The sequence below is a fragment of the Gadus morhua genome, chromosome 23 (genome assembly GCF_902167405.1).
Source record: "Gadus morhua chromosome 23, gadMor3.0, whole genome shotgun sequence".
NCBI lineage: Eukaryota > Metazoa > Chordata > Actinopteri > Gadiformes > Gadidae > Gadus > Gadus morhua.
In genome coordinates, this window is record NC_044070.1 from 10637795 (window position 1) to 10764905 (window position 127111).

Consider the following 127111-nt stretch of genomic DNA (forward strand, 5'->3'; position numbering starts at 1 on the left):
CTATCTGGTTTTAAGATTAAAAAAAAACGTTTAAACTAAAACACTGACATTGTTTGAAACTAAACATGATATGTATTTTATTAACGTCTTTTTTTAGTTCAAACTAAGTTCGTCATCGTAGCCAGCCGTCGCTCCCCTGGACTCACCCAGGGAGGCCAGCATGTCGTGGAGGTCCTCCTTGTCCACAAAGCCATCTCGGTTCTGGTCGATCATGTTGAAGGCCTCCTTGAACTCCTGGATCTGGGACTGGTCAAACATGGCGAAGACATTGGAAGTGGCGCGCTGGGGGCGCTTCTTGGTGGTCTTCCCCTTTGCTCGTTTGCTGGACATGATGACTGTTGGTGGGGCTGGAGGAGAAGATACAGCTGAGTACAGGATATCGGCGGACCAACTGTTTTAATGGTAAACTAAGAGAGTTTCTTACAGGCGGGCAGGGAGACACCGTACTACAGTCAATTCTGATACATTTCCCTGAGGATAAAGAGGATTTATGGGCTCTGGGGCTGACCATGGAAGCCAAAAACTTTTAACTGGGAGTCAAACACTAACCACCACAACTAAAACTTGTACAATAAAGTAGAATGAACACGACATCTTGAGTTCAATAGGAAAACTATAAACACTGTTTGTCAGACCACAGATTTGTTAAGAAATTACACAACCATATAAAGCCATCATAATATGACATCTGGTATGCTGTGCACATCTCGTTCTGATCAGAACATTAACAACTCCAGCGCTGCCAGTCCCTTGGTGGGCAGACGCATCAAGCTATATATGGAGATATTTAACGACTCTGTGGCTCGTAGAATCTCATTGTATCTTTAAGGACTGGAAACCCAGCGATGCGAGCACGTATGCCCTTAAGAGGAGCTACGTTCTCCTGTCAGCTCGTTATTCATCTCCTGACGGAGGAGCAGTTCGCTGGAAAGCAGCTCGTTTATTTTGTACAACAGCACCGATGTTTGAAAACACTTGGTTTCAGTTAGTGCTCCCCCTGCATAGAGGATATGATTTAGGATACGATTATGATTTGAAAACTAAATTACTAGACTCTCCTGGCCAAGAGATGACGGCCTACCTTGAAGTGCGTATCTCACCTGGAAGGTGATTTCCCCCAATTAAATCATAAAACATCCCATACCGTCTAAAACATTTCCTACATACTGAGAGATATTTGAAATGACAAGCCGATTACATATCTACAACTGCCATTTTCCGCTCCACTAGTTCTACTTTTACTAAACTAGAACCACAACTTTGAGTCAGTCAGACGGATAGTAAAGACGACGTCAACATTAGCATCCGTGCTAACACACAGCTAGCGAAGTTCTGCGCTGACCTAAAAACAGGCCATTCAAAACGGTGACAATTTGAGTCGACATTAATCAGATCCACCGCTTAACAATGGATTAGCAGTGCGACTAATTGTCCCTCGGTAGATGTATGAAGACACAAAACGACTTACCTGACAAGTATGGAAGAAAGATGCGAGAGGGAGCTGTTCTTCTTCTTCTGACCACCGCCCGAACTTCCTGATATCGACGTTGGTTCCGTAAAGGAAGTCTGGGGCAAACCAAGTCTCGCACACATGGGGGGGGTGTGAAGTAATCAAACAACGATCATGAAGTGTATTATTTGCCTTTTATGGTCAGCTAACTCATCGCATGTATTTAAATCGCATACATATTGAGATACGTGTGGAATACTGTCATGTTCATTGTGATTTTATAGATATTTCTAGTCACACATTAATTATCAAGTATTTGAATAACCCTAAAGTGTATTTGCACATATTTGGAGAAACACTCCCTTCCCTACATTGACGTGCATGGATTTGCCCTTTTATGGACAAGGGGAATGCAGGAATCCTCTCTCCCTAAAAGCCCTCATAGGGTTTGTCAACCAAGGACTGATAACAACTTACAAAGATGGCTAGAAGCAATAGCCATCCTTAACTCTTCTTCAACCTTATCTGAACTATAACTATACAATTGATGTCTAATACAATATAAATACCGACATACATACTCACCTACATTCACATCCATGCTCCTTAATTGAACTTTTGGGATAAAGAACTTTTACGCACACGCACTCACACACACACACACACGCACACGCACACGCACACACACACACACACACACACACACACACACACACACACACACACACACACAGGTAGTTATTAAAGATATATACAATGATGACGGTCCGTTGGTTTTGTAAATAATTGAATACGATGGATTCATAAGATATAATAAGACTCATCATAGGCTCGATATGTTTACTGATCACATTACATCCCGGCTGTCGAACAATTCCTGACGTTTTGTCACAACCAATCGACTGCTAAACGGCGCCCTCTAGTGGCCCTCAGATATAGTAGCATAAACGACAAAAAAATATATTATTATTAGCATTTATATTATATATGCTAAGAAAATATGAGTAGTAGAAATGTAAATACACATTAGGAGTAGACATGTATGCTAAATTAATGAAACGATTTCCTTAGCAGAAACACTTATATCTAAAGTGTTTGCATGTGAGGTGCATGTTATTGTTGTTGTAGTTAATAATGTAGGTAGGCCTATAGATATTTGGCTAGTATGTGTAGCATTTCTGTCGAGATGAGATTTGACCAAACAGATGTTAATGGGTGGAGGGTTTCAGCCTGTCCTGACAGAGGACAGCAACAGTGGATATATGGAAACAAACGGAAATGGGACATCGCTCCTGGGACTCCAACGGGACTATATATATGTAGGCTCTACGTACAACCCCAGGGAGTCTTGATAAACGGTTTGTTCCATAGTGCGACGCAGGGAACAGATGCGACGTTTATCCAAAAATACATGATCGATTTCCTATGTTCTGTCTGTAAACAAAGAACATATTTCGTATCATAATTACTACTTAATTACTATGGTTATAATTATCTCTACATATTTTTCATTAATATAGCATCATTTGGAGGTCGATAAGCCCAATGTTTGGAAAACCGCAAGAGGGCACTCATGGTGTTTGTTTGAGAGAGAGAGAGAGAGAGAGAGAGAGAGAGAGAGAGAGAGAGAGAGAGAGAGAGAGAGAGAGAGAGAGAGAGAGAGAGAGAGAGAGAGAGAGAGAGAGAGAGAGAGAGAGAGAGAGAGAGAGAGAGAGAGAGAGAGAGAGAGAGAGAGAGAGAGAGAGAGAGAGAGAGAGAGAGAGAGAGAGAGAGAGAGAGAGAGAGAGAGAGAGAGAGAGAGAGAGAGAGAGAGAGAGAGAGAGAGAGAGAGAGAGAGAGAGAGAGAGAGAGAGAGAGAGAGAGAGAGAGAGAGAGAGAGAGAGAGAGAGAGAGCGCGCGAGAGCGAGAGAGATAACAATAGAGCTAAACTTAGCAGCTTGCAAAGCGGTGTGTTGACGAGTGAAGTCATGTTATGTAACAATAGCGCATCAGACACGTTCTCGCATATATGCCCTGTTATAGATTAAACTGAAGTCAAACATTTACTTAATGACTGGCTTAATTGTGTTCGTATATTTGAGCCATTTTATGTTACATCTACCTTTTAAATTATCGTATTATATGTATTTTAGTAATTGTCTTTAAAAAAAATACTATTTTGATCAATAGGATTTTAAGTCAATTAAAAGCATTTTGACATACTTTCTGTTTGAAGGGTGCTGTATAAACTTGTTTGCCAAACATAATAACGATATCCTGAATAATATCTAGGCCTATAGGCCTACATCCATCCATATTTCTAAGTCGAAACTGGACTGGAGATAAACCACACGGTTGAACTCCAGCCAGGCTGTAGGTCACGATGAGTGAATAAGCCAGTACGCCTTATATAGTCCAATATAGAAATATAAAAATATTCTAATAAATGAACTGAAAAAGTTGGAACGGTGTAGGCCTACCTCTGGTCATGACGTAGCCCTATGATGCGACAGACAACTGTTTCAAACTGCAATGATGGGACAACGGACGATCAACATAAAAAAACTGAAATGATTCCCATGTTTATCAATGGTATCGATTGTCAATATGGCAATAGCTTTGGCAGCGGCCCCTATACCACCTGACCAATGGGGCGCAGCGACTGGCCCTCCATCCGCGTTGCTATATTTATCCGCGCCCTCGCCATAAAAGGACGCGGCCGTCCTCTCAGCATTCCGCCGACCGCCGGTATTATTTCTGATGTGCAGGCCGCTGCCTGTTTTCCGCCACGGCACCTACCTGACGCGTCACCGGAATAACCAACGTAGTGTGAAGTAGTGAGGACGGACGTTGTCGTCATTTGCTGTAAAAATCGGAGTTTGTAACTTAACTTTTTTGCCAGGGTAAGTGTGTCGTTTATATGGCTGATTGTTATTTGTTGCATTTTGTTGTGTTGGACGTGCATTCTGACAAAGTGCTCGGTTGAGTATTATTTGTGTATCTATTGCAGTTGTTTAGGTTAATTAAACTATAGTTAGGCTACTTGAATGTTAAGACCATATCACCTATGCATACAGGTGTAATAATATTTTATTATATTATTTGATCTTTTGAATTCTTGTGTTTGTCTTTACTAAACATGCAAAAGGAAACTTTAATATCAACTTTGGTATTAAAGCAATATGTATAGTTGGCCGACATTTAGGTTTATTAATGCCCCCAAATACTGAGCTTTTCCTTCTCAAAGGGCAGAAAGTCCATCTCCAAGCTTTCACTCGCAAAGGATCAGGTTCACAAAGTAAAAGTCCTGCCATGTTTCAGCTCCTCCCACTGCCCCAGCTGACATCCCTCCTCAGCTGGACCTCTGGGTCGGAGCTCATAAACACAACGTTTGACTCCAAAACCTGGCCCAAAGTTTTACCTTTCATGAGCCAGTAGCAGCCTGACCTCTTAACACCCCCTTATGCCTGCTGTTGACCGCTGGGTAGACTGACACGGTGAGCAGGAGACAGATCCGGCTCCAGGATGCCGGGGTCCCTTCCATTCTACCAGAAGCACCAGCGCCACTACGACCACGACTACCGCAGCTCCGAGACCCAGGCGCTGGTTAGCAAGTACCGCGCTAGCAGCAGAAGCAGTAGCGGCTATCCTGCCCACACCTGCACCAGTGGTGGCTATCCTGCCCACACATGTAACAGTGGCTACGCACCCCACATCTGTACGGGCCACGGCCTGACCAGCGCCAGAACCAGCACCAGCAGGGGGTAAGGAGGAGAGCTCCATCCTTTCATCCCTCCATCCAAGATCATCTTAACCCCCTCCTCCAGGCCAGAAGCCCCTCTTAACTCCCTCTTCAAGGCTGCCGGAACCCAATCCTGAAGCCCCTCTTAACCCCCTGACCTCCACGCTGCTATACCCTGATCACCAGACTGCCGCCCCCTGGTTTCTGGATCCAGCACCCCCTCCCCCTTCATTAAGTCACTCCATCGGATCCTTGGCTGGTTCACCTCCCCCTTGGCATCCCTTATCAAGTAACACCACCCCCAACCCCCCACCCAACCCCCCACCCACACCCCCAACACTCCTGCTTCATTTCATATTCATATCCTTCTTTGAGACCGGAAACCTATCTTTCTTGACCGGCCCCTGAAACCCTGCTAAACGTCGTTGAACCATGCGTGCAAGTCTTCTGCCTGCTGTCTCTAACATCTCTGTCTCGTCGGGTTTGAGGTGCGTCGCTAACCTAGGGTTGTGTCTTGTGTTCTGAGGAGCTGAAGAGGGCCACTATGTGATGACATGCCACTCTGTACAGTGGGACTGAAACAGGAGATTGTGCCGTGCATTCCGCATGGCGTAGCCAACGTCATGATGGCCCCGCTTGGCCAGAGCTCCATGAAGCTACTGAGTTTTTTGGCTACATGGGTCAAGGGTTGTGTTAAGTCATTAGTTTGATGGGACCAGTGGGGTTAGTTTGTTAGTTTGGGGGGAGCCGATTAGGTTCGTCTGTTGGTTTAGGGGGAACCTGTATGCATACACATTTCTTTAAGCAAATAATCAGACTCCTATCTGTTACTGACAAGGAGGTGGTGGTGGTTAGCTAGCTTGCTGGTACAGTGCAGGTGTGGATGGCAGTGGAAATGGGTAACTGTGAGTCCAAGTGCAAACCTGGCCCAAGTGGATAGAACAGCACTGGATGAATGATACTGTACTTTGACTTATATTTTATAAGCGGAATATCTGAAGGCTAAGGTGCAATGTTGTTAACTTGACACTCGGCTATACATCTTGTACATCCATACGATGACCAACAGGACTTGAGCTGGATCGAGATAGAGATTCTGATCTCTTCCTCTCTTCCTCCCTATCGTCCAATCCGCTCTCACCTCTCCTGCCCCCCTATCCTTAGAACCAGGTCCTCCTGACATTAGAACCTACATTCAACCAAGCTGCACCAAGCTCTCTCAAATGACACACACGTGCAAACATGCGTGTGCAAACAGAGAACCACACCGGGATTTGGAGGGTTGGACAGAACTTCTTCAGTCAAATGTAAAAATCTGGAAAGGTTACTTGAATGAACTGAGCGGAGCAGGAGGAACGTTTGGTGTCACTCTATCTGCTGCTTTAATGCATCAGGTTATGTAGTCTGCAGTAGGAGATATGTTGCTGGCAGTGGCATCTCAATCAAAGTAGGGTAGAATCGGAAAGGCAAATCTTCCCTGTGTTGCAGACAAAATTTCCACTGTACTCGAATATATCTAACATGCGTCCACAACTAAAAAAAACAACTCCCTTCACCTGGTGACTCCATAAACCTAAACCCACACTTCATCTAATCCTGGCCTAACCTCCCTCATCTCCAAAAAGATACTTACCTTGTCTGGTTGGTCCAGTAGGCCACCTGCCTCTGATTGAACCACAGACAGACTGACAGACAGACTGACAGGTGTTCTGTGCACCTCAGCCTCACAGCGTCTTCCTACTCTGGGTTGGAGCAGAGCAGCCAGCTGACCAAGAGAGCCAAGGCCACACATCTTGCGGTGGACAGGGAACACCACATCATCGGCTACGTAGTGCCGATCTTCAGGGGCAGGTATCAAAACAACAGCCTCAAACATCTCCCACCATGTGTGTAAGATCTGGGCAGATCCGTAGAATTTGGGGGGGAATGTGCTGGTAATACCCCAGCATACATGCAACTTCTCTTAACATGGCACCTGGACAGTGATGCAAAGGGTGCCTCCAAACCTCAGCCTCTTAAACCTCATTTATAGTGGCTGCACGGTTCATATGTCATTCATATGTTCATATTTGTCACGTGTCCGCACCTCTGCAGTATTGAAGCTCCGAAAGCAGAGTGTACAAACTGAGCGTCAACAGCAATGTTATGGCGAATCGGCAGCTTGAAATGCCACCACCGTGTGTGGCCGGTCCATCACCGCGACTATTAATGGCACTTTTGCCTGTCTCCAAACCATGTCCTAATATTAAGTAGGATAATCTAGTGGTTTGACCCCCATGCCAAACAGTTATATGTCTTAACCACAATGTCCACAGACTAATTGTAGGCATTCTTGAGCAAAATGCCCTCTAACCCAACCTGGTCCTTAAGGACATATCTAAAAAGTAGAAGGTGTCTCCTGGATCTAAATAGCGGTATAACAGTTAATAGTCATACTGTATCATACCTCCTGCCCATGCTCTCCTCTCTGCTCCCCCTCCTACTGGACCTCCTAGTCGGGAGTTTGCTGGTGGTTATTCGGGTGTAGAAGATTCACGCTTGAAGGCGACGTCTGCCTCCATGTGGGGTCAGGATCATTTTACGAGTGGGCTGGAGATGGAGAGGTCAGAGGTCAGCTCCAGGAAGGTGACCATACGCGAATCAGCTGAACGCATCTCCCTCAGCAAAACGGTCAGTGGTGGTGACATCGCAACCCGGTGATGACATCACAACACTGTGATGACATCACAACACCGTGATTTCATGGTGGAGTTCCACCTAGAAGGTTTTCACGTAAATAGAGAGATAATAATGTTGTTTATTGAATACACATGTTTGTGGTTTGTTCAACATTTACAACCTATTTGTTTTAGAATCCATGAAAAATGAAAGTTGTGTGCGAGTCTGCAGTCCAACCATATACCATTAGACGAAGCCGGTTAGATTTGGATACTCTAGGGTTTGGTTCTCAGAGCCAAGAACATGAAAGTCGATATGACAAGGGGTTAGCTTAACTGCTTCTGAGGGAGTCTTTATCTTTAACAGATCCACCACCATGAGTTAGGTTCACCACCAAGGCTTATAAAAACCTAGTTATACTAAGATGCTGTCTCCACTATGCCAAGTAATCCACCATACAGGGCGCGACATACTACACCGTATCCTGTTTCTGGGAATCACAGGAAAATCTTATAAGACCCTGCCCCTAGTCCAAACTCCTGACCACAGTCCCCAGGCCACCAGTGATCCATTCCCCCTCAGTCCTCACCCCTGGCCCCAGTCCACCCCAGTACCTTGTCAGATGAGCGCCCGGGCCTCAGAACATAACCCACACACCCACGTGCCCAGTATCTGGTTATCCATCAAGTATCGTAAATCGTTCACTGTTATTTTTAAATAAACTAAACAGGGGATATTTTTTTTATGGCCTGGTCATTTGCTTGTGCATGAAGCACATGATAGCATCTGTTTATGTGAGGTTATGCTAACGCTAATTCTGAATGTAAATTCCAATGGTTTGGCTAATGCTAACGGGGGATGCTGATGCTAACCGAGATGCTAACGGGAGGTGTCTGCGATGCCGACAGATCTATGAAAACGAGGAACACAGCAAGAGAATGAACAAGGACAGCCTGATGCACGCGCCAGAGTTTGTGATCAAACCACGCTCACACACGGTGTGGGAGAACCAGAGTGTACGCCTACACTGCACCCTAAGCGGATGGCCAAACCCACATGTGGTGTGGTAGGTCTGCCCCACACACGTGCACACGTACCAACACAAACACACACACACACACTTGAATCCATCTACTTTCAGTGCTCCTTGCTTTCTGTCCTTTACCCACCTTTCATTGTCCTTCTCTAGCTTTTCTCTTATGTTTTCTTTGGCCAAGCTTTTAGTCGTTTACTTCAATTCCTCTCTTTGTCCTGTCGGCTATCTGTCTGTCTGCCTGTCTGCCTTCCTCTGCTTTCCACTACAAGGTACAAAAACAATGTGACCATCGACCCCATTGCCCACCCGGGCAAATATAAGATAGAGAGCAGCTACAGTGTCCACTCCCTGGAGATTGACAGGTAGGTCCTCCTAGTCCACCTTAGACCCAATAGATGATCAGATGATCAGAATCATCTGAGTTTGGATTATGATGTCTTTTCCTGGACTTTAGAGTAGCTCCTAATTTTCGTGTTTGTTCGGATAGTTTTGATCATGAGAACTATTTCATGATTGAAAAAAAAGTCCAAAAAACATGGCTTTTGTTTGAATTATACGTTAGCATAATGAACACACACTATGATAAACATGAACACGTGTGTGTGTTTGCATTCAACACAGTGTGTTTAGTCTACATGTGTCAACAGAGTGTGAGAGGTACTCCCTCCCAGACACGGGCTGTTGAGAACACACACCCCAGGGACGGCTCTGTTCTTGGCCCGGCTCAATCGGACACTCCAGATAACAACAGGAATAGTCTAGAATGCAGCGCAGGAGTCCGCTGGCCTCAGCCAGTCGCCCCTGCGGGTTATTTTAGATCTCCGACCCGAGCTGAGGGTCTCACTGGGCTTCTGATGCTGCTGCTAACTCAAACACACACACATAATGAGCTGGTGGTAGACGCCAGGGGGGCTTTTAATGTGAAGAGACCTTCAGCACCTGGCACTCATGACATCATGAGAGCTGTCTATTTAATCTCCTGGTATTCCTGGCCCAGGGTAATGGAACGTTCTACCGGGACGGGGGGGGTGGGGGGGGTGGGGGCGGGGGGCATAGCTGGTTTGGTTTACCGGTTCATAGGGGGGAGGGGGTAGAGGAGGGTGGGGGGTGGGAGACGCGTGTCTCAGTTGCTGATTCGGTTTGGACATGGTGGACGTTACAGTTACAGGTTTAGTTGAGATCAGCATTCCCGAATTTCCCATCTGCGATTAATAAAGTACATATTTTCTTATATAAACATAGTGGATATTTAGTGTTGAGTTACAGGCATGGGCATAGATTAATTTCTGAGTGGATAATTCAATAATTGGTCAAGATATATTTGATAGAAACGACCCCACCTTCGAATTAATTTGCACATACACGTTTTAAAGGTTTTGTTTTATGTCCCTCCTATGTATCCTGCTCAGTGGTCTGAACAGTTGGAAATATAATTGGTGCATTCGACCTCTAAGCCTAATTTACATAGAATTAATAGTGCTGTATTTGTGGATGTGTGGCACTGTTATAGAGGTAAATATGTATAGTGAAGACCTCAAAGCGCTTCATTAATATATATTTTAAGAAACCATTAATTGCTTAATGCCATGTCTGTTACAGCAGATCATATGATACACATTGGTGATATTACTGAATTGCCCTCCAGAAAATAAAAAATGCCATGTTTGTAGTCCCCACCTTATTTTTAATGAGATCTGACCCCTTAGCTACAGGTAGTGTTCAAACTAAAGTTCAGTTAAAGTTTAAACATGGCGCATGTTGTTCTTCCAGATGTGATTTCGACGACACGGCGCAGTACCACGTGTCTGCCATGAACGCAAAGGGGGAGCAGTCTGCTTACGCCTCGGTTGTGGTCAAGAGTACGTTTCATCACAAGATGTACAGCTAGATGGCTAGCTAGCACACAGACACGTTCAGTACATTGAGTCATTTAGCAGTGGCTTTTATGCTTACAATTTAGACATTTCATCCAAGCATTTAGCGCAATTTAACGATTGCATGCAATCAAAATTGGAGTAGCTTCTAAGAAAGTGTAGTAGTGCACCATCTTAATAGAAAATGCTATACAAATGGAATTAAAATGTGTATTTTATGAATAAATACAAGTTACGTTTATCTGTAATTATGTTTCAAAGGGTTGCTAAAGTGTAAAATTGTAATAGTCACATTGTACTGAAGCAGTTGCCAATATCAAGAGTGCTAAATATCGGAGAAAGTAATTGAAAACATTGTAGGTTAGTGAGTGTCATAACGACTAACTTTTTTAAAATTAATTATTAATTGATAACCAAATTATTTTCCTTTATTTCAGGATTTAAAGGAGAAATGGACACGTCAGCACCTTCACCCAGACGTAAGAGGAAATATGAAATGTGTATTAAACATAAATCTGAAAGGTCTATTTTGTAATGTGTTTTAACATGCATTGTTTATCGATTGTTTTTTTAATCTATTATTTTTTACACATACTAGCACTTTAATGCCTGGACCCTCTGTGGGCCATGGATGACTCATAAATACATCCATGTTGGACTACTCGGGATGGTGGTGAAGGTGTAGATTTTTGGGAGTGTGTGAGGGTGCTGGTAGTGTTGGTGGTGCTGGCGATGTGGTCAGGTTGGTGGGGCTATTATTGTCGTGATGGAGATGGGATGTGTGTTTGGTTTGGGTTGGTTGGGATGATGATGGAGTTTGTGGTGGAGATGGTGATAATGATGTGATTGTGGTAATGGTGAAGTTATGGTGTTGAGGGGTAGTGATGTGATTGTGGTAATGGTAATGTTATGGTGTTGAGGGGTAGTGATGTGACTGTGGTAATGTTATGGTGTTGAGGGGTAGTGATGTGATTGTGGTAATGTTATGGTGTTGAGGGGTAGTGATGTGACTGTGGTAATGTTATGGTGTTGAGGGGTAGTGATGTGATTGTGGTAATGTTATGGTGTTGAGGGGTAGTGATGTGATTGTGGTAATGGTGAAGTTATGGTGTTGAGGGGTAGTCATGTGATTGTGGTAATGTTATGGTGTTGAGGGGTAGTGATGTGATTGTGGTAATGGTGAAGTTATGGTGTTGAGGGGTAGTCATGTGATTGTGGTAATGTTATGGTGTTGAGGGGTAGTGATGTGATTGTGGTAATGGTAATGTTATGGTGTTGAGGGGTAGTCATGTGATTGTGGTAATGTTATGGTGTTGAGGGGTAGTGATGTGACTGTGGTAATGTTATGGTGTTGAGGGGTAGTGATGTGATTGTGGTAATGTTATGGTGTTGAGGGGTAGTGATGTGATTGTGGTAATGTTATGGTGTTGAGGGGTAGTGATGTGATTGTGATTGTGGTAATGTTATGGTGTTGAGGGGTAGTGATGTGACTGTGGTAATGTTATGGTGTTGAGGGGTAGTGATGTGATTGTGGTAATGTTATGGTGTTGAGGGGTAGTGATGTGACTGTGGTAATGTTATGGTGTTGAGGGGTAGTGATGTGACTGTGGTAATGTTATGGTGTTGAGGGGTAGTGATGTGACTGTGGTAATGTTATGGTGTTGAGGGGTAGTGATGTGACTGTGGTAATGGTAATGTTATGATATAATGATATGATGGTGTTTTTGGTAGAGTGGTGGGTGTGATTATGATGTGATAATGGTGGTAAGGGTAATGTTGTGATGGTGTGTGTGATAATGGTGGTGTAAGGGTAATGTTGTGATGGTGTGTTGGGGGCGTTGATGGTGGAGGTGGAGGTAGTAGTGTTGATGATGTGCGGGTCATGGTGTGATGGTGTTGATGGTGGAGTAATGTTGTGAGTGTGGTGGTGTGGTGTTGATGGTGTAGTGATGGTGTGAGTGGGGTGTTGAGGGTGATGGTGCTATAGTGCTGGTGTTGGCTGGTGGTGTCTTGGTGGTGGTGTGGTGATTATTGTGTTATAGTGGTATGGTGGTGGTGTGCTGGTGTTGGGTAGTGGTGGGATGGTGGTGGTGTATTGGTGTTGGGTGTTGGTGTGGTGATTATGGTGTTCTAGTGTGATGGTGGTGGTGTATTGGTGTTGGGTGTTGGTGTGGTGATTATGGTGTTCTAGTGTGATGGTGGTGGTGCTGGTGGTGGTGTGATGGTGTTTTGTGGTGGTTTGATGGTGGGATGGTGTTAGGTGTTTGTATGACATTGTTGGGTGAGGGTCTACTTGTGCTTCAGCTCTAACACCAGTTCTGTTCCTCTTGTTGCGGCGGGCGACCCAGGGTCCTATCCACGAGGTAACGAGACCCCGGGGTCTCCTCTCCTAGTTAGATGTTGTTGGTGCAGTCACTGCTTGTGTGGCACCGCATGCTCACGATCATCATCATCTTCATCATCATCATACCTTGAGTCTCTGTTACCGGTCTCTCCTCTACTAGAGTACTTTCTGATTCCTTCACTTCATGTCGTCTTCATTTTCATGTTTGGCTGTATGGGAGAAAGGATTTCTCCTGTTGGGGTTTGGGTGTGATGTGTGTGTGTCAGCTGTCCCTCTCCTACCCTCAGTGCAACACACATCTGTGTTGTTCTCGTTCACCACTTCCCTCCTTTGCCCATCTCTCAGTCTCTAGGGTCTGTCTCCGGCGATAATGGTTTTCATTAAAGAACTAATGAAAGTGAAAGTGTGATAAATCACTAGAACTTACCCTGTTGTCCATTAAGCTAGACAGCCCGTTCACAAGCTAAAGACGCTAAAGCGTTTGCTGTTTAAAGGGGGACCATCACACAAGTAATGTTGTCTCTGCGGTCTGCCACATCAGCTCCCTTTCCGTGAAAACGGGAACGAGAAAAGGCCGACCACTGACGTCAACGGTCCAACATCTCTGTGATTTATTTTCTCGCAAAAACAGAGTTCATGTGGCAGTCTGCGTTTCACAACACGCGGATGAAGCAGTGTTCCAGCGTGTGACTCCTCCCCTTTAACGATCCAAAAGCATGCATGCGTCCCTCCACCTCCTCCCCATGCCTCCACTGATCCAAACATCTCCGTCCCCCCAGTGGGCCAGGTGTCTGAGTACGGCATCACCTTTAAGACCCACATCGTGGACACGTTTGGCGTCTCCTTCGGCCGGGAGGGCGAGACCATGAGCCTGGGCTGCACGGTCATCATCCACCCCAACCTGGAGCGCTACCAGCCCGGCGTGGAGTGGTACCGCGACGGTGAGGAGGCTGCACGACCTTGCCCATGGGTGCTCAGGTTAGGAGTGTAACAAAGGGACCGGCTGTAGTCCTGACAAAGCACTCCCAATGTAAGAGCACTGTGACGTCCTGCGGCCCTGCGGTCATTTGGTTTGGCCTCTTATTCTTGGGGTTGCTGGTTCGAGGCCCGGCTACGTAGCGGCGTGGGCGTCAGCAAACTGTCACATTAGACCAAACCAGTCAAACAATTTCATATAAGTGATCATATTGATAGTCTCATTGCGTTTGGCATCATTATACCGATGACATCCACATATTTGTTGATTGAATTAGCTGACATCATCACATTGATGACATCGTTGTATTGACATTGAGTGTGTTTACGCCATCACGTTGTCATTGAGTCTGCTGACATCCCGTTGATCTCCGTCCCGGCGGCCAGACGTGCTGCTGGCGCCCAGCAAGTGGCATCAGATGCACTGGAGCGGCGACCGCGCCACCCTGACCCTCACGCACCTCAACAAGGAGGACGAGGGCCTGTACACCCTCCGCGTCACCACCAAGTCCGGATACGAGACCTACTCTGCCTACGTCTTTGTCAGAGGTGAGCAGTCGCGGCCGCCTCCAAAAACTAAACCCCCATCATGCCCTCCCCCACACGGAGCAGCAGACACTGGCGGGGAACAAGGCATTCAGTATTGATTTACGCTAAAGAGAAGCAACCATCTGTCGTCTCATGACCCATTTGGGATGATGGATTCCTCTCAGACCCGGTGTCACAAGATAAAGACGAGGTTGAAAGATATGACCGTTCAGTAACTTGTTAATTACTCTCCAGTATCTGAAAAATGACAGAATGAATCGTACGAAGCCACATTGTGCTGTCAAATGTCAAATTTGACCCACTCTTACAGATATGTCTCAAACATCTTTATATATTGTTCTCCGGAATTGTCCATCGTTAAATATGTGTTAAATATGTGCATCGTTAAATATGTTTAGTGTTGGCCAAAGTTTTTCATTCCCTCGATAAATACTTGGTGACTTTGATCAAGCACCCAGTGTCAACCAAACACCTCCTGTGCCACCATATAACTATAATAATAAATGCGAACATGTTTGAATGGGCGAGGGCCTTAAAATGGATGCCAACAAAGTCTTTGGAAAGCCACACTCAGCTGCCACAGGTTGACATTAATATGGTTGATGCAGCCGTCCCTCTGTCGCCTGTCTTCCGGCCTACTGCTGCTATTGTATGCTGATGACCTGATATGTTACTGCTTTGGACCAGGCACATGGACCATGTGTTGTGTGAATAGTATTGAAGGTTGGAGCGACACAAAGCCCCTGCCCCTGCTGCAGAGGTCAGGGTCAGCCAGTAGAAGTGGTGTAGAAAAAGATGGGGCTATTCCCAGAGGGCTCAGCCGGGGCCTTGCGGTAAACAAAGCAGGATTCCACTCGTATCTCTGATTAGAGTGGAGATACTGTAGCTCAATATAGTCTCCATCACCTATGGGCATAGTTTAGCCATGAGTCAGCTGGCCTTTTAAACTAGACAATGTTTTAAAGTAGTTAGCAAACGTTGTAAAGTTGTCCTTTTTTAATTGGTTGTTTAAATCAGCCAGCTATTGTTTTAAAATAGCCAGTGTTTTAACTACTTAGCTTCAAGTGTTTTAAAATAGCAGTGCAGCAGTGTAATAATGCTGTCCTGTATTGAATATACAATACAAAACCATAATACGGTAGTTTAATTTAACCCTTATGCTGCCTGATAGATTGGGATGCTGAGGGGTGCTGCATATTTTGCAGTATTGAAGTAATATTACATTTGGTTACACAGCCTTTTTTAAAACTCAATTCCGATGAGTCAATTAGGGCATTCTACAGTCTGTTATTTCTTCATAGCAGGGCGCTTCTATGAATAACTGGCCGTTGCTATGGGGGCTATTTCCAACTATATATTTTAGTAAGTAGCCATGTTATTACCGGGACTATGTACCTTCAGGGTATTTCAGGACCCCTCCGCTTCTTGTCGGGGTCCTGCTTCACCCTTTCAGGGTGTGTTTTTTAATAAAGGCCGGCTCGTTGTACATTATCCCGTACATTACTTAACAATACTTTGTATACGACCGGCCAGATGCGGATGCGGAGGTGGAAGGGGCCCCTGGGGCCCCCCTGGACGTGCGCTGTCTGGACGCCAACAAAGATTACGTCATTGTCTCCTGGAAGCAGCCGGCGGTGGACGGAGGGAACTCCATCCTGGGATACTTTGTGGACAGGTGAGTCGCTCATTAGCATACAGGGGAGTTGCTTGTAAGTGTACAAGTGAGTCGCTCGTTAGCGTACAAGTTAGTCGCTCGTTAGCGTGATACAGGTGAGTCTCTCGTTAGCGTACAAGTTAGTCGCTTGTTAGCGTGATACAGGTGAGTCTCTCGTTAGCGTACAAGTGGGTCGCTCGTTAGCGTGATACAGGTGAGTCTCTCGTTAGCGTACAAGTTAGTCGCTCGTTAGTGTGATACAGGTGAGTCTCTCGTTAGCGTACAAGTTAGTCGCTCGTTAGCGTACAAGTGAGTTGCTCGTTAGCGTGATACAGGTGAGTCTCTCGTTAGCGTACAAGTTAGTCGCTCGTTAGCGTGATACAGGTGAGTCTCTCGTTAGCGTACAAGTTAGTCGCTCGTTAGCGTGATACAGGTGAGTCGCTCGTTAGTGTACAAGTGAGCCGCTCATTTGCATGCAGACGGGTAAGTCATTATCTTGAGCTAGTAAGTTAGAGATAGCAATGTTTTATATATGAATGGACATTGCCTGCCCTCACAAGAACTGCCCAAATCAGGCAAAAAAAGTTATTTTAATCCAACCATCCTGGAACCCCGAGACATATCCTGTGTTTGTTTTAAGAAATTGTATCTTAGGGGAGGATTTACGGACTCAAAACAACAGCTGTGACCCCATGGCTACAGGTCATCACTCACTTACACCTACCATCTGGAATACACAAGGCCTTTGTCTGGACAGTTCATCACTCACTGACACCTACCAACTGGAATCCATAAGACATTTGTCTGGAACAGTTTAGGCCCCACTGGCCACTGGAAGGCACTGAGGGGCCTGAGGGTACGAACAGACAAACTGAGAATTAGATTTCATAATAAATACTATTTAACTGGCTAGTTTAATGCATACAACAAATTCAATACAATGGAGAGGTGAGACAGCCCTTTAGGGCTATCCGTGATACTTAACGTGTTACGGATGAAATCTAAACCAACCTATAGAGCACGCCCTGCGGTCCTCGACTGTATTAGGAATCCAGGGTGTTCTATCACCATAGCAACGTGACCGTTGTCCGGGTCTGACCATGTACCTGTTGGTCGCTCTCCAGGTGTGAGGTTGGAACCAACCACTGGATCCAGTGCAACGACACCCCCGTCAAGTTCGCCCGCCTCCCCGTCACCGGGCTGGTGGAGGGGCGGTCCTACGCCTTCCGCGTGCGGGCCGTCAACAAGAGCGGCATGAGCCGCCCGTCACGCACCTCTGAACCCGTGGCCGCCGTGGACGCCGCCGACCGCGCCCGCATGAGAGGTAGGAACACGTGATGAGGGGTCCGGAGGATATGAAGATATCGATGCAGGGACATTTGGATACTGTAAATAAGTTAATGTCACTATTATAGCAGGTTTGCAAGCATCATTAGCTCTCGATCGTTTGAACAAGTGATGACATCCTGTGTTTGTGTTTATCGTAGGAACCTCGGCCCCCGTGACTGGTCAGATCATCGTGACGGAGGAGGAGCCAGCAGGTAGCCTAGCGTCCTGTTAGCATCACAGCGGAATCCAGCTGGTCTGGGATATCGGAAAAAATATTATCACGATAACCATTGGGGAGTTTACACAATATTGATAAATGTCCAGAGAGCTTTCCTTCTGACTCATGACTCATATTTTATTATTTTCAGGGCACACACTGGGTATCACGATAAATCGACCTTACATTGCACTAGCATCATGCTAACATCATCCTCCTTGAGTTCAATGTTGGCCAATAATCCTCTGACCTATGACCCCCTATCAGAGGGCGTGGTTCCCGGGAAACCCCTTGAGCTGGAGGTGACCGAGGCGACCAAGAACTACGTGGTCCTGAGCTGGAAGCCCCCTGGAGAGAGAGGTCACGAGGGCATCATGTACTACGTGGAGAAGGTGAGCCACAACCTTCTTACTCAGCTCATGCTCTGGTGTCCTGGTAACCCCTCTGGGTTCTGGTTCCCATGCCCTTCTAAAGCCTGTGTGTGTGTGTGTGTGTGTGTGTGTGTGTGTGTGTGTGTGTGTGTGTGTGTGTGTGTGTGTGTGTGTGTGTGTGTGTGTGTGTGTGTGTGTGTGTGTGTGTGTGTGTGTGTGTGTGTGTGTGTGTCTCAGTGTGTGTCCGGGACGGACAGCTGGCAGAGGGTGAACACAGAGATCCCGGTGAAGTCCCCCCGCTTCGCGCTGTTCGACCTGGCCGAGGGGAAGTCCTACAGCTTCAGGGTTCGCTGCTGCAACTCAGCCGGGGTGGGGGAGCCGTCCCCCCCCACCGAGGCCACCACCGTGGGAGACAAGCTGGGTGAGGATACTCACACAATACACACACACACACCGCACACACACACACACACACACACACACACACACACACACACACACACACACACACACACACACACACACACACACACACATACATTGTATTAAGGAATGATCAGACTACGGTCATCTCTTAAAGTAAGATTACTGATTGGTGACTGATTAAGATCATTTAAATCATGTAAGTGTACCGACCGTAGTTTGAAGGCTGTTTTTAGTCTAGAGTCAGCTGAGCGTGTCCGTGGTGGTCTCCAGATGTCCCAGCCGCCCCAGAGCGTGTGGTGGCGACCAGGAACACAGCCACGTCGGTGGTGGTCTCCTGGGAGAAGTCCCGCCATGCCAAGGACCTGGTGGGCTACTACATAGAGACCAGCGTGGTGGGCAGCGACACCTGGGAACCCTGCAACAACAAGCCTGTACCAGGGTCCAGGTAAACTACATGTTTGCCTTCTCTCCAGGTTCATCATCTTGTTTTCATTGTGTCCTTCCACGGGTACCTCACTATGTTTTCCCGCTCTCTCCAGGATCCTCAACTTTGTTTCTCTCTCTCCAGGTTCCTATTAGCTCCTCCTCTTGTTTTCGCTTTCTCTCTCCAGGTTCCTGTTGGCTCCTCCCCTTGTTTTGCCTCTTTCTCTTCAGGTTCCTTTTGGCTCCTCCCCTTGATTTCCCTCTCTGTCTCCAGGTTCCTGCTGGCTCCTCCCCTTTTCCCCCTCTCCAGGTTTCTGTTGGCTCCTCACCATGATTTCATTTTTTCTCCAGGTTCGTGTGCCATGGCCTGGTGACCGGCGAGACCTACGTGTTCAAAGTGAGAGCGGTGAACGCTGCTGGTATTAGCATGAGCTCTCAGGAGTCTGAGCCAGTCCTGGTCAAGGCCGCTATTGGTGGGTGGAAGAGATAAGGCCCTCCCTTCTTTCATTTTTTTTTACTTCATAGACCAATCACTGTCCAGGATGTTTGAGGATTCATCTTGTTGTCATGCAGTGCATACATTATCAGTGAATACTAAGTAGATGAGGATTGTTAATTAGATGGATTTCATGTAGAGCTAAAAGAGAGGCTAGAATGTGTTCCTCTTCCCATCTGCGTCTACATCACCTACTCTGTTTCCCATGATTCCACTGCGTCATCCAATCACACTGCGAGGCCCGGTCACATGCTCCCTCCACCCCCCCGCTCCACCCCCAACCCCACCGCTGCTCGAGTCTTGTACACGTCCTCTAAATTGGGTCATCGAGATCCAACTCAGCAGGTGTTGCAAACCAGGCTGTCTCTCGTTCCCATGGTTAGAACCACCTCAATACCAGCCCCCTGCCACCCACCTTTGTATCCACCATCCACCTCCCTCTCCTCCACCCCACTTTCCTCCACCTCTCCTGGGCACGACATGTGTCGACCACCCCCTGACCTGGTGCTACAGGTACCCTCCACTCACCCTGCACACACACACCCCCATCACCCCCGCCGCAACCAGCATCTGCATGGTGTCTCAAACCCTGTCTCCTCTTGCTGTAGCATTTATTTGAATGCTACTTGATTCATTTCTAAATCCGACAAATTCATTGATTTATACGGAGAAGCGTATGACATTATTGAGGGAAAATGTATTGGCCTTTTTTCCCGTGATGACAAAATATGTATCTCCTAATTACGAGGCACACAAAGCCACACAAAGCCTGTGCACATATTCCACATCCCTGCCATAGCTCACTTGCACGCGTATGTTACCTAACACGCTACAGTCCTCCTCCTCCTCCTAACTCACAGATGTCACCTGTCGGCCATCTTGTCTTCATTGACCAACTGTCAGTCAGATGAAGACAACAAATACTGTATCTAAACGTAAATGTTGTTAATATTGTTGTTAGTGTTAATATAGAGACAAAGGTTTTGTAGCCAAGAGTATGTTCTGTCTGTTCTATCTACCTGTTTCTGTTTCTGTCAATATCTTCCTGTCTCTTCTGTTTCTGTGTCTGTTCAAATGTGTGGGGTCAGAACGGACCCTGTGCTCAACTAAAATCGGCTCTTCTGCTCTTCTCCGCTAACTCCTGTAGGGGGCGGCATTCCTCACGGTGTGTTGCCGGAAATGGGGCCGGGAGGGAACAGGGGCGGACTAACCCAGCACGGGCCACGCTGGACGGACACGCATGACACTGTCCAGCCCCCCGCTGACACTACCATGCTAAGGGGCAACGCTCTGACTGACACGCCCACGCCCACGGCTAAAGCCGAGGCGAGCGTCGCGGCTAATGCTAAGGCTAATGCTAACTCAGTTGAGTCCCAATATCCCGCCACTAAGAGTCCAAACAAAGGCGCAAAGCGAGGCAGCGTCTCTTGGGCCCCCGAACTGGAGTCGGGATCAGGTTCAGTATCAGACGTGGTCTCAAACACGCCCCTAGCGGCGCCCATAACGGCGCCCATAACGGCTCCAATAACGGCGGCCATAACGCCGCCAATAACGGCGCTCATAACCCCGCCCCTAGCCCCAGCCTGCAATGGTGAGGAAGAGGCCATAGGGGGCAGCAGAGAGCCGTTAGAAAAGCGTAAGTTCTCTGTAGACGCCACGGCACAAAGACCCAGGAGAGACTCGACAGGTGAGGACTGGTCAGAGATGAAGAGACATCCCACACAGCACACACACAAAAAACGTTTCTTCTTTTATCCCCCTCCCCCCCCTCGAACCAAGGTGTTTTTAGTAAAATTTTCTGTCATTTCTTTAGACAATTGCAGAAAAGGTTGCTTCTCATTGAACCAATTTTAGAAAGAATTCTCAATCACAAAATGCTGAATAATAATATGTCTAAAAGTATCTTCAGGTGAGAAGGTTCTCCCAAAGGTAAGTCACTGTGAAGCTAACTGAGGTTAAACACCACCGCATAGTAGATAGCCCTCTGTCACAGCAAATTAAACCTTTAGTCACTTTCCCACTAAGGGCTGGTTCCTGTGTAGAACATCGCCCCCTATGGGTGGTCACACAATAACATAGTGGTGATGCCATAGCAAGTAGGTCTATGTCATTACAGGAACTAGCCAATCACTGCCTTTCCCTGGAAGAATGGCTCAACCAATCACAACTAGAACTGGACACTAGTGATAAATCATTCATATAAAAAAGATATAGCTAACTAATGCATACACTATATACAATATATTAATCTACTAAAATAACACACTTTTAATATATATATATGTAGCAATATACTTTTTTGTTGGACATATAAAATAGATTTAAATTACTCAAATGTGATATCACATTTAATGACTATAAATTAAAGAGTAATTTGATTACCTTTAATGAGGTATTATGCCATTATTCTGCAGTAATATATGTGGTATGATTTTGGCTGTGGATACATGTGCTTTGAAATTGGAGCTTGAAACTGAAGCTTAAAAACGCTACTATACAAGAACAGACCAACCGGACTGATCTGGAATGATCTGGTTGGTCAGAATAGAGTGCAAGTCCTATCTAATCATGCATCTCATCATCATGTACAAATATGTGTAATGTTTGATGTGCTGTTAGTGTCTGGGAGGTCTTGCTCGTCCATCATTAGTTCCCTCAATGTCACCAAGGTTATCCAAGGTGTCTTACAGTGATATCTTAAAAGAGCATCTCAAAGATACAGATAAACTATGGACATTGGGGTTCAAACCCAGAATCCTTCAGCTGGAAGCCAGACACCCAGACCACTAAGGGACCCTGCCCCCAAACTAGAAACAACATAGGGACGACAGTTCAATTCCAAAGCTTCAGTTTCTACTGATCGGCCACACCCGTAGCACTCGGGTTTGAGATGCTGTCATGTGATGTCCCCCCCCCTCAGCCTCCCCTGCGCCCCCGTTTGGCATCAGCGTCCTGGAGTGTGTCCGGGACTCCATGGTGCTGGGGTGGAAGCAGCCCGCCTTTGTGGGCGGTTCAGATATCATCGGCTACTTTGTGGACTATCGCGAGGTCTTTGACGGCTTGGAGGGCCAGTGGCACGAGGCCAACATTCAGTCGGTCAGCGACAGAGCCTACAGGGTGAGTCCCGGTCTCAACCAATCATCCGCTCAGAAAACACCCCACTTCAAAGTAAAGGTCCCCTCCCTTGAGAAATTAGAACTTGTAGATCCTTTCTCAAGCAATAGGATTGTTTAACATTTAGTCATTTAGCTGAGGCTTTTACCCAAAGCAAGTTATAGTGCAGAGCAACCTAGTTGCTGAGAGACAACTGGACTGAGTGCAGAGTAGGTATAGGAACCAGCATACCAGACATACCAACCCATGTTTATCTATACATGGAGCTTGGGAAGAACCTTTATTGTGAAGGGTCTGCTGTCTTTCCTCTACAGGTGTGCGACCTGAAGGAAAACAAGAAGTACCAGTTCCAGGTGCGTGCGGCCAACATGGCGGGGGTCGGCATCCCATCGTTGCCTAGCAACACCTTCCTATGTGAGGAGTGGACCATTGCTGTGCCAGGTGAGGAGTTCTATGCTACCCAAACGTTCTCCCATCTCTCCGTAGATGAGGAATGGTTTTCATCAAGAAAAAAACAGCTGGCCATTTTTTCGAGTAATTCAGTGTAGGGTCTGACCTTGAGCTTCCTCCTGACTGGTTCCCAGGACCCCCTCACGATCTCCAGGTGACCGAGGTACGCAGCAGCTCCCTGGTGTTGCTATGGAAGCCGCCGGTTTATCAGGGTCGCGACGCGGTCAACGGCTTCTACGTGGACATCAAGGAGGCGGGGGCGTCTGAGGAGGCGTGGCGAGGCATCAACAAGAAGGCAACCGACAGCAAGTTCATCAAGGTGAGTCGACATCCTCGAGCAAATACCCATCAGCCACCGGGGCCTCGGAATGGAGCCTATAACATGATGCGTGTTCTGATGTGCAGATCGAGAACCTGCAGGAAGGGGAGAAATACGTGTTCCGTGTGCGAGCTCAGAACAACGCTGGTGTAGGAAACGCTTCTGAGGTTACAGAGCCCACCCTGGCCGAGACCAAAGCAGGTAGGTAGTAACCCTGGTACCAGACCAGGTGGTTACTAACCCTTGTACCCAACCAGGTAGATACTAACCCTGGTACCACACAAGGTAGGAACTTAACCTGGTATCACACCAGGTAGGAACAAACCCTGGTACCAAACCAGGTAGGAATTTTACCTGGTACCAAACCAGGTGGGAACTTAACCTGGTACCAAACCAGGTGGGAACTTAACCTGGTATCCCACCAGGTAGGAATTTAACCTGGCATCCCACCAGGTAGGAACTAACCCTGGTACCAAAACAGATAGGAACTTAACCCTGGTACCAAACCAGGTAGATACTAAGCCTGGTACCACACCAGGGAGGAACTAACCCTGTCCCAGACTTACCAGATAGAAACCAGTCTTACCCAAGTATCAGTAGTATTAGCAGTACTACTTATAGTAGTAGTATAGCAGTAGAAGTACGATACTCTTATTTTAATAGTGGTAACATCTGTTGTAATAGAGGTAGTGGGAGCAGTTATAGTAATATGTACTATTTGTAATATGGTCGTATTCACACTCGTCATGACAATAGGTAGAGCAGTCCTGAGCAGAAGGTGTAAAACATGAACTAAGGAGTTCTGAATGTTTGAGGTTACGTGTCTGTGCTTCAGGTACCAAGGAGATCATGGTGGATGTTGACGACGATGGCGTCATCTCCCTGAACTTCGAGTGCTCTGCGATGAGCGCCGAATCTAAATTCGTCTGGTCCAAGAACTACGAGGAGATCTCAGACACCGAACGCATCGCCGTAGAAACCAAGGGAAGCAAGTGAGGCTGTTTCTGAACTTCCGGTTCCGTGATGTGTGGTACTATAACATCTCAATACGTGCACGTTCTCCGCGATCCTGAGCCTGTTCCTCCTTTCTCCCTACTCCCTCCTTACCTGCAGGGCCAAAGCCTCGTTCCTCGCCCCTGGAGAGGAAGACATTGGTGTATACTCCTGTTCTGTCACACACACCGACGGAGCCTCTGCCAGCTACGACCTCACAGCAGAAGGTGAGCACAGAGGACTACAGTCAATTAATAAATTATCCAATCAATTAACAAATCAACTGACCTGATATATCAACTAATGTCCCAATCAATTATTTAACATACCTCAGTAGAGCTCAATCAATTGATTGAGGAAATTGGCAGCAGTTTAAACCTGAAACAACAATTGTAGTGCATGTTCGATTTTTTCCTGAGCTTTTACTTTGACACATCATTAATTATGTTCTTCTTCCTGCCCTACAGAGCTCAAGAAGCTTCTGGAGACCAGCCACGACCACAAGTTCCCCAGTGAGTGTCCATTGCATGGCCCCTGTCTTCAAAGATACTTCATTGGATGTTTCACAATACTATATTATTGTTTAGTCATTGATCAGATGCTTTAACACAAAGTGACCTAAGTTACAGTGAGTTCAGATAAAGGTTTTTGGGTAGCAGGTATGGGTGAGGAGGCATCATGCTCCAGGATGCCTACAGTTTATCTGCAGACATGGGAGCTAAGACTTATTGGCACTGTGTCGAAACACACTTGATTATTCTGCTTCCTTTAGTCTGAGCGAAGAGAGTTCGTCCGACCTGTCCTCAGGTATTGTTTTCTGTTTTTTTCGTTCAGTTATTCCCCTGAAGTCGGAGTTGGCGGTGGAGCTACAGGAGAAGGGACGTGTTCGTTTCTGGCTGCAGGCAGAGAAGATATCCGCCAATGGAAAAGTGGATTATGTGTTCAATGACAACAGTCTGTCTGCAGGAGAGGTCAGTGTACAACGCAGACAGTCAACAGTACTACCACCAATTGTATTCATAGTAACAGGTTTGTTCTTCGTGGCAACTTGAGTTCATTGCAACCCCATGATATTTGCCTAATCAAGTGTACATCATTGAGTGTGCATCATTGAGTATGTATCATTGGCTATGTATTGTCTATGCTTCCCCATCTTGCAGAAGTACAAGATGAACTTTGACAAGAACACGGGCGTGATCGAGATGATCATGGAGTCCCTGACGCCGAAGGATGAGGGGACATTCACCTTCCAGCTGCAGGACGGCAAGGCCACCAACCAGTCCAGTCTGGTGCTGATAGGAGATGGTATGTCTGCCCCCTGCTGGGGGGAGGACCTGAGAGTTACCTGGAAGTGTTCCTCACTATGAGACAGTATGTTGACATTATCCTCTCTTCTGGGCTGGAATCTGTTGAAGAACGCTGCCATGGTTGTCAGGGGAACTTGGCATGTTAGAAGATTAAAATAAGATAGTACTTTATTTAACCCCGATGGGAAATTTGGGTGTCAAAGTACAGCACATTATTAAAAGGGCCGGACATGCTCGCAATCTGGTAATTTAAGAGAGTTCTGCTTCATAGGTGCGGTCTGCAACATAAACTCTGCTTCTGGGTAACATTCCCAAGTTTGACAATTTACGTTATTTTTCCATATCCGACCAGCCAACGAACAGGATACTCGGAAGGCAAATCCGAGACCAATTAAAGCAATGATCAGACTTTTCCGCCACAAGTAACTAAAATAAAACAAACTTGGTGCCTCACTAGGTGGATAAACTACAACACTAGATAAGGAAGAGAGTTAGATCTGTTGTGTAAACATCTCATCCTACGCTAAATGCTAAAGTTGTTTTTGACTTGTTTAGTGTTCAAGGCTCTCCAGAAGGAGTCTGAGTTCCAGATGAAGGAGTGGGTCAGGAAACAAGGTAAATATTACTTTATTACATGTGTACACTACCGATGATAATATATCAGTTTATTACATCTAGTAGATGGATGTTTTAAAGTTTCTCTGGGGTTCTCACAGGTCCTCACTTTGTGGAGTACCTTGGATTCGAGGTGACTCCAGAATGCTGTGTGATCCTCAAGTGTAAGGTAAGGAGGAGGCTCAAATGGCGTAGGGTTGAAGGTCCACTATTTTACCATCAGGGCTGCATTCCAAAACCTTTTCCTTGACCTCAAGCTTTGAGCACCAGCCGTTCAACGATAAAGGAGCAATGTTGAATTAGGACCGATTGGGAGAGCTTAGCTGCTTTTGCGTCATTAAAGGCAATTTCGACTGTTGATGGTCTGACCAATTACAACCTTCAGACAATCGCAATTGAATGTCTGATGACTTTGTTGAAGTATCGTTAAAACACTTCAATACAATCGCTGAAAAGACGATTTGGTTGTTAATTCAGCTTGCTGTCGAGCATACGACAATTGGAACATCAGGGACATTGAAGATATTAATATTATTCATCTAGCGGGTGTGTGTAGTTGGGTAGGTAAACCTTCTAAAAACAAAAGAAACTTTGTTATTTATCCATATTTTTTCCTCACCTAGGTAGCATGGAGAGGGAATTTCCATGTCACATTCATGGTTTCCCCACAAAGCACACTAACAAATTTGGCCGATAGGTGAATAAGGTCTAAACAACATCACACCTGGTGATAAAATATGGGCCCTTTAAAAGGTTTAAGTTGGTAGTGATTGACCCACCTTCACCTAGGTCTGTGTTCATATCATAAACGATTCCCTGCTTTGTGCTCTTGAAGGTGGGGAACATCAAGAAGGACACAGTGGCGTTGTGGCAGAAGGACGGCCAAGAGATCAAGTCTGACCAGCAGCTCAGCTTCACAGAGGGAGTGCTGAAGCTGGAGATCGCTCAGGTAAGGAAACCAGGGGAAACCAGTTACCATGCAGCCCTGATATCCATGGGAGGAACCGTACAAAGATACCGTAGGTAGATATCTTTGTCTGCCTACGGTAGACGGAAGACACTTATATATTTACCTATGCATAAATCCTAACCCTTGTGATAGAGATATGTTTAAAACATGTTCAGATCAGGTTGTTAAAAAGTAAAAAATATGCAAAGGTCACAGTTCAGCATATTTGATACAGTACTATGCTACTGTTCTGACCTCGTTTCTATCCTTCTACGACTGCTCTACTAAGGTACTCATTATAAAGGTATTTTTTTTTTAATTTGGTGTCAATCACTGTCTTTATCTTCATCCCATTGTTTCGGTATGTGTCTACATGGCCATTGTGTTGTTCTCTGCATTATGTAGTCTCGATATACATTCACACTCTTGTATCTCGTTCAACAAGGCCCGGTAAGATAAGATGTGCTTATAAGGGAATGCCTCCTTAGCCCTAGAAGAATCCCGTGGTAAACATGGCATTGAGTTTCCTGCTAGCTATCTGATGAGAGAGCGTCAGGCTAATGCTACTAGCGGTAGCATATATAAACCTCTCACCTGTGTGCTGTTTCAGCGCGGCGCCCGTGCAGTCGCTGGTACAGCGGACACAGTCGACACAGTCGACGACGTTACCTGGAGACAACTTAAAGTTGGCATTGGTTTTGTGTTCATCTGTTCATCCACCAGTTCATCTGTCTGTTGGTTCTGTTTGTTCTATTTGTTCTGTTTGTTGGCTTTTTTGCACCCGCGTCCTTTATCTGAGTCCTGCAGCATCCACAGCAGGAAGGGACAAGCCCGGCTTTCCTGTAAACCGGTCCTGTGTTTTAGGCCTGAATCTCACGTCCTTGTGAGGAGCTCATGTTGTCACCTCTTCCACCAGATCTCCAAGAAGGACGCCGGTGTGTACAACATCGTTCTTAAGGACGACAGAGGGAAGGACACGTCTACGTTGAATCTGACTGATCAAGGTATATACACCTCTGCAATAAAGAATAACACCAGAGCACTTTTGTGAGTTTGACGCCATCAAAAGGCGGCGAACACATGTCTAAATCTGAGTCATAATTATTTTGGAAAATTGTATTCATTTGTATAATGTATTACATTTAAACCGAGTCATAATTATTTTAGAAAATTGTATTCATTTGTATAATGTATTAAATTTAAACTGTCTCTTTTACAGGCTTCAGGGATATGATGAATGAAGTGTTCAGTGTAATTGGTAAGAACCATTTTTTGCCATAAAATTGTGTGTCCCTTTAGTTTTCTCGTATTAACTCACCTGTTGGCTGTGTTTTTCCAGCTAACTCCTCCACTGCCCTGAAGATCACGAGCACAGACGAGGGAATCCGCCTCTACACCTTCGTCAGCTATTACAACGACCTGCTCCAAGTCACATGGCACTACAAGTGAGTCATTTAAGCCATTTGGTGGATCCTTGTAGCTCCAACGCTTCTTCCAATACCAACCTTTTCGCTGGGAGCCGTCTAACACCCTAACCCCTAGACATCCATCAGTATGGAGTTCAGATGGAAAGTTCTATCAGGAATAACAGCTTGACCAGGAATAAGGCTGACCCCCCCCCCCCCCCCCCCCACACACACACACACACACACACACAACACACACACAAGAAGTTCTGCTATAACATAGTAGGCACGCTGGTCCGAGGTTATTCCTGGTTAAATCACGACTCCACTCCTCCTCTGTGTGTCCTCTGACAGAGACTCAGCCATCTCCTTCTCGGACCGCATTAAGAGCGGAGTGGTGGGCGAGCAGCTGTGGCTGCAGATCAAGGAGCCCACGGAGAAGGACACGGGGAAGTACGCTATCGAGTTCAACGACGGCAAGGGAGGCCTGCGCCGCACCGTGGAGCTGTCCGGACAAGGTCAGCTGCCCCCAGACGCGCTTGAGGCTGTGCTGGTTCTAGAGTTTGTGCTGGTTCTAGAGTCTGGGCTGGTTCTAGAGTCTGGGCTGTTTCTAGAGTCTGTGCTGGTTCTAGAGTCTGTGCTGGTTCTAGAGTCTGTGCTGGTTCTAGAGTCTGTGCTTGTACTTTACGGTTATAATTGAGTTATAAGCGATAGATATTTAATGAAACATTTCAAAATAATTTTAAACGGTTTAAATGGTTGGGCAGCATTAATTTAGAAATGTTGGGGACGCCAAGATTGTTCACACCAAAAAATTGGTTCATGGGACAAAATAACTCTTCAGGCATCTTGAATACTGGTCCCCGAATCTGGACTGGATCCCAGCGACCGCTTGCTCACATATTCCCTGTTTTGTCTTCCAGCGTTCGACGATGCCGTCGCAGAATTCAAGAGACTGAAGTAAGTGACTCTGTTGTTTGATTTGATCGTAATGATGATGTCATTTGTTTAGCATTCAGCAGGACATTAACTATGACATGAAGTCATTTTGTCATCTAATCACTTCTTCCACCTTTTTTTCTCCTCAGGGCTGCTGCTATCGCTGAAAGAAGTAAGTCTGTTCATCAATCCTTTCATATTCAACCTGACCCGAACCGTCCTATAGTTCTCTGGATATTGGTGGTCATTTTCTTTCCCATGTAAACACAGTAAACATGTGTTCCTAGTAAAAATGTGTCCCTAGTGAATATGTGTTCCTAGTGGAGTTGTGTTCCTCGTGGGTGTGTGTTCCTAGTTCCTATGTGTTTCTTCCAGACAGGGCCCGGGTGAAAGGAGGTCTGCCTGATGTGGTCACCATCCAGGAGGGGAAGGTAGGTCACCAAGACAGGCCTGCTTCATCCCATAACTCTAACACACACTGACCAGTCAAATCATCACAAAAGACAGGCACGCTTCATCAAGTAACTCTAACACACACTGACCAGTCAAATCATGACAACAGACAGGCACGCTTCATCACGTAACTCTAACACAGGCTGACCAATTAAATCATGACAACAGACAGGCGCCTAATCCAACCTCAGTTGATTAATTTCGACTCTAAAATCACTCTACTCTACTCTTACACTACGCTACTGCATATTAAATGACTCAACTCAAATATTTTCTAAAACTTCTCTATTCTAAAATGACTCTATGAACTCTGTGAATCTCAATGCAAATCTTCCCTATTCTATAACTATTCTGTGAACTCTACGCAGATATTTATTAAACTCTTCTGTAAACCTACTCTGTTCTAAACTTCACCGCTTCATCCGAAACCCATCTCCTCTGCACTATCCGACCACCGTGTGTTATCTCAGTAGGTATATTTTCTTCCTCAATCCCCCTACCCTCTCTCTCTCTCTCTCTCAGGATCTGAACCTGACCTGCAACATCTCCGGTGACCCCGTGCCCGAGGTGACCTGGCTGAAGAACGAACGGGAGATCGTGTCCGACGACCACTTACTCCTCAAGTTTGAGTCAGGGAAGTTCGCCAGCTTCATCATCACGAAGGTGAACTCGGATGACTCGGGCAAGTACAGCATCCTGGTGAAGAACAAGTTCGGGACGGAGAGCGGGGAATTCACCGTAAGTGTCTTCAATCACCCGGAGGAGCTGGGCGGCAAGAAGTAGACGTCTGAAGGGAATCTGTATAGAAGATAGCGAGAAACAGACGAGAAAGAAACAGGGAAACTAGGCTGTTGAGGATGTGTTATGCAGATTCTGGGGTTGGATAACAGAGGCTCGCTATCTTTGTGTTGATACACGATCCGGAAATCTCATTTGGTGCAAGATTAGTCTTATACCAGTTAGTTTGATTCATATCTTACAGAATAAGAAAGCATGCCAAAGATATATAATAACAGTTGTAGTTTTTATTTGTGTGACCTTTGGATGGTGAATGTATTTGTTTGAATTTGCTACAGTGAAGGAAGCATAACTAATTATCCAGAGGAAGAACAAGGTTGTTATTATTACTAGAATATGCTGAGGCAGAGAAGAGAGAGGAAGCAGAATTATAACCCGACGGTGGACTGGGTGTTAGTTTTGAAGTTTCTACTTCCTGTTTGTACATGTTTGTTTCCTCTCTTCGTCTCATCATCGTCCCTGTCATTTAGCCTTTGTGAATATGTCCCCTCCCCCTTTCCTTTACATTATTTATGAAAGTCGAATCTTTAAAGTACGGTTCAAATATGACATCATTGTGACATCAACGGCACGCTCAATAACTCTCTTCACTGTCCACATGATCCCGTTGTTGTTTTTCGTCGTTTTGTCAAACATCCAATGTACCCAACTCACATCACTGTGGCAGCACTGTTGTGATTTCGTATCACTTCCTGTGTTCCCCTGTTCTCCACCTAATAAAAGAGCATGTTTCTGCACCTCCTCCTCCTCTCTCGTCTCACTGTGTTTGGATCCCTCATCACTCCTCCGCTCTCCCTATACACTTCCCCATCTCCTCTTAGTCCTCCTCCCCTCCTAGTCTTGTCATGGAGTTTACAACTCCTCCTCTCTGTTGCTAAGTCTTCCTTCTTCACTGCACCACCAGCTCCACCTCCTCCGTCTCCTGTTCTCTCTGTACTATTATCTTCATCCTTCACTTTGTCACAGCCTGTACAGTTCAAACCTCCTTCTCCTCTGAAGAGTTTTGACCTGCTCCTCATTCCTCCAGTGTATTCTTCCTCCTCAGAGTCTATAGAGTTTAGACTCTGAGTTTAGACCTCCTCCTGCTCCTTCTTATACCCATTCCATAGTGTTTAGGGTTTAGACCTGCTACTCCTCATAACTCCACTGTTTTCTTTCTCCTACTCCTAGTCTCTGTAGAGTTTACACATCCCACTCCTCACATCTCCATACTGCATTCTTCCTCCACCAACTCCTAGTCTCTCCGTATAGCTTACACCTCCTCCACCTCTTATAGTTAGAACTGCTCCTCCACTCCTCATATCTCCATACTGTAACCAGAGTTTCTTTACTGACAAGAACATTGGTTCATCATTGGTGTTGCCTTCCCCCAGCGGGCCACCAGTCGGTAAGTCCATAGCTCCTCTATAGAGAGGATACGACCTGGCCGAACCGGGGACCTCAGGCTTCAGAACCAGCCCTTGTCTTTGACTCGAAGAACCCCTTTTCCTCAGCTGCAAGTGACGCAGGGGCCCGTAGACCTGGGCGTGACCTCCTACCTGACCGACCAGGACGGGAACGTGATGGTGGGCCCAAACACGACGCCGCCAAAGAAACGGACGCCCGCTACAGCGGGAACCAAGCAGAAGCCAAGCGGTGAGGTCATAGGTCAGAGGTCAGGCTAGGGCAGAACATCAGGAGGCTCATGAGAAGGAAATGGACACCGTGGAAAATACCCTGCTCGCTATTAATAATGAATAGAGGAATTAGTAAAGAGATATGTGGAAACACTTTAGAGATACAGAACTTCAATCTAAAAGCCACTTAAATCTGTGGGCCATTAACTGTTGTTTCTATTCATATCCATTACCGTCGCTCACCGTAGACTCGCCAGTACCAAAGACCCCTCCGCCCGGAAAACAAGTCGACGGCAGAGAGAATGTGGAGCAGGTAAAGGAGACGGGGAAAACGGTGACGGAGGACACCGCTGAAACACTGCCCGCTCCGACCGCAACCGGGACCACGCCAGAGACACCGCAACACCCAGACGCAGAGCTCTGCGATGAGGCTGCCTCGCCCTCCGGGTCACCCGAGGAAACCACGGCACAGTGACACGGTGTTGCCTAATGTCACGGAGAGACTGAAACCACACAGTTGGCAGCGTTTACACATGTCTTCAGGCTGCGTGGTTCAATCGTCTTTATTGTCCCTGAACAGGGATGCTTTTCATGCAATATTTTCGGTTGAAAATGTGTATACAGGTGGAACTGGTTCAGGTACAACATGAAGGCTGGTTAGTTTGTAATGATAAATGGTTACATCTAGGATCAGGGGTTGTTATGGTTATGTGTGCTGTTGGAAATTGTCAAGTTGAAGGGTTGGGATGGTAAGATGAAGGAGTTAGGTATATTGCTAGATATCACGGGTAGAGATGGTTATGTCTCATTAGGTAAGAGAGGTTTGTTTAAAGGGTTGTGGTTAAGTTCAGGCTGTGTGGGCTACCAGTTGTGTCTGTTTCATATCTCCACTAATGCTGTTACTAATTAAAACCAGTATTATATCATAAGGCTTGAAGTGCGCGTGTGGATGTAACATTACGTATTATTGTATTATTACATCAGTGGGATCCCTGGACACTCGTTCACATTAACAGTGTTTAAATATTAACAATTGCTCAAACATCTGCCCTAATGCAACGCATGCATCACCTCATGTCAACTATGTTAGCGTTCAGGTATCACGTATCATCAAGCCATAATGTAACTTGTGTTTTTAAACCGGCCTGCTGGTGTGTTTGTATGGGTGTGGTTGCCTCGATGCCTGTTTAATAGTTTGAGTTGCTTCAATAAAGAGGGTGTAACGGCGTTCTTCTGGACAGTGATCTACGTCAGGACGTGACAGGGCCACACTGAGTGTTGATTGGGACAAGGTGGGCCTGGAGACACATGTTTCCGGTGACTTAACAAACTGGAAATAGTTGCTGTGAAGTAGGGCAGAATTAATTCCCAGCAAGGATTAAGTATTGCAACTGGAACAGAACAGGGGGTGAAAAAACAGGTGAGGAAGAAGAAGTTCACATCTAGCCTACAGTTGTTTAACCTATATCCCAACTTTTATAATCCATAAACTATGATACAATAACCCATGAACACAGTTCAAACCCTGCTTAACCGACTAGAGTTTTAATTTAATATCTAAAACTAGGCAAGTGGTATTGAGGCCAAGAAGTCCTGAGCTTTTTCAGTTTGAAGAAAGCTTGATGTTGTTTACTAATGAGGTGGCCCTGTTCTCAATGGGGCTGCTCTGCCCTTGATTCTTGTACTGAGGGGTTTATGAATATTTTAGGAGCTCTACTTAGACACGGCTAGGTTTGTTTCCACAGTCCACCAAATGAGTGTGTTCAAATTTTCACACAACAATTGGGTGTATTCCTTTTATTCCTACTGGCTATATTTGATATGAAGAACAAAAACACCATTTCATCACACTATGGTTGTGTGTCTAAATAATGTTTGTAAAGACAACCCAGCTAATTCTGCTTTCCAGAAAGATTTCGCTTACATTATATTGGAAACAGGGTTGTTTCTACTTTCACTTGTTGCTGGCCGTCACTTCTGCTGATGTGCGGTTCTGGTAATATTATTATGACAACACGGGAGTTACGCAGTGGAGCGCTTCAGATCACGTGTCCGGCAGAGCGGCCCCTGAGCTGAATTCAACCTGCCGGTGTAGAGAGAGGTACCTGATTTATAGCGTTTTACCGGTCTACCGGTCTCTTACTTCCTATGAGCTGTGCACGCCAGTTAACAGTCCCAGGAGGACCAGCGCGAGACGAATAAGAAAATGACCAGAACAACAACAACAACATTAAAGACAATTAGATGCATATTGAGACTTGGAAACATTGACTAAGAAACATGCGACAATCTTAACGGAAACGGACATTCTTATCGGAAGTCCATCCCTCTCTCGCTCTCGGGGCTAGACCCGCTCTACTGAAAGCCCCGCTACCTCTCCCTCTCGCCAATAACGCCCATTCGGAGGATCCCGTTCCAGGCGTTCCGTCGTGAGATCAAAAATGCCTGGAGACGATGTTACTGCCGGTGACAGCCAGACCTGAGTGATGCTTGGCTCACGGCTAGTACAGACAACAACTACAGCGGACGAGGTTCCGCTTGAGAAGGTAAGTGTACCGTCAAGAGTGTAGGGCTCATAGAAGCACGGCATGACAGGAGGTGAGGAGGATATCCGATCGTGAGATTATCGCGACCCACGGTATTTGCTGCCGGTGCGTCGCCTACCTGTCCACCAAGCGACGCAGACAGACTTAACTCTCTTTTACCTAGGGGGGTCAGACATAGAGACGGTGCATATGTAAACGCAGCAGGCAAGGCGTGTGATTGATGAATATTTCGTTTTATATTCCCTTAGAAATTGCTCATCAATATTTGATCATATTTTAGGCGCAGCAAACGGTATGCTTAAATTTCTCCGTCCCATCGCGGTCCAGTAGGATCTAAGGTGGCGGGACAGACAGACAGCCAGACTGACAGACGACGGAAAGACAGACATACAACTTGGACGAGACTGGGGTGGGTTTTAAAACACCGAGGACGCCAGTCAACCTGTAGCCTACCAGAACCAGTGGGCCGGGCCGGACAGCTATAGCTGCCAAGGGGAACATGGCTTTACACATTAGCCGTAAACAGGATTAACCGTCTCAAGGTGCTTAAGGTGTGAAGTCCAGGCGTCACATGATGAGATGTTTACCTGTCAGACTCCTGCGGGCTGCCACTACACAACACGAGCATGCGAGACGGGCTTATCTGTCCACGCAGATTCTTGTCTTGCAGCTGTCATCATGAATATGTGTGGTTTTCTGCACACATTTGTCAGCAAAATGGGTGATACAAGCATTCACGTGGAATAGTTATTTTGTAGTTTCGGATTGCCGTGCTCGCATTATACCTGCCTCCATGACGATGCATGCAATTTATTTAATTTACTTACTTTAATTTACTTTACGGCTATATTATAACACAGCAACATTATCATGTTACTCATGAGATAAAGAGTGCAGAATGGCCAATCATTACAACACAGATTATAAAGGGTTGCATTGCAACAAAAACACAACAAGATTATCAGAAGCCTTTTCAGAGCTCAGTTGGTGTAAGAGTGTTCTTTACTAAATCTGGTGTAATGCGTAATCTTATGTAATCTTCATGGGCTGGGTGATTTGTAAACGTTATTTATCATGATAATCATGGGAGTTCAAACTAACATTCTAAACAGTCTACTCTAAATAGGGTCATTACATTGAAGTATATAGACATTTAAAGGTAAGGAAGGCCTAATTAATATACTAAAACAACTTTTGCTTTCTATATGCCAAACTCTATTTTGATTATTTTAGGAGCACATAATATCGGTCACGCATATATCAACTCATGGTTTTACTTATCCTGTCCTCAAAACAGACGGTAATCCGATTTGATGATCTTGTGATTGTCTTTTTGTGTATAAACTGTCATCTGATGCTGGGTTTAAACGGCATTGGGGTCAGACATAGACGACTTTGTAAACAGCTACCACCAACTATCCGGTCACCGTGTTTAAACTTGCTTTTTCATACTGACTGGCACTGAGTTCATTACAAAACACACCGTACATGTAGTGATATGATGCGGGCTCCATCCAGATGATTGATGGTCGGTAAACACAGGGTATGGTGTCCGGTCTAGGTCACACTGTGAGTCACCCACTGACCTACTGTTGGTCTACTGCCACATGTCGGACGTCAAACCCCACTGGCAAACCAAGACTTCCTGTTTTGTGTCTGACAACTTGGAGCCTCACCATGTCCACTTAATAGACACATTATCAACAATTAAAATCCTTATGAAAAAAGAAACACAACACTACATTCACTACATTTCCCATGTAGTTATTCAGTGGGATCTATTGTATTGGATGCATTATCTGAACATGTTCAACAAATATTTGATAATGGACCTCCTTATTCACTGCTTTGTCAGCTGAGGCTGAACCGTCCAAACTGGTTGAGCCAGCGAGCCAGCGAGCCAGCGAGCCAGCGAGCCTGCAGTGGGGGTGCTCGACAGGGTCCCAGAGAGACAGCCAGGCTGCCGATCTGAAGATGTCTGGCTGTCTGTTTGCTTTTTCGAACAGTTAGTTCTAACTCTTCCCTGAGCAAGACACTTAACCCTAACTGCTCCTGACGAGCTGGCTGTCCCCTTGCATGTTTGACTCTGCCGTCGGTGTGTCAATGCGTGTATTAACCGATGTAAGTCGCTTTGGATAAAAGCATCTGCTAAATGCCCTAATTGTAATTGTAATTGTAATTGATCAGAAGCATTGATTAGATGGTGGAGTTGTTGTGTGTTAGATGCCGGGGACGTCACTCTCAAACCCCTACTAGAAAGTTAGATCAAGATACACACATCAGGGCGATATGGAGATAAACATATATTTATCCTTATATTATATTTTGATATGATGGCTGGTTGACAACAGAGGTCCCATAGAAGTAGGTCTTCTTATGACAGAATGAGGTCTGTTAATGTGCTACACAGCAGGGAGGAGCATCAGTCAAGAAGGTTACCTCTATCAGCAGTGGCGGTTCTAGACACATGGGGGCCATGGAGGGGCCAGTGTTTAACCAGAGGGGCACAAAAAAAAATTATATGGAAAGATTATAAACTTTATTTTACTTTAAAATCATCAAACATTTAATTTGTACGAGAGTTTATAACTTCACCAGTCTGTATTTTTCTTTCAAACTATCTTAAATTGATGGAGCTTAAGCCCTAAATCATCAAAATCATATAAACATTTCTTTTGCACAAGCGTGCAAGAGAAGTAGGGCCATAAAAAATGAAAAATAAAAAATACAGTACAGGGTACAACATACAGTGTGTCAATGTGGAAAAAAAACCTCCAGGTTACAACGAAGTGCAAAACAATGTGCCATTTCCTATTTATTTTTTAGTGTGGAGAATCAGGGTTCCCAGAAGCTGAGCTTAAAGGAAGGGTTACATCAATCTTGCACAGTCTAAAGAGCTCAAAGGAAACTTCCCTGTTCTAGGGTTCTTTCCTCATTTAATGATAGCTGCTATTAGAAGAAAACAAAACGTAGGGGCATGCATTAGATTTCGTTGCAAAACCATCCCTCCCGATTTCACACGGGCCGATAGCCTACTACTCTTTACTCAAATGTATTTGTTATCCCAATGCAGCAGCCAAAACCGATGGAAATACGTGGTTAACATCACAACATTGTGTAGCCTAGACCTATCAAGGATACTAACATTTGGATATTCGCTTGTGCTTCGATGAGTTTGCTTAGATATGATTACATTTCTAAATATATCGAGACCAGAAATGTACAAACTTAATTTGATCGTCAGTGTGAGGAACTACAGTAGCACGGTTATGTGCATGAACAACAAGTCACTTACGAAATGAAATCGTTTTGCTTAGCTTTGACTCTTGCAACAGGAGAAATCGTGGCTCCTTTCTCCAAGAGTAGTCGCTGAGCTCCCATTTACCGAGCAACAGCAGCGGGTTGTTTGGGTGTGCGGCTCTAATTTACCCGTGTAGAACGATGCGTCACATTAGTTCCGTAAAATCAGTAAAATCATAGTTATTTTATTTGGTCAGCCCGGGGGGGCCACAGGGGGGGCCAGGGACATGTCTACAGGGGCACTGGCCCCTGTAGGCCCCTGTGTAGAACCGCCATTGTCTATCAGCCTGTGGTAATTCATTGATTTAGTGGCACGGGTTTGATTCATGTGGGCTACAGATTGAGTTACTGTTGAGAAGTAAGTCTTGGGGATATTTAGTAGTTTACTAGAAATGTTTGAGTTTATGTGAAAAGGCAAACATCGAACCTCGTACTTAAGAACCAAACTTCAACTTCCGATCTCCCCTAGACTCGAGTCTACAATCAGAAACCACATTTGGTTTCAGTTCTCTCTACTCCTCTGTTCCACGACACTACTAACCGAAGCTCCTTCTGTTCTATAAAACAAACATTGGTATTATCGTCATGGGGATGGTCAGCCAATGTAGGACCCCCTCTAAGACCTGCTGTTTCCCTCAGTGGGCCTGGAAGGCAGTCCCATGGTCCCCTACGTGGGAATATTTTTTCCTGGGTTAGGTAGGGCTTTATCTCACTCAGTCCGTACAGAAAGACACATTATCGCATGAATGACAACTTTAACTCGAGTCCAACATTGGGAGCGTGGGATAGTATGTGTACAGTATAAAAGACCTGAATGTGAGGTGCACCAATGGGTGTATTGTTTAATACTGAATCCTTTCTCTCTTAGAAATGCCACGCAGAACAATCAAACAACCATTCATCACAAGCACAATGCAATGCATGTTGTTCTGAGAAACAGCTACTACTGGTATGAGTGTGACCTTTGTCTGCTCGCTCTGGACTGTTCTGGCCTAGTCTGATATGTTCTGGTCTATTCTAGTATCGTCTGGTTTGGTCTGGAAGTTGTGACCTGTTTGTTCCTGGGTAAATGGGGCAGAGCCAGTGTGTTCAGGCCATGGACACTATTTTCAACAACAGGATCTCTAACCAAGGACTGTCTCCGACTTACATACTGTGGTCCACTTCAGTGAAACTCTATAGGACTCAAAAACTCGAGCACCCACTCTCTTTGTGCAGAACATCTCTGAAAAGAAATGCATCGACCTGATGATCAACCTCTTTCCCAGAATCACATATTTATGCCAGGCCATAACCAGTTAAAGGGCACCTATTTTACCACCTGGTGTGATGATGTTTTGCCCTTTAAAACCACTTCAAAATGGACCTTAGAAAGTCAATTGCATCCGGCGCAATTTACTTTCTACACTGATGCATGTGTTGTTGCTAGTTGGCAACTGGCGCAGAGCGTTCTTTTCCCTCCACCGCCACGCGTCGGTAAATTAGGGAATGATCTTGCGCCCCAAGGGCCGGTTCGGCGAAAATGTTCCCTGGTGCTAATTTGCAGTTTCAGAAAACAATTGCGCCACAAACCAGGAAATACCTGGTTTAAAGTCAGCGGCGCGTTGTTCAGATGCTATCTTAAGGGCGCATGCATAATGTTGCTTGTGCAGCTCGCGCATACACTTTGCTTCTCTCATCTACCACACATTCTTGGTAAATTATTTGGGAAAGAACAGCTGATACAGCGGTAATAAGTTGTACTTTGAAATCAATGCATCTGCAAACACCGTACAGCAAACACATATTTTCTTGACAGACATCGTGTACAAGACCATAACTTTTAGGATTGATGAGTATTTGATCGTGAGAAAACATTGTTTTACCGCGAGTGAGTGCTAAAAAGAAGTTGTGGAAGAAAACGCTATTCCTATGTGAATTAGGTCATATTATTTGGGAATAAACTAAGCCATTTGAAGTTTGAAATTCATGTGGTCATGCATCTGTCTCATCGGAGACTGCAAACGCGCTGTCAAAATATCAACTCGGCAGATTCAAATGCGCTAATGGGTCTTAAAGGGGATGGGAGCTGGCACTCTCATTGGTTTGTTGCACGTTACGCCCAAACCACACCTACGGGTAATTAGGCTACTTCAGACCAACCCTTTTTAGATTTGCGCTGGGCGCAAGAGTCATTTATGCGCCGGTAAAATAGCAACATCGCCATAGAACCGCCCACAAAGCTACTTGCGCTTGGCGCTTCTCACTTGCGTTTCAGATCGTTAAAATAGGGCCCTATATGCATCTGTATGATAGATAGATCCACCTACAAAGTCGGTAGGTTGATCCATCTACTCCCGCTAGGGATTTCACAAAATTTGGATTTTAAAATGGCTTGAAATGGCCAATCAACCTCACACCTGATGGTAAAAGAGGGGCCCTTTGAGTCTAAGGTAAGGTTGCTCGATGCCTTTCTCAAGGACCCTTGTGGAGGAGGAACCGAGGATGGAACCAGCGATAGCGAGCAACTGGGTCTAACTTGCCTTTGCCGTTGTTTCCTGGCCGTTCTTCTAGGTGTAAACCATGAACTACGTGGGCCAGCTTCTGGTGACGGTGAAGGAACTGTACAAGGGCATCAACCAGGCCACGCTCTCAGGCTCCATCGACGTGATCGTGGTCCAGCAGCCAGACGGGACCTTCCAGTGCTCGCCATTCCACGTGCGCTTCGGGAAGCTGGGCGTACTCCGCTCCCGGGAGAAAGTGGTGGGTTTGGCTATGAAGACCTACCTACAGTTAGCTAGTGCTAAATTACCCATTAGTTGGCAGTTAGGAACATTTTTAGCTAATGGTTCGTTAGCCGTTAGTTACCTATGTTTAAGCATGTGGCTGGTTAGGTGTTAGTTGGCAGATGGTTACCTTATTAGGTTAGTACGTTTTAGCTAGAAGTTAGTGTTTTTTAGGTTGGAGTTTGCAGTTAAAACTGTTTAGTTAGCAGCTAGTTAATTATCATATTATATTTTTAATATTTGGTTTGAATACATTTCCAATTCTGTTGTTTATGGATTCCATTTGAAACAATCTATATTTTTCTCTACTTGGCACTTGTGTTAGCACAGAGAATGAGGTAAAGCAGTAGTGGTTTGTTGATGCTACCATTGCAAACGTTTTGAACCGCATGTATATTAAGAACTCCTGACCAGACCTAAGCTCTGTATCATTTGCGCTCTGTTGCGCTAGGGAAGACAGAGTGCTAATGGGGGCCTTCTTGATAGTGACAACAGAAGCTTGTAGCTATGGTCTATTTATGGACAGGGTAAGACTAGAGAGGCTGTGGGCATATTCTCAGCCTCTACTCCCCTCTGATTCAACTTATCTCTTCATAACACTGTTAATATCTTTCTTATGTTTAAAGTACAGCCAAAGGGAGGCAGCGGGTCAATATAACCACATGTCGTAAAATATGATTGTTTTATAAGGTTGGACCATTGGACCAGTGATAAACATATTCAATCAAAATAGCAACAAGGACTTCAAAAAACATGTAGAGGGTGTGTGTGGTGTGTGTGTGTGTGTGTGTGTGTGTGTGTGTGTGTGTGTGTGTGTGTGTGTGTGTGTGTGTGTGTGTGTGTGTGTGTGTGTGTGTGTGTGTGTGTGTGTGTGCGTGAATAGGCTCTGTGCTGCGTGAATGGGGATTGTGTGTGTGTTTGTGTTTGCAAGCCTTGAACTTTGTGACCTTCATGCTGAGGTTAACACTTCAGCTAATACACTAGGACACATTTACGCATCACTGTGGAAACAAGAGCTAAGCAAGGAGGTGACAAGCCTGTGAAGCCAGGCAGCTACCAGCCCCACCTGCTAGAAGCCACGTCTCATGAAACAAACATATGTGTTGAGGGGTAAACTGTTACTCCTCAACACATACACTTGCAAACACTGACTTATATAGATCACTGTCTGTGCTCAGTCTGCTGTCTATATGATTGTCCTACTGATGTCTGACGTGCTATGTCCCTGTTATGTGTTGCATGTAAATGTGACGTGTGATGTGCCTTGTCCCTGTTACATGTTATATGTGCTGCAGAACAGGAACCTGCTGGAAATCAGCTATTTTACTGAGACAGGCCCGTTTTAAATTGTAACTTTGTTACTTTTAATACTTTCCTGTATAATAAATATAAAAAATAAAACAAATACAATTAAATACCTTTTGTCTTCTGAGGGATGAACCGTGAGAAGGAACATAGAAGAGGGATCCCTCCTTCCTGGGACAGTTAGGATTATAATGTGTCCGTGGAATGGGAAGATGTATTATAGTAACACAAAGCGGAACAAAGGTTGGGTAAGATGTTATAAGAAAATAAGACAAAACAGCCATCGCTGTTCAGTGCTAGTTTGAAGAACGACATTAACCATCTTAATCTTAACTTAGCTGTGCTCGATATCTCCAGATGTACAACCAACCTTTACCTAACTGATCCTCCTAGATCGATATTGAGATCAATGGAGAAGCTGTGGACCTGCACATGAAACTGGGCGACAACGGAGAAGCCTTCTTCGTCCAGGAAACGGAGAAATGCAATGTAAGTATCCTAGAGGAACCTGCAAAGAAATTAAGATGAATGGTATCAAAGTCATTGATGTTTAGCAGGCCAGATGTTCATTAACAAATATTGAGGACTCTTACTTTGAAACAAAGAAGTTCCAGCTGGTTCTGAAATAAAATACTTATGACTATGAAAGATAAAGTACAGAAATCGTATAAACTTCAGATTTCATAAAATACATGTCCTTTTAATTATTCCTTAAAAGCCCTCCTCAGTTGTCGTGATCTCCCACCCAATCAGGAGGCGGTTCCCTCCCACCTGGTGACATCGCCCATCCCGACAGAGGAGAGCCTGTTGTGGCGGGAAACTGCGGAGCTCCGCCCCCCCCAGACTCCCTCCCTCCCCGACGACCAGGTGTCGCCAGGCCCCGCCCAGACCAATCACAAGAAGAAGAAGAGGAGGAAGAGGAAGCATAAGGCCGACCCGCGGCGCGAGGACCAGCCGGGGGCCGAGGGAGCGGAGCTGGCGGGGGGAGGCAGGAGCTCTGAGGAAGAGAAGACCGTCCACAACGGAAGGTAAACCTCCACCTGACCCACAGCTCAGGACTGTCAAGACAGTCAGACCTAGAGGAGTCCTGTGCGGCTGAGCTGCACTCAGTATTTGTACATAACAAGAAACACTTCAAATCAAGGAACATCTAGGAGCATCTACTTTGTCAGTAAAGTTAAACAGTGCACTCACATTTGTATTATTCTGTTGCTCATTATGTATATAGATATATGCTATTGTACATTTTTAGAAACAAAACCAAAATGTGACTTTAGTGTTTTGATGCTGTGCTAATACTGTTTTGACCCTGTTCCCAGGCCGGCCTGTGCGTCGGTGAAGGACCCCGCGGGACACAAGTCTCACCCCTCATGGAATGGCCTGGAGTGGGACAGCTACCCCTTCTCTGACGGAGACTGGGGTCCAACCAACAGGCAAGGCTCCCTCTCTAACTGCAGCTAACCCCTCCTAACATGTTGTCGTTTTGATTATTTTACCTATTCAATTTTCTGCTTTGGATTGTTGAAATCTCCCATGAGTGAATACCATTCACCAACATTTCTCTGCTAAATGTTTTGGCCAATGGGCTGCATCTAATGGTCCATCCCAACATTCCTTGGCAGCAGAGAGGATGAGTTTTTTTTAAGGTTAGCTGGAAGTCATTGCATGTTCCTTGCTCTCAGAGTTTAATAAGGAGTGACGCTCTTTCCTCAACAGGGATCCGTCTGAAGATGCCTCACCGAAAAGTGACTCTGAACTTACGGTGAAGTCCTCAGAGAGCATGCTCAGAGCCGACGCACACATGCAGTGGTCCTGGGGAGAGTTCCCAGAATGCACCAGGGTAAGGAATGGAATGGAACCCATTCAAATAACAGAAATATCATACGTCTTCACGGCTGGCTTCGGTGTTTGAACGTTTGTGCAGGTAAGGAAGCCTTGTGCTGACATATTTGATATGTTGTTGTCCTTCCAGGTCAGTAAGAAGGAGAGAGAGACAGAACGGAGGGAACTGACCATCACCCCGTCCCAGAGCACACACTTCCGGGTCATCCTCAGCTCGGAGGCCATGGAGGTGGAATCCCTTGACCCCCGGGAATCGCCCTCCTTCTGCTCCCCCTGCTCCCCCTGCGGTCTTATCAAACCCCGGCCCCGGGCCGCCAACCTGGAGCCGGGCCGGTCCAACGACAACGGCGCCGCCTCATCCGGGCAGCACACCGCCAAATGGAAGTCCAGCCCGCCTGCACGCATCAACGTCAGCCTCGATTCAGAACCCTGCAGCAAAACCAGCGACTCGCAGGACAAGAGGAGAGGTATGTAAGACCCATGCTAATGCTAGCTCTAATGCTAATACTCATGCTAACTCTACTGCCCATGCTAACTCTAGCGCTCATGGTAACCTTAGCTGTTATTTTTATTATGTCTTTCCAATATTTGTACAGTGTTGTTATGATGCATGATGCAGTTTCTCTATTGAAAAGACGTGATGGATAGAGAAGAAGAAAGGAGTATGTTGAGTTTTAGGGGATATCTGTTGTTCGATGGTTTTAAAAAGTCTTGTCAGATGTTAGTAACCACAAGGGAAGTGGGAACTCCCTTTCACACGTTTAACAAGGAAGTGAAAACATTCACTCAAACTCAAACACGCACACATGCACACAATGCAGTGCCAGCAGAACCATCCTCTTCCTCTGCTGTGTATAGATGTGAGGAAGAGGAGCCAGCACCAGGGACCTGAGGACATCTACCTGGATGACCTCACTGCCCTGGAGCCCGACGTAGCCGCGCGCTACTTCCCCAAGAGGTAAAGCCCCCTGCAGAGAGGGGGGGCGGGGCTAGGATGGGGAAGTGGGTGGGGGTGATGAAACCGAATGGTTCCTTGGTTCAAACCTCCATTGTCCACGGTCTCTCTTAGGCCTCCTTGAGCTAGATGTCTAACCCCCACATGCTCCTCCTTCCTCCTCCATATACATTTATAGATATGCATGTATAGTTGTCATGTCTCCAGGCACTGGGAGGAGGTATATATTTATATCTATCTATATGTGCAGTGGTCAGGCGTCCAGGCACTGGGAGGAGGTGGGACGGCGCTCCAGCTCCCAGTCTCCCCAGTCAGTAGGGAGTGGGGCAGCGGACAGCGGGACCGACTGCCTGTCAGACTCGGTGGGGGGGCTGGACCTACCTGACGTCACCCTGTCGCTCTGCGGGGGGGTGGCCGAGGACGCAGAGATCCCCAAAGGTACCCCCTCCCCCCCCCATCGCCCCGTGCAGTTCTAGTACTTTCGTCATCAATGACACTTCAATTATGTATGACTGATGCTTGTCACCCAGTAATGATACACAACTTTCAAGCATTATACGTGAATTAAGCGTTGATTGTGGATTTAGTATGAATTAATCACATAAAGAGAAACGATGCATGTTTTATGTTATAAGCACAATTCAACTTCAATTGATTACGGGGTTTAGATTACCCGCTGCACTCATTCATCGGATAAACATTTGATTCCAGAGAGGTTTCTGGAGCACATCATCACTTACCAGGATTTCTCGGAGAATCCGGCGATCGTCGACAACCCCAATCTCGTGGTGAAGATCGGAAACCGGTGAGTAATTGACTCTCACGGACTCGGGTTGAAAGAGCCACACACCCTGTTCCACATAAAAGATAGTTATAATTGAACAAAAAACATTATTGAAATGGATCTTAGTCTAAAACGTGATCCACAAACGTTTGTTTCCGTAGGTACTATAACTGGACTCTGGCTGCACCGTTGATCCTCTGCATGCAGGCGTTCCAGCAGAACCTGCCCAAGGTAAGTTCTAGAACTAGATAGAGGTGTTAGAATCTACCCAAGGTATGCTCTAGAAATAGATAGAGGTGTTAGAACCTGCCCAATATATGATGAATAACTCGAGGTTCCAGAATCTTGAATGCAGTCCAAGCACTGTAGACAGTCAGTGTGTGTGGGGGGTTAACGGGTCGGGGTTGTTTGGTGACCTCCAGGCTACGGAGGAGGCCTGGGTGAAGGAGAAGATGCCCAAGAAGTCTGGTCGCTGGTGGTTCTGGAGGAAGAGCAGCGTCAAACAGGTAGACCCCGCCCCACACCTCAGTGGAGCGCCCCGTTAGATGTTGATAAACCCCAATCAACCCTCTATGCGCCCTGTCCACCCAGATGTATGATAGATGGATCATTCTACCAGCCTCCTACTCGGTGGACCGTACTTACTGGAAGGCTGAATCATCCATCCTACATCTGGGTTGACACTCCCATTTGTGAAGTCACAAATTTCGAGATGGCTTGTGGTGGCTCAACAACACAGCTGGTGTTGAAGCAGGGTCTCTTAGCGGGGCGATCCTGATACTGCAATGTTTTTCTTGGAAAGAGGGGTCGAATCCAAAGGAATAGCTTTAAAGAGACTTTATTTGTATAAAGTATTTTCGGTATGGTAAACTGATGCTCTGAAGTAAAGAGAGATTGGAGATGTGCCTTAGCACGTGCGAGAGTGTTCTCCTAGCTGATCCTAACCACAAACCCACGTATGGTAATCGCTGCCGGGAGAGTTCTAAAGTTTGTGGCCAGGTGGTCTTCTTTATGGACTCAGCGAGGACCGGAAGACTTGGAGAGGAACCGGTGTGACGTAATCCTCGGTTTTCCTCGCCTGGTCTGTGATGCTGCCCTCTGTGGCTAAAGTATCTATTGCAGCCTTCAGTAATGTCCTGCTTTCCCTTGTGGCTATGTGTAGTATTTACGGCTTATATATTTGGTCCTACCCCCTATTGGTTAAGTGAGGGAAATACAGCTTGTGTTCCTAAAATACGTAACAGTCCCTCCTTGGTCATCTTAGATGACCATACAATAATATTTTAGATCATAAACACCATTTACCACACCGAAAACATAGTCAAAGTAGAATCTATCATCAACACCATCAACCGTCGCGGAAAGACCTCTTGAAGAGAGGGGAAAAACCACTACGCGTCCCCATAATACTGAGACGGCATTCACGTTGTGGGTCTTGTTGAAAATACAGGTCATTATTTAACAATACAACAATGAACATGAATCTTGTTATCATACAATCACATGGCCAAACAGCACACAAACAAAACTATCAATAGAAATCCTGAGGTAATACTTTTGGTCATGTGCTACAAGGTCATAAAATATTCAACAGGTGCAAAAGTAACGTAAAAATTGGTGGTCATAATACAATTTTTAAAATTTCAAAAGGATTGATAAGCTAACATGGATTTGGGGGTTCAGGTGATCTTCGTGTATTGGTGTGCCGGTTCCTGTGGGTGGTTTTGGGCGATGTTATTACTGTAGTCATTGTTTTTTCTGTCGCCGTCGGGTCTGTAATTCATGAACCCAAGACTCGTCCCTCCTTGTCAAGGGCTCATCTCAGAGAGGTTACTCCTACACTATGGGAGCCTCCCCACAGGTTCTCCGTCGTCGTGTCAGCAACAGGTGGCCTGTAAAACAATCGTCTCAAGGAAGATCAACAGTACCATTATCAATGCAGCGATTCAGAAATAACGGGTTGCATTCGCAACACTATACAATAACAAACAGCCTGGTATGGTTGTTGGAAATGTGTTATTCAAGTAAATCCGGGATATTGATTATCTTATATACAGGCGCTTCTACTAGAATAGTATAGGTGTTGACTATTCTACATATTACAGCTGGATATGGTCGGGCCCCTCAGGTGATGTATCATTCACTTTCATCGGATCATATCTGATCCCCATGTAAGCCTGAATGGCACTTGGCGCTTCTGTAGCGCCCACTGCTGTGGGGATCAGCAGATGCAGTAGCCCTCGTGCGCAGGGAATACAATGGCAGCCGGTGACAATTAACACGGTCTCTGCATTTATTCCCGCGACGGGCACTAACTGGATCATGCTTTTCCACCTCCCAAACATATTCTACATCCAACCTGTGAAAGGGTCATTAATGCCGGAGTTCTCTGCCAATTCTAACCTGAGGGATTGTAATTATGCCAGCAACCCATCCAGAGCTGTGTTATTGGGGATAAAGTTGGCCTACAACACGTTGTGCCTATCGCATTTATCCCTCCTTGCTCTGTCAATAACATTTCCATATATATACATATTCCTTTTAACTTTATCTGTTAAACTGAACGAAGTGTTGCTGATTGTGATACATGTAATTTATCTAAACAATATATATATACATAATTTTTATATGGTGGACAAGCAAAACAGAACCAATTCAACTCCTGCCGTTATTTGATCTCATGTGACTGCTCCTTGCTCGGCGGAGGCAGTTTATCGGCTCCGGGTGTGTCTGCATCTGGTTCTGGAACTTTTGTTTCTATTGTAGAAATACAAACTCAAGTACAGCAGTTAGTTGTTCAAAAACATTTCCTATAATTCTATTTTTAATTGTTCTAATGGAAGTCCATTATGGGACCCTAGAAATGTAAGTGTAAGCATGAATCTAACCGTAAGCATTAGGTGCAAAGTTAGCTGTGTCAGAGTGATACACTGTACTCACCTTGCTTCTGGAAACATAGGACCTGAAAATTGTATGCGTTTCAAACATGTTTGTATTATAATTGATCTATTTAGTGCTTGTGCGGATTTTAAATTTTTGTTTTGAGTGTCCCATTCCTTATTCTGAGCTGATTTCAACCTTCAACCTTGATTTAATATTCACACTACATCCCTCCTTGCGCATTGCTTCAGCCATGCGCATTAGAATTAACCAATCCTAACAACGGTGTAGTGCAATCAAGTTGAAGTTCCTTTCCTTAATCATCTGTACCTAAACCAATCCATTATGAAGATATATGAAGACCAGTACATACAAAACCAAAGGTCGATAGTTGTGGGTCTATGCAGCCGTCTTGAGACCACGCTGTTGTTAAATGCAGTAAACCATAAATGTTTCATAAGTCAGATGCGCCGTAACTTATCAGAGTAAAAATAAATATCAGACTATGAGACTCTGACGTTGTATCAAAGCGTTACAGCAGTAGCAGTGGCATTTGAAAGGTTAACCCTCTACTGCTGAATCTAAATTGAGCCTATGTTGTCCCTGGCGAGCAGATGTATTGCTAAGCCCTTTCCTATCTTATAAACCTAAAAAGATGAAAAAAGGGAAATTAGAAAGTTGAAATTTGTATGTTCAATATCACTTCTTTGTAACCGTATCTGGTTCCAACAGCTACCTTTATTATACTACCCGATTGTCCTACACTATATGCACATCTGGGCATTAAATATAGGGTGATATTTTAAAACAAAACAAAACCTGAACCTAAAATAAAAATTCAGAAGTTATTGGATAAAGCAAAGTTATTGAAAGTTAATTATAATGAACCATTTTCTAATTATCTTAGTTTTATATGTGGTATGCTTTCAATATCCCCTCGTGTATGTAACAGTCGAGTAACCTCCATTATTTTGGTGGCTCTGGCACACACAAGAGGACATTTACACATGGTATATGAATCCACCATTTGTTTTCATTCTATATTTTACTTATTTTTATTTTCATTTTATCTCTATATACACATTCGTAAGAAAAGCACGAACGAAGATGCATCATAACATGCATCAACAGACCTAAAAATAAGCATATTATACAACAATTTGAGACCTCAGATGGGATTTTTTCCTGTGGAGCCCTTCATTTTCTAAAGGGTCCGCAGAGAGGTCTGCTGAGTGGCAAGGAGTTCTTACACATTCAGAAGTGTTGCTGAGGACAGCTGCCTCACAACAAACCAAAAGCCTTTTTTAACCATATGGTCATCTAAGTCATCATTCCTTAAGATGTCATAAATATGGGGTTGGCCGTTCCTTATCACTTGCGTTTCTCTGCGCTTCTCTGGGGATAAAGGATAACGGGCCCAAACCAACACAGGACAACAAAGGAACAGAGTGAGAACTGATTTCCACTAACCTCAAAGGATTTTGAACGACCCTGCAGAATAACAGGGTGACAAGACCACATGGGAAAATACAAACATACAAAACTTAAATTTGAACATTATCAAAAATATCTTAATATTAAAAATCTGCATTTCAATATTAGGCATCATACTTCTGTTGTTACCGTAACGTTTTTTATAGTTTGAAATATATATTTTAATCGTTCTTATTTTGGCATTTTTGGACCTCGTCAGGTTTGTTGAACTATGCATTTCTACCGCTTGTCCTCAGGATCCTCTATTGGGGGGGACTCTTCTGCTCTCCTATGAGGCAGGTTGTCCCAAAACTCTTCTAATAAGAATTCCCAGGCCTGGTTAATCCCCGGACTTCTGTGGACGAGCGGTATGCATGCTATGGACAACTTTAAAGGCTAACCGTTCATGATGCGGAGTTTAGATAATTATTCCTATCTTAAGATCACCGTGTAACTGTCGTATAGGGATCTGGTTTGATGCAAGACCCCTGGGTTGGTGTCCTTTTGTAGGACTTCTTTCGGTTCTGGAATCCGGCATTCCTAATTGTTGAATACAAGATATTGCATGCATATTGGTGGTATGATATTATATCTATTGCAATCGCTCCAATGGAAGCAATAGTTGACCCTTGAACACCTCACGCAGTGTTATTCAGTCTATTCGTCTGTAGTAGCTGATTATTGTAGAATTTAACCCATGTACCTTTAATATTTGCAAAAAACGTATTGTAATTGTGTCTACCGCAGTTGAGCTAACTCCCTCCTTGGGCACCGTTTAAAACCATGTGCACCATTTATTAATTAGACATATTATTCTAGCAGTTGAACCCCGTGTCTATTTGAACCAGCCTGGTTCTCTACCTGTCTTGCTACACAAAACGCATGTTGAATAGACAGAAGCGCTCAGCAACCTGAAAAAAAAAAAAAAATTACTGTCCGTGTGTTTGGCATTCGTTCTTATACTGCCATTTCCTGGAGAGAGAAAGAATTAAGATCAATGCAGAGAAGTAAAAAGATGAGTGTTTGGCAACTATAATGCTTGTGTTGCCACCTTGTGTTGCTTGTGTTGCCACCTCCTAAAGAGAAATGAGAATTAATATTTTATGCACAGAAGTAAAATGATGATCGTGGGCAACTGATCGTTGTGTTGCCACTCCCTGATTAGAAAAGAGAATATTTGTAGTAATGTTAACGATTAAAAATGATGAATGTCGGGCATCCATTACTGCTCGGGTTGCCAAGGCCTGACGAGAAAAGAGAACAAATTTAGTACGAATGCAAGAGATCGGCTACTTGGAAAGCTGGGGGTCGTCTAGTTGGGACTCATAATAGTTATATATTTGTGGTACATTTGGAGATGTTGAGATGTAATTGGGAATAATCTCGTGTTAACGAGTAGGGGGCACTACCAAGAACTACAAATATGGCTGTGGTGCATACTACATACGTATCAGCCGACTACAGAAACTTCTTTGAGTTCTATCTGTCCGGCTGAAAATTGTGGTACCTTATAACATAAGGCTACCACTTAACCGCAATTTGTGTTCTCAAAACACTATGGCTCTGCGCTGTGTGTACATTTATATGTAAACAAGTTATCGTTGTTAAAAATAGCGACAGAGAGAGAGATGTGTCGTGGGAGAGGCTGGGGGGTGGTCTTTATGATGAGGGTTTAGAGGGAGGAAGATTGGTGGTGGGGATGGGGTTCATTAAGACAGTGGAGGAGGAGACGCGGAGAAAGACGGGGTTGGAGTGAGAGAGAGATGGAAGGCCAGTGAGGGGACAGGGTGTTAGACTGGGCCTGGAGGGGGGGTGGTGGGGACTTTTACGAGTGTAAAGGGTTAGGAGGGACTCGTAGATTAATAATTCATCGTTTTTAATAACAAAATATCAACAGACTTGAATATAAAAGTAATCATGCAGTCTTGGATGTTATTAGCGGATCATCAGATAGGTGGTATTTACTCTGACCGTCCGCAATGGAGCTATTGCTTAGGAACACAGACCGTGCCGGCCTCAGGAAAGTTCAGAAGAATGGGAGAAGTTAAAGATAATAATGATTGGAACTCTCGTTAATGTTCTTTTGTGGCTCGATCTTCACAGAGACCGACAGTGGAGGACCTTACCTCGCACCCATAACCATGAACAATCGTTAACGACAAGTACTCAAAACGACGCCAGTGGGGCATTTAAGACAAAGCTATTCTGTGGGGAAGGGGGGGGGGGTGGGAGACAGGGAAAAAGGGTGGGTAGGGAATTTACGAGAGGGGGTTTAGGCGGGAGGAAGAGACGAGGAGATCTACGAAGGGGGGGATTTGGGGGGGTTGGATTCACTACCAAGAACTACAAATATGGCTGCGGTGCAAACTACATGCGTATCAGCTGACTACAGAAACTTCTCAGAGTTCTATCTGTCCGGCTGAAAACGGTGCTACCTTATGGCATAAGGCTACCACTTAACCGCAATTTGTGTTCTTAATACACTCTGTTTCTGCGCTTTGTGTAAATTTATATGTACACAGATAGCCCTATGAGATCCTTGGATGATAAGGGGAACTACAAATAGAAGTCATTGTTGTTAAAAATAGCGACATAGAGAGAGGTGATGTGGGAAGGGTGGGGGTTCGTTCTATTCTCTGGGGAAGGGGGGGGGGGGTCTTTATGAGGGGGGGTCTTTATGAGGGGGGGGGGTTGGAGATAGGGACTAAAGGATGGGGAAGGAATTTAAGGGGTGAGGGAGGGCCTATCTTTAGACAGGCAGGCAGACAGAGATAAAGAGCGAGGAATTGGGAGTTACAAGATTGTACAACGTTAATTACTTTTCAATATTCCATATTGAAACTGTGGAACAACCTTCCTGGTTGCCCAAAAGCAATATGTCTGTACAAACAAAGTGGATTTACAGATTTATCACATGTATACATAAATATTGTTCTCCCATAGATGTTGAATTCTATTAGTTACAAAACTATAGCCAAAATATTATGCGTCAGAAACTATTGCTTTACCGATGGTTTTCAACTTAATGCTATGGATTTATTGATTCGTAGAGGATGAGGGCACTTAATGAGCGTGCGGAATACCTCAAATATTGGAATGAAATATACAATATAATACTTCCAGCTATTGACTAGTGAAATGTGACAATTATATAAAATTGGCTGAATAAGTAACTGCCAAAACATTGTTATTATTTGAAACAGATGGATTTTTAAGGGAATATTTTTATGGAGAGAGAACATATTTCTAGAGACAGACAGACAGAGCACACCGGGGGTCCCTTTGTGCAGGCTACCATTGCCTTATCAAAACACCCAGGTCAAAAATGACACTTGTTGTCTTCAATAAGTGTGTGCTTAGAGAGAGAGAGAGAGAGAGAGAGAGAGAGAGAGAGAGAGAGAGAGAGAGAGAGAGAGAGAGAGAGAGAGAGAGAGAGAGAGAGAGAGAGAGAGAGAGAGAGAGAGAGAGAGAGAATGTAACACTTAAGTCGAGGCCCCCTGTTGCTCTTGAGCAATGGCGTTTGTTTCAAAAAGGGCTCCGACTACAAAGACTGGAGGTACGAACAAAGGAAACGCACGTTTCCAAGACGCGTTGTCCCTTTAAATCGTACACCACGTGGTACATCCAAAATGCTGCAGAAACAAACTAGTTTTGGATCTCTATAAGAAGTATGAGATTCCAGCAAGTTTGTCCCCACGGCGGGTTAGCGAGGGACTTGATAGCAGATGGGTTGTACTGCGTAAGTGCTACCTCTACGGCTGCGTTTTATACTAACCAAAATTGCACATTAGATGTTACATGAACCGGGCTGTGAGGAATCAATTAGATTTGAACTCCTTGGCTAACGCCGGCCAAGCCTCCGGTTCAATATGCAACTAAGCTAGATTAACGTTAAAAACCTGACCTTTCCTCGCCCCGCCGTAAGAGTTCGGAAGTTTATGGTCGGTAATAAATATACCTTATGGTGGCCCGGCTGAACTCGAAGCTTATCACCAAATAAATAACACTTAACCACAGGTAATACGTCTCCCACGTTGGTACAAACATTTAGATCTAATCAGGATTGGATACAGTCTATCTACAAACCCATATAAAACACACTCCCAGCCCTTTACTTCGTGAGCTCGTTATTCAATTTCAATCTGTTAGCGTATCCTAGGCCGTTCGTCTAACCGGCTGTATGAATTTAAACCAGTCCGAGATTACACGTCCCCGCAACCAGTCGAAGGCAGTACAAGCTATTCACCTAATGTTACTAATCTAACTATACAGAGTTTAGTCATTGACAACAGGTTCTGTTTACCTTTCTTGTGGCGCCTGTAAGTAGCTTGTACTGCTCCCGACGGCCCCGCGGTCGCAAGTCTCGGTCCGGAACTTTCCAATCACGTCAGGGCTTCACCAAATTGCAATGTTTTTCTTGGAAAGAGGGGTCGAATCCAAAGGAATAGCTTTAAAGAGACTTTATTTGTATAAAGTATTTTCGGTATGGTAAACTGATGCTCTGAAGTAAAGAGAGATTGGAGATGTGCCTTAGCACGTGCGAGAGTGTTCTCCTAGCTGATCCTAACCACAAACCCACGTATGGTAATCGCTGCCGGGAGAGTTCTAAAGTTTGTGGCCAGGTGGTCTTCTTTATGGACTCAGCGAGGACCGGAAGACTTGGAGAGGAACCGGTGTGACGTAATCCTCGGTTTTCCTCGCCTGGTCTGTGATGCTGCCCTCTGTGGCTAAAGTATCTATTGCAGCCTTCAGTAATGTCCTGCTTTCCCTTGTGGCTATGTGTAGTATTTACGGCTTATATATTTGGTCCTACCCCCTATTGGTTAAGTGAGGGAAATACAGCTTGTGTTCCTAAAATACGTAACAATACAGACTCTTCTCTCTGCAGTCGGTGGAGTTTAAGCAGTCCAGTCTAGACTCTCAGAACCCGGAGAGCCCCTCCACCCCGCTACCGACTCCTGTTGCACAGTGAGTCAGCACTTATTACCCATAATGCATTACTAATGTGTACATTTTGGTAAAGAATTGCTATGTTTTGGTAAAAATGGCTAACAATGTTTTGGTTTATGTGAAATGTTAATATTTGGGTAACATTTTTTAAATGGTTATGCTTTCATGAGATTGTGATGTTTTAGTAAAGTGGAAAAGTTGTAAGGTTAAGGTAATCCTATGCTTTAGGTCCATGAGCTCAATTCTACCATTGTCCAACACTGTCCTCTTGTGGCAATGAAGAGTTTTGACAAACAATTTCTCATGTCATAATTTTATCCCAAGTTAGACATAGTAGCTAACAGCAGGGGTTGGGCAGTGAAAACAGGTCTGGTAGACTAGGGATATTGGGAATCTGACTGCATTCCCTCGTTCACAGACTGGAAGAGAGCTCCAGCGAAGACGACTCCAAGGAACTGAACTCTGTGGCTCCTCCCCCAGAGACAGCAACACCGCTCACTGAGCGCGTGCAGACCGGAGGCCCCGCCCCTGGTCTTTCCTACAGGAAGTCACTCCGCCTCTCGTCTCAACAGATAGTAGGAGACTTGATAATATCTTGTTATTCAACAACATGCAATATATGTGTTTGAGTACAAAATATAGAAAAATACTTTGTAGTGTTTTCCATATTGTTTAGGTTTGTATTGTAATAAATGTAACTCTGGCATACTCTTTTTCCCAGCAGAATCTCTTGTTTGGCTTATCTGGCGATTAACTTTAAATCCAAAATGCTTTGATGCGTCCTGATAGGCCAGCCTGAAACTGAGGGAGGGGCCTAACGACGTGACCTTCAGCATCACCACCCAGTACCAGGGAACGTGTCGCTGCCAGGGCACCATCTACCTCTGGAACTGGGACGACAACGTCATCATCTCAGACATCGATGGCACCATCACCAAGTAACAAGCCTTATGGAACCTCCGGCCTCTGTTCTACAATAATATACTGCTGCATCAATTTGGTTCTAGAATCGTCTGTCTGTTCTAGAATATGCTTTTGGTTCCACAATCTTCTGTTGGTTCTATAATCTGGGTGAGAGAGCCTTTGGGTTTGTTTAACATGAAATTTTTGTTTCATTGTTTAGCATAACTTTTTGCCTTTTTCTAATTTTTCTCTTCTGTTGGTATCAAGCAACTCTTCAAAGTTTCTTCTGAAGCTTTTGATGCTATTGATATGAATCCATCCAGGAGTGAGGGTTTTTCATGTTGTCCCTGTTCTTTCCTGTACCCAGGTCCGATGTGTTTGGTCAGATTCTGCCCCAGCTGGGGAAGGACTGGACGCACCGCGGCATCGCTAAACTTTACCACCTCGTGCATGAGTGAGTCTCGCCTCCCAATCCCTCTTGGACTTCATCCTATTTATACAATACTCGCATTATAACCCACACTTAGTCTGCTTTTATCTGCCCTTTACGTTACTCTGCCCTTCACCTGCTCAGATTTAACTGTCCTCTTACTCACAATGAATGAAATGGATTCTATTTAATTGTATTCTAAATGTAATGTGATCTATTCAAACCTGTTGTTTTTTTAATTTCTATTCCAATCTCATATAATATCATCTATTCAAATCTAGTCTGTTCAATTCCGATTCATTCTGGTCGTAACGATTGATAGCTGCTGCTCACGGTTATGGAAGGACATCTGTATGTTCCGTCACCGTGACAACGTGTCTCACCCTCGCCCTCAGGAACGGCTACAAGTTCCTGTACTGCTCGGCGCGGGCCATCGGCATGGCGGACATGACGCGGGGCTACCTGCAGTGGGTGAACGACGGGGGGGCCATCCTGCCAAGGGGCCCCCTGATGCTGGCCCCCAGCAGCCTCTTCTCCGCCTTTCACCGGTGAGACCCAAACCCTGAGTGCTAGCTCAACACTGGAGCCTCATCAAGCATCTACATGAGAGTAGCTCTTTACCGTCACAGTTTGATTCATGGAGACCAGAGGTCGGGTCCTAGATCAAGCCTCCTCCTCGTCCTGTGTGATCCACAGGGAGGTGATTGAGAAGAAGCCTGAGAAGTTCAAGATCGAGTGTCTGACGGACATCAGGAACCTGTTCCCCGTCAGCCAGCAGCCCTTCTACGCAGCCTTCGGCAACAGAGAAAACGTACGCCTCGGTTTACTATTACGGCCACTATGTTTTCATCCTCAGTGAATAACTGAGAATGAATTAAAATACATGTCATTAATGAGCAGGTAGGGGTTAGACAGTACAGAGACAGGTCGTTAAGGAGCAGGTAGGGGTTAGACAGTACAGAGACAGGTCGTTAAGGAGCAGGTACAGGTTAGACAGTACAGAGATGGGTCATTAAGGACTAGCTGGGGGTTAGGGGCATCTTGCTCTAGGTTGACTACAGACGGTGGACATTGAGGATGGAACCCATTACTGTTGAAAGTTATCAAACCCTATCTGCTAGTCTATCCTGCCCCTGTCTTTCATTAGAGAGTTCTGGGTCCTAGAGTAGAAAGATACTCATCCTCTCTCTCCTGTGTGTTTTGGATGTAGGATGTGTTCGCCTACAAGCAGGTGGGCGTTCCTGTGTGTCGCATCTTCACCGTCAACCCCAAAGGAGAGCTGATCCTGGAGCAGGCCAGGGGAAACAAGACCTCGTGAGTAACTTAGTCCTTCTGCTTCTTAATCCCATTAGCTCTCACTGACACTAAGTTCTGCAAACAGACCTTAACTTGAAACTTTTTTTTTTTTCGGCAACATTTTGACCTTTTGACCTCTCTGGACTTGCAGGTACGGCCGGCTGAGTGAGTTAGTGGAGCACCTGTTCCCGTTACGCACCCGGGAGCAGAATGCCACTTTTACTTACCCAGAATTCAGCTATTTCTGCTTCTGGAGACAGCCAATCGCAGAGGTGTGTCTGGAAGACATACTGTGATTGTCCAGAGAAAATGTTGCACTGCATGCTGGGAGGTTAGTTTTCATAACGCATCCAGGTTTGATGGTTTGATGGTCTTGTTTGATGGTCTTAAAAATAATGTAAGAAAAACAAGTTTATAACAGAGTTATTAGCACAGATTTACAGTCTAGTGGCAACACTTAGGGCTGTTATTTATATTTCCTATTGCCCTGGTGAGAAAACACTGTTAACATAAGATAAATAGAAGAAAGGATAACTGTGAAATAAACTCAAATGTCATGGGACCAGGATCTCCAGGTAGAACCTTCTAGAGCTTCCAGCCTGTGTTCTGAAACACCTGAGAAAGCACACCTCCGATGACTGTTGGATAAAGCCTGTTATGCTACTGACCTAGAGGGGAAGGTACTATGATCAACACGGTGGTTCACATAGGGTGAGGCTCAGCCATTCTCTCTGGTTGTGTCCCATGCAGAACATCCAAATATGGGTCTCTCGCTTGCGTAATTCCTGTTCCTGTCTGTATATGACGGATTAATACTGGTAGGGTTCCAGTAGCACAGAAACCAACGTAACGTTAATCACAAACAAACTGTGAAGAACAAACATTGGAGCTTTCAGATATTATATTCAAAACCTGCTTCTTACCTGCTAGTTAATATTCACAACCAGCTAGTTAATATTTACAGACTGCTAGTTAATATTCACAAACTGCTATTCCATGTTCCAAGCATGCTAGTTAACATTCACAACATTCTAGTTAATGTTCACAACCTGCTAGTTTATATTAATAAGCTGTTAGTTTTTTTTAAACATAACAAACTGCTAGTTAATAATCAGAGCATGCTAGTATATATATTCCCCACCTGCTTGTAAATATTCACAATATACTGGTTTATATTGACATCCTGCTAGTCAATATTCACAACCAACTGCTGTTTAAAGATGTAGTGTGTAGAATTTTGTGCCATCTTGTGGTGAGGTTGACTGGGTGGCAACCAATTGAATACCCCCCCCCCCCCCCCCCCCCCCCCCCCCCCCCCCCCCCTTTCAACAACTACTGTGCTGTAAGGGGCCAGAATACCTCCGAAATGATGTCATCCTCTACGACTGCATCGAGTAGCCAAGTGTCAAGTGATGAGGTTCCTTGATAGTTATAAATTGCGTTTAGTTATTTAGTCTCTCTCTCTCTCTCTCTCTCTCTCTCTCTCTCTCTCTCTCTCTCTCTCTCTCTCTCTCTCTCTCTCTCTCTCTCTCTCTCTCTCTCTCTCTCTATATATATCTATATATATCTATATATATATATATATATATATATATATATATATATATATATATATATATTTCGTAGCTTATAACTTAGATAGTGATTATGATTGTTAATTGAACACATTCTCTCTAGATATGTTTTCCGTTCTTGGCTATGCGAAAACGTGGTGGTGCAACATAGTGGGCTCTCTCGTAAAAGCCCCCCTCCCAATGTAGCTATAAATAGTGCAGTCTAACTACAAAATAACACAAATTTAAACATTCTCATGAATATGAAAGTCTGGTCCACTAAATACCACATAATTCTACACACTGCATCTTTAGGACCTTCTGTAAAGTAATGCTATATTTAACACTTCGTAAGTACTTATACTTACAAGTACTTATATGTATGCTTGTATGTATCCAGAACTTCAGGATGTATGTAAGCTAAAGGAGAGTGAAGTTAGTATGAGCGGGCTGACCCTTCTGGCGAGGATTTTAGACTGCAGTCTGTAACTTCTGATGAGAAGAAAGCACTTTTTATCACATCTCTGCTGCTCACACACACACACACACACACACACACACACACACACACACACACACACACACACACACACACACACACACACACACACACACACACACACACACACACACGCACACAGTTTGTCTTATGCGCTTGTGTCTCAGCACAAATTAAATCAAGGCACATGGTTGATCGTATTAAGATGATCTAAAATTATGTTGTATTCTGCAAGGTTTGATTAAGTCTTGATCTGTTGTTGCTCCTATCGATACAGTATGAATGTCCGTATTCTTTCTATGAAAGTGCTAAACTTTGTGTGACCACAACACACCTCTTTACAAACCCATGTTGTAGTCATTTTTTCACTTCTGAATGCCTTTGCAGCTCCAACACAAGAAGTGTTAAAGAGCATGTAGTCCTTTACATGTAGATATAATCTAGTTTTGCTTTTGATTTAAAAACACAGATGACATTTAAAAGGTGTGGTTTTATGAAGTAAATCATTTCAAATGTATAGATTGTAATTGTTGTAAACATCTATTTTATTAATAAAAAATAATGTGGTTTTTGACAATCATTGAATACAAAATGTGTTAAATTTCAATGAATAAAACATATTTTTTGTAGTAAGTCTAAGAATGGAACCAGCTATGACTTCCAGTGACAAAGAACAGATATCATTGTGTTTCCTTAAAAGAATTATGGTGCGTTTTAATATCCATCCGTCTCGGAGGTCCGAGGACGTTGCCTAGTGACACGCACAAACACGCCCCTTTTCCTCGGACGGCGATCTCGCCATCTCGGTTCAACTCAGTGGTGACCGAGCGAAATTCCGAGACAGAATTGAAGATGGCTGCGCCCGTTGTGACCTGAAGTATGAACTGTTTTCATTGTGCTTGGACCTCTTTGGTGGTTTAAATGGTAATTTCAATCACTCGTATTACTGCAATACCTTGCTGCGTCCGTATCTCTGCCTATGTACACAAATATATGTATTTGTGTACAGCACTTTGGTCCACAAATGTGCTATATAAATAAACTTGACTTGACTTGACTATGGCCTATAGCCTACTTATATTGGATCGCCTGGTCCTCTTCCAATGCTACCGCGATAACAGCTTTCCGGGTGGCGTCCATGTTTTCCTCCAACGACCGAGCGAAATAATAAAACGCTTGAAGTTGTGGCGTGGCGTCAGATCCGAGATCCGAGTCGGTTCGCAGAGAATACTCGAACGCAGCATTACGGTCATGTTGTCGCCATACACTTAGGTGCACTCACACTAGGCCATCTGGCCGTGGCCGTTTTAGCACCTAACCGTGCTCAAATCTGCCAGTGTGAGTGTGGCCAGTCTGGCCAGGCCGGGCCAATTTGGCCACTTGGGAGAGGTGTGCTGCTACGGCAGAAGGTCCATGTTTTTTTTCATGACGACCAATAGAAAAAGGAACAGTGTTACCCCTTTTGTTTTTTTCATGACGACCAAAAGAAAACGACAGTGTCACCCCTCATGTTTCATTTGATAAAAACGACAGTGTTACCCCCTATGTTTTAATAGATGAATATCGACAGGGTTACCCCTTATGTTTTTTTTCATGACGACCAATAAAAAACGACAGTGTTACCCCTTATGTTTTTTTTTATGACGACCAAAGAAAAATGACAGTGTCACCACTCATGTTTCATTTGATAAAAACGACAGTGTTACTCCCTATGTTTTAATGGATAAATATCGACAGTGTTACCCCTTTTTTTTTTTCATGAGGACCGATGAAAAACGAAAGTGTTACCCCTTATGTTTCATTTGATAAAAACGACAGTGTTACCCCTTGTGTTTTTTTTCATGATGACCAAGGAAAAACAGTGTTACCTCCTATGTTTTATTTGATAAAGATCGACAGTGTTCCCCCTTATGTTTATTTCATGATGGCCGATAAAAAACAACGAATGAGTTACACCTCATGTTTTTTCCATGTTGACCAATAAAAACAGACTGAGGTACACCAGTCAACGTTTTTGCAGGGATCCAAACCTGTGCTGATTAGAGTGTTAACCTACGAACTTATCAATGCACCATCACGACACCTAATTCAATCATCACAATGGTTATACTTGACTTTATAATTCGCTTGAAATAGAAATAAGAGTGTTCCAACAGTGGACATCAACCGGACTTGAACCCCGGTCTCCAGGGGGTTAGGCAGAGTGCACTCCACTGCACCACTGAGGCGATGAGAATACAGAATAATCAATCATCAATAAAGAGGATATACATGACATTAAAACGATGTGTGTATTTCTATTATTTCCCTTATGTTTTTTTTCATGACGACCAATAAAAAACGACAGTGTTACCCCTTATGTTTTTTTTCATGACGACCAATAAAAAATGACCGTGTTACCCCTTATGTTTTTTTTCATGACGACCAATAAAAAACGACAGTGTCACCCCTCATGTTTCATTTGATAAAAACGACAGTGTTACCCCTTATGTTTTTTTTCATGACGACCAATAAAAAACAACAGTGTTACCCCTTATGTTTTCTTTCATGACGACCAATAAAAAACAACAGTGTTACCCCTTATGTTTTTTTCATGACGACCAATAAAAAACAACCGTGTTACCCCTTATGGTTTTTCTTATGACGACCAAAGAAAAACGACAGTGTTACCCCTCATGTTTCATTTGATAAAAACGACAGTGTTACCCCTTGTGTTGTTTTTCATGATGACCAAGGAAAAACAACAGTGTTACCTCCTATGTTTTATTTGATAAAGGGATCCGAACCTGTGCTGATTAGAATGTTAACCTCCGAACTTATCAATGCACCATCACAACACCGTATAAAATCATCACAATGGTTATACGTGACTTTATAATTCGCATGAAATAGAAATAAGAGGGTTCCAACAGTGGACATCAACCGGACTTGAACCCCGGTCTCCAGGGGGTTAGGCAGAGTGCACTCCACTGCACCACTGAGGCGATGAGTATACAGAATAATCAAACATCAATAAAGAGGATATTCATGACATTAAAATGTATGTGTGTATTTCTATTATTTCCCTTATGTTTTTTTCATGACGACCAATAAAAAACGATAGTGTTACCCCTTATGTTTTTTTTCATGACGACCAATTAAAAACAACAGTGTTACCCCTTATGTTTTTTTTCATGACGACCAATAAAAAACGACCGTGTTACCCCTTATGGTTTTTTTCATGACGACCAAAGAAAAACAACAGTGTTACCCCTTATGTTTTTTGTCATGACGACCAATAAAAAACGACAGTGTAACCCCTTATGTTTTTTTTCATGACGACCAATAAAAAACGGCCGTGTTACCCCTTATGTTTTTTTTCATGACGACCAATAAAAAACGACAGTGTTACCCCTTATGTTTTTTTTCATGACGACCAATAAAAAACAACAGTGTTACCCCTTATGTTTTTTTTCATGACGACCAATAAAAAACAACAGTGTTACCCCTTATGTTTTTTTTCATGATGACCAAGGAAAAACAACAGTGTTACCTCCCATGTTTTATTTCATAAAGGGATCCGAACCTGTGCTGATTAGAGTGTTAACCTCCGAACTTATCAATGCACCATCACAACACCGTATAAAATCATCACAATGGTTATGACTTTATAATTCGCATGAAATGGAAATAAGAGTGTTCCAACAGTGGACATCATGTTATGTTTTTTTTCATGATGACCAAAGAAAAACAACAGTGTTACCCCTTATGGTTTTTCTTATGTCGACCAAAGAAAAACGACAGTGTCACCCCTCATGTTTCATTTGATAAAAACGACAGTGTTACCCCTCATGTTTCATTTGATAAAAACGACAGTGTTACCCCTTGTGTTTTTTTTCATGATGACCAATAAATAACAACAGTGTTAACCCTTACGTTTTTTTTCATGACGACCAATACAATGGTTATACTTGATTTTATAATTCGAATGAAATAGAAATTTGAGTGTTCCAACAGAGGACATCAACCGGACTTGAACCTGGGTCTCCATGGGGTTAGCCAGAGTGCACGCCACTGCACCACTGAGGCGATGCTAATATAGAGTTATCAATCATCAATAAAGAGGATATACATGACATTAAAATGTATGTGTGTATTTCTATTATTTCCCTTGTTTTTTTTCATGACGACCAATAAAAAACGACAGTGTTGCCCCTTATGTTTTTTTTCATGACGACCAATAAAAAACAACAGTGTTACCCCTTGTGTTTTTTTTCATGACGACCAAAGAAAAACAACAGTGTTACCCCCTATGTTTTATTTGATAAATATCGACAGTGTTACCCCTTATGTTTATTTCATGACGGCCGATAAAAAACGACAGAGTTACCCCTCATGTTTTTTCCATGTTGACCAATAAAAAACAACAGTGGTACCCCTCTCGACATTTTTGCTGGGATCCGAACCTGGGCTGTTTAGAGTATTAACCTCCGAACTTATCAATGCACCATCAAGACACCGAAAAATTCAACACAATGGTTAGAGTTGACTTTTATATCGCATGAATTAGAGATAAGAGTCTTCAAACAGAAGACATCAACCGGACTTGAACCCCGGTCTCCAGGGGGTTAGGCAGAGTGCACTCCACTGAGGCGATGACACTACATAATAATCAAACATCAATAAAGAGGGTATAGATGACATTAAAATGTATGTGTGTATTTCTATTATTTCCCTTATGTTTTTTTTAATGAAGACCAATAAAAAACGACAGTGTTACCCCTTATATTTTATTTCATGACGACCAATAAAAAACAACAGTGTTACCCCTTATGTTTTTTTTCATGAAGACCAATAAAAAACGACAGTGTTATCCCTTATGTTTTTTTTCCTGGCGACCAAAAGAAACAACAGTGCTACACCATTTGTGTTTTTTCTCATGAAGACCAATAAAAAACGACAGTATTGCCCCTTGTGTTTTTTTTCATGACGACCAAAGAAAAACAACAGTGTTACCCCCTATGTTTTATTTGATAAATATCGACAGTGTTACCCCTTATGTTTATTTCATGACGGCCGATAAAAAACGACAGAGTTACCCCTCATGTTTTTTCCATGTTGACCAATAAAAAACAACAGTGGTACCCCTCTCGACGTTTTTGCTGGGATCTGAACCTGAGCTGTTTAGAGTGTTAACCTCCGAACGTATCAATGCACCATCGAGACACCGAAAAAGTCAACACAATGGTTAGAGTTGACTTTTATATCGCATGAATTAGAGATAAGAGTCTTCCAACAGAGGACATCAACCAGACTTGAACCCCGGTCTCCAGCGGGTTAGCTCACAGCTCTCTCCACTTCCCACTGAGATTTGCAATTCAAATATGTCTGTGGTTATATATGATAGACATATAGACGTATATATATGTTATAGACATGAGAGCATTACGTTTAAAATTAAAGATATTGTGTTTTCCACAGAAATTGAGCCGCGGTCTCCAGTGGGTTAGGCAGAGTGCACTCCACTGAACCACTGAGGCGATGACAATACACAATAATCAATCATCAATAAAGAGGATATACATGACATTATTTTTCTTTTGATAAAAACGACAGTGTTACCCCCTATGTTTTAATTGATAAATATTGAAAAAAAAATGGCATAATTTTATCATACAACATGATTTTTCATTACATTATTGACATCCACCCTTTTTATGATATTTATCATATTATCATTTCATTTTATTTAGAACATTGTCTGCGTAGGCTGGTGTAGGCTATGACGCACAACGCAGAACTGTCGATAGCTGAATATGGTACTATGCTGACTTTACATAAGCATGTAAAGTCAGCATAGTTGTAGTGAATATTCTAAAACGGTGTAAAATGTTGCTGCCATATTAATAGACACGTTGAATGTTATCGTTTTGATTCTGGAATCCCGCACGTAAACTGGTTGGCAAAAAAAGAGCAAAGATGGACGGTTCACTTGACGGGGAAACCGTCCCTTTCCTCATATCAGACAACTCGTAACTCTGGATGAAAATGAAGGCTTTCTTTTATTGTCACTTTCCTTTGTAAATCTTTAGAAATAACCTCCGGAATCCTTGTTATAACGCTGTGTATAATCCACAGCTGTTGCCGACAAGCAACAGCTTTTCGGCATGTTCTTAGTGTGTGAAATTCAGCACAGTATCAGCCGAGTTGACTCTAATTTCCACATTTGTTACACATTAGTTGGCAGAACTCTTTTTACACGCCAGTAGAGTGTTTATCAGAGCGGAGCCCTGAATGTGACGTCACCCGTCATCTCGTCTCTGTAAACAATGGATGTTGCGCAGCATTTATTATGACGTCATTATACAGACTCTCTCTCAGCACCCCCCCCCTCGGAATGACTTCCCGCGTCCCTGCCGGCGCAAGTTGGGCTATTTGCAAACTTAAGTTAAAATCTCTCCAACACAATACATATACGTCTTTGACACTGTGTCAAAACGTTTTTTTCTTCAAATTCTGTTGAGAGTAGTTCAATTTTAGCAGTTTTATATGTTTTAAACAAATTATCTTAAACGTTGCACCTTTAATGAATACAAAAGGCAAAATTACAACGCCTGAATAAAAACAAATAATTATACATTGGGACCTATAAACAAAGCAAAGAGTAAACAATAAAACAATTAATGCAAAAAACAAACTGCTAAATTAAAATCATATTTTTCCATATATCTTCCCAAGTCACCATCATCACCTCTCATTCCTTTAAAGAGTTTTTGTTTGTCATGGTCTATTATTTAGGCACCATCTGAAAAAGTGAGCAGAGCTGTCTGAGGGAAGGGTTTATTTGTGAATAGGGGGGCGGGCTTATCTGAGGGCATGGGGTGGGGTTATCTGAGGGCATGGGGGCGGGGTTATCTGAGGGCATGGGGGCGGGGTTATCTGAGGGCATGGGGGCGGGGTTATCTGAGGGCATGGGGGCGGGGTTATCTGAGGTTGGCGGGGGAGGGGTAGAGAAGCACGGCGCTGAACGTGGACAGGAATTCCGACGAGGTTGAGACGGCGAGCTTCCCCGTGGTCATCACCAGCCCCACCTGGTCTCCACGCTTCAGGCTGAGCACCAGGTTCAGGGTCGCCACGGCGCCCCCACACTCACACGGGCCCCGGGGCCCCTCCACCGGGGCCCCCGAAGGAGATCCCGCCGTGTAAAGCTTCTGGATGCTGCGATTGGCCACAGAGAGCACCGCCTCCACAGTCGCCCCTCGCTGGGCGGTCAGCACGCCACTCAGCTGGTAGCGGCCGTCCAGCGGTGCAGTAAACACACCTTGAAGAGGGGGAGGGGCATGGTGAGGTGTTGCACATAGGTTTACCTCACAGTCAGATTAAATCAGTTTCAATCTGTAGCAGTCTCAAAGACCGAGGTAGATGAAGGCTCAGATGGAACGAAAGTCCAATGAACAACATCTATGTCAGTGTGTTGTGGTGACGCTAAACGGGAGATACCTTTAAGGGGGTTATAGTGTCCTCCGTCATTGACCAAGACCTTGTTGAAGCGGATGATCCCAACCTCCCCAGGGAAGGAGGGGAGGCTAAACCCTGCTGAGAAACACACCTTCACCCCTGGAAACACACAGATGACCTGTTAATTAACATTTTAATCTCACTCAGATCACCTGTTAATTAACCTGTTAATCTCACTCAGATCACCTGTTTATTAACCTGTTAATCTCACTCAGAACATCTGTTCAATAACCTGTCAATCTCACTCAGATCACCTGTTAAATAACCTATTAATCTCACTCAGATAACCTGTTAAATAACCTGTAAATCTCATTTAGATCACCTGTTAAATAACCTGTAAATCTCATTTAGATCACCTGTTAAATAACCTGTTAATCTCACAAAAAAAACGGGTTGATTAACCTGCAATTCCCAAACGGACGACCTGGTAATTACATTTTTAACATCACTCCCATGACCTGTTAACTAACCTACCTATCCCACAGAGATTACATTTTAATTTGCCTGTCAATCCCACTCAATTTAGCATGATAGTTAACCTATAAATCCCGTACATGTTATCACATTACTCAAATAGATAACCTGTTAATTAACCTGTTAATCCTACATACATTATACCTGTTAAATGTCCTAATCCAAAAGATTTGTTAACCCCAGGGATTACAACTGTTAATCACAGATTATGCATCTGGTAAATAACCTGTTAATCCCAAAGAGGTCACACTGCTAATGAACCTATTGATCACAAAGAGAGCAACCTGTAAATCCTAAAGAGACCGTTCATTTACACCTCCCCCAGGAATAACAACCTGCCAATCAAACACAGCAAGTATCAATCAGTGAACAATATATGAATCAGGGAAATCCAACCTGAAGGGCCAGCAGGTTCCAGGAAGCGTACTGTATGACTCATGTATGTATCTAGAGAGAGAGAGAGAGAGAGAGAGAGAGAGAGAGAGAGAGAGAGAGAGAGAGAGCATGTTTATACATCTGTAGCGAGAGAGAGAGAGAGAGAGAGAGCATATTTATACATATGTAGAGAGAGAGAATACACTTGGATACATCTGTAGAGAGAGACCACACGTTGATACATTTGTAGAGAGAGAGAACAAGTTGATAATCTGTAGCGACAGAGAGATGTTCATGTATCTTTGCATGCATCGGTAGAGGGAGAAGGGGTTTAACAGAGAGGGTGTTTTTAGAGATCTCTGGGGGTCTCACCTGGCCGGGGGGGCATGTCAATCTTAACCGAGACACTGTCTTCGGACGGGGATGCTGTGGTGTGATGAGAAGGAACAAAGTAAGAAATAAGGACGTAATAGAACAGAAAAATGACAATAACCCTGTGGACACAAAGTGTAGATGATGGTATGGGTGCTTGTCCGTGTGTGTGTGTGTGTGTGTGTGTGTGTGTGTGTGTGTGTGTGTGTGTGTGTGTGTGTGTGTGTGTGTGTGTGTGTGTGTGTGCCCGCGTCTCACCAGGGGCTCCGGCGTATCCGTGCACGGTGGCCATGCTGCCGTTGGCCCCCAGGACGGGCCGGGAGGCCACCTTGGTCCCCGGGGGTCCTGCCTGGCCCGTTTCAACCACCCGGGGCCCGGCCACGCTCTCCTTCTCCATGCCACCCATAGCCACGCCCCCTACTGCCACGCCCCTGACCTTAGGAGGGGCGGAGTCTTTGGAGGGGGTGGGGGCGAGAGTGGGCATAACCCCAACACCCGCCCCTCCACCTGAAAGAGAAGAGGAGTTTTATTTAACTTCTGAGGGAAATATTCACTCAGCACATTTCTATAAATGACCTGTCACAGATAATAATATAATGTTAAAATATAATGATGTAGCCGCCCCCCTCGCCTCTCTCCTCACCTGTTTGTGACTGCTCTAACGAGAGGGTTAGGAGGGGAAGTCCCCTGGGAACCTTCCGAGGGGAACCTCCTCCACCTCCTCCTCCACCTCCTCCTCCTACCTTCTAATCATGGCGGCCTACTGATCATCTCCAATTAGCTCCCGAATGATCCTCTGGTCCCTCCCTCTCTCTACAGCCCTCAGGACATCAGAGACCGGCGCTCTGTTCCCAGGGTTCAAACCCAGCAATGTGAAGCAGTGTCTAGTTCTACACCACACATCTAGAACTAACTTCTAGTTTATATCCATCACCACATATCTAGGACCAACTTCTAGTTCTCTACCACCGCTTATCTAGTACTACCTTCAACAACATCGGAGGTTTTGCTCTATATACTTTTATTTCAGATCTGTAAATGCATCCATTTATTTTCATCTTCTTAGACTATTATTCTAAATGTAATTGTCTATTATTGTTGTGATTGTCCTTCAAATCACACACACACACACACACACACACACACACACACACACACACACACACACACACACACACACACACACACACACACACACACACACACACACACACACACACACACACACACACACACACACACACACACACGTTGTCCCCTGTAGCCATACATTCCTGTGAAGGACAGCTGACCAATCCGAATCTTAAAATCTTATCAGGAGCCAGGGGGCCAGCTTCCCCCCAGGCCTCAAGAGTCTTAAATAAAGCAATATAGACCAAGACAAAAACACACACACACACACACACACACACACACACACACACACACACACACACACACACACACACACACACACACACACACACACACACACACACACACACACACACAAACACACACACACACACACACAACTGATAACCATCAATGTTATTAATTGCAATAGTCATAAATAACTTGTGCATTTTGTTGTTTTACTGTCTGAAGGCAGAACATTGTCTAAAGCCGATGTCTATCCAAAACCACTTCTCCCCTCGGGACAATAAACATTACCTTATCTTTCCTCTGATGCTGAACAAGGAAACACTGCCTGTTAAAGTGAGCAGCATACCAAGATACACCGGCCATCTAACCCACCCTACCCCCAACCGGCCTATACAACCCCACCACCCCTCTTATATATATATATCTTATACCAAGATACACCACCCATCTAACCCACCCTACCACCAGCCAGCCTCTATAAACACCCCACCCGTCTGGCCAACCCTACCACCAGCCAGCCCCTATAACCACCCAATCCGTCCAGCCCACCCTACCACCACCGAGCCCCTATAAACCCACCCCTCTAAAGCCTCCTACCCCGCCCTGCCTCCCAGCTAGCTCCTATAAACCCTGCGGTAGGCGGCCCATTAGCTCTAAAGTGGACAGTAGAACAGTTTAGGGACCGTTAACCACGCAGGGAGGGTCGACATGTGTTTTGTGTGTGTGTGTGTGTGTGTGTGTGTGTGTGTGTGTGTGTGTGTGTGTGTGTGTGTGTGTGTGTGTGTGTGTGTGTGTGTGTGTGTGTGTTTGTGTGTGTGTGTGTGTAGCCAAGGTATTTTGTGCAGACGGGGCTTTGATCAAAGTAATTGAAAGCCCTCCAGAGCCGAGGGCACTGTAGCAGTAAACAAGGAAATCATTTGGCTTCACTTACATATGTGTGTGTTTGGAGTGTATATTTGTGTGTGTTGGATGTGTGTGTGTGTGTGTGTGTGTGTGTGTGTGTGTGTGTGTGTGTGTGTGTGTGTGTGTGTGTGTGTGTGTGTGTGTGTGTGTGTGTGTGTGTGTGTCTGATGATTAACGCAGAGTGCAATAAAACGTTCCAAGTTGCTTGTTCCAAACCAGTTCTGCGCCCGCTACACTGAACTACTCAGTACATTGAAGTTCACCAAACATAACAAACTAAACAAACAAGAAATGAACTAAACAAAACTGGCTTAAACTAAACTCAACATCTAAATGTTTAAACCAGTCATTTTCAACCTCAAGTACCAAAACATAGACGCCTTCAGAGTTTCTGCAGGCGAGACCGTAGACCACAGGTTGGGTGTTGCTGGAGACATCGTCGCATGGGTTTGGACCAGCCAATCGTGAGCTAAACATCCGGGCTCGTCAGAGTTTCTGAAGGCGAGACCCTAGACCACAGCTTGAGTTGTGCTGGAGCGGTCATCTCATGGGTTTGGATCAGGTCCCGACACGTCCCAGGACCCTCTCTGATCTCCCCAAGGGTCCGTCCCTCCCCCTCCCTCCCCTCCCTCCCTCGCCCAGAGCTGGGTGATGAAGCTCTCAGATCTCAGGGGATGTGAAGGTTTGATTGCAGTGGGACAAGCTTTAGGACCAGCAGAGGGATTATCATGGGCTTGGTAGGAAGGTAGTCTAGTTTAGTGGTGAGGGTGTTTTACTCCCTTCTGAAGGTTCTTTGTTGAAACCCAATTATCCTCAGTCGTCCTGTAGGCATCCTTGAACAAAATGCCCTAACCCCTACCTGCTCCTTAATGACCTGTCTCTGTACTGTCTAACCCCTACCTGCTCCTTAATGACCTGTCTCTGTACTGTTTAACCCCTACCTGCTCCTTAATAATCTGCCTACCTGCTCCTTAATGGCCTGTCTGTACTATTTAGCCCCTACCTGCTCCTTAATGGCCTGTATTCTGAACTCACTTGAACAGTCAGTCAGTCCATTTGGATGAAGGCATATGCTCCATGACGATGGTAAATATAATGTAATAGTGATGTCCCACCAGAGGGAGAGGTTGCTACTCTGGCAGGAAGAAAGAAAATTGGTTGTATTTTGGGAACTCATCGGAATAATGGGGATGCATTAAGTCTTGGCTGGTTTCCACAGAGGGAACCCCAGATGGGCTAGATGATACTGGGAGCCTATTCCAGCTGGCAGGGTCTGGACCAGAACTTGGGAAGTTGACCCCCCAGATGAGCCGTAATAGGGTTGGGCTGTGCCCCAGCGACTCTGGGCCTCACATCCATCCAGCTAACACACACTCTTTCATCGCTACAGTCGGGCCAAGTAGGGTTGTGTGTGTACTGATCTATTGACCCTTACATCCGAGCAGGCCGTGTTTATGGAGGGAGGGTTGGAGAATACGAGTCATCAGACCTCAAGAACCCTTGGAACCACCACAGCAGGGGTCACTATGACAACGGCGGAGGAAACAGATTGGATGAGACAGCAGATGATGTCACACCAGGAAAGCTGTGGAGCAGCCATGTGGGAGACCCCATCAGTAACCCGCGGCCCCTCATCTCATCCCTGCCTTCCCCCCCAGGAAGGTTTTCAACTCAAGAGTAGATAAGCAGAGACAATGGAAACAGAGTTGGTCAGCAGAGGATACAAGATGAGCAGCTGTTGGTCGATATCAGAAGCCGTTTGGGCGTATAGTGCTCTGTAACGGAAAGTACATTCTGTAGTAAAAATAGGCTATTGGATCAGTTCTAAATAGGGCAGTGATGAGATTGGCCACAATAAAAAGGATAAAAAAATAATAAAAGAAAATAATAAAAAGGAATGAGTAACTCTGTCCTTTGGGGATGACCGGTGACTCATCTCCCGGTGACAGCAGTGTGACTAACCCCGACCGACCAGGGGGTGGAAACCTTTCCACTCACCATGGGTGTGTAGCTCGTTTTGGGGGGGAGGGGGGTGGGCTGTAGTACAGTACCCGTGCAACCACCATCTCCCAGGCGACGCAACTCACCAGCGACACGGAAACACACACACGCAACCCACAACTTAACACTGACCCCCACCGAGCAATTTGTGTGTGTGCTCATGCTGAGAGAGACGAGCCAGCATCGTACCGACAGCCAAGCAGGGGAAACAGGGGGGGGGGAGCCAACACATTGCTCAACAGCATCAGGTCGCTTATTAAAACTAGCAGCATGTGTGTTTCATCAGGCCCGCCTACCGGGAGCCAGGGCATTGCTGCAAAGAGATCCAGCTCGCTCTCACGCTAACGCTAATACACGCTGTCGATGCTAAACACGACGCAACCGCTTATACACGCCGCTAAGACTAATGCACAAAGCTATAGCCAAACATGAGCGGGCATTATACAAAGTCGCTGGATGCATAGTTCCAGTGCGCTGACAGTCTACCCAAGGCAAGGGTATTTAAGTTTGGCGTTTAGCCCAAACAGTTCCCTCGCTCTCCGTGCGGAGCTACAGCCTTTCAGAGCGACCCGTAACAAAGAGCGGTATGAACTCTGCACAAGGGCCGCGATGACGCCATTTATGGTTTGCGACGGCTCGCAGAAACAAAGCCCTCCGTGACGATGCAGGTGTTGGCCTCAGTTCTGTCATCTCTCCAGTTGTAGGCCGACATTGTTTTTCAATAACGTGACATCCGGAATGGTTTACTCTGCTTACACCTACCGTTACCAACAATCATAACTTCTAAGTTTTGTTCATCTATAACATCTATAACGTTGAATTTATTACTGTGAAAAACCGATCATAACTTTATATGATGAAGAAATATAATTGGTTTTAAACCACTGAACGTTGAAGTGCTGAATCACAAGGGAAACATTTCACCGGGTGATTTGGTAGCGGGGATGAATCACGTTTGGGCGTAGTGGACATAAATCTTCAATGTTGGTATATGAGTAGCAGTAGAAGAGTCCCATCTGTGTTATATTTGGCTGGCTTACTTACCCGACCGACATCATATAGTGTAAGCATGTTCTCATGGTGCGAACAGGGATGGAACTTCCTATTCAGAAAGCTTAGGTCCATCCAAAGATTTTCAGTCAACTACCTCAGTATTGCACATTATCTCAAGACAGGCTAGTTGTTAACATTCTGGGTTTGGAAAACATGCCCTACTTGGTCCTTAATTAAATGTATAGCTGAATTCACTGTTCTTCTAAATGACTAAAAAAGTATTCATCTTGACTACTGTCCTGCCAGATTTTCGCTCTACCCATCTTGTGAAGGCAGAACTAGTATTTTCTGAACCCGGAGCCCTAGAACCTTTTTCTGATCGGTGAAATGCGTTATAGGTGAGCTGCTGCTCTGATGAATGAAGGTGTTAAAGGGTGGTGTTTAATACCAATGGGGATGTTTACCTGTGGTAACCCGGGTACCGCCTGTGAGGAGGTCTTCGGACCCAACAGACGCCTGGTCCTGGAGGTCCTGAAGGGTTCCTCTAAGCTGGGCGATGCCCCGGCCCTGAGCTCTCAGGGTCCCGTTTAGCTGGCTGACACTCGTCCACAAGCCGCTCACGTTTTTGTTCAGAGCCTCCTCGATCTCCTGCAGGTAGCCAGACATCGGGTCCAGCTTGTCGCACACCTTCTGTAGACTCCCAATGCGCTCTTCCACACCGGCTACCTCCCGGCCCACGTCTCGGGTTTGGACCTGGCAGTCATCGGCCTTGGTCCTCACCTCCCTGCGGAGCTCTTCCAGCCTGGCCCAGATCTCCAGCTGGTCCTTGGCTGGTCCTCTGCTGGCCTGGGTGCAGGTGGCGTTGAGGTCCTGGAGCTCCTGGGAGTGTCGAAGAACAGAGCTGTCCACATTTGACATGGAGCCCTCCAACCTCTCCAGCCGGGCTTGCACGAAACCCAGTACACTCCAGGGGTCCTCAAGGCTGCTCCGGCTGTCATTGGACAGGCGTCTCAGAACCCCTTGCTCCGTGGAAGCCGATTGGCCGTTGACACTATTTTGGGAGGGGTCAACCTCATTCCTGGAGCTCAGAGTTTGGTCTTGTTCTCGTTCAGTGTTCGCTACAAACGTTGGTTTGCACTTGTTGCACTCTTTTGAATACAACCTGTCTATGGTGTCCAGTCTCCCCTCCAATATGTTGACGGAGTTTCTTTGAGAGTTCATCTCGCTCTGAAGAGCAACGAGACCTTGTGCTTCTGCAATCCCAGACTGGGAGTTAAGATGTTCGTCTTCCTTCTCCTCGAGAGAGGAGATTCTGTCCTCCACAAAAGTTATCTTGTCCTCCAAAGTTCTCCTCAGATCTTCACATCCCTGCTCCGCTTGTTTTCCAAGCTTCTGCTCCCCTAAGAGGCTCTGAGCCTCCATGTTCTTCTCGGACAGGTTCAGACGGAGCTCAACGTTTCCCAACCGGGCCAGAACAGCGTGGATGTCTGGAACAGAAACACCTACAACAACCTTTTTGCTCTCCAACACTTCCAACTTGGTTCTGACGTCCAGGATCTCTTTGCGGAGGTCCGACTCCTTGGAGTCCATGAGCTCGGCCAGGCTGAGGTAGTTGTCCTCCTGTGCCTCCGACTCTCCCTGGACCGACATCATCTTATAGTCACAGGAGTTCTTCAGGTCGGACATCTTTATCTCCATGCCCTCCATCAGCTCATCCCTCAGAGCTCCGAGCTTCTCGTCCACGTAGGCTCGCAGGGTCGTGTCTCCGCCCACGCAACACGAAGAAGACGAAGAGGACGAAGAAGACGAAGCGGATAAGGGGGGAGTGGCCGGGGAGCCCTGCGAGACCTCCATCAGCAGACGAAGCTGCCCGTCGTGGTGGTCCACCCGCCCCTGGAGCTCGTCCAGGGCGTTGCTCTTGGTCTCCAGCGTGTCCACCACCTGGTTGATCCTGCCCAGCACCTCGTCCTCGTGCGACGGGTCGTGCTCCAGGGAGAGCCCCTGCAGCTGGAACATCTCGGTGTCCCCGCCCCGGGCGCCACTCGGCGGGCGCCGCTCATGGAGCAGCGTCACCAGCATCTTGCTGGCGTCCTCCTGGAGGCCCAGACGCAGACCCGAGCTCATGTCCGTCATGGCCGCCTGCATGTCCAGCACCATCTGGGACAGACGCTGGATGTCCTCCTCCATGCGCTGCAGCGTGGAGGGGCTCTCCTGGGCCCCCCGACCCCTCTGGGGCTCAGCCTGCCACCCCCAAGAGTGGGGCTGCTGCCCCCCCACCCGAGGCTGGTCCCGGTCCGCTGGGGACAAGAGAGGACATGGATGACTTGTGCACTTTGATTCTGCACTTCTGGATATCAACGGCATGCTGTTGTACTATAGTGAAAACACAATAAGTTGAGTCTGATTTTATATCATCAAATTATTTAGGATATATTTGAAACATTTTTGGAAAAAAATTATGTTTTTTTCCAAGGATTGTTACATGGGGTTCGAACCCCAGTGTCCACAGTCCTTGAACAAGATGCCCTCTTACACCTACCTGCTCCTTCATGACATGTATTTGTAAACCATCACTGTGTATAAATGACTGAACAGCAGTACACAGTAAGATAAAAGATAAAAAAAATAATGCATAACATGATAGGATCTGTTACCGGGGGCTCGGTAGGGGGCGGCCGGGGGTTGCCGTGGAGATCCACCCTTCGGCTCGCTGCAGTCGTAACCCTGGTAACCTGGACAACACCTCCACTCCAGCTCTGTCAGCTGCCTGTAGCCGATCTTGTAGGTCGGCCGGAAGTGTCTCCGCTGGCTGAACGTCACATCAAATCGTGTGATAGTCAATACAGTGTATAGTTACAACGTACAATGCACACAATGTAAAATATCCACGTGGTACATGTAATTCATTCATTTATTAATGTAGGAATAGATCATGAAGATTTGGTCAGATGTTAAAGAACTTATTCGTCCGACTTTGCCTGTTAATATTAAGTATATATTAATATTAAGAGGCTTTACTACAGATATAAAGTTTCAAATCTTCCATCTCGCCAAATTTGGACTAGTCACCATCATTAAGTCACTCGATTGACAGTGGATCTATTTTCTCTCGTCGGGAAATCAAAAATGACCGCAAGAAGGGTTGGCTAGAATTTTGCGTGATTTATGTATAGGATTCTTATAGGATAGGATGACTCTCCTTAGAGTGTCCCGAGCCATCGCATAACGCGCCTTCTGCTCAGCTGCACGAAGTCTGTGGAATGCTCTCCCTCACCATCTAAGGGCCCCACAGACTGTGGATTCTATTAAAAAGGGCCTAAAAACCCATCTTTTTAGAAAAGCACCTTGAGGTCATTAAGTTGATGAAAAGTGAATAAAAAATTAAAATGTATTGTTATTTTAACGCAGCGATGGTTTGATCTGCAGGATGTGTCCAAATTGCCAATGATGGAAACTGAAAACCGTTTATCATTCCAAATCCAACTACAATCTTGAGACTGAATTGATTCCTAAAATAGAACAGCAATGAACCAAACCCAAATTTCAACCCACGCCGAAGTGCCAACTTCTAAGCCCAAGTAAATAATAAGTGAGGAATCAATTCTCTCACTAACAAGACAACCTGAAACGGATTAACGAAAGGAAATTGTTGTCTCGGATGAGAAGAAAAGTCAACTGAAGGGTACAGCTTAATTGAACGGAAATTTACCCTTGCTGTTGAGCGCAGTCCGGGTACCTCCCCGGGCACGGCCTGTGCTCCGGCTGGACGAACACCTCCGTCCCACTCAGCACCGCACCGCTCACGTTCTTGTGCACGACATGAGCGCACCAGTTTCTGTAGAGATAAGGTCAGTTGGAAGTTGATGAGTAGAACTCCCGGTCTAATTTTGCAGTCCTGCCAAGGATCGTTCTGTCGCGCAACTTTTTTTTTTTCCGCCAATTTGAAATGGCACTAACACTTTCAATTTTAAAAGACTTACAATAGGAGTATACATGGTAACATAATAAGTAGAACAACTCACTTGTTTCTCTGTCGAGGCTCCCCTCCAGAATAAGCGCTCCCTTGAAACATGTTGTACTGAAACGGCGTTGCACAAATAACTGAGAAAGTAATGATGAATAGGCCCAAGTAAATAGGGAGATATTTAATTAACCCAGGTGAACGAGTGAGATGATTCATCGTTGCCTGAAATCGATTGGTTATTATCTAACAGAGAAAGTAGAATAAGGTCCTCGCTCGTGCCCGTGGCTTTGCGTTCAGTTTCCAGTATAGAAACAACCCCGGACCAGAGTCTCTGTGCTGTGACGTCGGGGCCTCACTACCAGACTGACAAGATGCCTTTTTCCGTTTTCCATCGGAAACCAAACCCCTGATAGGAGTCACCTCCCCCCCACGGCTCCTCTCCCTACTCCACAACACCAGCCATTATTTTAGACGTTCATTCTACATCTAAACACCAGAGCTGGCTGGGGCTGCTGAAGTCTTTTTGTAGTGTATTCTGTCAAATACTGAATGCTCGTTCGTTACAGAGCCAAAATGATGCCGTTCAGTGGATTTTTTTGTGATGATGGTTTATGCAGAGAAAGGGCTTTTAGATTGCCCGTGTATAAATCTGTATTCCTCTCTTAAGTGAAGATGGAAATGGTTTCCCCTGAAATAATAACATTTAAATGTGATGGAAAAAGTTCCACAATTGAAATCAAGCAACAAGAATGCCATGACACATATCATCGTGCTTTTAAATAAGCTCAACAAAGCTGGAAAACAGGTTGACAAAGCCTTTTAAATTCTATGGTTGAACATTTTAAAAGGTAAACAGAAACATGTAAAAGGTGCATGCAATATTGCTTTGAAAAGAGCAAACAAAACATATTTGTGATAAAATATTGAACACATACAAAAGAAAATCCCTGATGCAAGCAGAAATTCAAGTATTTTACGTGTACTCGTTTAATGTAAGCATCATTTCTTTACTAAAAGTGCATTATCTGACTTTAATATATAAACGTATACAAATGCCAAAAGTCTTGAACAATCTTTGGCTGAAGCTTGAAAACCATTTGACCCAAGGTGGAGCATGTAAACAATTTCAGAAGGCGAAGGCTATCAGAGCGGCAGGAGATCCAGAGGGGGGGTCTACTGCGGGGTCCTCCGTTCAGAGGCCCGGGGCCTCTTCTGGGGGGGGCCGGCCGCCTCCTCCTCCTCTTCTCTGAGAGCTCGCCTCCCCGATGTTGATACCGGAGTCCGCTCTGAGGACACAAAAAACACGAAGAGAGACTAACTAAAACTAGCCAATTAGCTCCTAGCTAGGCTACTACCCTTCTGCGGCGTGAAATCATCGTGTTAGCCGCTCTTAGCTACTAGCAGTCTGTGTGTTTAACAATAACTGTGGTAGCCTCTTGCTCAGCCCCTAGGAGTTGAGAGTTTAAGATCACTGTTTAAGCCGCTAGCTTGGCTACTATTCGCCTGTGGTGTGAAATCATTGTATCAGCGGCGAGCTAGGCTACTAGCCGTCTGTGGTGTGAAATAATCGTTAAAGGCTAGTTTGGCTACTAGCCATCCGAGGTCTGTAATAATAGTTTTAGCCGCTAGTTTGACGACTAGCCTACCGAGCTGTGACTCAATCTCCGTCAACTTCCGTTTATTCTCATCCATAGCCTGGTTCATCTTCATATTCTCTGGTGATTGGAGTTTCTGGACGTGAGCGTTCAGTTCTTCCTTGGCTTCCCTGCTGGCCTCAAAGGCTTCTAGGTATCCTTGTAGATCCCCTGAGATAACAGAGAAAAACATGGATTACAAAACACAGCAGCCCTTAAACGGCACGGTTCAATTATACTACTGCACCGAATAACCGCCGTAGCTAGTGGACGTAGGTGACAACTATCTCATCCACCATAAAGATGGCATATTATACCACCAGGTGTGAGTGTGATTAGCCGTTACAAGCCGCTTTGAAAATCTGCCTCTTCTGACATCACAAGTGGGCGTGTCCACTTGTATGACGGATAGATGAGCAACGTTTGCTGCAGTCCACTGGATAGGCTGGTAGACTGATCCATCCAGCACACATCTAGGTGGACACGCCCACTTGTGATGTCAGAAGAGACCGATTTTCAAAACGGCTTGTAACGGCTAATCACACTCACACCTGGTGGTATAATATGTCACCTTTAAAATTCACTTCCGGGATGACCGTTTCGTCTGCCCTCAACGTCTTGTGCTTCGCCGATGAAAGAGGAATGGAGCGGGTTCACTTCATGTGAGCGTTCATTCGTTACGACTCATTGTCTATTCTACACATCATAAGTATCGCCACACGTCGAAGCATTCGTCAACTTTGGTGGCCTCTGCAGAGAGAAGGGTTACCTATGTCGCTGCTGAGTGAGTGGTACAGGGCAGGAGGAGGGGCCCCGAACACCCGGCCCTGCAGGGCGCTGAGGGCCGGCGCTCGGTTCTGGGCGCCTCCAAACTTTCCCCTTGCGCCAATCCGCTCGCCCCGGCGGGTCAGGATGGTGGGGCAGGATCTGTTGCTCTGGACCACCTGTAGACCACAACCACACTCTCATGAGGAGACCACCGCGGTGTGACCGTACATTACACTGTCCCGAGGAGACCACCGCGGTGTTACCGTACATTACACTGTCCTGAGGAGACCACCGCGGTGTTACTGTACATTACACTGTCCCGAGGAGACCACCGCGGTGTTACCGTACATTACACTGTCCTGAGGAGACCACCGCTGAGTTGCACAGATGTAAATGTTATACATGCACGATGATATCTACAGAACTATGTTATATGTAAGTACATTTATTTACAGAATTCATCTTAAATTTCTTCCAGTATATATATATATATACATATATACCTGAATACACTGTTCCTGTAGGACTATATAATATATGTATAGATCCATAGTTACTTACACTCTTTCTATAGGCGTTTCCAGCGTCCAGGTCATCGATGAGGATGGTGTCTCCCAGTAGATTCTTAAACACTGAGAGATTAACACTTTTTTTTTTTTCAAACAAACCAACATGGACGTGTTGAAGTCACAATGGGTGACACACCGACACCTATTGCTATTAGAAATCTTCACCATTCAGAAGCAGGTCATTAGAGAGCAGGTAGGGTTAAACAGTATGAGACAGGTCATAGGGAGCAGGTAAGGGTTAGACAGCCCAGAGACAGTTCATTCATGTGATTCATTTGATTTGGTCATCTGGCTTTCAAACAGACCGTCTCCATTTATTTCTAAGCAAAATGACGTCAGCCCAAGCCAGGGGCCACGTCGACCAGCCTACATACCTTGTTGTCTAATCTAAACTACCCTTCATATATAGCGGTCTAAAACTAAACATGGCCGTCACTTGTTCCCCAGCAGTGGAGTGATGCTTGATGTGTGCAGAGGTCCAATAGCATCACTGGTCCCAGGAGAGAATTACTCACAAACTAATGACGAACACACACACACACACACACACACACACACACACACACACACAGGGTCCCACGCACACCCCCTGGATCTGCGGTCCCCTATGTCTGGAAGCGTTTAGGGTCAGGAATGGGTGGAAGTGGCGAGAGGAAGCAGCCCAACAAGAGTAAACACTGCTGCATTCTGGGACCTCTGATGAAACGCGTTCTGGCATCGCTCAGTCAGGGGAGTTTGAATTACTCTATTAGAGCTCTGCCTTGTAACTTTGATCAAATGTCTATATATATCAGTGGAGGCTTCTCCAGTGAGGAGAGGGAGGAAGGTCCTCCTTAACATTGTTGAGAATAAAAAGGGCTGTACGCGGCCGAGCTGCGGAGCCGCGAGGAGGATTGACTTGATCTATACATTTATGTATTGTCCCTCAATCTTAATTGGCCATATATATATATATATATATATATATATATATATATATATATATATATATATATATATATATATATATATGCATTAATAAATGTATCCAGATCACCAAACCTGTCCTACGCAGAGGTGATGTTCATGCGATGTATTCATGTAGCTGATCACGATATAATAGCTTCCATAGTTAATCCTCAATGTCAGACTGATGTGAAGCCTCTGGTGTGAAGCGACCCTTGGGTCAGGATGGGATGGTGAAGTCCGGGTTACACAGTACCTTTCATGCAACTCTCTGTGTCATTGGGGTAGATGAGCAGGTCCCGGGCGAACACCGGGTTCCCGGGAGGGGTAGGGGTACGACACCCCAAGTGTGGAAGAGGCCTGAAACAAACCCAGATGTTCACAGTCTGAACCCTCGACCTCTGCACAGCGCTCCCACGAGGTGGTACCGAGACATGGAGCCACCCTGCTTCTACTGAAGTATGTGATGAATGAAACCGAGGAGCAGTAAACAGTAAAACACCTACTTTTTATCGCTTTAAATATGCAATGAAAGTATTAATAAAAGACGACAGATTATTTTCTTTAAAAACGTGCATTTCTTTTTGCCAAGGATAAAAAAATATACATTCAAATCAAAGTTTTTAGAGTCTTAGATCCCGAATCAGTTTGAAAATGTGTGTTAGTCTGCGGCATTATCAATGGTCTCAAAAGGCCTCTGGGCACAATTGAATAGACTTACCACCAATCAGAGCAAAGAAAGCTCTGCAGGCGATCTGTCTGGTCAGACACATTATGCAGGAGCAGATAAAACAGTAGCTCGCAGTTTCGTCTGATTCCCAGGCAGAAAATGTAACAAATAAGGTATTTGCCAATGACACGTATCTGCTTTTATTTACCATAACTATTTTAAATAAGCCTTTAATAAATGTATTTTGAATGTCTCTAAAAAAAAAAAAAACATGTGCGTTTTAAAAGCCATTCTCAGTAATGATAATCTGTGTATCTCCATCTCATAAGTTCTCTTTAATATAACATCTATATATTGTACATAACCAATGTGATCTCCTATACGTTCATTTATGGTTAACGATAGAGAGTGTATCACTATAGAACACGTGTTGGTTAAATCGATAAACAAAGACCCATTGATACAGGGCTATGTTTACTCCACCTAGACACAAGCCTGCACCCTGTAGTTAGGAGGGAGGGGTTAGCCACCTGTCAGTGGGGTTGACGTAGATGCTGTCCAGGGGCAGCACCTGCTGGGCTCCACCCGTCCTGTCGTACACCTGCCGCGCCGCCGCCGTCGTCACGGTGACCAGGCAGTCCATGTCCCCTTGGATGTGCCAGGAGATGACGCGGGCCGAAGCGTCGTCCTCCACCAGCGCCAGCTGACCCACCTGGAGGGGAGGAGGCGGAGCCATGAGGCTCCTCCCCCTCATGCTTTACAGTGGCAGCTAGATAGAGCACCTTTCTGGTGATTGTTCCCATGATGCATTGCGTTTCCCCTAAAGGTGAACCTAAGAATCACCGACTGAGCGACACCATAGAGAAGTCTTAATTCTTATGGTAATTACATTTTTTATGGTGGTGTTGTGATTAGGATTCAGTCTAGATAAGTGGTCCATCAACAGGAGTATTTAGCAGAACCAGAGTTATTTCGAGTGGTGGTTAACATGACCAGGGTTAGTTGTCTGGTTAGTAGGTCAGTAGCCTCACCTTGCCCAGAACGTCGCGGGCCCCTCTGTAGGGGTCTGCGATGGTGCAGGTTCTTCTGGGCTCTCCGCTGATCCTATTAAACTGGGCAATCTTCTCACTGAGGGCGGTCCTAACCTCGAGATCCTAGACGGGGATAAAATACACGTCCTGTCTCAATGGAAACCACCCAAAGATACATTGGTAGTGTATGGAGCTGATGATGGATGGCTGTTGTATTCATATATATGGCTATCATATGGTTCTTGGCTGTTATATGGAGATTATTCATGCTATCATATGGAGCTAATAGACGCTTATATATTGAGCAAATACGTGCTGTTATTTAAAGATAATAGATGCAAATATATGGAGCTAAAACATGATTATATGGCGCTAATAGATGCTATTACAAAGCGCAAATACTTAGCTATTCCATATGGACATTACATGGAGGTGTCATGTGGGTGGTATGAAAGGAGATCTTACAGATTTCGGTTGTGTCACGATGACCTTTCTCCTTGACAGCTCACTTTTAAGCTCCGTCACTTTCTTAGCGGCTTGCTGGTTTTTACCTTGACGACAACAACACTGTTCACTTATAGAAGAATGACAAACACTTTGGAGGCCCATTAGGGCTAAATGCAACACTATATACTCCTTCCAGACAGACTCCCTCCTTGCACACTACCTATATACATCACCATCACACAACGTCCACACACACACCTTCAAATACAATGATATTACACTTGCACTAACTAAACTAAAGGAAAACTAGGGTTTCATAAGGCCACACACACACACACACACACACACACACACACACACACACACACACACACACACACACACACACACACACACACACACACACACACACACACACACACACACACACACACACACACACGTCAATAAGCTATTTTGCACGTACAGGTGAGCTCCCTGCGCAGGTCCTCCAGGTTCTTGGAATATTCCTTGAATTTCACCAGATCACCGCTGAGCCGGTCTTTCTTCCTGGCCAGCTCTGACATCAGTTTCTGGTTTTCGGCATCTACACACAAGATGGACCAGCTGCTTATGGGAAAACCAAATGGCCTTGACAGCAATACAAATGCTAAAGATTAGTGGATCAAACCATTGTAGAAGCGGAAGGGGAGCAGGTAGGGAGCCAGAGTTATCCCTGGTCCTATGATCTGGAACACCAGGACATACTCGGCACCGTCAATACCCGGGCTGTTCCTGTTGATAGACAGCTTCTACACACACACACACACACACACACACACACACACACACACACGTTTATCAGTACTGGGAGGAACGCCAGCAGTAGATCCCATCAAATGGGTCTTGGGAGGGGGGCGGGGCTACTCACGCTGACGTGGGCGGTTCCATTGGTCAGCTGGAGATGGCTAGGGGCCTCTAGAGTAGGCAGCTCTTTATCTCGGTCCTCAGGGGATAGCTCCACCCTCACCTCCACCTGCCCGTCCACCTCCTGCCCCGCGGGGTTACCAAACCTGTCCTGGAAGCCCGCAAGAACCAAGGAAAGCCACTGAAAACTGGAGCGGTGCAACGTGGTATTCTTAGTTACACAACGTTAAGAACACAGCAGATCAGCAGGAACATTTTAATTGTAGGTAGAAAGTCTGTTTACAAAGTTAAAGTTGTCAATATTGTTGTGAGTCAAATTAATGTTCACGTTAAATCCTGAATTAACTCAAAATGAGATGCAGATGAGTGAGTTTACAGTGCAGGGATTGATGAGAGACGTTTCATTTCTTTCTGTTAACATGTTATCCATTCCTCATTGAATGGCCAGAACACTCCCGACCAAGCGATTCACTCAGCTCAAGGCTAAGCTAAATGTTAAGCCAAGGTCTTAATGTCAGGCTAAAGGCTCGGCTAAAAGGCAGGCCAAACGCTAAGCCATGTGTTAGGCTGAACGCTGCAGCAGGTGGACCCACCCTGATCCTCAGGCTCAGGTCCTTCACCAGGACTCTGCTGTCTGGCGCCTCGACGTTGGAGACGATCGGGGTGGTGGGCTGGCTGTCAGGGGCCAGCTTGATCGGTTCGTTGGGCACCACGTCTAGCACATACTGAGGAGGCGGAGGGGCAGGAGGAGGAGTCAAGTCAAGCCAATTGTATTTGCACAGCCCTTTATCACAGTTACAGTCCCAATTAGCTTTAAGGTCATATATTGATGACACCCCTAAACCCTGCATGAAAGAAACTCCCTTCTAAAGCAAGGAAGAAACCTCTCTCTACATCTGGATGGCAAGGTGTGCAACGAGTGTCATCGTTGACATACACAATTGTACATTTTAAGTACAATTTTAACCATTGGATTTGTGTTGTCCATGGTGAGGCAATGAGCATGTGTTCTGATTGCTGACATCCCTCATCCACTCCAAAGCAGATGTTGAAGAAGTGATTTCTCTACGCGAGGAACGTTCATATGTCGTTCACACCTATGTGATCTGCAATTTTCTATTGACCTCTTCCAAACCATTTATTCGGATTAGCTTCATGTTACCTCTATCCTGCATTAAACACCTATTGCCTGGTGCCTAGGGATGGGGGAAGAATCGAATTTCGACCTCGATTTTGGCGTGAAACGATCACAAAGCTAATATAATATAGTTTTCGATTTTTTTAAATTTATATTTTTTATTAAATGTTTTATAGCTGGATATCTGTACATTATTTTAGATTTGAATATTTTTCTTTTTGACCATTTTGGGAATTTTTTTAAAGCGAAATTTCAAAGTTCTCAGTTGCATTTTACAACTGAGAACATTACACAAGTTACATTATGTTTTCAAACTCAAAAATAATAGTTTGAAAAACGTGATTTCAATTATTACCAAAATAATCGTTATTATGATTTTTTCCCCATAATCGAGCAGCCTTACTTGTGCCTATTGGTTAGATGTATATCGGTATGTCAAAGTGTTTTCCCTTCATTAGGCTTAGTGTTACAGGTTGTGCTATAATGTGTCCAGTGAAGCCCTTTGAGACTATAGCTGTGATGAACCCTAACCATAGACTTGACTCTGTACTGTTGAACTGACCTGCTTGCTCTCAAGTTTAGTCCTTCCTGACGTCAAGGAGAACTGGAGGCTGTACTTCCCTGTCTGCTCGGCTCCAGGCTTATCCCTGAAACCAATGTCATAAATCAGTACCCAAGGATGCACAGACCTTACGGACAGGAAGACAGGAACAGGAAGAAGTATTCATGGGTGTGGTACCTGAAGTAAAAGTGAAAGTCGTCCGCCTCGTTCTCCAGAGGTTTACTGCACTTGAATTGGATGGCCTGGCAGGCAGGAACCAGAAGGTAAAATAACACGCATATAGTGAGTGGTGGTGTGGAGGGTGGAGTAGGAACGGGGTGGAGGAGATGGTGGAGAAGGAGTTGGTTGTAAGGGTGGTGGGGATTGTGGTGTCGGTTGGGGGGTGATGGAGTGGATGATGCTGTGTTGGTGATGTGGGTGGTGGTGGAGTGGGTGGTAATGGTGGTTGTGATGCGGTTGAGGTGGTGATGGAGGTGGTGATGGAGGGTTAGACTGGGTGGTGGTGGTGATGGAGTTGGTGGCGTTGCTTGTGGTGTTAGTGATGATATGGCGGTTCTGCAGGTGTGGTGTGAGTGGTGATGGAGGTGTGTTGTGGGTGGTGAGGAAGGTTTTGAGTCTGTGGTGATTTGCAGGAGTTGGTGATGGGTTGTGAGGTGGTGGTGGAGGTGTGAGGTGGTGGTGGAGGTGTGAGTTGGTGGTGGAGGTGTGAGGTGATGATGGGGTCGGAGGTGGTGGTGGAGGTGTGAGGTGGTGGTGGAGGTGTGAGGTGTAACCTACCCCGCTAGGAGGGGAGGGGAGGCTGGTGGTTTCTATTCTCCATAACATCATGGAGAGAGCTGCAGGGTTCACGTTCCTGATGGGACCGCCCTCTTCTGACAGCACACTCACCGAGAACACTGCACGCACGCACACACACATTTTTTATAATCCTGAATGCTATTAATAATAATAATAATAATAATGGATTTAATTTATATAGGGCTTTTCTAGACACTCAAAGACGCTTTACAGGGAACCACCACCAGTGTGTAGCACCCACAGCCAATTACACAGGAGGATGATTAGGGGGCCAGATTTAATGAGCCTGGTTAGGCCAGAACACCGGGGAAACCCCTACTCTTTGCGATAAGTTCCCTGGGATCTTTTATGACCTCAGTGAGTCAGGAAACTCGGTTTTACGTCTCCTCTGAACGACGGCGCCTTCCACCGTACAGGGTTCCAGTTACTCTACTGGGGCATCGGGATTGATGTTAAGGCCAGAGGGAAGTGGGCCACCTATTGGCTACCACCCAACACCACCTGGTATTCCCAGGCGGTCTCCCAGCCAAGTACCAACCAGGCCCGACCATGCTTCAGACGAGATCGGGCGCGTCCATGGTGGTAAGGCCATATTATTAATCACAATAGTTATAAATAACAAGTTTGTTTGTTTAAATGTTTTTGCACGGGAATACAAATATTTTACCTCTGTCGCACCGTAACACTGGATTCTCGCCAACCAAAAATGTAAAATGTATAATTGGAAGACAATGTCCTTAAAGTACCAAAACAGCAGGTTGGCATAACCTCCACGTGGACATAGCATTCATCTGCTAACTCTGCTAGCACAGCTAATACCAGCTCACACGGCTGGAACAGCTACCACGACTGACACAGCTAACACTGGTAATATGCTAACACTGGTAAAATTCTATCACGGCTAAACCTTAACAGTCTCACCAGGGAGGGCTTCGCCTGCTAGACAGATAGTGTTGGTGTCGTAGTCAACCACGAGTCTAGCTGGTTTGCTGGGGTCCAGTACCACGGTTAGCTGGATCGAAGGGCCAGGGATGGGCCTTTGGTTGAACAGACCTCGGAACTCCAGACTGAACTCGCCCCTGGAACCAAAACGTACGAGGTCAGCATGTTAGCACAGGAGCTAGCTGAGAGCTAAACATTAGCACTACGACTACAGTACTATGTTGTACAGGCATTCATACAGTTCTTCTAAAGGACTCTGACAACTGCAGTAGTAATACAGTACTCACTTTGGTCCGGCAATGCGCTTGACGGAAAATGAGGCCTTGCCCTCCCGGTCCACGGGTTTGGACATCACAGGACACTTCACCTGCAGGGACACGCCCACTTCAGAATCACCTCGGCTAGGGGGTTTCAGGTCAGGACCAAAAGGATCGATTCTGATGCATTTGTGGCTCAGATCAGATGTGTGCTCAGCTAACTTTTTCTTAACCCATTTGTTTTGATTCCTTTAAAAAAGAAAATTTGCGGAGGAGTTGGACCGGTTAGGTCATTTTATCTCCCTTCGTTGTTTTTGTTGTTTTAATCATCCGTTGTTGTTTGGGGAGATGGTTGCAATATGAATAAAATAATGTTGATGATTATTGATTGGTGTCTTGTGACCTTTGACCTGACCTCAAGGGAGGGGGAGGAGGAGGTGAGCGCCACCACCACCCTCTTGTCGGGGGAGGGGTTCCCCCACGCATCACACAGCTGGATCAGGAAGGGGGACGGGATGCCCTGCCCGTTGAACACCTGGAGGGGCTGGACAGGTAGACAGACAGGTAGGCAGACAGATAGACGTGTAGGCAGACAGGTAGACAGAGATAGACAGGTAGACAGACAGGTAGGCCGACAGGTAGGCAGACAGGTAGACAGACAGGTAGGCAGACAGGTAGTCAGAGAGGTAGGCCAACAGGTAGACAGAGATAGACAGGTAGACAGACAGGTAGGCCGACAGGTAGGCCGACAGGTAGGCAGACAGGTAGACAGGTTGGCCGACAGGTAGGCCAACAGGTAGGCAGACAGGTAAACAGGTAGTCAGAGAGGTATGCCAACAGGTAGACAGACAGGTAGGCAGACAGGTAGGCAGACAGGTAGGCCGACAGGTAGGCAGACAGGTAGGCAGACAGGTAGGCAGACAGGTAGACAGGTAGGCCGACAGGTAGTCAGAGAGGTAGGCCAACAGGCAGACAGACAGGTAGGCAGACAGGTAGACGGAAAGATAGACAAACAGGTAGACAGACATCTTGTCATTGGTTTAAGTTCACTTTTTTGCATAAATGCAAAGCTGGGTAGTGTGTGGCCACTTGTTAACTAGTCATTTACTAGCTCACATGACTAGCAAACAAGATGGCACGTTACCAGTTGCGGTCCGCTGAGCAGCTGTAGCGTGGCGGGGGGGCCGGCGGTCAGCATGACCTTGACCCGACCCGTGAACCTCCTGAGGGTAAAGGTCAGCTCCCGGGGTCCGGGTTGTCCGGGACTGAACCTCACGCCTCTCACCACCACGTCCTTACTGCTCTCCTGGTCACACACAGCAACACGTCAACCAGGACTGACTACCCCAGGAACAATTAACCCACCAAAGACTTACTAACCCAGGACTTACCTGCCAATGACTAACATACCCTGAACTAAAAAACCCAGGAATCACTAAACCAATTAGGACTAACTCACCTATACTGGACTAACTGACCAACCCCATACTAACTAACTCACACAGGACTAACTGTCCCAGGACTTACCAACTCACCCAGGACTAACTGAACCACCATGGACTAACTAACCTACCCAGGATTAACTAACCATGGACTGACTAACTAACCCTAATCCAATTACCAGTATTCCCTTTTTTGGAAGGCAATAGTCAAGTAGTTCATGAACTAATCAGAGGCAACCTGATTATTATCATGTTAGCCTGACCTGGTCTGTGTTCCAATACCCGTACTGTCCGTACTTACTAGCCAAAATTTGAGTACGTCGTACGTTCCAATTCAGATCCGGCGAAAATAAGTATACATCAAGGACCCGGATGCCGTACTCAAAATGGGCTAATCGTGAAGTGTGGATCGAAGGACACTCCCCGTACTCAACGGCAGCCATCTTAGCTACGTAGCGGAAGAGGCGGAGCCAGGCTGAGCCAAAGTCGGCGCATTTTCCACATAGCCTGCATTAATAGAGTCATTTTGTAGTTTTTATAGCGGCTAGGTGTAAAGAGTTCCCCGTTCAAAGCGGGATGTTTATTGCAGGGGAGGAGCCACGGCGGCAGTCGTGATCGGCATTTCCAGTAAGTGCACCACAGAGTACTCGATTTGGAACAGCACTCACATCTGAAAAATGAGCGTACTCAAGTGAGTACGGATATTGCAGATAGTGTACTTCCTTTAAGTATACTCATGGAAGTACGGGTATTGGAACACGGCACTGGTCTGGTTGGTCCTGAAGGTTTACTCTAACCTCCACATGAGGCGTGTTTGTTTGTCTGGTACCTGAGACTTACTTCATTCTAAGTCTAGTAGAGGTGCGTTTAATTGGTACCAAAGGTTAACAGTTACCTCATGCAGTGTCAACAATTTGGCATTTTGTCATTTCACCTGCCAGAATCAAAAATATCATTAAGCCAATGATCTATTTTAAGATGTAACCCAAATTTATCTTTACCTCCAAATAGTCTAAATTATCTACCAGTGAAGGTGCGTTTGTTGCGCCACATACGCGCTATACGCGCGTAAAATGTTGCTTAATACGCGTAATACGCGTGTAAACCAATGGTTCCCTATGGAAAAAATGGCGATTTCATACGCGAAGTACGCGAGATACGCGTCTGGTGTGGCCGCACCTTTAAGGTTACTATAAAATCTAGTGAGGGGGCATTTGTTTGACGGCTAAAAGGTTACTTATATAGTCCATTGAGGGTGCGTTTCTTTGACGTCTAAAGGTTACTATAAAGTCCAGTGAGGGGGCATTTGTTTGACGTCTAAAAAGTTACTTATATAGTCCATTGAGGGTGCGTTTGTTTGACGTCTAAAGGTTACTATGAAGTCCAGTGAGGGTGTGTCTGCACAACGTTCAGACCTGCCACAATACGGTCAGGGAGGTGGAGTCCAGTTCTACCCCCTCGACCTTGATGGCATCCACACACTGTGGGGTCAGCTTCTGGGTCACGTTCCCGTACTGATCCAGCAGCTCCAGATCTACGGGACATAGCACTTGATTCAGTAATGTAGTCATTTTTCATTTAGGTTCATATAAGCAGTATTTATCATTTCATCTCTTGATGTTTACGCAGGGCATACTTCAGAGAAATAATTGTCAATCATTGTTTGTTTTTCTAAATTAATTCGTGCCAAATTTGGTTTACAGTTATTACAGGTTGTGTACACAGACTTGGATATAAGAAGTGCTTATAAGAACAAGAAAGAATTTAGAAATGTACAGAGCAGTTTGCCTCTGATTTGTCACAGATGGTGAACATGTCGTTAGAGGTGTGGTTGCTACTCACGGATGTCCCCAGTTAGGACTTCGCCCATCGTCACTGAGGAGTGCTCCAGCGTGACTTTGAGCTCAGATGGGACGTCCGGACATGGCCTGCGAAACAACATCAGACCCCTGCACGTTCAACACACTCCACATCTCAACAAAGGATACGCTATCAAAATGTGTGTGTTTCGCAGAGACAAAAAGGCAGTTTGCAACCAAATGTAAGACACTGGTGCATTGGACTTATAGGTAAAGTGAGGGAAGGAGGTGAGGTTCTGCCACTACGGTGAAGCCGGTTAGGGGAGGAGGTGAGGGAAGGAGGAGAGGGTCTTACACTAGGATGAAGGAGGCGTCCACCGAGGCTCTTTGGTCCTTGTAGGAGATCTGGTAAAAGGGTTTGTTCGTAACCTGTGTGGGGACCTGGATGTGGGGAAGCTTTCCTCTGGCCAGGTCCTCCAAGTTGACCTCCGCCAACCAGTTCACCTGCCACACGACCACGGGAAAAATCCAAGATCTCACCCACTTGGCCCAACCTTTTTTGGTAAGTCAACACACTGGACATCTTTGACTACGGTTACTTCTTACAAACATTGTTTCAACCCAACCAACATCGGCCAATGGTATCAATGTTTATGTAAGTGAACATACACGCATTGCTTAAGTGATAAGTAGTAGAAGTCCAATAAGTGATTAGTAGTGGTTCACTAAGTTATTAATAGTAGTTCACTGTAATCTACAAATCATCAGACATTTGTCTTCGACTGGCCACTTTAGGAATACATTTATTCAAATTCCCTTCCAATAGCTTCTTTCGATTGTTTCTCTTGGTGCAACTCTGCCCCTATGACGCTTTTGGGACCTAAACCCTGACCTTCATGCTGCGGGCGGTGTGCTGGTCGAGGGGCAGAAGTCGCTGTCCCTCGTCATAGAGCCGGTAGTGGAGGTTCTCCAGCAGGTCCCCGGCCTTCCACTCCACCTGCTCCTCGTTCCTCAGCACCGAGTCGAGTCCCCCAGCGTCCTGGAAGTACACCTCTAGCCTGCTCACCCGCGTGCTGGGCACCACGATCAGCTCCTTCCACACCGCGCTCACCTGCTTCTGGCTCTGGGAACACCGCCCGCAAGAACCACAAGCACATCGATTATTAAAGGGGACCTATTATGCTTTTCGACTTTTATGACCTATAAACGTTGTTATACTGATTGATAGTCATGTTTAACCATACACAAAAAACAATGTCGATTTTCGGGAAACTCTTCCTCTCATCTGGGAGCTTTCAGCCTTCTCTGTCAATGCTCGGTTTCGTCCTTCTCCGCCCCCTCGCCCCCCTCCTGCCAACCCAACTCCGTTGTGATAGGTTACCTTCCTTGAAACGCGCGCGCGGGCAGATTTGACCAGGCATATGGGGGCGCGGCAGGAGTGCCTCTACGTAGATGATTTCCCGGGAATGTGAACAAGTGAATCGCAAACGTTGTTCCGAGTGTTTAGCGCTCTGCACAGCCACCCCAGACTGTCAGCAGGGAATACGTCGAAATGCATGTACGTCATTATTTGACACTTTAGTATGGTTAAACATGACTATCAATCATTATAACAATGTTTATAGGTCATAAAAGTCGAAAAAGCATAATAGGTCCCCTTTAAGGAAACACTTAACTCAACACTAGTCAACTGTTTTGGAATAACTTATCTTGATTGTCCTTGATTTTAAGCAGTACGGTGGTGGTTTGAATACAATGCGCCTTTATTAACAAACTTTACTAAAATCAGGCCATTTACTTACTCAGATGTCTCAAGTCTACATAGGGGCGAGATACCTGCTTCTTAATGACATGCCTCTTCAATTCAATTTAGGTCGCTTTGGATAAAAGTGCCAAACTATTATAATGTTAATATTGACTAAATGTGTAAGATACATAAAACTGTGAGTAACCAAACACATGACAGCATCATAGCTTACCTGCAGGTCAAACTTAGCCTTGACAACCCTTTGCTGTTCGTTCAGGTTCCTCGCAGTGATTGGCTTAGTGATCAGTTGCCCCGCCCCCGTGGTACTGCAGTCCACAGAAATGGGTGTGTGCTGTGGCACCTGGGGATCACAAGGGGAGGAGGTTCAGAGAAACTAGCATGTAGTTCATCCAACGGCCTTAAGGTGGTTTACGGTAGAGACTAGCATGTATTTCCTCTAACGGCCTCTAGGCGGTTCAAGGTAGAGACTAGCATGTAGTTCCTTTAACGGCCCCTAGGTGGTTCACGGTAAAGACTAGCATGTCGTTCCTTCAAAGGCCTTACAGTAGTAACTGTTTGAACAGAATATCTATATATGACACTGAAAACTGTATGAATAATAGAACATGTCTTTATATTAAAGAGGTAACTGTATGACAATAAAATATGTATATATATTACAGTGAGAACAGAATGTTTTGGCTACATTTGTATTTGACAGATATTGGAGAAACTAGACTTCCCAGGAATGTGATTCTCTCCTTTCAGTAAGAGTCAGTGTTCATTATTATTTATGACATTCAATACTTGCCAATAAATATTGGCCAGACTTTTATGATAATGTAGTCGATTGCTATTTGTGTGTTAAAGTGCCTCGGTCTGTGTCTATCTTAAATAACTAGGTAGTAATCTGAACTAGTGACAAAGAAGAGCAACACCAGAACACGGTTTCCCTCCTCAGGATGCACAACAGACTAACTTCCTAACCACAGAATCCTTCTGCGTTACGAAAGCGAGGCCTCTCCTTACTTTATGAGCTTAGAGAGTTGGATGCATAATGTTTCACTAGCATAGCAATTCCTCCCCCAGCTGCACTGAACCTTGGCCACGGAGAGCACTGAAATCTCTGTGGCCCGTCCAAGTATGAGCTCAGACCCCTTCTCTACGAGGAGCTCTGGCCGGACGGTCCGAATGTGATCCTTCTCAGGGAAACTGTTCGTGAGTCCTCAACACGAGGGCTGTGTATGACGCAACGCACTGGGACTTGGTTCTAGTACACTGACAAGCATGCTATCTGCCTATGGTAGGTCACCAGTAGACATTGACCACCAATAGAATAGACTTCAATAGAAGTCACACTAGACAACCAGTAGAATAAACAGCAACAGTGCACTGATGTGGTCCCATCAAAACATTTGTATTAATCCAGCAGATCAGTGTAGGAAGAAGGATAGGTTAGAGGGGTCAGCGTGTTCAGTTTACAGCCATAAAGATTCTGCCTATCATCAGCATGTTCACAGCCTACCTGAAGGCATCTGATAGCAAGACAGCCTCTGCTCCTTAATGACCTGTCTCTGTACTGTCTAACCCCTACCTGCTCCTTAATGACCTGTCTCTGTACTGTCTAACCCCGACCTGCTCCTTAATGACCTGTCTCTGTACTGTCTTAACCCTACCTGCTCCTGAATGACCTGTCTCTGTACTGTCTAACCCCGACCTCCTCCTTAATGACCTGTCTCTGTACTGTCTTAACCCTACCTGCTCCTTAATGACCTGTCCCCGTACTGTCTAACCCCTACCTGCTCCTGAATGACCCGTCTCTGTACTGTCTATCCCCTACCTGCTCCTGAATGACCCATCTCTGTACTTTCCAACCACTAACTGCTCCTTGATTGCATGGATCTAAATTCACTGTAAGTTACTGTAAGTCAGTTACCAATGACATACAGTACATTTAACTGTAAGTCATGGGTAAAAGCGAGCGGTACATGACTGAACACTATGGCCACCAGTAGGGTGCAACTAAGCGCCCTACCCGGCAGTAGACGACCAGTTTGGGCTGGGCCGTGATGTTCCCCGCCTCATCGAGGACCTTGATGTTGAAGGTCATAGGGTTTCCATTCTCCACAGTGAAGGTTTCCTTTTCCGATGTGACGTCGAGTGAGTGGGGATCGCCTGGGGGAAACAAACAGGAACCCCTGAATAATAATGATGACCGCAACTGATTCACAACGAGGCCTTGTTTCCATTTAGAAACACACAAACAAACAGTCAGCATGGAGGATTATTGGTGCTTCTGATGTCATTCTTCAGTATTTGAGTTAGTGTGCCATCAAATGAAAAAGCACAGCCCACTCTGCCAACATCTGGGAGTTGTCTGCAGGCCTCCCAGGGTCCGTCCCCGCCTCCATAAATATCATGTTTATTTTCACGTAAAAAATCCCCCTCCCACCCCGCAGCCCCCAAGCTGGGAGGGCTTTTTGATTATCATTACGACAACAATTTGGCATCCCCCATAACTCCTAGCCAGCGATAGAAAGGACGTTATCCTGTATCTGCACTCTTGGTGAATTCACATTTCTGTACTGATCCCAGGGGGGAATCTCTCTGTTACTAATTAAAAATAAAATAAAATAAAAAGACGGTGAGGTCATCATAATGACCACTCAGATGGACGGGGTGGTGGTGATGTCATACCAGGAAGTAGGCTGATCTTGATGGTCTGTGAGCTGGACTCCAGGCCCGGCAGCACCACATTCAGGTCCTGGGCCTGAGGGGCGAGACCACTCACGTTAGGAAGGAAAACCAACACTGCCACTTTGAGGAAACCATGACAACTGGTGGGGAGATGGAACGCAGAACTAAAAAAATATTGCATGGAGTTGTCATGGTTTCCAAAAGTCTACCCAACAAACCAACACGGCCACGAGGTGAAAAACCGTGTGATCAAAAGCTACTTCTATGTGCTCTGTAGTTGTGTGTCACAATGTGTGTGAGAGTGTGTGTGTTGTGGGTCCCTACCTTGCAGTGGTAGTTGGGAACACTGCCGCTCACTTTGACCCCCTGAATGGTGAACTGGGTCCCGCTGGAGCTGGTTGTCTCATAACTCACAATCAGATTGCTGGACAATGAAGCACAGAACATCTGGATGAATATACTGGAGGGCGGTGCTTCGTCTGTCATACAGCAGCTGTATCATCATCTCCTTCATGCCACAGGATGATGGCTGAGGTTGGACACAAGGAAACGGCGCTCGTCCCAGAGAAAGAAACTCCAGGGAATGACCACACTAAACTCCCAGCATTACAGTGTCAGATGAGTCTGCAGGTGGATGACCACCCTAAACTCCCAGTGTTACAGTGTCAGATGAGTCTGGAGGTGGATGACCACCCTAAACTCCCAGTGTTACAGTGTCAGATGAGTCTGGAGGATGACCACCCTAAACTCCCAGTGTTACAGTGTCAGATGAGTCTGGTGGATGACCACCCTAAACTCCCAGTGTTACAGTGTCAGACGAGTCTGGAGGTGGATGAACACCCTAAACTCCCAGTGTTACGGTGTCAGACGAGTCTGGAGGTGGATGACCACCCTAAACTCCCAGTGTTACAGTGTCAGACGAGTCTGGAGGATGACCACCCTAAACTCCCAGTGTTACAGTGTCAGACGAGTCTGGAGGTGGATGAACACCCTAAACTCCCAGTGTTACGGTGTCAGATGAGTCTGGAGGTGGATGACCACCCTAAACTCCCAGTGTTACAGTGTCAGACGAGTCTGGAGGATGACCGCACCAAACTCCCACCTATGTTTCATGAATAAACTGTAAATACTGGTCAATATACACAGCAGGGTAAAACAACCATAGGAACAACACAGACAAAAACACCAACCAAACCCATATTTATACTGCCCATTGCACTGTTCTCTGTGGCCGCAGCATTGACCAGCATTGATTTTGGCGGCCATACCACCATGACCACGCCCGATCTCGGAAGCTAAGCATGGTCGGGCCTGGCTAGTACTTGGATGGGAGACCGCCTGGGAATACCAGGTGCTGTAAGTGGTGTTGGGTGGTAGCCAATAGGTGGCCCACTTCCCTCTGTCCTTAACATCAATCCCGATGCCCCAGGGCAGTGACGGGGACACTGTGCTGTGGAAGGCGCCGTCTTTTGGAGGAGACGTAAAACCGAGGTCCTGACTCATGACGCACTGAGGTCATAAAAGATCCCAGGGCACTTATCGCAAAGAGTAGGGGTTTCCCCGGTGTTCTGGCCTAACCAGGCTCATTCAATCTGGCCCCCCAATCATCCTCCTGTATAATTGGCTGACTCATTAATTCCCACACACGTTCTGGCGCCGACTGGCTGCCGGGGGGGGGGGATTTTGCGATTGCTCATTTAACAATATGTAAAATAATAATAAAACTAATAGTGTATAATAATAGCGGAGTGAGACGAGGAGGCCTGACGGGGGTGGGGGGGGGGGGGGGGGGGGGGGTAGTGTATACCCGCGCACCTTTGGCATGTATGCGCGCTTGTCTGTTTGCGTGTGCGAACGAGAATGACAGGGAGAAAGAGAGTTAGGCGGAGATGAAAGAAGTGAACGATATTTATATTTCAAAAATCGCACATAAAAAAAAAAGAAAGGTAAAAGCTGAATAAATGTGTGGCTCTCGTGTTGTTTCTCTGGCGCTGCGCCACACATTGGTCTATGTATGGGAAACACTGGTCATTGAAAAGCGCTATACACAATAAATGAATTATTATTATTAATTATTATTATTATTGGTCCCATTGGAGAACACGACCAGCAGAGGGCGTACGGACTCTGTTCCCCTTCATTAGTATGCCTCCCTGTACAACCATTTACATCAGTGTCACACACACACACCGGCATGAGAGCTCTGGGGCGAGGAGTGGAGGGGCCGGGGCCGGGTGATCAAAGGCGTCCAGCAGCGTCAGAACCATGTCGTAGGCCACGCCCACTCGGAGGGTGGAGGGAAACGCTGCTTCCACCACGAAACGCTCCGCCTTGCCCTCTAAGAGAGAGAGAAGAGAGGAGAAGAGAGAGAGAGAGAGAGAGAGAGAGAGAGAGAGAGAGAGAGAGAGAGAGAGAGAGAGAGAGAGAGAGAGAGAGAGAGAGAGAGAGAGAGAGAGAGAGAGAGAGAGAGAGAGAGAGAGAGAGAGAGAGAGAGAGAGTCAGTCACAGGAAGAATTACAGCATGAACAAGCATGACAGCAAGTGCACCCAGAGGACCAGTGGAAGGGGGAGGAGTTCTGCTGAGGGGGCTCAGCTCGGCCCTGAGGAAGATGAAGACACAGATGAAGGTTAAGACAGGGGAACCTCCTGACCTGTGATGGTGAGCTTGAGCTGGTGGCTGGGGAGCGTTTTCCCCCCAAACATCTTGGTGTCGTTCAACATGGTATTCAGCTCCAGGGTGTACTGCCCAAGCTGGGTCAGGGTCTCTGTACCGGGGGGGGGGGGGGGGGGGGGGGGGGACATCGCCATGGTGAAACATAAAGGACGTCACCATGGTGACGGACCCATGAACAATAGTTGTGTCTTCAAGCTGTTTAAAGGATCCTACTGCACCACTAGGCGTGAGGTTGATCAGCCCAGCATCCACCTTCTGGTGACCATATGACGGCTCAATCAGTCTATGAGCCTACCCCGTGGACTGTACCGCATGATGGTGGGGGGACACTTTCAGCACCAGGGGTGCTAAAAGGGAGCTAGAAGCTAAAAGTCTATAGACGAGAGCAGACGTACCCATTGCCTTGAACCAGAAGGACCATTTGGGTGAATATTGGGCAGTGTGGGTTTGGATCTCCTGGGCTCCGTTAGGACCTGTCAAAAACAGCAATGGCACATGCAAATATAGGAAATACACAAGCTGGTCTAATATTCCCAGCAGGAGAACACCTTTTTCGAACGGCGAATGTGTTGATACACAGAAAAGGTCTAGTATCGTAGCATCTCACCATGACAGACCAATTGCAGCTCCATCACCAGTTTCCTCGCTCCATGGTTGGACGGCGGCATCCTGGCGATTTCCTCTCCCTTCTTGTTCAAGATGGACACCTTCAGCGGCCCTGGAGGTGACATCACGCGGTAGTACCGTGCATAGGCGGGGATGGAGGATAGCGTGGTGTTGGGGTGTTCCAAGCCCAAATGTACTGGGTTTGATGCTGACTGTCTGCAGTCTACCTGTAGGCATCCGCAAGCAAGATGCCCCCTAGTACCGGGTACACACTGCGGTATCATTTACAAACCCTTGCTTTTTGGCCTTAATCAATCAGTTGACAGCCAAACGAATGGAGGAGCTACCATGTTCGTCAGAGGACGAGGGGGTCTGTACCTAATCGGGCGCCTGCGTGCATCACTGCATTTTCAGACAATGCGTTCCCTTCAGGCCAAACCAATTGGAGCTTGTCTGGCATCCTGGAACCATAGAACAGAGCAGACAAGACGATGGGGGGAAAGGTTATCAGTAGGCACTTCTCTCTGTAAATAACGACATGTACTACTTAGAAACCCCTAGTTCCTGTGGATCTCTACAAGCCGAATAACACTGCCAGGGTAACAACTTTAGGATAAAAGCTTCCTTTATGCTGCATTTAATTATGATTACTACCATGTCTCTAATTAGCTGTCTAGCCTAGCTGGCCGGAGTGTTGTCTATGATGATTAATAGTAACAAAGTATTACGGCCCGATTCCACCGGACGCGTTACGGCCGCGTTACTCAATCAATCAAAGGGTATCAGAGGGTCGGCAACATGGACGACGAGAGACTCGTTGTTGAAGTTCAGCAACATGAAGTCATTTATGCACCAAATCATCCTTTTTATAAGGACAATCGCCGGAAGGACGAAGCGTGGCATTTAATTACAGTAGTTTTGGGAGTGGGAGGTGAGTACATTAGGTTTAGGATTATCGCGTGATCTCGTGATCTCGCGTGAATACGGCTGGCTCGCAAGGCAGCGCTCCGCTGCCATAACGTGCCCGGTGGAAATGCACGCAGGGCAGAAGTCGCAGCCGTTCCGTGCCGCAGCCGTAACGCGGCCGTAACGCGTCCGGTGGAATCCCGGCGTTAGCAAGCCAACCCTCTCACTTGACCAGCATGTTGTCCTTATGTATTAATACTACAGTAAACACTCACTTGTTCATCTCAGTGTCAATGAATTTCTGGATGCTGGCATTGGTGGCGGTTCTGTCGATCTTGGATATGAGGAAGGTCCTGCACTCGTCGTAAACCTCTTTGGGTTCCTGCAGAGACGAACACACCATGACAGAGCTCAGTGACCGCTTGAGGCTCCCATCGGCGGGAAAATGACTCGACCCTGCCCCTTGCACTTAATGACCAAACGAGACCTGGGATGTTTCCGCTGCCTTATCCTCCCCTATGGAGATGTCTGCCAGAGGAGCCGAGGGCATCACATTCTGTCAATGATTTTTTAACAAAATGAAGAAGCACACCTTTTTAGTTTTTACCATTTTGAAGGTGCTGTAGGTAACTGAGTTTGATCTGATTCTAGTGGACAGCTCTTGCCTCTGTAAGAGTATTTTAGACTGCTTATTTATTATCACTCTTCCCTGATTGGTTTTTGGGAATCTATCCTTTTCTGTCAATGAAAGGTGCGCCGAATGCAACACTTTTTTTCTTTACTTTTCTGCTCTTAAATCTTACCTACAGCACATTTAAGGTGTCATTATCTTTGTGTCATTCTCCCTCAGAAATGTATCTCTGTGTCTCAGACTCAAACTCATGTCTTGTCTTGTTCGCGTGTTGTTTTACATGTCAAGCGTGAAAAGTGCTTTACGAACAGAGTCTGCTTGAAGTTTGTCCATTTAGTGCTTCCTCACCAGGGAGATCTCCACCTTCCCATTGGTGGCGTAGATGTCACTGTCATGGTCCCCGTAGAGCAGGAACTGAACGATGTAACCGTACATGATTGGCTGGGTCCTAAGGGACTTGACCTATCAGGAAGACACCAAGGACACGTGGTTATGCGTGAGAAGACTCATATTTTCCTTCATATAAAACGTAGATGAATGTGTGAAGACTCTCCCCTTTATACGGTCACACAGCATTGTGATCGTCTTTTTGGAGTACACGTCCCACTTTGTCCAATGCTTTACTGTACGGACAGCGATTTACAATGTTTCTCTTTCTTCTGAAAAATGTACCTATTGTAAGTCGCTTTGGATAAAAGCGTCTGCTAAATGAACTAAATTAAAATATTCCTTTCTATTAAGTTGTTTGACTTTTTCCTTATTGTTGTTACTTTTTTACCACGCCTCAATATAATTTTGGCGACATTTTGATGGACAATAAAGAAAGTTGAACGTGACTCCGACCAGCTGTCCCGTTTTGAAGGTCTTGTTGTCCCACTCAATGGAGGAAAAGGTGGCCCAGGGGTACTGCATCTTCTTGCTCTGCATCTCGGCCCGGGTAATGGTTTCCTTGAAGCCCACAAAGTGAACCTGCTTGTCCAGGCGCTCGTGGCAGCCAGTCAGCCACTGGCTGAACTCCCGCTTGATCTGAACCCGCTGCTCCTGAGCACAGAGACAGAGACCCCCATCAACACACGCCAAACCATTTGTCTGTGGTCAGTCTTTTCATTGTATGCAGTTACTAACGCTTCAATTCCTATTACTACTTCCCGCTATGGCACCTAAATAACCTGTGTGTGAGATCAATAGATTACCATGTTATCTTACCATAAGTGAATTGTATGCTATATTTTATATTTAAAATGTCCTCCGATTGGTCGAAACCCGGCCGGCTGGGTCGGGTTTTAACAAAATGCAACGACAAAACAATTCTTCTGTTGGTCCCATGCAGCAGTGTTTGTAGGCCAAAACAACCACTGTTGATGACGGAAAATGGTAATCATTTTGAATTGACGGACAAAGCGTGGCACGGTGGCCCCTTACCTGTCCGTTGACGATGCGTGTGAAGATGGTGTCATTCTTCTGCAGCTGCAGCTCCAGGTCGATGAAGGTCAGCTTGTTGGTGCTGACCTGGAAACGGTCGTTTGCAAACAGAACCCCAGACAAGCGGCTGTAGCACTCCAGGGGCACGGTGGATTGTTTACCGGGCCGCTTGCACCACTCAAACCTGCAGAAAACACCAAGGAAACACAGTTATTATGTATCTTGGTGTTTAAAGTACCAATAACGACAGTTATAACTATCTAAAATAACAAGAAACCACAGTTATAACTATCTGAAGTACCAAGAAACCACAGTTATAACTATTTAAACTACCAGAAAACCATTATAGTTATCTAAAATACCAAGAAACAAAAGTTATAACGAACAAAGATACCAAGGTACAGCATCCATATATCGTTGAAAACAGAAATCCGGTGGTATTTACTCAGAGAGAGTGGTGTATGGGATGAGTCTTCCGTTCCAGAAACATTCAAAGATGGGCCGGCGTCCGTTGGCCTGGCTCCCTGCCCCAGACTCCCCGTCCTCCAATTCATCCTCGGTAGGAGCTGGCCAATAAAAACACACATCAGCAGTTTAATGTCAATGTATCTATATAAGCTATTCCCTACTGGTAAGCCAGGGTACTGCAGATGAGCTACCAAATTATTTACAACTTTTCCCCTGTGTGTGTATGCATAACAGATGCACCGACCGATACCAGTACTCTGACTCGGGCCCGATACTGTGCTCATGTACTCGTAAAACTTCTCCGGTACAACCACCCGATTACTTTTTTTTTAAACTAGATAATTTGTATTATATGATGGCGAGCATAATAATCTATAGTAATTTCAAATGTTAAAACACAACTGTGTGTGTGTGGATGGTGTATCTTCGTCTGAGCAGCAATTCATTTACTACAATGGCGATAACAAGCCCCGCCCTTTGATAGAACTCTCGCTTAGATCTCAAAGTGTTCAAATTGCTGAAACAGTGGGTTCACTTGCCCTTTAAACTGTTATGGTATTACTCAAGTACTCAGTATCAGCAAATACCCAAATGTAAGTACTTGTACTGAGAAAAAAAAGTGCTTGGTCTGAGAAAAAGTGGAATAAGTGCCTCCCTAATATATATATATATATATATATATATATATATATATATATAGAGATAGATTTTGTTATAAAAATAATGTTAATGGTATTTTTCCAATAACAGGCATCAGTAATGTAATAGGTATAAGTAGGCGTTATTTATGGTTGTGTTCCAAAATACTGTGAAGCAGGAATCTTCTACAAGACAGTAGACGTGACTCTCAGGGCGGTCTTACCCTGCTGGGTGTTGGGGTCCTGGGGGTAGGTCTCTCGGTCGTAGAGGAACGGGTGGTACCTCAGCACTCCATCCACCGTCCCCCCGGACGGCGTGCATGCCTTGAACTCAAACGTGTCTGCAGCCGAGTTTATGTAAAGTGTTTGCATGTCATTGTCCACCTCGCGCAGGTTCACCAGCCTGGGGCATCTGGGGGGCTTCTCTCGCAGGGAGATCTGCTCTCAAGACATTTCCGTGATATAGTCATTTGGAAAACACTTCTCCGGTGAGCCACATGGAGACGGGTCATGAGAGCGCCACAGTCACGAGTACGGCTTCATATGCAAGTGGTAGGGCTGTAACGATACACCAACTCACCATTCGGTTTGTATTACGATTTGTGACCCACGGTTCGATACATCCCACGATTTTTTTACATTTAAAAAGCAGTTTATCTAAACAACACTTATATAACGATTAACTTAATGTAACATTCAATAACAAATAATTTGGAACACTGAACAGATTTGACCAGAAAGAATACTATTAAAGTATAGCAAAATTAATAAATAAATAACCAAAGATTGCAGTTGGAGGATGCTTGCAGGTAGGCAAAAACCCTCAACTAGTTTTGTGCTTTAGCCTTATGTATTTCAAAATATTAATGTCAAATAAATTATAGTAATTTTAATAGTTTGGTAGCACTAACCACCAGCGTTCCCGTTAGAAAAATCAGTGCCAGTCAAAGTGACCTGCATAGGTTTAGTTTTCTGTCAAATATCCTATTATCGCTTCTTGTTAGGCTATGTAGCTTAAATAATGACATATTCAGGCCTTATAGAATGCAACACGTTTAATAGCCTAACTTTCAAATAGATGTGAAAAAACATGAACGTCTGATTCGCAATAACGAGGCATAGTGTTACAAGTAGCGCATGTGTGTGCGCGAGAATGGCTGTGTGTGTGTGTGTGTGTGTCGGTGAGTGACGTCAACGAGTGAGTTGAAGAGCAAGGAAGGCGAGCGGCAGCGTGTGTGTGGGTGTGTCTAGTGAAGAAACAAACAAGTCTGGTAGAATAAAATACCCAGCCTGTCAATAATCGGTGGCCGCTTCATTCCGACCTATAAGCAGACCAACTGCCGGTAAAAGCACACAAAACACTAGGGACAGGGATCACACAGGCTATTTTTGCGCGCTTGGCCCACTCTGGATAAATGTCGTTCATATCGCATATGAGGACTTCGCAGGCTGTGGAGAAGTGCAATCCTCCGTAGCCACGGAGCGCTGTCATCACAGAGAGGGCATCTCGTCGCAGACTTGCGGCATCGATAGGAGGAGCGGTGTTATTTAGACAGATTATTAGCAAATTTCAATCTGACAATTTGACCGGAGAGATACAATTTTGTCTGACATTAAATTGTTCTATTACCGGACAACGGAAACCCTGGCACTAACAGCTCATATCACGTGGCTGGATCTAGACTCGAGGATAATGAGATTAGAAAGGGCGTGCCGCACTGCTGCCATCTCACACCGCGAGACAGGTTCGTGGCTTTGAGTGTCGCGATTTCGGTTTCGATACGCATATCGTTACAGCCCTAGCAAGTGGTGAAAAAAAACCTGGTGGGTCTGGAACCAAAACTGTGTGGGATGGATAGCTGAACAGTGAGAGAAAGGATAGCGTTACCTCAATGTTGATGTTTGAATGCAGGGGGTGGACCAGGTCATTTCCATTGAGGCCGTGGATGTAGTAGTGATATATGTGGCTGTTGAGAAACGAAACACACAACACCCACCTCAGTGAACCTCCACTGAGGCTGAACTCCTGATGAGGATGTCAGGGGGAGCCAAGGGGAGCTCAGTGTGTGAGGTCTTACGCCAGCTCTCTGGTCCATTTGTCGAAGTCGTTCTTGAGGAGCCTGGCGTGTTGCGGAGGGATCCCGGTGATGACCACGGCCGTGAAGCTCCCCTTTTTCGTCTCCTCGGCGATCAGGTCATGGAGAAAGCACTCGCACTCCTTCTGGACGTGGGAGGAGTCCCCGACCTGTCCCGCGGAGGAAACGGGGTGTCAACACAGACATAGCCCAACCTGAAGGGACTCATAGAGCTCAACAGTCACTGTCCACTTTTTGCTCCGGTTCCTGTTGTTAATTTCACATTGGGGGAATTTGGGCTTGAGAGTTCTAGGAAGGAGGGAGGTCATGGTCACCAACAACATCAACTTTGGGATATTTGGGTATGAGAGGTATATATTCAGCAATGATGTATATGAAACGCACCCCACACTGTGGTACAAAGTGTTTTGAAGCTTAACCCTATTTCGGACGCGGATATCACATCAACACACACACACTCACACAGGCACACACACAAACACAGATCGTGGGGTTATTATATAGTGTATAGTATAGTGCTGTAGTGTTGTCATCAACATGGTACACTGCTTCATTCCGCGCCATATGGCAAAATCCTAGATGCACAATGTGAATGGGATATTCTCTCAATATGAACTGGATATTCTCTCTGTTATTGGCGATAATTTAGTATTCTCGTTTATCATGTTTGAATGATATTGTATTTTCATTGAATGATATGCCCTAAAAATAAAATTGGGTTAAGGGACAATCTAACCTTCCTGTTCTGGAGGAACCTGATTGGTTTACAGGGACAGCCTAACTTTCTGGTTCTGGAGGAACCTGATTGATTTATAAGGACAGCCTAACCTTCCGGTTCTGGAGGAACCTGATTGGTTTACAGGGACAGTCTAACATTCTGGTTCTGGAGTAACCTGATTGGTTTATAGGGACAGCCTAACCTTCCCGTTATGGAGGAACCTGATTGGTTTATAGGGACAGTCTAACCTTCCTGTTATGGATAAACCCGCTGTAGATGTCCTCGTTGTTCATTGCTTTGCTCTCAAAGTCTTCCTTGGAGAGAATCAGCTCATGAACGTCAGGAGAGCCTGTTGGCCTGGTGATCATCTGTCAACACAAACAACCACAGTTGAAAGAAACCAGGTGTGGTCTGGTGGTGTTCCTCCTTCCTTGTCACGGCCTGGTGGCAGTATTTACCCTGGTGGAGTTGCCAATATAGAAGATGGCTTGTTTTCCTCCCACTCCAAAGCAGGATATGTCACTGTTGATACTGCGTGAGACATCTTCCGGCCTTATGTAGCCTTGGCGGTCGCTGTGTTTAAGAAACCAAACCACATTGTCAAAACTTACTTAATGATGTTAGGAGAATTGGCTTTTTTTAAATTTGCTGATTTATCACCTTGGTTTGCCTCTTGCATTACTTAAGTGATATCACAATTTTTTCACAACAGGCATACAAAGCCGTGCTCTCTTGCAATCATCAAGCATGATGGTTCCGATAAGTGACGGTTCTGCTTTGACGAACACTCAACAGACGACCCGGCGGGAGGAACCAACCTTCTGAACTTGCCGTCTTCTCTGGTGTACTTGGAGAGGCGGTACACGGCCCAGTTGTTGAGCTGCTTGGAGGTCATGCCACTGCCGTTGTCTACAAAGACCACCGCTGGCTTGCCCAGCGTGTCATCAAACAGCTGTCACCGTGGCAACAAAAGTTGGTAGATATGAGCGAGGACGAGCGCCTAGAAGTTAACTGTTAACAGCTTTCCAACAGACTGGTTAACTCTATCAACATGGGTTACAATTGTTCAACAGCCTTGGGAAGAATGTAGTTGTGACCATCTTGAAGATAAGTAAGGACGTGGACTGCAGTCGTCCGACACTAACCAGTCGCAGCTCTATGGATCTCTCCCCCTGGCTGGACGCGGTGGCAGAGATTGAGTTGTCAATGAGTTCAGCCAAAGCGTAGGCTGGAGAAACATACGTTCTGGTTAGCAGCACACAAGCAGCACGTTAGCGTGTGATCAACTATGACCCATAGCGTAATCATACAATCAGGGAGGCAATGCTTCAAGTTCATTCGCCAAAGCAGGAGCTTTCATTTTAGATGAGACTAGATCAGCATCCTTAACTATTGGTCTGTGTCAGGTGAAATAGATAGCCCGGTATCACAGCATTCTAACTTTGTGAAACAAGTGAACAGGATATGAGCGTAGAGATAGTATCAAAACCAGGAGTCTTGGGTAAGTGGGTTTGCTGTTTTAAGCCCAATCGGGCAACTGCTGTTACAGCCATTTGTTATTATTCAGTGCCATCATAATACAAATATCTAATATCTAATGTCTATATCTAACCTGGTCGAGCAGGGTGGGTACACTGCCAGGGTTACGGGTTAAATTCCCACTGGGGCCACCCATGCACATGCTATTAACATATGCACTAATGGTACGGTAAGATTAAAGTGTCCCATCAAATGAAGATACACATTATAAAGGTACGTTTCAGTGGTCTTGATCCCCATGGTTACTCACGCAGGGCCATCTGTCCCTCACTGGCGTAGTACTCATACATGCCACTGCGGACCAGCGTGTCGTAGTGAGGCGTGAAGACGATTTGCTCTTGGGTTGCCGCCGGCAACTCCTGGTGCTCCGTCTGCATGAGGTGCAAAGTGTTTCCATCCTTGAGCTCCTCTGCAGAGCAACGACAAGGGAGAACTTTAAAGGGCCACCGTTTGACCGACCGGTGGGAGGACGGTGATGAGTATTAAGTGATTAATCATGTTACCAACGCCTTTAGGCTTCAAACACATGTCATAAGGGTGCAGGTAGGGGTTAGTCGGGGGGGCCTTGCTCTGGGATGCCTACAGGTAGAGTGTGGACATTGGGGATTGAACCCAGAACCTTTGTGTGGAGGTCAAACACCCTGACCACAAGACTGTCCTGCCACTTCGTTTCTAGGTATCAACTGTATTTTTTCATGGATTTGGAATGTAATTTCACCTGACGCAACACAAGGGTTAAGCATAAAGGAAATCAGCAACACAAAGAAATCATACTCACGGAATTTATCAAAGTCCAACACTGTTCTGTCAGTTGTTGTCAGGACAAACCTTTCTGTGGATGGTATGATGAGCACCTGCAGGAAATAAACACCACAGGAACCATCGTTACTTTAATCGAAGTGACATGTTACATGCTAATTCATGTTTCATTGATATCCTAAATAAAACTCAAATATAAAATGGTTGGATGGAGGGATGACGAGGGATGGATGGAATGAGCATTTATAAGAGATCGAATTCATTTATACAATGATATCAGGAATTACCAATAAATATCCGAAGGTATTTTGTGGGGGATGAGTCTCAGTTTGACGTCAAATCGCAATGACCTTCTTTTCAGAGGTAGAGTAGCATATAGAATATAGTAATCGTAGTAATGTTGTTTTGGTCAGTTTTATTAATCAATCATGAATTTAAGTTTTAAATTTGGGGAGGACCGTTGGAGCATCAGATCTCCAGTGCCTGAGTGTGTGATCATAGAGCTTTTGATTAAAGCTGACCTGGAGGCAGACAACCAAGGCTAGAACCTCAAGAAGGGTTTGTTGAGGAAGCCAACATGTGGCAGCTGGGGTCAATAGGCATTCAGCCAGCTGAGCCCCGTTACCAATCAAGGAACCTGGATCGAGGGAAACCAGTTACCTCTACAAATGTAGAAGGAGAAATAAATGACATGCCAGGTTTATACTTTCAATGTACTGGGTTTAAATGTGTTTGGAATAAGAAAAAAACGTCATATTCAGTTGTTTCCTTTGGGGGGGCCTGACGACCATGCCCTTTAGCCCACTATCTGAGCGAATGCCAGGCTAATCCCCCCAACTGCCCTGATGTTTGTTTGGTCCACATCTAACCAACGGCATAGAATCAAATGATAATCTTTGTGGTTGTAATGCTATATGCCCCTTTGAGGTCCTGTCGATAAAATAAGTAAATAAGCAGAGTGAGCAATATTATGCTTGGCTACTTAAAAGGAGAAATGCAGCCTTTAATTTTTTGACATGATCATAATTTAGTATAATAGTCAAGGGCAAATGTGTCAAACCCAATTCTAACCAAATTCATTCCTATCTCCTGTAACTGCACAACGATACCAAGCAATCACTACAACATGTCCTGTACATGGTGATGGGTGCATTGCTGCACCACCCACCCCTTCACGGCCACATTAAAGCATACGCTCTGCTTATTCAAAGACACACCTAGATGATATCCGACCACTAACTGTTTCCGCAGCAGTCTTTATATTGTATTCGGCAAGACAAGCCCACTGTCGCACATTCAGTCTGACTTTTTGTTATCAATCTTTTTAAAGCAGTAACTAGAGACTACCTGTTTTCTTGCAAATTCCTATGCAAACGAAGAAAGAAATAGAGGAAATTCATCTCAGTATACTTAATGGCAAATTCAGTTTTTAAAGCTTTCCAGAAGGATCTTTACAGGAAGGAAAGTCAACCTCATTTTCTCTAAATAGCTGTGCTGTGATATCAGGTGCATTGTGATTTTATTAGGCGTCATGTCACAAACAAACAAAATATTAATGTTCGTTATAGACTCACTATCCCCTTCAGTTTGATTTATTATTAAATAAGTATTCTTATTAAATAGTTAGTTGCTGCATCCCCTACTTTGGTATTCATTATTGTATAATGATATAGTTAAACTATATATATAAAACCCTACAACTTTTATAGTTTTTGGATGTGGCATAGCTTGAGTTTCACACCCCGGTCTAGGGCATCCAGTCAAAGTGATCTGGTGCAAACCGGTCGCACTGTCTAGCAGAAGAAAGTTGAAGCGAAGGTGGAAAATCTAATCAAAAGATCATATCATATGCCATGTTGTACATTGAAGACGCATGATGCAAGACCAGGGCCTAATCTGATCTAATGGTGGCACTAGAGATTTGTTGTTGTTAGGATAGAGTGTGGTGCGAATTTTTAGATTGAAACGATTAGCATAAATGTCGGCCATTGTGCGTTTCAGAAAAAGCAAGCCAAATATATTGTTATACATTTGTTCAAAATAAACAATTAGTACCATTAAGTATGCGTTTTTCTGTTATTAAAGTTATGTAATTTTTTGTTTGATATAAAGCCATAATTTGCCTCGGTTATAAATCGCAGAAATTGATTGTAGTCGAGGCCGCTGGTCTCCACTATGATGGCCTCTCCGTCGATGGAGCGCCGGTCGTACACGCTGATCCTCTTCTGGGCTCGTGTTTCTTCGAAGGGCGCCAAGAGTCGCGCATCGTCCGAGGTTCTCTCCAGCGACATGCTTGCCTTGTTGTGGACCTCAAACTATGAGCAAACAAAAAACAAGTCAGCCAGGTTGGACCGCGTGAAGGCGTCTACCGCGCTGGATAATGTACTCTGCTTAAAATGACTTAATACTTGGCACACACAGTGTCAAATGTTAAGTGTATAATAAATTGCTACAAATCCGTATTCTTCCTGGTCGAGTGACGAGTTACTCAAGAGTCAAGAATGCCCACCCCACAAACAAAAAACAACAAAAAGGGGGCGTGCCCCGGAGAAATGCCGGAAGAAAGCTGGGAGGTCTTCGACTTTCGATTCGGAAGTCTGGCGTCCGAGGATTGTGGAATGTGGAACACACCATGAGCTTAGCGCTGCATAGACGTCACTAAACACGGACTGGCTTCATGTTAATCATTATTTAGTGAAATTTCAATCAAGTTGAGACATGTCATTTCACCCTGGTTACACACGCACTCGATTATTTTGTTATAATCGAGTGCGCATGCGCCTCGGTAGGTTTGTTTCCCCGTTGACATGTGTTCGTGTTGGGGTGGTTGGGTCGTGGTTTGATCGAAAAATCATGTCTGTCGTAGTCCAGAACAAGAACGGGTGGGTTCTGGATCCTTGTTCCCTGATCGACCGAGGTCTATCCCGGTGTGTTCGGTGGAGAGGAGGACAGAACCAGGAGATTAAGTGTTGCTTTAGACGGCAATGCTTCGACGCCTTAAAACGACCATACGGTGCAAATAACTCAGGGAATGTAAATACGGATATCGACGCAAAGGATAGTTCACTAGTAAAACATTCAAGGGTAAGCATGTATGTTATAACAAGTGTGACATGACCATATGAAATGTGCACAAGCGATAACATAGTATGATGTTTAATAGGATTAAATTAGGCAAACTAGTTATTTGTTCACATACATCCATGTTCCAACTGGTTCAAACTAGCCGTTTACTTGTACTGCCGACAATAAACTATTCATTTATGCACAGAAAAGGAAGAGGAAACATGTTGATTTGAACCAAGGAGAGATCGATGCCCTTGCCTACCACGAAAAGGTACATTACTCTATGAATCATTTTGACATCTCAATGAAATCACCATGAAATAGATCCTCTCCATTATTTGATTTTAAACAATAATACAGTACAGTTGGCCATATTTAATTCTTCTGGACAGTTTCATGCTTTGAACTTTGTGTAAGTGGTGATTTTACATTAAGTGCAGGTCCGGGCTTTCATTCTGGAAGGGACCAAATGTTTAGTGGAGGCTGTGAGGCCACTTGGGTACCTGGATGACTCGTCGAGGGACGGCGAGGAAGTGGAACCTGTCCCCGTCCCGGACTGTAACCTGGCGGCGCTCTGCGACATGGCTAAACGGCTCCCTCTAGCGGACGAACAGGATAAAGACGATGATGACTACGTGGTAGATGTCCCAGTCCAATTCCTCCCCGCAGAAGGTGTCTGTAGCACGTCACACCTCGACCTGTTCTCAAAGATAACGGAGAGTAAGGCTGACTCGGCTATGGCGGTGACCTTAATGGGAGCCGATTACATCATACCACCACGTACAAGCTTCCTGCTGTCGGACTTCACCAGAATACAGCCTCTCGTTCACTGTGAGTACGTTACTATCTGTACACGTCTGTACAGTACTATGTTTACACTCTTACTATGTGTACACTCCTGCAAAGTCTACACTCTTGCACGGTTTACACTCCTGCTATGAGTACCCTCCTGTGAGAAGTGCCCTCCTGTGAGAAGTGCACTCCTGTGTCATGAAGGTTTGGGAGTTTTTGTCCTGTAGTTTAAATTGTTCGTCTTCCCTGGTTTGGAATCGAAGTTTCCCCCAAACACCAAGACGCACATTCCTTGCATTCGATATTTACTTGACTTCTTGTTTCCGGCACAGATGGGAAGAAGTTTGACCTGATCGTTGTGGACCCGCCGTGGGAGAACAAGTCTGTGCAAAGAAGTGGAAGGTAAACAAATGATTTCACTTGGCCAAAGAGGAGAATAGTATTGAACAAGACTAGATTGTCCAGCCTGGGCCAGACTGCTTTTCGCCTGACCTCTGAGCCAATTAAAACAGTATGTTGCAGACAGCTGCAGACCACAGAAAACCATTGCATGCATAACGTTTTATTTGATTTCAGCAGTGATAATTCTTCTGTTTCTAATTACTGTTGAAAACTGGGCAATATTCACCATTCTCCCAGCCCTTGTTTGCCACAGCAGGCTGTGTTCTGATTTGCTGGTGTTCATGTCCTGTTCTCTTAAAGGTATAGTAGCCTCCCCTCCACACAGCTGAAACAACTTCCTGTTCCTCTGCTTGCCGCCCCCGGTTGCTTGGTGGTTACCTGGCTTACCAACAAACCCAGCCTCCTGCGCTTCGTGCGTGATCAGCTGTACCCCCACTGGGGGGTCCAGGTCGTGGCGGAATGGTTCTGGGTCAAGGTGAGCAGCCAATCACAACAGGGCAGAGCCAGGATGGACAAAGAGGTGTTAGGCTGGAGATGAACTGAATAAACCATAAATAGATGGGCATATCTAGACCTCGCCACTCCTCCTTCTGTCTTTTCCCTTCTGTCTTTGACCCTGACTGTTTCTGTCCCAGAAACTGTCCCTGTCGCCGCTGTCTCTCGCTACCTCTATAACTGCCTCTCTCTCTCTCGCCCATTTGATTACTTATAGTCCTATCTATCTGTATTACTATCCCTCCATGTCTATTACTATCTCTATAATCTCTCTATCTCCATCTCTCTTATATTTCTGTCCCTCTCTCCGTCCACCTCTGTGAACATCCCTTCCTGCATCTCTCGCCCCTCCAGGTGACCACAGCAGGAGAGTACGTTTTCCCGCTGGACTCTCCTCACAAGAAGCCCTACGAGGTTCTCCTCCTTGGACGTTGCACACCTCCCTCATCCTCACCTCCTCCCTCACCCCGCCGCACGCAGCCACCCTCCCATGCTGCCTCAACCCCACATCCTACCCCACCCTCACCCCCACTCCCAGATCCTCCTCCGTCCTCTGATCTAGATCCTCCGTCAGATCCACGTTCCCCGGACCCCCAACGCAGGTTTGTGGGGAGTTTTATGGAAGCGGCACGTCTACCACACTGATTTATTATAAACTTGGGGATTTGTTTAAATTTGTGACATCACAAGTGGACTAAAGTGAATCTTCATTCAGCAGGCACTTTTATACAAAGCCTCTTGCATTGAATTCCGATCTGTGTCCTTAGGTGGTAGGTAGGAGTCGAGGTTTCCTGCTTAAGCGGGCCACAGGCTGGCTGAGGTTTTGGCAGGGGGGTAACGCCGTAACAGTCCCAACCATAGTGTGAAACTAGACTATCCTGTTTTCCAGGGTATCCTAGCTTAACTCGTAGCTCTCGGCACACATGGTGCTCAACATGAGGTGCATAAAACTTTTGGGTTCTGGGTGTGTGTTATTTTGGAATACTGTTCTGGGTCATTTGGAGCAAACTTGACGTTGTGTCTTGTAGCAACAGCAGACCTCAAGAGAAGATTGAAGAGCTTCCTGTGGACAATGGTCGCCTCCTCGTGAGTGTCCCGTCGGTGTTCCACTCTCAGAAGCCCTCTCTCTCCGGTAAGGCTCTCCCGGGGGCTTCACCACGATCTGTGCTCTACAAGAGATATGCTTTTAACCGCCACTAGAGGGCAGTGTAGCTGCATTAATATCATTAATGTGTTCTAGAATTGTGCAAAAAAACAAGACTGAAGACTCATTGCCTCGTGGTCATGGAAAAATAACCTCTTCAGTTTTAATTAATACTCTATTTATTTGTACTTTTATGCATCCCCGGTTCACTCCTTGACCTGACTGACTGGAAAGGTTAATTTACTTCTTGGGAACTTTTGATACATTTAACATAAGGGACTAGCTTCGCATCATTGATTAGTTGCACACTATAGATTAGTTCTGCAACATTGACTTGTTTATTCCTTTGATATATATTCCTTTTCTTTCACTTCCATGGATCGTGGCTTGACTGCAGGAAGCTGCGTCGATAGGGGGGAGGGTGGGATGGCCTTGGCGGATATATGAATGTGAAGAACATGCGTGACGTCAGTCATGAGGGGTGGTGTTGGAGGGAGAGACATCAGGAGATGTGTATCCGTCGCAGTCTTTGCTACAATAGGTGCGCATTTTAATAGATCTCTCTTCGTCATCCGGCGAGGAGAATGATGGCTAAAGTCGAAAGAATAAGTTATGTGTGTTATTTTCGGAAAGTCTCTGCTGAGATCCATTATGAGCCTATGGGATCTGTTAGTCTGGGTTAGCATGGTCTGTTAGTCTGGGTTAGCATGGTCCGTTAGTCAGGGTTAGAATGTGTCTGTTAGTCAGGGTTAGTTTGTGTCAGTATGGGTTCATTTTATTTGAACAGCTAGGTTACTAAAATATGAATGTTTTATTGAGCTTACAGAAGTAAACCTAGATACACCAAAGCACTAGCACTGTGGTGTATCTAGCCTGTGGTATATCCAGCCTGTTCGGGTCTGAAACTGGGGTTCTCCGTCACTCTGGCTGCAGAATAGATCGACGGTGGTGGTGCTGGTGGTGGATGCCTTGTCAGTAAATGTCAGGGGGAAGGGAGGCTCGGTGCTCCGGCCCCTGCAGGGGGTCTTAGGTGAAATGCCAGCAGACATGAAGTTAACCACAGTGGACTGGGGAGGACCACCAGCACCGCCCTTCTCCTGGGACCCCTGGAGGGTTCAGCCTTCAGCCTTTAGATCCAACTTCAGCCCTGGACCTCTAAGCCCTGACACCTCACCCAACCTAGCCAACGAAAGAGTTACGAAGGAGATGGGAGATGGAGGCTGTGAAGCCCCAACCCTGTGGGGGAAGAGGAGGAGGACTCAGGATGGAGATTAGTCTGGAGGGTCAAGTCAAGTCACTTTTATTTATATAGCACATTTAAATACAACAGGAGTTGACCCAAAGCGCTTTACATCGACAGAAGTCAGGGTTGGGCAGGACAGTTGATGAAAGGGGCCCAGGAATACACAGGTCTTGACTAAAAAAGAAATGCATAAAATAAGTAGAAAGAGAGCAATACAAGTAGTAAGAACAAGGTTAAGGGTGTTATGGGTTGTTAAAAGCAAGAGTGAAAAGGTACGTCTTTAAATTAGACTTAAAACTGTTAAGTGTGGTAGAGGACTTGATGTGGGGCTGAAGGGGTTTCCATAGGTTTGGGCCAGCGACAGAGAATGCCCGGCCACCTTTCGTTTTAAGATGTGTACGGCGGACAGATAGGAGCTGTTGTGGATGACCGGGTCGACCTGGAGGTGGATTGTGGGGAAAGCATTTCAGCCATATTAAGGGGGTGCTGAGCCATTAAGAGCTTTAAAAACAAAGAGTAAAATCTTAAAATCAATTCTGAATTTGACAGGGAGCCAGTGCAGCAGGCAGGTTGTCATGTCTATTCTAGGACAACAAGAAGTAGTTGTAGTTATGGCCGTGAAATGCTTGAATGTAATGCAATCACAACCATGTGACTTCACTAAATAAAGTAGTGCAGAGTAGGTGAACTGAACTGTACTGTAGATAGAAGTGTTGTGTCCAATGTCCTCTGCCTTGTGTTTCGTCCTCTATGCCTTCATCAAAAGATAGACGAAGACCTGTCAGATATGCTGCTTCCACATCTGTCTGTCTTTCTGTCTGTCTGGGTCTCTCTCTCTCTCTCTCTCTCTCTCTCTCTCTCTCTCTCTCTCTCTCTCTCTCTCTCTCTCCCCCCCCCCCCCGCATCATTATTATGCAACGCAGTGAAATGTAAACTTCTCTGTGGCTCATGATCCAGCTTAAGGACTAGGCTAGGTTTCATCACTACCACACTGAAATGGGCAATACCTCCTGCCTACCTCGTAGTGTACACGGTGGGCAGAGTCAGAGTGCCGCCGAGTGCCTTCCATCTTTTCAAAGGAAAGTAACCGCACATCGAGGAGATGACCACCATCAACCCCTTGTCATCGACCCAGTGGATGGTCGGGGAAGCCACTTGTATAAACGAAACACTGGTGAACTTGATCTGCCATGGAGATTGTGCTGCTCCCATTTGCATGTTGAAGGTGTCCGCTGCCGCTAGCTGGGGCCCCCAGGTGAACCTAGGCTCCTCCCCGGGAGTGACATCCCTCTGTGCAGAACAGCGACTCCCCTCACCCCCCCCCCCCCCCTAAGGCTAGCCCCCAGCCAGATGGTCTCAAACAGCAGTTATGCTTTGAATGTAAATGATGGAATGTTGAGCTCCATTAGAGTTATTATAATGTTTAATTATCAATGCTTCCCTTAACACCTGAGCCACAGGTGTTCTGCCATCCTCCGCCAGGATGGAGTGTATACATTAGATCGGTGCTGTATTGATCTTTCCCAGTCCGTTCATTCCAGAACTAGTTTATCTGAAATTCTCGTCTCCATATTTTTTTTATTGTTTATTTGAATAGGGACGGATCCAGAAGCGTGAGTCAGACATCCGATGTTTGCATCGTAGTATTTCTAGACAAAGACTTATTTACGACACTTGTCCCTTGTTAATTGGGCGGGCTAGCTAACAAGCTTCTCTTAACTCAGAATTAGTGGGGGGGGAAGCTCCCCCTGTCTGTACCGGGATGGATCACTGTGACAGAACCACAGCCTCAACACTGAGACTGTTCTGAAATAAGAAACTAAAGATCTTTTAGTTCAGTTCTGGGACGAGTGGAACTTCTTCTGAGAGATGTGGAGGAGGGAGACGGGGGGGGGGGAGACCGGGGGGGGGGGGGGGGGGGGGGGGGGGGGGAGAGATGGGGAAGGGCAAAGGGCTGTCATCGGTCATGCTGTCGGCTGCGTGTTGTTTGAGGGCATGTAGGCGTGGACGGGAAGGTGTGCGAGTGAGCTGGCAGAGGTGCGTGGGAGCAGGGAGAGATATGTCAGGTGAGCACATCCTGTGACGACCTTGTGCACGGGCTGAAGGTTCATTGATTAGATTAATCAATTATCCCGCGCTGCAACAAGGGACTCAAGAACCTAGGAAGTATGACGGTAGACTAAGAACAGCAGGCTGAGCGCAGCCCTTTCTGTTTTACAACAAAAGTATCATACTCCCACCTGATAGCCTACTGGTGATTCACTTTTTTTCTTTGTCTCTCCATCTCTTTTTCTCAACCTCTTTGTTTCTCTGACTGCCACACCTCTCTCCCTCTCTGTCTGACTGTCTCGCTCGCACGACCTCACTCTTTCTCTTTCATGCTCGCACAACCTCGCTCTCTCCAAATCTGTCACACTCTCGCTCTTTCTCTCCCTCTCTGTCTCGCTCTCTCTCTTTCTCCCTCTCTGTCTCTCTCTCTCTGTCTCTCCATCTCTCCGTCTCGCTCGCCCTCTCTGTGTGTATTAGAGGTACTGAGGCCCTATATGGGGCCCAGGGCCCGTCGTCTGGAGCTGTTTGCCAGGAGCCTGCAGCCGGGCTGGACCAGCTGGGGCAACGAGGTCCTCAAGTTCCAGCACGCAGCGTACCACCACCTGAGCTCCTCTAGCAGCCCCGCGGACGCTTCCTGTGGCGAGAAGACGTGACCGTGCACAGATTCAGCCTCGCCAACGCAACGTCACCACAGGCCCCTCCTCCATTCAACAGACCTTCCTCCTTCTTAACAGGCCCCTCCCCGTCCTCAACATACTCCTCCCCCTTCTCAACAGACCCCTCCCCATTCCCAACAGACCCCCGTCCTCAACAAACCCCTCCCCCTTCCTGACAGACCCTCCCCCTTTTCAACAGGCCCCTCCCCGTCCGCCACAGACTCCTCCCCCTTCTCAAAAGACCCCTCCCTGTCCTCAACAGACCCCTCCCTGTCCTCACCCCTCCTTCATCCCCATAATGGCAACGGTGTCCACAGGTCTCCCTGGCACCTTGGTACCCCTGTTCTCCATTTGGGAGCAGTGGTGTCATTTTCTTCACCCTTGCTATCCTAATCAGAAACATAGCCGAGATGAAAGTGAATTTTTTGTGGAACATGGATCGAGGTTGGAATTTTGATTTAAGTTCCTGTTTTATCATCCCATTTATCGGCTCCCCTCCCTGATGCTTGCATCATTGGACGTTTGATGATTTCTATTTCAAGCTGTTTATTGGAAGACGTGTTTTGTGTCTTTAGCAATAGAGAAGTAAAACATTTTTATATTAAGATGTGCGTCATTGATTTTTCACTTTTGAGTATTTCAGATCTGCATCATGATATTATTTAGATATAGAGCTCCAGGACTGTAACGCAAGTGTTGTACACTTCCTTGTTATTTGGGTAACCGTTCTGCCTTTGGTGTTATGGTGCATAACACGTCGGACTCTCGTCTCTGGTATTTCTACAACGAGACTCGTAGTGGGGGTTATCTGAGCCATGGTTGCGAATGAATTGGGGGGCGGGAACTTTGGCTTTGACTCCCTCAAGAACATGAACCACGACATGGAGGAGAAAGGGATTGTTGGCGGCGAATGTCTCCCGCTTGAGCCCCGCTTCCCGCTGCCGAGGGACCACCGCCTCGGCGCTGCAGGAGGCGGAGGTGCCTAAGCGCTGCCCGGCAACAATCCCTTTCTCCTTCTTGTCGCAGTTCAGTCTACTTCAAATTGATGTGGACGTGGAAGAACCAGGAACGTCGGAGAAGCCAACGCGGTCGTTTGAGATTCATAATATCGGCTCACACAGCTTTTGGCCGTGATAATATATATTATATGATATACATATCTATGTAGGCTATATGATATTATTTAGATATAGAGCTCCAGGACTGTTCTAGAATATTTACAGAACACGGCTAAAGGCTGTGTGTGCCTCGCTGTTGCGATGCATCCACTGTAAAAAGAGCGCATGGTACCGTGGATGCAAGCTGCTCAGGGCCACACCCCCACCCTCCTCCTTGACCCGCCCTTGCTTCGCGTTGTGCCGGCGAAACGCACATTTCTTGTCGCGTTGTGCCGGCGAAATGCACACTTCTTGGACCCCTGCATAACTGCTTGCAGTTCTAGTTTGCATTATAGCTACAGACACCAAAACAGAGCATTTGGGGGAAGCTCAATGTGCGACTGGCTCGGAGTGGCTGTAACTCTGCACCACGGCTGAATTTCTGCAACGTCTTTGAATACTGTGTTAGTGGCCCACTAATACCTATATTAACGCATCCATAAAATAGCATGTCATGGCACCTTTAACAAATTTACAATACGATTGATGCATTTTAATGCTAATTCATCATTCTATTTTCTTCTACTGTCATTTGGAGATAATCAGTTTTCCCAGTATTAATTTAACTCAAACAATATGTATCTAATCTGAAATCCAAACAAACTAGATCAAATTAAGTCCTGTGCGAAGATTTAAAATGCGGTACTACATTTGGACTTGAAACTCTGATTAGCTGTATGCCAGCCTAGCAATTGTTTTCGGATATTACTGAACAAAATGGCCAACTCTAAAACCTAACCTATGCCTTTACTCAATTGGTTAGGCATGGCTTTCTCCTGCATTCACACGTTTTAATGTCTTCATTTAAAGTCTGGTTTATAGACCACTTGGAAATGTACTCCCAACACAACATGCGTGTACCATTTCCAAGGGGGTCTGTTCAAAGTACAACGTAAAAAGTCTTTCAACAGAAAAGGTAATGACTCACTGGAGTTCATCCTTAACTTTGTCCAAATGTTCCAACACGTGTTATTTATCCAATAATGGATCTAATGGTTGTTATTGTTGCTATAGTTTGGAGAATAAATGGTCCGTCATAAATGCACATTCATAAATGAATGATTAGTTTCTGGATAACAGAAAATCCTATGGATTGGTGGCTCTGACTATAAAGGCCTGGCTCTGTGGGTGAAGACTTGTTTGTTTGGGTGCCAGACAGTGGACGTGTCCTTGTAAACGTCCTCTAATAGCAGCGGAAATCTACTGAAGCGAATTAACTGTGGTGAAAACCGAGAGGAAATGTATACCACGTAATTCTTTAAACATTGCATTGATTGTCACTGAACAGTTCTTTTCGCATTCTCTCTCTTCTCTCTCTCTCTCTCTCTCTCTCTCTCCCCCCTCTCACATTCCCACCCTCTCCCCGCTCTCTCACTCACCTTTCTCCCTCCATCTCTCCCTGAATAGACCTGCTCTTTATTCCTAATTTATGATCAGTGCATAGTGCAGCCAATCCACTGCAATGATGTCAGGGTGGTCATTAGGTGTCTGTTCTCTAGGCGCCTGTCTCCCCCCCTCCTCACCCCTCCTACCCCCCCCCCCCCCCCCCCCCCCCCCCCTCCTCACCCCTCCCCCCCACCTCTCAGATGCAACCGGAAAAGAGGAAGCATTATTCTTGATTAGAACTGATTGATAAATATGGTCCATTTCTGTACTTTTCTTTTCATAAGGTTGTGTCTGCATCCCCTTACGGTCTATACTACTATACTTTCTTATGGACCCTATCTTTTTGGATTTCAATGGATTCATTGTTTGATTATAACTTGATCATCTGATTAGGATTGTAATATCAGGTTCAACTCTATATATGTAAAATGCTGCTCTAAATAGTTAAGTCAACAAGTGTCTGCCTCACAGGACACCAGCAGCCTCCTGATTATTACCCACTACTGTCCACTCTCGACTCTGGTAGTGAGTCATCAATCCCTCCCAGAGGCGGGGAGGAGAAGAGAGCTATACCGTCCTCAAGAGGAGAGGATTAGAGAGTCAAACCTCCCTACAAGAGGAGAAGAGGAGTAGAGAGTCAGCTCCCACCCAGAGAGAGGAGAGGAGGAGTAGAGAGTCAAAGCTCCCACCCAGGGAGAGGAGAAGAGGAGTAGAGAGTCACAGCTCCCACCCAGAGGAGTAGAGAGTAACACCTCCCACCCAGAGGAGAGGAGGAGTAGAGAGTCACAGCTCCCTCCCAGCCAGAGGAGAGGAGGAGTAGAGAGGAGGGGAAAAAGCAGGAGGCCAAAGGAGGAGACAGGCCCACCAAGAGGGGAAAGAGAGGGGGAAGAAGTACTTGTCTATGATGTCTATCTTGTCTAAGTCCATGATGTAAATTCATTAGCTCTCTGCCTTATACCTCAGTTATAACCTTACTCACCTGCCCCTCGTCAGCTGACCTCACTCACCTGCCCCCCCTAACCTCCCCTCTGCCTCTGAGTAGCTTACCTCTCGACAGTCTTTCCTTAGCTAATCTCACTCACCTGTCCCTCGCCAGCAAACCTTTCTCACCTGTCCCGCGTTAGTTCACGTTAACTCTCTTATCATTACTTCCATGACCTCCTCTTAACTGAAGGTTGAGTGTATGTTGTTTTACTTTTACAGGATTAATTCATGAATAAAGATCACTGCCTCATATTACATACCACCACGCAGAATGTCTTTACATAAAGTCAGATTAGAGTGGGATGGACTGGAAATGATTCAAATGCTAATCAGAACTGCTGGGACTGCTTGGTCTTGTTATTTTGCACGAGAGAAGATGACGCAGAGCAAAAAAAATAATCTTTACATCTACATAACTTGGTTCATGGTAAATCTGTTCAAAATTTGAAATATAGTTATGAAAACTGATTTTTCCAACTTCCATGGAGCCACATATCGTCAGACCTAGATATTAAACTGACATCCAGAATGACGACACGTTCTGGGGATAATGCAGACTTCTGCGGGGTACGCATCGTAGCTCGTTGAATATCCCCACTTATTTGAAATATGGACAGGGACCGGCACAAGATGTTCTGCTGTAACAGGGTCAAATGTACTTTGTTGCTTAAATTGCTCGAGTGAGTCCTCTGAGATTTAAATGTTCAAATACATACATTTATTGCCTCGCTAACTCTCTTTCTTTATCTTTCACTCTCCAACTTTCTGTCTATCTCCTGTCTATTTCTCTACATATTTCTGTTTCACTCTTCTTTTTTTGTCCTGTTTTCCCCTTCTCTCCTTCTTGTCACTATATCTCACTGTCTGTCTCTTCTCTCCATCTTTCTGTCTCCCTCTCTTACTTTTTTCCCCCTCTTCTTGTCTCCCTCTCATTGAATACTTCTCTCTTTCTGTCAATTTCTCTCTCTCTCTCTCTCTCTCTCTCTCTCTCTCTCTCTCTCTCTCTCTCTCTCTCTCTCTCTCTCTCTCTCTCTCTCTCTCTCTCTCATCTCCCTCTCTCTCCCCTACCTTCATAAAACACACTCTCATCCAGTTGGGGTATGGTCCCCAGATGCTGTTTGTTTGCACTTCAGATTATTGAGTAATAAAGTCCACGGTGGGCGACAGGAAACAGGAAATGAAGTCCAACTCGATCTGCCGCGTTTAAAACCAGGGTGGAAAACTGGTGGAGTGAGTGCTGATAAGTAATACTACGGTACTTAACAACAATCTTCAGCTATTTGCACTTCCATTATGTCAGACTTTATTAGTAGTAGAATAAGTAGTAGCAGTAGTTGTTGTTGATTTGTGACCCTTATATAGATATCAGGTGACCAAGTGGGGTCCCGACCTACAGGTTGGAAAACATTGTGTCAAAGATAAAGCTGTGTGTTTTTGTGTATGCGTGTGTGTGTGTGTGTGTGTGTGTGTGTGTGTGTGTGTGTGTGTGTGTGTGTGTGTGTGTGTGTGTGTGTGTGTGTGTGTGTGTGTGTGTGTCTGTGTCTGTGTGTGTGTGTACGTGTGTGTGTGTTTCACGGTGGAGGGGGGGGGGGTTGCATTTTCCATATTGAATTAGCTTCAGTAGACCTCAGGGGGTCGGTCTGTCAGGGTGTCGGTCTGTCAGGGAGACGCATCCGTCAGCCAACCAATAACAAGTTGTCAAATAGAGAGCTTGGGGGAGAGAGAGATCTGGTCAACGTCATAAAATGAGCAGCCAGTCGATCACAGGAGAGAGAGGAGCTGAGGGAGGTTCAGGATATGACAGCGTGGGTGTACGTCTCAGGGATCACATTCATAAACTCTTGGTGACACAACAGCATATTTATATGCGCGTTAAGTTAAGTTATTAGATTATAGAAGCATTTCATTAAGGAGCTGGTAGGGGTCTGACAGTACAGAGACAGGTCATTAAGATTGCAATGAACACATACACACGCATACACACACACACTGCAACCTGTGTAGGTATTAGACATTACAGAGACACGTCATTAAGAAGCCGGTAGGGGTTAGACAGTACAGAGACAGGTCATTAAGGAGCAGGTAGGGTTAAGACAGTACAGAGACAGGTCATTAAGGAGAGGGTAGGGGTTAGACAGTACAGAGACAGGTCATTAAGGAGCAGGTAGGGGTTAGACAGTACAGAGACAGGTCATTAAGGAGCAGGTAGGGGTTAGACAGTACAGAGACAGGTCATTAAGGAGCAGGAAGGGTTAAGACAGTACAGAGACAGGTCATTAAGGAGCAGGTAGGTGTCTTCTTGCTTTAGATGAATACAGACTGTTGACATTGAGGTCGAACCCAGAACCCTTTCTCTGGGAGTCAAACCCTACCCTAATGCCCCGTTTACACCATCCCGCTAATGGCCGCTAATGGCCGATGGACCACCGATGTGGAAGTCGGGGTGATTCGGGTGACATCGGGCAAAAAATGTATGATCGGGTCAATTTATCGGGGTAGCATTTACACATACCCGATGTTATGACGATAACATAACGATTTATGCCAGGGAAGACACCCGAAGTGCGTTTGGCGTCATTTGACGTCATTTCGAATGACGCCAAACACGTCAAATGACGCGTTTGGCTTCATTTGGCGTCATTTCGGGAGAAGGCAAAGGGGAGACTGGTTTAGACTGATATTTATTTAGATATTTATTTATAATGCAATAGCGATTTTATAATAATAAACGCCGGTTCTAAATGGGCGAAGTACCCTGTAATTATAAAAGTAGGACATCCATCCATCACCCCCTATTTATACCCAAGTGGCAGATTGAGGGTCTTTAACACAATCTGGTCACTCAAAATCGTTATTTGTCTAGGGTTCTCGAGGGTCTTTCGTGTGTTGAGGTTGCCGATATAAAGACGATAAAACACGATAAAGCGCAGAAGATTAACGAATATAGCCGATGTGCCCAGGAAAATTCCCGAACTATTTGCGATGTCTTACGTTATACTCCCGTTCTATTCCCGATTATAGCCAATTATACAACGGGGGGCCTAAATCCAGCGATCTGATTGGTTCCTAACTGTTGTATAATGAGCGTATACATAACTGCTATGACGCCCGATCATTTTGTGAAAGTTTGCATATCACTCCGCGCCTGGAAGTAGTAACAGTTACAAAGTAATAAATATGTTGAATGATGGATATTGTAGAGGGTGTAAATGTTGTTACTCCGGGAGTGAGCAAGGCGATGGAGAGACTAACGAAAGCTGAGGCACACGGCGAGTGAACTGCTCCATAGGATAAATTGGCGGCGAACCGCTCTAGCCGAGCCTTCTCTCGGAGGGACGCTAAAGTGTGTTGCATAGCGACCGTCGTGCATTTTGAAGGCAGCCCGGAGGGACTACTTCTTTGTATTCTTTAATAAAACAGCTACTTTGACTTTCTTTTTTTTTTTTTAATGTAGTGTGTCTATGACTTTCGTTTTGCCATAATAGTAACCGTTGTATAAAAGCAATAGATCACTTCAGTCAGTGGTATAATGAGCACATACCACAGCCTGTCGTGATCTATTGCTTAATTAGCCCATAGCAACACCTGGTAACCGATTCTACCCGATAGACCCAAAATTAACAAACATGTTCGTTCTTTGCCGATGTTGCCCGATGTTGCCCGATCATTGAGCATTTCTTCCCGTTTCTTCCCGTTGTCTAACGATGTTCCCGGGAAGAGTAACGGTGTTTCCCGATGTAACCACGCTATTTGCCGATGTTATAATGATAGCTGCTGATTTAGCCATCGGGGCCCACTATCGGGTAGGTGTAAACAGGGCATAACCACCCTACGCTAACCACCCTGAATAACATCTTCCACTGCAGAACTGTACTGGTCCGAATACTGGTGCATATCAGTTTATCCCAGTGAGAGATTCATCTTGAAGGCGAGACGTGTGCTTTGGATGTGACAGTTAAAAGTGGGGGCCCACCAAGAAGTCCCACAGAGGCCGTCTATCACTTTATGAACGCCACGCGCTCTGAGAACCACGGCCAATCATCTTTCTGGAGGAGCATTCTGCGCACGCCGACGCCCCCTCACCAACGCTAACATCTCCGTGCCGACGCCAAGAGGATGGGAGTCGTGGGAGTGTTTTCTTTTAATTTGTTGGAGACGGGAAATTAATGAATGTGCGTTAATGAATTAAAAGCAGAGGCTCATTTTAATAACCAAGTCGTCTTTAAGAACCCCGGTCGCGTCCGCACGCCTGGGACTGCGTGGATACGGTCGTGTGATGAAACTTGTTGTCAGGGTTTTATGATGAAGGCTAAATTATTCCATGACAGCTCTTTAAGTGGAGAGAGAGTCTGCAAAAGTATCAATGCAGTTTGAAGCGTTTCAAAATGGTCGGCCTGATTAAGGCAGGTGAAAGGATGAGGGATCTTTTAACAATCCAGAGAGACTGGAGTTGAGACAACAACAACAACAACTTTAGACGTCTTTACCCAATCGACGAGGAGCAGGAAACGTCAGGAGGCATCCACAGTGTAGACTGTTGAATGTAAATTCCCCCGTGATGCTGCTCAAACTGTCCACGGCCCGCCTCCCCAGTGTCAACCAGAGGCCCAGCTGGGGCTCCGTCGGAGTCTGTGATGGACAGGCGGTCGGAGGTTGTTTTCTTCATTCTGACAGCTGATAGGTGGAGAGTACACCATGCTGAACCCGCCTCCTCTGGTGAATTAAGTCTGTTGATCTGTTTTATGTCTCTGTGTATGAATTCTCAGAGTGTGCCGCGTCCCAAGTGATGGGTCAGGTGGACGCTGAGCAATGGGGTGGATGATAAGAGCTACAGCGCTAGGTAGACCATGCTAAGCCTCGAGCTACAGCGCTAGGTAGACCATGCTAAGCCTCGAGCTACAGCGCTAGGTAGACCATGCTAAGCTTTGAGCTACAGAGCTAAAAGTGGGCTTGGAGCTGGATCTCGTCCATGTGATAAGTGGGAAAATACTGATCAGTTGGCCACACACAAACAAACACAC

General features: G+C 45.5%; 6 protein-coding genes and 1 pseudogene across 19 annotated transcripts in view; 4 read left to right on the forward strand and 3 right to left on the reverse strand.

Moving 5' to 3' along the window:
- myl12.1 (myosin, light chain 12, genome duplicate 1) overlaps positions 1–1621 on the reverse strand; it is a 2937-nt gene extending 1316 nt beyond the window's left edge. Inside the window, exons 1-2 of the mRNA XM_030348878.1 lie at positions 1469–1621; positions 147–347 (exon numbers count right to left, since the gene is read on the reverse strand). Coding sequence (XP_030204738.1) covers positions 147–330 — 184 coding nt within the window. The 5' untranslated portion in view covers positions 331–347; positions 1469–1621. The remainder of the gene's footprint in view (positions 1–146; positions 348–1468) is intronic.
- Positions 1622–4145: 2524 nt separating this feature from the next.
- Positions 4146–33712, forward strand: myom1b (myomesin 1b). Of its 10 annotated transcripts, none has more exons than XM_030348744.1 (42): positions 4146–4332; positions 4751–5193; positions 6894–7022; positions 7667–7841; positions 8738–8895; positions 9135–9227; positions 10636–10724; positions 11177–11218; positions 13088–13102; positions 13863–14024; positions 14446–14607; positions 16141–16282; positions 17386–17585; positions 17749–17802; positions 18075–18199; positions 18416–18599; positions 18875–19049; positions 19379–19500; positions 20671–21210; positions 22444–22640; positions 22952–23078; positions 23222–23406; positions 23493–23607; positions 24242–24398; positions 24520–24626; positions 24867–24911; positions 25234–25370; positions 25560–25704; positions 26262–26321; positions 26423–26490; positions 27157–27270; positions 27881–27955; positions 28187–28274; positions 28490–28528; positions 28610–28715; positions 29031–29194; positions 29600–29636; positions 29765–29787; positions 29991–30046; positions 30591–30806; positions 32360–32501; positions 32731–33712. In XM_030348744.1, exons 2-42 carry the CDS (start codon positions 4955–4957, stop codon positions 32955–32957), a joined length of 5436 nt encoding a protein of 1811 aa, XP_030204604.1. In that variant the 5' UTR covers positions 4146–4332; positions 4751–4954; the 3' UTR covers positions 32958–33712. The 10 variants fall into 10 exon arrangements, with proteins under 10 accessions (XP_030204604.1, XP_030204605.1, XP_030204607.1 ...); XM_030348745.1 differs by having other exon boundaries at positions 4918–5193; XM_030348747.1 differs by lacking the exon at positions 27881–27955.
- Positions 33713–34425: 713 nt separating this feature from the next.
- Positions 34426–59421, forward strand: LOC115537107 (phosphatidate phosphatase LPIN2). Its single transcript, XM_030348781.1, has 20 exons — positions 34426–35028; positions 40882–41070; positions 42792–42887; positions 43152–43426; positions 43718–43831; positions 44115–44238; positions 44371–44707; positions 45099–45198; positions 45446–45633; positions 45907–46000; positions 46141–46210; positions 46402–46485; positions 55221–55300; positions 55701–55857; positions 56072–56220; positions 56553–56639; positions 57011–57163; positions 57312–57426; positions 57826–57929; positions 58063–59421. Exons 2-20 carry the CDS (start codon positions 40891–40893, stop codon positions 58205–58207), a joined length of 2652 nt encoding a protein of 883 aa, XP_030204641.1. The 5' UTR covers positions 34426–35028; positions 40882–40890; the 3' UTR covers positions 58208–59421.
- A 6477-nt stretch (positions 59422–65898) lies between these two features.
- Positions 65899–78504, reverse strand: emilin2b (elastin microfibril interfacer 2b). The gene is made up of 9 exons (XM_030348779.1): positions 77966–78504; positions 77653–77778; positions 76598–76752; positions 74408–76240; positions 68940–69188; positions 68682–68735; positions 68331–68381; positions 67443–67559; positions 65899–67263 (listed from the first exon to the last, which is right to left on the reverse strand). The coding sequence occupies exons 1-9, from the start codon at positions 78121–78123 to the stop codon at positions 66926–66928; spliced, it is 3081 nt and encodes a 1026-aa protein (XP_030204639.1). The 5' UTR covers positions 78124–78504; the 3' UTR covers positions 65899–66925.
- A 161-nt stretch (positions 78505–78665) lies between these two features.
- On the reverse strand, positions 78666–111236 carry smchd1 (structural maintenance of chromosomes flexible hinge domain containing 1). Of its 3 annotated transcripts, XM_030348741.1 has the most exons (49): positions 111136–111233; positions 110840–111031; positions 108736–108811; positions 108208–108366; positions 107564–107646; positions 107237–107370; positions 106877–106991; positions 106667–106786; positions 105683–105849; positions 105493–105571; positions 103829–104042; positions 102944–103064; positions 102499–102682; positions 101920–102117; positions 101425–101538; positions 100933–101001; positions 100721–100827; positions 99918–100000; positions 99541–99651; positions 99329–99406; positions 98911–99024; positions 98450–98597; positions 96584–96683; positions 96260–96332; positions 95598–95737; positions 93795–93923; positions 92708–92938; positions 92171–92319; positions 91859–91944; positions 91432–91550; positions 89719–89880; positions 88990–89118; positions 88605–88684; positions 88297–88454; positions 87355–87473; positions 86755–86819; positions 86578–86662; positions 85471–85602; positions 84882–85028; positions 84642–84762; positions 84438–84557; positions 83990–84075; positions 83525–83647; positions 83024–83205; positions 82080–82183; positions 80871–80941; positions 80311–80485; positions 79554–79712; positions 78666–79193 (listed from the first exon to the last, which is right to left on the reverse strand). In XM_030348741.1, the coding sequence occupies exons 2-49, from the start codon at positions 111005–111007 to the stop codon at positions 79081–79083; spliced, it is 6000 nt and encodes a 1999-aa protein (XP_030204601.1). In that variant the 5' UTR covers positions 111008–111031; positions 111136–111233; the 3' UTR covers positions 78666–79080. The 3 variants fall into 3 exon arrangements, with proteins under 3 accessions (XP_030204601.1, XP_030204600.1, XP_030204602.1); XM_030348740.1 differs by having other exon boundaries at positions 110840–111236; XM_030348742.1 differs by lacking the exon at positions 100933–101001 and having other exon boundaries at positions 110840–111236.
- LOC115537850 (uncharacterized) lies at positions 97514–97622 on the forward strand (annotated as a pseudogene).
- A 77-nt stretch (positions 111237–111313) lies between the features above and the next one.
- On the forward strand, positions 111314–119168 carry mettl4 (methyltransferase 4, N6-adenosine). Of its 3 annotated transcripts, none has more exons than XM_030348818.1 (8): positions 111314–111800; positions 111988–112053; positions 112218–112613; positions 112907–112976; positions 113277–113451; positions 113826–114073; positions 114500–114603; positions 118385–119168. In XM_030348818.1, exons 3-8 carry the CDS (start codon positions 112364–112366, stop codon positions 118558–118560), a joined length of 1023 nt encoding a protein of 340 aa, XP_030204678.1. In that variant the 5' UTR covers positions 111314–111800; positions 111988–112053; positions 112218–112363; the 3' UTR covers positions 118561–119168. The 3 variants fall into 3 exon arrangements, with proteins under 3 accessions (XP_030204678.1, XP_030204677.1, XP_030204676.1); XM_030348817.1 differs by having other exon boundaries at positions 112223–112613; positions 114506–114603; XM_030348816.1 differs by having other exon boundaries at positions 111315–111800; positions 112223–112613.
- Positions 119169–127111: the final 7943 nt, after the last annotated feature.

Coding starts and splice junctions, on each gene's coding strand:
- myom1b (XM_030348744.1), top strand. CDS start 4,955: ATGCCGGGGTCCCTTCCATTCTACCAGAAGCACCAGCGCCACTACGAC. Junction 14,608..16,140: donor TGCCTACGTCTTTGTCAGAG/GTGAGCAGTCGC, acceptor ACGACCGGCCAG/ATGCGGATGCGGAGGTGGAA. Junction 24,399..24,519: donor GTAGAAACCAAGGGAAGCAA/GTGAGGCTGTTT, acceptor CCTTACCTGCAG/GGCCAAAGCCTCGTTCCTCG.
- emilin2b (XM_030348779.1), bottom strand. CDS start 78,123: ATGAATCATCTCACTCGTTCACCTGGGTTAATTAAATATCTCCCTATT. Junction 77,779..77,965: donor GAGCCTCGACAGAGAAACAA/GTGAGTTGTTCT, acceptor TTATCTCTACAG/AAACTGGTGCGCTCATGTCG. Junction 68,382..68,681: donor TGACATGCCCCCCCGGCCAG/GTGAGACCCCCA, acceptor CTCTCTCTCTAG/ATACATACATGAGTCATACA.
- LOC115537107 (XM_030348781.1), top strand. CDS start 40,891: ATGAACTACGTGGGCCAGCTTCTGGTGACGGTGAAGGAACTGTACAAG. Junction 41,071..42,791: donor TCCGCTCCCGGGAGAAAGTG/GTGGGTTTGGCT, acceptor TGATCCTCCTAG/ATCGATATTGAGATCAATGG. Junction 57,930..58,062: donor GCCAGGGGAAACAAGACCTC/GTGAGTAACTTA, acceptor CTGGACTTGCAG/GTACGGCCGGCTGAGTGAGT.
- smchd1 (XM_030348740.1), bottom strand. CDS start 111,007: ATGTCGCTGGAGAGAACCTCGGACGATGCGCGACTCTTGGCGCCCTTC. Junction 99,652..99,917: donor GCACGCAGGCGCCCGATTAG/GTACAGACCCCC, acceptor TGTCACCTCCAG/GGCCGCTGAAGGTGTCCATC. Junction 88,455..88,604: donor AAGCGCATTGCCGGACCAAA/GTGAGTACTGTA, acceptor TTTTGGTTCCAG/GGGCGAGTTCAGTCTGGAGT.
- mettl4 (XM_030348816.1), top strand. CDS start 111,435: ATGTCATTTCACCCTGGTTACACACGCACTCGATTATTTTGTTATAAT. Junction 112,054..112,222: donor CCCTTGCCTACCACGAAAAG/GTACATTACTCT, acceptor CATTAAGTGCAG/GTCCGGGCTTTCATTCTGGA. Junction 112,977..113,276: donor TCTGTGCAAAGAAGTGGAAG/GTAAACAAATGA, acceptor GTTCTCTTAAAG/GTATAGTAGCCTCCCCTCCA.